This window comes from Mustela erminea, chromosome 16 (assembly GCF_009829155.1).
Source record: "Mustela erminea isolate mMusErm1 chromosome 16, mMusErm1.Pri, whole genome shotgun sequence".
Lineage (NCBI taxonomy): Eukaryota > Metazoa > Chordata > Mammalia > Carnivora > Mustelidae > Mustela > Mustela erminea.
This window is the reverse complement of record NC_045629.1, coordinates 32,580,771-32,705,533: the sequence shown is the minus strand read 5'-3', so window position 1 is coordinate 32,705,533 and position 124,763 is coordinate 32,580,771. Positions and strand designations below refer to the sequence as shown.

The following is a 124,763-nucleotide window of genomic DNA, read 5'->3' as shown; positions in this document are numbered from 1 at the left end:
TCAACTAGGAAAGGGAGGAATCTAAATTGTATCCTCTGGGAGATTTTCAAAAAGCTACATATTTGATCCACATTTTAGTTCTTCCAAAAGATAATAGAATTATCTTCACTGCATTGCAATTTGCTTCTGTGCTGTTGGCTTCTACTAGCAAAACAATCATCAGAAACTGCGTTTTCAACACATGTGTTTATTTCAAGGCTGATGCCTGCTACACCACAGTGTACCTTTATGAGGACTCATGAGAGAAAATTCTCTTAGGTCTCAGCAGCAGTAAAACCAGTGCTTTTCTTAAAGAATTTATCTGGGGTTTCTTTGTTTTTGTTTTTATTTTTTCCTTAAAGACCATTTATTACTGTCTTTCTCTTTTTTTATTTTTTTTAGGCAAACTTCAGCCAAATTGTGTTCACCATGGCTACCATATAGAACCTCAGGAGATCTACTTTTGTGTGGTAAACATGACTTTATTTTTCTTATTTTTTCAACCCCACTTTTCCTCCCTATTTAAGGTCTCAATTAGAACACGTATGTTTTTGTTCTGATGAAGTCTCCATTCGAATGATATTTTAGACTACATTAGGTAAAAACTTGCCATAGCCTGTACTAACACCATTACTGCACCATGAAGGATAGCAGTAATTACACAAAGATAAATTATTCTTCCCTTTCAAAGATGTTCTTAAGTAGGACCAGTGAATGTGGGATGCAAACTTAGAAATGGTAACTAGTGGTAAGCTATGGGTAGGTTCTTGGTCAAAATACAATATTGATAAACTCAGATTATGTGTTTAACCATAGCCTCAAATTAGAAGACCCCACTTGCCAGTTCCTTGTGTATCATTGACAGAAAAGTAGAATAGTGTCATTAGCCCCACACAAAACAATAAACAATACAGCTAATGTATACTCAGTAGCTAAAGTCAGTATTCTATTGTAATACGTACAGATAAGACTTGGTATAGAATTGCCTAATGAAATGTTTGCAGCCTAGCTAGTTGTAATCAAAAAACTATTGGTTAGATGCTGGTTAAAGTTCTTTGCTAAGGTGTGAAAAGAAAAGCCCACCTTGGGGTGATTAAGCCCACCTGGAGGATTATTTCTTAAAATTAGCTCACCTGCCAGTCATTTTCCAAGTAACCCTGTATGGCAAATACCACCATTCACTGACTAGCCCAGAAGTTTCTTTACCCCCTTCAAAATGGGAATGGGATAAAGTAAATAGTGTTTTCTCAGCTCCCCGTGCACCTAGGTTTGAGCCTGTGACAGGATTACGGCCAGTGAGATGGATAGAAGTATGCTGATAGCTGCTGGAAAATCGCTTGCTTTTCCTGTAAGAGGGTAAATATGCTGCTCGTACGGCCTCTCCCCCTTCCTCTTGTTTTAATCTCAGGTAATGTGCAGAACTCTGGAAACCATCTTGCAGATACGAGGTGTGACAAGTCTGAGGGAAGATTAAGGGAATCACAGAGACTAGCCACTTGTGAAACTACTAAAAATTGTTGTTTGTTCATTGTACCAAGATAAAAGCTATTTTTAATTTGAATTATAGGTTTAACTTTAGGGGGTAAAAGGCTTTTCAAACAAAAAGGCTTTCTTCCTGCGATGGTACTATATATTTTGTTAGTAAAGAAAAATAATCAGAGGAGAAACATTTTTTCTTGAAAGCTAAAAGAGAACCATCTCTTAGACATACCAAAGTTCACTTACTCCTGAGACTCCTTCTGGCAAACCAAATATGAAGGAGAAAACAATCTATTCTACACATACGTATAGTCCACTCGGGCTGCTCTAACAAAACCACAGACTGGATGGCTTAAACAACAGAAATTTATTTTCTCACAGCTCTGGAGACAGTGCCAAGATAAAGGTGCCTGCAGGGTTGGTGTCTGGTGAGGATACTCTGGGTAACAGAGAACAAGCTCTCTGGTGTTTCTCGTAAGGGCATTAGTCCTGTTGGATCAGGACACACACACACACACACACCCCCCGCTTTGATCTCATTTAACATTAATCACTTTCTTAGAGGACCCATTTCCAAATTTAGTCACACTAGGAGGTTAGTGCTTCAACATACGAATTTGAGGGAGGCACAGACATTCAGTACATAACAGTATAGGATGGATTATCTTTTAATGCTCACAAAGAGATTTCTCAGTTCAAAAAATTAAAGTAGATAGCCTATTCTTTCATTTGTCCATTGAACAAACATTGATCATCTACCACATATCAGCACTGGGTGATACAAATTGTTAAGCACATGATCCCCTCAAGAAGTTTAGACCAATACAGCTTTTAATACAGGCTGCTCGTACAGCACTGTGGCAAGTGTGGTGGTAATTGTGTTATTCATGATGAATTATGGAAATGAGAAGGCTGGAAAGGACAAGTGTTGGTCAGCAGTAGAAGTGTAGAGCATCAGCAGCTTCTCAAAAGCAGAAGGGTGTGCCCAGCAGATCTGCTTCAGCCCATGCAATGGCAAGAATCATTATTATCCCTGATTCTTTTTCCCTTACCCAGTGTATCACTTCTAGCTCCAAAGTAGAAGCCCACTCACCTGATGTGACAGGCCAAAGAGGGACACACAAACCACACTGCATACCTTAAACATTTTATTTTAACTCAATACGCATATATTCATTTGCCAAAGTTCAAACAGTGGTGAAAAGTCTATTTTTGGCAAGTTTTTACTAATGAGTGCTCTGGTTTTCTCTCTTGCTAAATCCTAAATGCATTTTCTGATTTCTAGCTTTAGTTTCTGTAGAGTGAAGGCATAAGATGTATATGAAGGAATCTGTTGCAGAAAGCATGATTTTTACTGGTTTTTTTTTTCAATCATGTAATATCTTTCCAAACTGACCTAGTTTTCCCTAGAAATGATAACTTGTTCTCACATTGCATTGTTTTGTATAATGTTAATGATCTTATTTAAAATTTAATTTTAGGGGCACCTGGGTGGCTCAGTCAGTTAAGTGTCTGCCTTTGACTCAGGTCATGATCTCAGGTCCTAGAACTGAGACCCTTGTCAGGCTTCCTGCTCAGTGGGGACCTTGCTTCTCCCTCTCCCTCTGCCCCTCCTCCTGTTCATGCTCTTTCTCTCTGTCTCAAATAAATAAAATCTTAAAAATAAAATAAAATTTTAAATATAGCTAGTATACACAAATTTGGAAGCAAACTGATGCTTAGAAATCACACAGATCTCTTAGGAGGAAAGAGGGGTATGCAGGTGTTCTAAGAAGAAACCAACTAGCCACAAGCATTCAGGGTGCCCTGGGTACCATTGAGCACATTTTAGGCAGAAGATGCAGAACTTCAGCAGGTCAGTTATGAATTGATCACCAGGACCTACCTTCCCTCCTCTATAATCCAGTCTCCCACAGCAACCATGGTTTTCTTTTTGAAAAACATAAATCACAACATGTTTTTTCTCTCCTTAAAAACTTTCAAAAGTTTCCCATCATGTTTAATATTACAACATTCAGACTTCATTACATGACGTTCCAATATGGTTTCATTCTGCCAATTACTGTCCTTAATGGCAGCACACATGGCCCCTTTTCTGTTCCTTGAGTCTAGTAAGGTCGTCTTCCTGACCTGGCCTGTTTAGAATGCTCCTCCCAGAATCCTGGCAGGCTCTTCTCTTAAATCATAGGTTAAATATTACCTCTGAGGGCAACCGCAAGCGGTATTCAAAACAATCACCTCCATCTTAGAGTTTTGTTGTGGTTTTTTTTTTTTTAAGTCTTTATTCATTTATTTTAGAAAGAGAGCACAACAGGAGGAGGGAAGGGGAGAGAATCCCAAGAGAACGCAGTACTGAGCACTGAGTCCCAGGTGGGACTCATCTCACAACCCTGAGATCATGACCTGAGTGGAAACCAGGAGTTGGTCACTTAACCAACTGAGCAACCCAGGCACCCCTTAGATTTCCTAGTTACTTTTTTACTGTCTGCTTCACCTGTGTACTTCCCCAGTGCATCCCCAAAAAAGCAAGGCTTTTTTCTTTTTTTTCCCTCTAAGCCTTGCTCTCTCCCCCATCACCACCAAGCTTAGGAGAAGATCTGGCACATAAGAAGGGCTCAAAAATACTTAATGATTAAGATAGAAGCCTGAATTATGGAAATATTAGAGAAAACATAGATATTTGAAATAAAATTGAGTCTTGGGAATTGATACTCTCTGGGTAGATTGATATGCTAGCACCTGAGGAAGAGGGAGAAAACAGTGAAATTTAGGGAGGTGGGCGGTAGATTCAGTTTGGGACATGCTGGATTTAAAATACTATAGGCAATCCAAAGCAGTTGGATACAATTATCCAGAAATCAGGGCAGGTATTAAATATAATTGACCTGCTGAAGTTCTGCATCTTCTGCATAAAATGTGCTCAATGGTCCCCAGGGCAACCTGAATGCCTGTGGCTAGTTGCTTTCTTCTTAGAACACCTGCACACCCCTCTTTCCTCCTAAGAGAACTGTGTGATTTCTAAACATCAGTTTGCTTCCAAATTTGTATATGCTAACTATATTTAAAATTTTATTTTATTTTTATTTTATTAATAAAATTACTTGTTCTCCATATCCCTTGCCCATAATACAGGGGTCTAAAACCTGTTAAGGACTCACATTAGCAGTACTGAAATGAAGAAGACCAACAATGCAGGACTTCACGTGTACCATGGTGACAGGTGTCATGGAAATATGTCTGATGGGCCCAGGTGTCTCATTCTGTTAATTTGTTTTTCATTCCATAAGTAATTTGTCATCAGAGAAGATTATGTTTTTCTTTTTCCCGCAGAGATTTAAAAATAGCATAATATCACAAAGTTTGTCTTTTCTTATTTAATATTTAGTATTTAAAGCAAAGTTTAAGAAAAAGTAGAAAGTCAGATAATAGAATGGAAAATTTTTATTACACTAGTAATCAAAGAAATATAGTTGCCATATAGTAGTTTCACTAGAATATGGAGAAATGAAATCTGCATTGTTGGTGGAAGTATAAATTGATTTAAGAGTATTTCTGGAGCTAATTTGGCTACAGACAACAAAACCGTTAAAAATGTTTATAGCCTTCAACCTAGCATTTATGCTTCTAGAAACTTCAACTAAAGAAATATATGCAATGTGTAAAGATCTGCTCAAATGATGTGCATCACGTTGATCACAAACACTTTAACCAAAGTTTCTAGTGTTAAGGGAATTTGTTAAATATTTGTGACATAAAAAAAAGGAGACTCTTGTGTTCAATAAAGTGATGTTGCCAAGAAAATTTAAAGATGGTCATGATATACCACTAATTGAAAGAAGCCAGTTACAAAACAGAATGATCTCACTTTTTATAAGTAAAAAGTAACACATTTACACATCTGTATACAGAAAAAATACAGCAAATTGACAGCCATGGTTAATTACCTGATGGAATTATGAAGGAATTTTGTTTTCGTGGATCTCTGAATTTTCTACAAGCATGTATTACTTTGTAATTTTTTAAATTATTTTTAAATTAACAACTAACATGTCTTGCCCTACCATCTACTCTCTTGACTTGTGGCAAATTCCTCAATCTGTCTCCTGAAAGAAAAAGATAATGTGATCCCAAGTACAGCATTGTTGTGTTCTAAATGGAGTAGTTAAGTGTTAACTACAGTCTGTCGCATTGTAGGCATTCATAAATGAGCAGAAGCTGATATCCAGCCTCCTGCCCGAAATACCATCACCCACTGGCCATTCAGGAATCCATCTGGAACCTAAAATACTGAGGAAATCTTTCATTAAAAATGACTCTAGTGGACAGAATTCATTAACCATGTTATTCCATCATCTACCCTATATTTTATTTATTTTTTAAAGATTTATTTATTTTGGGGGGGGGGGGACAGAGGAAGAGGAAGAGAGAATCTCCAGCACACCCCTCCCTGAGTGCAGAGCCCAATGCAGAGCTCGATCCCACCACCCATGAGATCATGACCTGAACCAAAACCAAGAGTCAGATGCTCCACCAACTGAGCCACCCGGGGACCCCATACCCTAGATTTTAAATTTGGAAGAGTTGAATAGGCTTTATCCAGTTTACACATGGTTTATGTTCTAACCACATTCCCAAGGACTGAGTTCCAATAATGGCAGCTTATCAAACTAAACTTAAAATGCTTTTAGATTAATCTGTAAGAAATTTGTGTAATGTCTGCAATAACAAAATAGTTTTGAACTGGTAATTAAACAATAACATGGTAACTTTTCTCTAGACACATGCTTGAGGGAAACAGTTTAATTGGCGGTGAATGGTAAGTGGAGATTTCTGTAAGGAATCTAATGGGAGATTGCGAAGTGAGCCAGGCCAAGCATAGAGAGACAACACAGAAGTCTGCCAAAAAATGACAACTCTGACCACCTCGACAAAACAGGCCAACAAACAGTGCAAAAGTTTGACACTGTAAGGATATAAGTGAGGAAGGACATAGCTCCCCCCCATTCTCCCCAGCAGCTCAGGAAGAAGGCCAGCCTCCTACATGGCGGTTCCTGGGAATCACTGGCCTCCTGTGCCTTCCATGCCACCAGGCTGCAGTGGGACCCTGTCACGCCATGAAGGTCTAACTCGGGCCATATAAGGAAATTCCTTGCAGTTCTGAAACACCTGACAATTCTGTTTTTTAAGTGTCTTCTTACGTCTTGGCCTGCTTGGCCCTGGCTCATAAGAAGGAGTCTGGCACGGAACTTCTTTGTTTAGCCTAAGTCTATCAATCACCAGTTCTAATCTTGTTAATCAAAATAAGATCTGTTTTTGCCTAAAACAGAATAGTGTTTTTACTGTGGTAACTAGATAGGAATTAGAAAACAGAGGAAGGAGTGAGCATTGGTTTACACGTGTAAACAAATGGTTCTACACTTCTACTAAACACAGAAGTTCCCTGAGACAAGGACCATATTTGTTCTAACTCCTAAAACTCTTTACTGTATCTAGTGTACAACCCAGCACACAGAAAATGCCCACAGTTGGATTAATTGAAGTATGCATGTAAAAGAAGACAAAGCAACAAGAGCGCATGGGCTCAAACCCCCGCAGGCAGAAAGCTGAGCAGAGGAGTGTGCTAGATGCACGGGGCAGACAGAAGCAGCCCGGCACTCTGTCTGGGATGTCCATAATATCCATAATGTAGTATGTGTCAGACCTCTGCCCTTCAGATACTCAGCCAATGATTAATTTAATTGGGTCTTGGAGAATTTGATTGTATAATATGTGAACAACTTTATGTTCAAAAGAAGACTTCAACTGTATGTACCAAAAGAGAAATACATTTAAGAACATCTTTCATTTTTTTAAGCCAGATAATACATGAATTCCTCAATAAAAGCTGACATAGCTTACATAGATATATATTTACAATGCCTTCCTCAAAATATTTTTTTAAGAATCTATAAACAATGAATCTTGGAACACTGAAAAAAGAAAAAAATTAAATAAGTAAATAAATACACTCAAAAAAAAAAAAACTTGGGTTTTACTTTTCTGAGCATTTTGTATCTATGAAACTTTTCCTAATTTTCTCCAGTTCTTAGAGCCCCAGAACTGTCAAGTTCACTTGCTTCTTACTTCCAGTTCCAGTTAAGAATATAACTTAAAATTGAACAGACCTATGTTTGAGTTTTAGTTCTGCTTCTTACCAAGTGGGGTGGATTATTTCGCTTCTCTGAGCTTTGGTGCTCATATAAAACGATAATAACAGGGCTCACCGGTTTGGTATGCTGAAAGGAGTACCTGTGAAAGCAGGTGCCAAGTACTCAAACATTTTAGGCATTGCCCTCAGTTACCCAACGCTTTGTCATCTGTATACACGCAGGCATTTAATCAGCAGGCATCATCGGCTGCCTACTGCGTGGAAGGGCACGTGCTTGACATGCGCTGCAATGAGCAAGTCCCTTGGTGACCCAGCTCTTTGTGTGGCCTTCCTCCTGGGATGCCTGGAAGGTTAGACCCATAGTGGCTGGTATGTTCCTCCCACAGAGTATTGTCCTCCTTTGTTTTCAGTCCCTCCACCACACAGACTCTAAGCAGCCCTTGACTGTTTATGCCATAGTGCTGGGATATACATGCCAGGGGCTCAGTATATTTGTTGCACATGAATGGCTTATGACCAACCTTGAAATAACATTTTGAGGTATTTGGAACTCTTAGCTCCCAGTCAATTAATACTTTGTAGACTACTCACATGTCATATGGACCCAGGGTGATCTATTCTAACTAGGAGTACTTTAGAAATCAGCTGGTCCAAACAGCCTCAAGCACGAAGCCCCTTCGTAGAAAGTCTGCTATGCCCACAGAAGCAACAGTGGTCAGGAAGGCTCTCTGCATGGTGGTAGGGTGACAGTTTGTAGAGAGACTCAGCTTCCTTGGACCCAAATCCTAAAACTTGTATGCCTGAAAACCCATCAAGTTTTCTGCTCCAAACCTCTCATCTGGCAGATGAAGCCTCAACCCAGAAAAATTACAGGAATACAGTAAGCAAGTGGTGGAGCTTCATGGAAAGAAGTCTCTGTGGCACGCAGTATGGTGTTTCTCTCTCCTAGGTTTGGTTATATCCATAAAGGCTTCGTGAATGATGTTTCATAGCCTTATCTGTGAATTCTTCTTCTCCACAGCCAGTGAAGTGAGAGTTCTCAGTTTTGTCCCTGAGCCCAGGTTCCAGTTCTCCCTCCTGGGCTGAGGTTGACAAAGGTTGTTAATGAAGAAGGGTCACGGGTCACCCTTTCATACCAACAGCCAGGATGAAGGACTTCTGACATGAACCTAGCTACATGCATCATACCCACTTCTCCGAAGTCTTTGAAGACCGCTGCCCCTTCTGATGCCTGGAACCTCATGAGAACTGTTCCTCTGAAGTAATGGAGAGGTGAGCCCCCTCAGTCACGGCTACAGTCCTGCAGTCTTTCTGCCAATGAGCAGTGAAACACTTCCCTCTGAGGCTGCTTGTTAGAGAAGTGATCTCTCTTGTATGTATGGCTGAGCAAGGTTGCTGGGTCCTATCAATTCCGTGAGTAAACCAAGGCATCTCCTGAGGGTCAGCCCAGGCCTCACCGCCACCCTGATCCCAGCCCAGGCCTCACCGCCACCCTGATCCATCTGTCGCCCCGGGCAACGTCTCCTGACCTGTCTGCAAGATTCATTGGAGGGTGAGATGAAACAAAAGCAAGGATTCCAAACCACTGACTTTCAGTGAAACCATGTGGCCTGTCTTGTTGCCTAGTATATAAAGAACCATTTCCATTTCTAAAGTTTCAATTAATAAAATCCAAACTGCTATCAATTTCCCACAAACCGAGCAGCCTGCGGCCTATTTCAGCAGGTGCCTGGTCTTCGCCTTTCCGATGAGCCTAGAGTGCCGCCTAGTGGGAAGGATGTGTAGTAGCACTTGATCACATACTCCGTAGAGGAAATGCAGGAACAGGAACGCAACAAATTGAAAATCCCAACAGTCTCAGTACTTGACTGCTGTTTTACGGATTTGTCAGGCCTCACGGAGATCTATTTCAAGATTTATCTCGACTGACTACCTCATTTAAGAAAGTGTGTTACCTGTGTGAGGGTATTCACCTGAGCAGGTCTCGACTAACCTATATAGGATTGTATTTCATTTACCATAGAATGTTTTAGTATTTTTTTCTATTTAACTCCATAAGGAAGGAACATGAAATTGATCCATGCCTTACCCATTTTTTTTTTAATCTGAAATGCTAAAACGTCATCATCAGCTAAAAAGTCATTATGGGGACACCTGGGTGGCTGAATCAGTTAAGTGCCCTTCTTCAGTTCCGGTCATGATCCCAAGGTCCTGGAATGGAATTCGGTATCAGGCTCTGTGCTCGGTGGGGAACCTGCTTCTCCCTCTGCTTCTACTCTCTAGAAGCAGAAGAGTAGTAGTAGTAGAAACCCCTGCTTGCACTTTCTCTCTCTCTGACAAATGAATAAAATCTTAAAAATTAGTAAAAATAAAAAGCCATTATCAAATTTTAATGACATTTTTTTAAAAGATTTTATTTATTTATTTGACAGAGAGAGATTACAAGTAGGCAGAGAGGCAGGCAGAGAGAGAGAGGAGGAAGCAGGCTCCCTGCCGAGCAGAGAGCCCGATGCGGGACTCGATCCCAGGACCCTGAGATCATGACCTGAGCCGAAGGCAGCGGCTTGACCCACTGAGCCACCCAGGCGCCCTTAATGACATTTTTATTTATTCAGTTCTGTTATTTTACCTATTTAACATGGGATGCCAACTACACAACACTGATAGGTGCCTGTTTCTTCAGGTTTTTAATAATTCTGTACCCGAACTCATCCCTACATTTTCATTTTCTCATGTGCTCTTTATTCCTTTACAAAAAATTTCTCGTTTTTTATTTTTTTAACCTCAGTTTTCTGAAAGTGGTATGTCTGATTTGTTGTCACCTTATTTAAAAAGATTTTTTTCTCTTACTCCTTATCTTCCTCTTGAGGAGTTTTATAATCTGAGAGCAGTAGTGTTGTTCAAATAATTAAAAGATGGAAAGCTGCTATTTAACTAGATAAAAACAGAACATTTTCCTATACTGTGAAAACATATCACAGAAGCTAGAAAACCTCCTGGATTTTCTATATTTATCCCACTCCTTCCTCAGTTGAATTTCCGCTTACTGGAGGTTAGCATTCCTCCTCTCTTTACATCTGCAATTTTTTGACTCCAAACTCTGACTCTTCTAGAGATTATCCTTTGCTTTACAGCCCTCTAATGATCAAGTGGCTCCAAACACCTCAATTTTGATGTCCAAAGCCAAAACGATCCTTTTCTTCCCCAATTCCCACCCCAGGTCTTCTCCTTTCCTGATATTCCTTATCCCATAGAAAATGGAACAAATATATGCCAAATTATTCAAACAAGACATCAAGGAATATCTATGACTCCTTGGCCCCCTTTGACCTTCCTCTATATCCAAACCCCATTGCCATGCTCTCAGCTCATGCTGGCCTCTCAGTAACCCTAATGTCCCACAGAGTGACTTTTTTTTTTTAAGATTTTATTTATTTGAGAGAGGATGAGAGAGAGCATGAGAGGGAGTTGGGTCAGAGGAAGAAGCAAGAGGAAGCAAGAAGAAGAAGACTCCCATTGAGTAGGGAGCCCAATGCGGGACTCAATTCTGGGACTGCAGGATCATGACCTGAGCCAAAGACAGTTGCTTAGACTGTCTTAGACAACTGAGCCACCCATCTGCCGTGAGCATGTAACTCTTGATCTCAGGGTCATGAGTTTGAGCCCCAGGTTGGGTGTAAAGATTACAAAATAAATAAATAAATAAACTTTTAAAAAAGAAAATGATCCTGGGTCTTCAGGAAGTGACCACATCACACATTTAGCTTCCCTGCACTTTAAAATCTGCTGTGGGTAACTTCAAGCACCACAGCCGTCTGAAGCCTGTGGCTACAGCAGCGCTCTAGATCCTATCAACAAACATTATCAGGTAAAACAGCTCAAAATCCTTTTTAACTTTAATTTTAAGATATGATCCTGAACTCTTCCATCTTAACTAAGAACTAAGCTACAGAAGGGCTAACTTTTCAAATAGGAACTTAGGGGAACATTCTTACAAGTATTTGGACTGTCATTGGCTTTATCTTTTTGGCTGAAGTTTGCTTTCTTTCTCTGAAAAAAGGAGTGTTCTTTTTAAGAAACTATCAGATAAAAAAAATAATAAATAGATAAATAAGTTTCAAGAATGCTATCTGGCTCAGTTTCCTAGGAGCTCCTTGAAAAATTGTAGACTTGTGCGATTTTTCATTATCTAAATTAAAATAAACTTCTAGGAGAAATACCAGTAAAGATTCTAATGTTCTACGCTGAAGTGCTCACCCCCCTTCACACTCTGGCTCTCTGCTGCCCTCTACAGCCAAGGAAAGGCAAGGAATGGTCCCTTAGGTTCTACTACTGGCTCAGAACTATTTCCTCAAGGATTTTATGCCTGTGTGTGCCATCCTGTGAGGGAAGGGCTAGTATCAGCAGAGATGTAGGGAAGAGGTTGATGAGATAGGTATTAAACTAAAGGTTACCTAAATTCAAATTCTTAATTTTAATTTAGCAATTGTGTGGCCTCAGGAAGTTGCTTAATGTCTTTGAGCCCCTTTCAATCTATTAATGGCTACTCATTTTATTACCTACTATATTAAAACCTATTTCATAACCATGTTTTACAAACTAAATAAAATATTAAATAAGACCCTTTGCACTTATTTGGCATGTGGATAGCATATGACAGATGGTGAGATTTGTTATTTAAGATACCTCTGTCGCTCTGAGAATTGACAAGAGCATGAAGAAAGCATTCGTTAAGCATTAACTTTGTGCCAAGTACTGCACTGGCTTTACACTCATATTCCCATTTAATTCTTATGACAATCTGATGAGATTAAGGTAGTATTCCTATTATTTCATGAAAGAATTTCAGCCTCAGAAAGATTAAGAAACTTTCCGAAGTTCACACTGCTAGACTGTGACCTACCTAAGAGCAGGATCTGTATCTTGTTTAAATTCCCATCATCTGTCATTGAGTAGTCTTTGGTGAATGAACACAAGAACAAATGGATGAATGAATTGGGCAACATATAAATGAAATATAAGCCTTTTTTTCCCCAGGTAGTGCAGACTTTACACATGTCACACTCAAAGAAACAAGTCTTAGTGAAATATTAAGAAATCATGTAGATTGTTAGTATGGATTCATAAAATGTACAAAGTGTTACACACCACTTTATGCTAAATATGTAATTTACACAATGCATTTCAGTTCCAAATGTTTCAGGAAATCTGTGGCCAATTATTAGCTGACCACTACATGGGATAGAGACTTCAAGGGACACACACATCTAAGAATACAGACTTCATAAAATTAGCTCAGAAAAGTAATTAAACAAGTACAAAAATTAACTCACAACAAACACTGAGTGGATTATACTATTCAAATATATAATATTCGAAATGTCCTGTTTTCAACAAAAAATTATGACACACACAAAGAAACAAAAAAGTATGGTCCACACACAGGAAAAGAAAAACAAACCCACAAGAGTATAGAATAGAAGCTATGCTTTAAAAAGCCCAGATGTTAAACTTACTAGACGGAGACTTTAAATTTGCTATTTTAAATATGCTCAAAGAGCTAAAACAAACAATTTCTAAAGAACTAAAGGAAATGATTAAACTCTCCAATTCAAAGGGAGAGATTGCTGAATAGAGTTTTGAAAGACATGCTGCCTACAAAAAACTCACTTTAGATTCAAGCATAGATATAGACTGAGAATTAAAAGATGAAAAAAGATATTTCATGCAAACTATAACCAAAAGAGATCTGGAGTAGCTATATTAATATCAAACAAAGTGAGCTGTAACACAAAGATGTCAATACTGAAGAGATGGCAGAAAAACCAGAGGAAATCTCTAACTTGTACTTGACTGGAGCTTGGGCTAGAGCGCATGGCAAGAGATAGACATCATGACAGGACCATGCTTTATTAAACTCTGGGTGTGTGTGCCTGCAGGAATCTTCCTCACAGATTTCCTCTACTCAGTAAGACTACTAAGCTTTCCCTGCTAAGGCAGTAAGCGGGGGGTGGAGGGGCTCAGAGGAGGGGGCACCAGAAGTGTTCACTTCATTTGTCATTTGTCTCGCTCTCAGGAATCACAATCTAGTGCTGCCTATTGTCCTTACTTCATGTATTTTGTCCAGTTGTCTAGTTGTTTGAGGGTGGGAAGTAAATCCACTTCCTGTTATTGCTCACGGCCCAAAAGATGTAAAAAGTTCATAGTTATTCATTTAGTAAATATTAATTGAAGACCTACTGTATATGAGGGACTGTGCTGAGTCCTGGGAGACACTATTGAACCGGAAGAGGTAGCGTTCATGCCCTCCCGGTTACCCAGCCCAGCAGGGAAGAACAAAAATAGTTAAGTAAACAATCAAGCAATATAAACCCTGATAGGTGATTAGAGAGAGAGCATAGTGCTGTGAAAGCATATAACAGGGAGACTTGATTTAATCTGGAATCAAGAAGAGTTTCCCAAAATAAAGAACATTTTAACTAAGATTTATGGAATGAGTAAGATTTGGTGTCTGTGTGTGGATAGCAGGAAGACTGCTAAGAACAGCAGATGCAAAAGGCCTGTGGCAGGATGGACCGATTAGAGATCAAATCCAACACTTAAAAGTTCCCAGTGAAGAAACAGAGGTTCAGAATTTATGACATGGCTGATCATACTGCATTAGCAGCAGAGCAGAGGCTGGAATCCAGGACTCTCACCTCCAGCTCTTGTGTTCTTTCCATTCCACTATGTAGCCTAGCAAAAGTAGGGAACACTAGAACGTCTTATATAAGGACATCTGTCACTCTGTGGTCCATGACATATGAGCAATACATAATTTTGTCATTTATTTTCATTTGAAAATAATTATGACCCAAATTTTATTCATCATATACTTTTAATTGCCTCCATTTCTATGTATTTACAAAGACTATGATGTAAAGGGCAAATAAATGTACAAGAGAGCACAGAATAGAAAAGAATGAACCTTCACACATTGAGCACGCGGAAGCCATAACGGCATCATAATGGCCTGGGAGTGTTAACATGGCTTCCTAAGTGGCTAAATTATACCCAGGAGATCCTTGCTCAGCAGTGTAAGCTGTTAGCACTTTCAGACATTTTGGGAAGTGCATCCATTGCCCTATTCCAGGCTTAATTGCCATAATAAATGTCAATTAAAGCTCCTTTTAGATTTTAAACTGCAAAACTCAAATGAAACTACTTATGTAGAGACTCACACAAGACTTCCCTATATGAAGTCTCTCTTACAAGACACATGGTGTATGTACATTTACCATGGGATAGATATGTCCTAACAGATGCACACAGCAAACTTGCATTCCCTTAGAAAAGAAAGTAATTTTCTCTAGCTATCAACACATCACTTTTATATGGCATATAAACTGTTACATGTTTTGTATGTTAACAGGAATCCATTTTCTTTCAACAAATGTACACAGAGCACGTAGTATGTGTCAGGACTGGAAATACAGTAGCATGTAACAAGATAGAATGCCCCCTCCCATCAGCATGGGGAGACCCTCCAAGATGCTAGCAGGAAGTTGTTTTCCATCTCTGATTGGATGTCTACAAATGATTCTTTGTAACTTTTATTTGTAAGGCTTAAAAGACAATTACTGATCCAGTGTGAATATAAAACAGGGCCTTTGTTAACTTCTGAACAAGGCAAAAACATTTTTTATGTCTTATGTACAGCTCATTAATTCAGGTGTCCACGAATTCCGTTTTAGTTTAAGTTGCCCACGCTGCCAATTGTTTGATATCGTCATCCTCGTCTTCTGCCCTCCTGGATGATGCTGGAACATAAAATGGATAAAAATTAGCAATTGGTGATATTCACAACTGCAGCACAAAAAACGGGTTTGCATATGGGTATTAAAAGGTATGTATCAAAAAAAAAAAAAAGGTGTGTATCTATGAAACAAAAAATAAGTGCTAAAAGGGATCAACCTGGCTAACTACTTCAGGGAACTGTCTGACCAGAGGCAGCGGAGGTGGGCAGCAGACCTGCTCGGGACCTGTGTGCAGTGGAGGACGTGGCTGACATTCTCCCTGGCATCCTCTCTGGCTGTGCTGGGAGGGAGGAAGAAGGCACATTTGGAAGTCGGATATTTGTCATCTTCTTATTTAATTCTTCCTGCTCCAATTCTTCAAGTTCCGCCATCAACTCATCCTGAACATAGGAGAAAGAAAATTACAGAGTTAACGTTTCAGGAAGTGGGTTTCCTCAAACACAATAATAAGAACATCTGCTACCCAATTGATGTGAGAACCCAGTGAAATGGAATATTTATTTTAAGACTAAGTCTTTTTTTGCAACACTGAGCAATGATTAAAAAATGAATATTTTGGGTTGTGCAAATTTGTTGCAGTTAATCTTATAATACTTCAGTAAACAGTTATTCAAGTAATTTGTGCTAGCTGAATATATAACCTCAGTTTCTAGGAAATTTACACCTTGCCTGTCATTTTCCAATGTATCTTTTCTTTTCTACTGTAACAAATTAAGAATCTGTAAAACTTTAATTGGAGCAAATAAATATTTTCACCTCAGCTTTTGAAGATAAAGCAACCGGTATAGCAAAACCATAATGTACAGAAAGTAAAAAGAATCAAAAATACTATGGTTTCTCTGTTAACTTACCAAAGCCAGTATAAATCATTCTGTGTGTCTGGGTTTAGAAAACTTAGACTCAAGGTAGGTACATTGTACTTCCTTTTTTCAGCTGTAGTCTCAGAGAGTCTGGTTTCATCCTAAACTATTCTCTGCCCTGAGGACCTTAGAGAGGCAAGACCAGTTTGAGACTTTAAAGGCATAAGTCACCTTATGTCAGATAAGGTATGTCAGATGTCAGATAACTATGGTGGTTCAGATCTAACTGGCTCCATGACTACTCAGAGTCCAAGCCCTTCCCTCTGCACTCTGAGAGTGGTTGGGAGTCAACACTAAATTTGTTGTTATTAGAATTCTAAGACTGTCGCTATTGGAAATGACCTAAGGCACTCTTACATTTGACCAAGGAGATTCTTTGTTTATTCATTCATTCATCATTGAACAAATTTATTGAGATCTCACTCATGGTTAGGTATTGAACTCAGTGTTGGGGATGCAAAGTTAAATCAACAGTCTCTACACTTCAGGAACTCATTATCGATTGTGGGAGAAAGGTAATAAACAAATCATTATCTTATATTAAAGTAAGAGTAACAATACTCTGGGCCATGACAGGAGATACTTAAGCCAACCACAACATTGGATCAAGTCAATTTATATCAGATGTGCAGCAAGCTTAACGACTATCTGACCACTGTTAAGTCTACCTCATGAAAAGGAAATAAATCATGAACGTGTATGTCATCAGGGCGATTGAAATAGTATGGCCGGTGTACTTGTGTGCTTTCAGTTTTCCACAGACAATATGAATAACATGCTGCAGGATGAATATTGCGATGCCTACTTCTGCTCACAAAATAAATGGGAACAAATATAGCCGATACGGTAATGGCTGCCCACGCCAGCCTACACTGAATGGGTGCCCAGAACTGCCAATAGCACCTGCTAGTTTCAACAGCACCAAGAAGATATTGATATTTGCTTTAGCAAATATGACAGAATAATCATCTCCCCCATCGATTATAGACCTTGAGTATCGAACACTTGTTCCCTGAAAAAATAATTTTAGAATTTAAGAAACTTCAGAGATAATGTAGCAAACCAGTAATTTTTCTTTTACAGATGAGAAAACTAAGGGTCAGAAAAGTGAAGAGACTTACACAAAGGAACTAATGGCAGAACCCAGATGTCCTCGAGCCCAGACCCCCTTTCACCACATCATACGTAATGCACTCATTAGGTGCTTATTAGCCTAACCAGGGCTAGGCCACATTTTCTGTAAAGGGTCAGATAGCGGTGTTTAGGCTTGCTGGCCACATACAGTCTCTGTTGCATAGCGTTCTTTGTTTCTATCATCATTGCTCTTATTTTCTCCAGTCCTTTAAACATGTAACATCCTTAGCTCAGGCATCATACAGAAAGACCATGGGAAGGATTTGGCCTCAACACCAAATTTTCTAACCCCTGGTCTACACCATTTGCGGGGGGAGGAGGAGATAGGGTTTTCTATTTTAATTCCAGTATAATTAATATTAACAGTGACTCAACAACTGTATGTGCCCCTCAGAGCTCCTCACGATAAACGCACTCTTAATCCCCTTCACCTGTTCACCCTCCCCTCATCCACATGCCCCCGGGGCGACCACCCCTTACTTCTCTATATTTAAGAGCCTGGGGTTTTTGTCTCTATTTTTTTTTTTTTTCCTGTTGGTTTGTTTGCTTTGTTTTTTAAGTTCCACATGTGACCGTCTACACCCTTTTTAAAAGTTGTTGACACTCGATTCTCACTTTCCAGGTTTCTATGCAACCACCTCTTACTTCACAGATACATCATTTTTAATACCAGGCAGATGTAGAAAGTCAGATTCTTTCCCATACTAATCAGAGAATTGGAAACATTTCGAAACATACACTAGTCCTACTTATATATGTGCTTTGAGTAGAACAACTGAAATTCACAGTGCAGACACCACCATTATAATTAGAGTCTCTATTATTGGACTGATTAATCTAAATGGAATGTGTGTGTTAATAATGCCACTCTACATTTATTTTGTTTCATAGCCTGAGTAATAAACAGAGGCAGACTAACCTCTAATTTAACAACTGCAGAGCGTGATATAGTCTGTTCCTTGCAGAGTGACACAAACTGCTTTGTTTTGCCCATATGTGTGAGCACTTGATTCCTTGTAATGGGGCTGTTTAGGCTTCAGCCATTAAAAGTCACTAACTCTACATAATCACATGCTGCCTTTCCTTAATAGCTGAAAACTTAATTAGGGGGTAGTTTGCTAAACCATATTAATCTTTCTTTTAAATCAGGGTTGCCAGCACTTCCATTTCCTCCTTAAGAGAAATACATCACTAACAAATACCACTTATTCTTTAATGATATTTAAGAAAATATTTAAGAAACCCCACCTGCTATATATGGGAGGAAGCTATCCTTTCCAGCAACCACAATCCTCCGTTCTTTACATTGTTACCTACCTCATCAAAGTCATCGCCAAATCCGACCCGCTGAGAAAAGGCTTCTGAGATTTCTTGGGCAATATCTTGTTGCTCTGTAATCTCTTGCATCAGATCATCTATTTTGTTCAGATCCCTGGGAGATAATATGTTGTTGAAATATTTCAGAAGTTAAAAAAAAGAAGAAATATTTCACAAGTTTACTTCAAAATTATGAATTTAGATATAATTCCATATGGGAAAGGAGTTAATTTAATGTAAACTCTTAGTTATTTCAGTAGAATAACAAAAATTTCGGGTGATAAAATTTATCAACTTTAAAAATAACTTGCATTGCAAGAAATTTAACAATCCTGCATATGCACGTATATTTTAAATATTTGATAGATAATTACCTTCGGGAGTCACTAGAGACTAAAACTAACAATATTTGTAGATGCATTTTGAAATTTTGTCTGGTAGGTAGGCCATATGTAGAATTTAATAATATATGCTGCTCTGTATTAAGTCAGCAGGAAATGGTGCCATGGACCACCAAGGACCACCATGACTAAGATAAGCTATGGCAACTCTCAGCAGCCACTACCTGACAGCAGCCTTTTAGAGAAGATGAACTCTGGAACGAGAGATTTTTCTAGAATGCCTCATGGCTCTGAGATCTGACTTCCTGAGGGCTTTCCCGTAGCTGCTGATGCCAGGGGGGAGAACACTAATGAGAAAAGGGTGAGGCCTGGGAAGCCCTCAGAAGAGTCAGCAACTTGGGCACAGAAACCCAGGTCGCCACAGGCCCATGATGGACAGCTGTTCTGATGACAGTTCCTAGTACCTGATCACCACCCTCTCCCCCTCCAGACCTAACCACCTGCCTAAGGCCAGGATCTGAACTGCTTCTCTACCACCCCATCTCTGAATCACTCCTCCAACTCTGAAACTAGGGTAGACTGATAGGATACCAAAGAAGTGACAATTTTCCTTATTTTTAAGCAACCTAAACCCTGAAATTGTGACTCCCAGGGGAATAAATATTTTGTAAGTTTCCCAGACTCTGTATATGGGAAAAGCCAAGGTTTGGTTTTTTTTTTTTTTACATAAAAAGTTTTCTTTTAGCATTCTCCTATCACCCCTTATTTCCAATTATTATATTTATAACAAATATACAAGAAAGTTATTTATGAAAAGGAGTAAAGTCTGGGCCTGAGGTTGAATTTTTCTCAAAAGGAATTCAGGGGAATGCAGCTGCTCAGCTACCTGGAGAGAAAGGCTGTGATTCTGTGACACAATTAGCACACCGCTGACAGCAGTGAGAGAGGACTTTGTGATAACGACTCTAATGATCTTTCTGAAGCTGTCAAAATGACAGCTGATTGTCAAGGAATCATCAAGGCAAGAAAATGTCAGCAAAGAAGTCTTCCCTCGCCCCAGCCTCCCCTCCCCCCCCCCCCCCCCCGCCAACTCTTCCCATCCATGGACACTTCTCTAGACCCCTCAGCCACTCATTGTTCTTATGCATTTTTGACCCAGACTTCACCATCATATCCAATCGCAAGAAAGGATCAGGTCCTGGGCATGGATTTCCTAGTGTAGATGTACAGCAAATTATCCCCAGCCCCACTACCATGATGAATATTGATACTGAGTGCTTACTTTGTGCCAGAAACTAAGCGCATTGTATCTGGTATTTCATTGACTTTCACAATGACTACATGAGGTAAGAATTATTATTATCTCCAATTTATAGCTAAGGAAATTGAATCAGGGAAAGACAAAGTAATTTGCTTCAAGGATAGCTGGTAATGAAACTGGGATTGTAACTTGGAAAAATCTGACCTTAAATCCATGCTCATAGTTATTCTTCCAGGTCAATGCTTCACAAACACCTGTTAGTATTAGAATCACCTGGGGAACTTGGTGATCAAAAACAAAAGGCCCAATCCCTACCCTGCTTCAAGGAGCCTGGGCATCTGTGTTCTTTTGTGGTTTTCCAAAAGGTTTGATAACCAAAGTTTGGCAACCATTATTTGATCATTCTAACATTCACAGGTGTCAACATTTAGGTCTTTTAAAACTACAGTGTGAGGAGCACCTGGGTGGCTCAGTCGGTTAAAAGTCTGACTTCAGCTTCGGTAGTGATCTCAGGGTCTTGGGATTGAGCCCTGTTTCGTCAGGCTCCCTGCTCAGTGGGGAGTCTGTTTGTCCCTCTCCCTCTGCCTCTCTCCCTGCTTCTGCTCTCTGTCCCTCTCTCTTTGAAATAAAGAAATAAAATCCTCTAAAAAAACAAAAAACAAAAAACCTATAGTGTAAAAGCATTTATAGTTGGAGTATCTGACAATATTGAGACAACTGGGAAACCTAAGGTTAAAATGAATGTCTTCATTTTCTCATGATCTTTTTTTCTTTCTTTCTTCCCTATTCTAACTTCTAATCCTTCTTTGAGGGGGCATTCCATTCCAACGTATCAAAAATCCTCAAATGAATAACTAACTCCCTTTCTACCAAAATCATCATAGAGTTCCAAAGGCTCTTCTCAACACTGAGGGAATTTATGACTTGGAGGGAGACCAAAGTCACTCACATGTTTTCATGAACTGCTTTCATCGCTTTTGCCGCAAAGCCCATGTTTCTTAACACCTCGGTGTTGGTGTGTGAGTTTTCCAGGGCTTCTCTCTGGAACTCAATGGTGGAAAGTGTGCCATCAATCTGAGTGAGCTGCTTCTCAAACCTCTTCTTTCTCTTTAGTGCCTGCAATGCAGCTAAATAAGGGAGAAGCCACATTTATAAGGAGAAAGCCCAAGCCTCTTACTCAAGAGACATTTGCTCCACACCAACCATAGACTCAGCATTGTTGATCCCTACGGACAACGAGGGCACCAAAGAAAGCTGAGAAACTAACATTTGTCCCTTCAATCACCTGCACCAACTACCACTCCCTCAAATGTTTTGCTGTTCTTTTCTTCCTAAGATCTGGTAAGAGGATGAAAAGTCATTTTTCATATTCATAAAATATTTCTCAGAAGTATTTTTGTCAACATAGGATTTTAGAAAAAGAATAGATAAAAATATGAGTAAAAATCATGCAGTAGGGACGCCTGGTTGGCTCAGTTGGTTAAGCAGCTGCCTTCGGCTCAGGTCATGATCCCAGCGTCCTGGGATCAAGTCCCACATCAGGCTCCTTGCTCAGCAGGGAGCCTGCTTCTCCCTCTGCCTCTGCCTGCCATTCTGTCTGCCTGTGCTCACTCTCTCCCCCTCTCTCTCTCTGATAAATAGATAAAATCTAAAAAAAAAAAAAAACTGTTAAAAAAATCATACAGTAAAAAAATAAAACTTTAGAGGAAGAAAGAAATCTTAATAACTACTCTAGCCCAATTTCTTTAATTCAGAGACAAGTTAATTGAGATCCAGAGAAGTTATGTGACTTTCTTGAAGGTAGACAGTGAGTGGCAGCTGGAACCAAAACCTAGGATGATGAGTTTCATGTCTTGGTCTAAAATGATTATGAGATGGTTAGCAAGGTTACATCTAACCATGAGCATACATAAAATCAATACCGTTAAAGTCATACTCAAGGATTAGATGGCATGCTGGTAAGAGAAAAGTGTTGCTTTCAGCGAAATATCCAAATACACTCCCATTAGCTCTTTAGCAAAAAAAAAAACTTTACCTGCTTCATTTGAAAATCACAAAATTAATGGAGTCCTTTTGACTCTGGCACCCCTGCAAAAAAAAGACCTTAAAATATGAGTTTTGATAGGGTATTTAAGGACAGTGCAGGAAAAGAGCAGCAGAAGAATGTTAATATAAAGATAATTAAATGGACCTGACAAAAAAACTCAAATAGCTTTACGGTTTCAGAGTAAAGCACGTAAAAGTTACTGCAACTTTCAGATTTCTGAAAGAAGGCTCTCTTCAAACTCTACTTTGATCGATTTATTCTTATAATTCCAAGAGATTTGGATTATTCTAATAAAATAAATAAAGTAATTTGGATTACTTTCTTGTCAGATTTTACTGGTTATCAATATGAAATATCACTCTCTGTCCCATTTCATCCTCTTTGCCTTACATTGCATTTTGTTTTATATTAATGTTTCAGTTTTCTTTTTGTTACAATTTGTCTGTTATAATTTTATGGGGACCTCTATTTCAAAATTATTTTCCATTTGCTCTATTGCACCTTTTACAAATCACATATACTTGAATAGGTAGTTTGTGTGACTGTTTTCAACAGATTCAAATAGTCTTTATCTTTTGATATAAGATTTTAACTCATGTTTATTTATTGTAATGACTGATATGTTCTCTCAAATTGTCTTTTTATTATCATCTTTTTGTGTTTTCTATTATATTTTTTGTTTACTTCTGCTGTCTTATCTTTATGTATATTGATCAAATTTTCTTTGTTCATTTTCCCCTCTATAATTTGTTGGGCACTTATATATACTAAATTTATTCTCCAAAGAATACTCTTATATTTAAAAAAGACATATACAATTGAGTTTTCTATCCATGTTGAAAATTAAATTAATTAAAATTAATTTAAAATTAATTATAATTTATTGTTCCCAAATAAGATTCCTTTCTCAGTTAGACTTTATACATTTGATTGAAATAATCTAAAATTTTATTAGTTCTAGATGATTACTAGTTGTTTTTACTATCCTTTCAATTTTTAAGGAAACTTTTCTTAACAATTGCATTAAGTTTGGCAGACACAATTTCAACAATTTACACTAAACTATAGTGGCTGGCTTATTTTCTTACTATTGATTCTTGTATCCTACATCATTACTTCATGGATTATTTTTCCTTTACCGAAATAAATCTTAATTTTTTTTCATAAAAGTTGCATAGATATAGATTCTCTAAATACCTAGAGGTCTAAAAATGTCATTTTGTTTCAAATTTGAATAATAGTTTGAACTTTTATTTACAGAATTCTACTATAATAAGAGATGAGGAAGGACACTATATCATACTCAAAGGGTCTGTCCAACAAGAAGATTTAACAATTTTAAATATCTATGCCCCCAACGTGGGAGCAGCCAACTATATAATATCAGATCAATTAGATTTTAAGCCAAAGACTATTTACAGAATTCTAGTTTCGATATATTTCAAAGATTTGAGTATTTCATTGTCATTGGGTAATCAATATTCCAAAAGTTTGATAATAATATTATTTTTATCCCTTTGTAGAAAATCTGTTAGCTTATTTCCTCTTTGGGGATGTTTACAGTTTTCTTTTTTATGTTAGAGTTATGAAGTCTCACCAGCACAGGACTAAGTGTGTGTCTTTTATTTTTTGCTTTTCCCAACTAAATAATTGGTGAAGGGTTTTTTGTTTGTTTGTTTTATTTTTCCTGAAGAATTAAGTCTTCCTTCAGTTTGGAGAAACTGTATCTTTTATGTTTTTTATTACTTCTTTCCCCTCCATTATTTCTGCCTACTTTCTTCTTCTTCTTCTTTTTTAAGATTTTATTTATTTGAGAGGGAGAGAGAGAGAGAGAGAGCATGACCAGGGAGAGAGGGAGAGGGAGAAGCAGACTTCTTGGTGAACAGGGAGCCCAACAAGGGGCTCAATCTCAGCACCCTGGGTTCATGACCTAAGCCAAAGGCAACACTTAACCGACTGAGCCAACCAGGTGCCCCTGCCTACTTTCTTCTGAAGTCCCTATTTATTTTTGTATTATAATCTGAATTGTCCAAACCATTCTCTGTTTTGAAACTCTTATATGATGGATGTTGGGTTCCTTGGTGCTATCCTCCAATCTATCAATTTCTTTCTCTTTTTATTCTATCTTCTAGGATAATTCCTTAACTTTATATTCTGAATTACTAAGTAGTCTTCAACTACATTTATTTTACTTTTTGCCCACTCATTTATTTTTAATTATATTTTTTAATTTCTAAGAATTTTTTCTTCTAGCTGTTCATTTTTATGGCAGTCCATTCTCGCCTTATGGTTCAATAGCCTGCATATACTATTATTATAATATATACTCCCTGAAGATACTAACACAAGTCTTGTTTTTAATGTTTTTTTATTTCCTACATTATCTCTCTTCTCTTGGGTTTGGCTGTTTGCAATGCTTATCTTAACCCTTTCTTGCAATTAGCTTTCATCTAAATTCTTTTGAGTCTGTGTTAGAAGTTCATATCTATGAATGAAAGACTAGAATAGTTAGTATAAGTAGCTGGGCTTCTTGTAGTTACTTAAGAGTGTTTTCCCATGAGGTCTCCTGAAAGGCCAAGGCTGCCCAAAGCTCTGAAGAAGTGGGTGTGGTACTCCATGGGAGGGAGCAAGTAGAAAGGCTTGACAAAGAATGCCTTTATTTTAGGTGTGGAACATTGTTCTCCTTCTCCACAGAAGTGGTGAGTGAGTGGTGAGTGGTAACTGTCTCCCCCATCCTGCACACTGTGGAAGTCTAGGGTTCTCAGGTTCCACTTGGCTCCCTCTCCAGGTGCAAAATCATAATTTAACTCCCCGCTGAATAGCACTGACACTTTATTTAGAAAAGGGTTTTTATTTGCTTAACCTGTCCTTTAGGAAAGAACCAAAACAATTTTTAAAAATTTTTCTTCATAAAGGCCCTTCTGTGATATCATACAATATCGCCCTGTAGAGAGGCTCTCATCACATTAATGACCAGAGCTGCGCAGGGGTTTTCTCCCCAGCATGCGAAGAATGCAATTGACCCTCCATGCTAACACCCTGCCTGTGGATCCATATATCCTGCTGCATTTATCACACTGGATTATAATTACTGGTAAAGCTTTTCTACCCCATCTCCCCTATACTACTTATAAGCCCTTGGAAGAAAGATGTAGTATTCTAGTCTCCTATTTCCCCAGTACCTGACTCAGGTCCTGGCACAAGGCCAATAAAATACATAACAAAAATTAACATTGAGCATCTGTTATATGCTAAACTGGCGCTAAGTGCTTTATGTGAATGGTCATTAACGCTCACAAAAACTCCAAGAGTAGATATTATTACTGATGTACTTTACAGAAGATGAAATGAAGGAATATTAAATAAATAAATCTGATAATTTTGTTAACATACTATAATGACAGCGTGGTATAATAGGAAAAGTATGGCCTTCAAGGCCAAAGTGTGATTCTTCTCCCTTAACTTAATAGATGTGTACTCTTGGGTAAGTCACTTCCCTTCTTTGAGCCTCAGTGTGATGTTCTGGAAACAGGGATATAATGCCCACAAGGCTGGGTGATTGTTTTAAGAATTAGAGATAACTTATGTCAAATACCTTATACAGTCCCCATGCAAGGTAGACACTTAAGCAATTAGATATTATTATTTAAAATAGCAATTACCTAACATTTATTAATTAATGTAATTGTGTATCTTATTTCTGAGGCCAATGAGCAACAAGTTACTGGCTTTTTTGCTGTAACTCACCATAACAGGAACATAATACTAGAAACCATTAGAAAATATTAGGAAGCTAAACTTCAAGTACATATCTCCACCCAACATACCCAGAAGTGGAGTGTTCCAAGTGTGTCTCCTCCCTATCCTGTTAGGCTGGTTCAGTGTCTATACTTATTTGGAACCTAACTGGTATCCATTGACCCAAAAGCATTTTCTTTTTTCTTTCTTTTAGAAAAGCTTTAGATTTCTCTATTTAAAAATATACCATGTTTCCTGGTAAGAAATAATATTAGCTCACTTTCTAAAAATCAAAAAAAATGCAACTTGATATAAAGGATGAGACTTCAGAGTTACATTTTAATCCTACCCTTACCAATTAATAACTGTCCATAATAACCTTGGAGTGTAACCTTAACTTTGAAGTGACCTTCCCTACTTGGATAATAATAATAATAGCAACAACAATAATACAGATGACAACAGACCACTGTACTCTGGAGTCAAGTTGCCTACTTCCAAACCTACGCTCCATCTATTCATAGCTGAGTGACTTTACATAGGTTGCTTATTGGAAAACGAGGATATAACTCATTCTGTGGTTAAGGATTAATTGAAATAAAATATGCAAAGTATTTAGTGCCATGCCTGACACATAATGAGTGATTACTAACTATTAGGGATCGTCACAATCACCATCATTATTTCCCTTGCAGGGTTGTCCGAACTGTATGGTGGGAGCCACATGGTATAACACAACCTTGCAAATGTCTGTTGTTGATAATAATGAGTTCTGGTTTGATCACAGTTTTAAATGCCTATGTTAACATGGTTTCTGCCCCTCAAATTATGTGGGATAAATTTGAAAATTCATTAAGAGTTGGGATCTCAACTTACATGTTAATTCCCGTACCACAAATTACGGATTGGCCTACACCAGAAGGAGCCAGGCAGGTAATGAAAGGTAAGTGAAGCAGAGAGAGGTTAGGGAGAAAGGCCTTCTTTGTTTTCTCATCTGTGAGAGAGAATATTAGTCTACTGAGAGAGGAATATTAATAATAATAAATAGCATAATATTTATTATGTAATATAAATATAATAATATATAATATGTAATAAAAATAGCATAAGAGTGATAATAAATGGCAGTGGACCCTGGCCCCAGGATAAGGGGGTCAACAGGAAGAAGCAGGAACTCTGGCAACCAGCCAAGCATTAAGCCTGATCTACCAGAAGCATCTGGATTCACATGCAAAGTCCTCCAAATTTAAAATGTGACTTCCATGTTTCAGATCACCTTGTGTGAACAAACCCAGTGATTCCTGTGTAGCTGGGCCTGGCCCTAGGACACCAGATACTTCCTGTGCCTTCTGCCTGGTCTGGTATATTTCTTCCAAACACTGAGACAAGAGCCTGATGCTCCAAAGAGCCAAGAAATACGCGTGAAGAGACTCATGACCTGGTTCTCACATGAAACGATGATGCCTCAGGCCCACCAGGAGTCAGACAGGCTTTGATTTTTTTCTAATAAACAATTTGGGAAAGAAATAGCTGCCTATTTTCAAAGACAAGGAACAAATACTGCAAATTTAGCAGTGTTCCTGATTTGGCAAAGAAGGATGTTTTCAGAGCCATGTAATTTAACCCGTGTAGGAGGTGCAATTCAATCTTCAAACTCCTGTATGTGCTTTTAAGCAGCAGGTGCGACCTGGACAGCATTCTTTCTGAAACAAAGGAATCTACTGTATTCTTTTGTGGTGGAGAAACAGCCAGAGGTTTTGTCTCTTGGCTTCACAGTGACGTTCCTTCAGCAATGGAGTCATGGAACAATGGTCTGTATGACTGCTGGGTGAGGAATGACGCTGAAACTTAAGAATTACTCACTTGAACCAAAATTCCACCAGCCTTACACAACTTTACTTCACTACTACATGGCCAGAGGAGGAGTCATCAATGAAAAATAACTAAAAATGGCAGAGAAAAAGTTACAGTTTCATTGCTCGTATAACATATAGGCCATCTTGGTTTTAAAGGTCAGTCTGTTTTTCACTCGTTTAAGAGTGTATACATGTGTGGGCACCTGGGTGGCTCAGGGGGTTAAACCTCTGCCTTCGGTTCAGGTCATGATCTCAGGGTCCTGGGATCAAGTCCTGCATCGGGCTCTCTGGTCAGCAGGGGGCCTGCTTCCCCCCCCACCCCACCCCCGTCTGCCTCTCTGCCTACTTGTGATCTCTTTCTGTGGGTCAAATAAATAAATAAAATCTTTTTTTTTTTTTTAAAAAGAGTGTATACATGTGTGTATTGTTAATCCATTAGTTGCCAAAAAAAGAAGAACCTTTCAGAAACCATCATATCCAGTGACGATAGACAAACCTGTGTGTGAAATATGAAACTGCTCTGTGATAGCTCTTCTCTCTACCAGGAATAGATGATCTTTAGAGAAGACCTGAAAGATGAGGCCTAGAAGAGAACTACCAGAGAGTGCTTAAGAGACATATGTCACACATAATCGGCCGTGTCATCTCTTGCTTTTAACTGGGAAGTGCCATAATCATGTTGTTTTATTTGAGAACCTTAAAGGTGAGCCCTGTTCTTACTCACATACAAATTACCTCATCAATTAAAGAATACCTTCTATTTATGGCACCTTGTTTTAGTTCTTAAAAAACACCATCTGAATAAGCATCATTCATGGTAAGCTTTCTGCAAACAGAATGAAAACAAAATGCTTCTGTTCAAAGTCGCAGGTTAGACTGAAAACAACTGGCAGAATACTAGAAAACTGAAGGTTTATTTGACCAGGACCCTCCATCATGAACTCCCCTGGCCTTCTTCAGTTTAAAAAAATATTCTCATCCATTCATTTCAACCACTCCAGGAGTATATGCTGAAGACCTACCATGCAACCACCACTATGTTGGGTACCGCAGGGACGAAGAAATAAGGCTATAATCTCAGAGGGTCAAATACGAAGAGAAATGTTCAACCATTTATTCATCATGAAACAAGCATTTAGTAAGCATGCACGATCTTCCAGAAACTGTGACTGCAGATACTAACACGTGTAAGTTACATTTCAGTAGTAGAGGAGACACAGAGGGAGAATAACAGGCCACATAGGAGGTAGGTGTGTGCACAGAGGGAACTGACAAGCTCTGGAGGGTAAGGGGCGCCACAGAGGAAGAAATGGGGGTGAAGCCAGGGTGACAGTCTACACGTAGACACAAACAGCAAACACACGGCTCAGGAGAGAGCATGAATGATAACAGGTGTCACAGGACGGAGTCCTCCTAGCCCCCCAATGCTCTCCCTGATGCAAATCTCCTGCTGGACGACAATGTGAATTTTCTCGTTGAGATATATGAGAAGCCAGAAACCATCCACCCCAAAACAGAGCAAATCACACCAGCTTGCCACACCAGCTGGATCTTATAAGTAACCTCCATATTTTCAGAGGTCTCACCAATATTAAATGTCATAAAAAGGGTAAAGAGCAAGCTAAAAGATTAGAACATGACAATGACGTGGTGGATTATACAATGGCACAGCAGATGCCGGAGAAAACAGTGAAAAGGAAGGAGATTGGAGAAAGTAAGAGATATTCTGAGGAAAAGGACATTTGGAAGCAGAATGTTGGACCGAAATCTGGGGAAAAGAAAGAGAACGAGTGACTGATTAATATTATGAAGTAGGAAAGATTAGAAAGAAGATAATTAGCACTTTCTCCCATCTCCAGAAAGAAAGGAAACGGACAAAGGAAGTTAAAGGTACTTTCCAACAGAAATGACGTTACTCTTTTTTTTTTTTTTTTCTAGAAAGCTCACAGTTACTTTTGGAGATGAAGCAGTTCTTACTGCCAGGATATCACACAAGAGATTATTAAATCTGAGAGTGAAAAGTCATGACCAAGAAGTGCTATCAGCCTTGAGCTGTCAAAAAAAGAAGAATGCTTGCATAAGACTTCATTTTATATATCCACTGAAATTCTTATTTCTTATAATTGCTTCTGAGGTCGACTGCCAGGAAAGTCAAATTAACCTGCTATTGGAACAACATACCAATGCAGTCATTAAAATGTACTTGATATTCTTTGTAAAACCCCAACTAAATGTTTGACCAGGCAAAACACAGAACGGATTGGATGAGTTTTTTACTTGCTACTGGTATTATTAGTAACCTCACACACATTGGTAACCTCTATGGTCCTGCTGCTGCCTAAAATGTAGGAAAAACAGTATGAATACCAGACCAGCAAATATTAAATAGAATGTCAGAAATAGCAATTATGCTTAATTCTAGAGGGTAGACATGCGTACCTATAAATGTAATTCTATATTGCTTGTGTACATCTATACACGTGTATATGTATCTGTATTTATGCATGTGCATATATGTATGTATGAATATGTGTGTATGTATAAATGTGTATATATGTGTGTGTCTGCATGTGTAACATAGTTCTATTATCTATTTGTATGAAGTATTCCTTGTTCATTCGATGCATCAATATTTCCTACTACTGTGTCTGTGGTTTACAGGTGCTCCTGAGGACCAACAAACTATTGTCTCTACAGTGCCCTTCAGGCTTCACCATCTATGATTCTATGATAATTGCCTTGACATCCTATGATCAACAAATCTAGAAAATATAGCTCCTACCCTTGAGATCACTATATCTATTTGAAATTCTTTAAGAATAGGATTATGTTGCTATTGGTGATGAACTACACTATTCTTCAACTTTGCAATTTAAGTGGCTGAACAACACTCCACAAATGAAGGTAGTTTATATAAATAAAATTTTTCATATTGCTCACAGAAAGAAAAACCAAAGGCTCGTATATGCGTGATCTTTAAAATATGTATAAATTGGTTTAACATAATTATAATATTTTTTTTCTTGCTGCAGTTAATGAAGTTTAAGTTTTGAGTTAGGTTAGTATCTTTGTTCAAACTCCAAGGTTATATTGGCTTTCAGTTACATGTACTAAATATATGGCAAGAATCAGTCATGGAATTTGCACTGTTTGCTGAGAAAGGCCCATTGAACAGTGTTATTATTGCTAAAGCAAATAAGACACACCCATTATGGATATGCAGCATATAATACTATGTGAAAGAACCAAAAAGATTCACCAGAAATTGATATTTAAATACAGAATAAAATGTCAAACGTGTCTGTCGAATATTTGGTTGCAGGATTTTATTCCTCTAAATTTACATGTGAGCCAATTGTGAAAGTATGCACTTTATTTTATTTAGCTGGATGATTGACATTAAATGTTATTTTTAAATACATTAACTTCTACTGCAAATATTCCCAACTCTTAACAGAGAATAATCAGCTTCTACTTTCCTGTTATTTTAAAATCACCATTCTTGTTTGCTTGCTTTTGGGGGGTGATTTTGTTTTGAGGGTAGCAATCACAGCCTTGGTATTTAAGTCACTAGGTCACTAGATTAAGGAAGAGTTGATAGAGGTTGCCCAGAGCAGGTCACAGTAGGCTTTGGCTAGCCCCCGTCCTCTCACTGGAAATACCCGCAAGTCAGAGATATCTGGGAGAAGGGCTTAGCAGTGGGCTTAAAGACTGATGGGCCTGGATTTAGGAGCTCTCACTGCTTTAAAGCAAAAACTTTGGACTAAATCCCAAATATTTCCAATAAGCAATTCCAATAAGCAATTAGAACCACCTGTCTGAGGTAAGAAAGCAAGATCTCTATTGTAGTGAAGTCAGTTAGTGAGGAATAGATTACTAGTTGCTTTTTATTTGTTCCAGACTCTTGTTTTTTTTTTTTTTTTTTTTTTCCTCTTCTCCTTCTGCAAACTTTATTAAGCCAATCGTGTGTTTGTTGAATTCTAGCAAATGATGCTCAAAAAAAAAAAAAGGGGGGGGTAGGAGAAACTAAAATTACCAGTGTGTATTAAAAGTTCTGGTTATAGTTTACTAAGGCAAAAGATTGATAATTGAATTTTTAAAAATATATTTTAAGTACCTGTAATATTTGGTCCCTTAAAAGTACAAATAGAGGGGTGCCTGGGTTGCTCAGTTGGTTGAGCATCAGCCTCTTTTTTTTTTTTTAATATTTTATTTATTTGTTTGATAGTGAGAAAGAGAGAGAGAGAGCACACACACAAGTAGGGGGAGCAGCAGGCAGAGGGAGAAGCAGGCCCTCTGCTGAGCAGGGAGCCCGATGCGGGGCTTGATCCCAGGACCCTGGAATCATGACCTGAACCGAAGGCAGACACTTAACGACTGAGCCACCCAGGCGCCCCGAGCATCAGCCTCTTAATTTCAGCTCAGGTCATGGTCTCAGTGTCACAGGATAGAGCCTATGTCAGGCTCTGTGCTCAGCGGGGAGTCAGCTTGAGAGTCTCTCCCTCTGTCCCTCCCCCTGCTATGTGTGTGCTCGTTCGCTCTCTCTCTCTCTCAAAATAAATAAATAATTCTTTTTAAAAAAAGTACAAATAGTTACAATGTACTTAAGCATATTACAAAATAATGAATCCCAAAATAAATCACACTTGCCCTTTCCAAACTGATTGCCAAAGCCAAGCACTATAAACTTAAAAACTCGGTATTAGAACTTGCCTTACCTCTCATTGATTACACTATCCTGCATTTGTTTCATTTTCTTGAAAACGAAATCTAACCTGAAATTAGCAGTTCTAAATACTGAGAAACACACAAGTAATTCTAACTACAGCTGAGGGCAAGCTTACAATAATCTCCTGCTATAGTTTCTCAGAACTGTATAAATCATACGACTTTGGCATAATCATGGTGTTAATAATAAATTTTCTACCTTTTTGTGTCTAATTCAATTCACTGCAAAATAGCATATACCAAAGAAATTATATGCTTTGTACAATGTAAGTATTTTGTGAAAAGCTCCACTATCCAGCTTTGTGAAACTTAAATGAAGAACAATAATAATGACAGTTCCAGAATGTACAATGCTGCCCCAAATTCATGGAGGAAAAGAAAAACTCAATGTAGTTATATAACACAACAAACGGTACCAACTACCCTTCTAGAAGTAGCTACAGCACATCAGCAAACTGTAAGAATCTGTGCCAGACACTTGGAAGTATGCTTCTAGAGCACAAACTCCCTACGCTCTGGTTTCTGAGAAATTAGGAAAGAAGACAAAATAACTAGAAGCCAATATGAGCTCACAAAGATGAAAAATATCAAAATAATCTCACTGGCCTGTTTTCTTGGGGTTACGAGATGCCGACTCAAGGAAGGAAAAAAAAAAAAAAAAAAAAGAACCATAGACTGCCACTAGCCTTCTATGCACATCAAAATCAACCAGAAAGGCCTGAGTATCACATTCCTGAAGTTTTCTTGAAATAGAATCTCCGGGTATGTCATTTTAAAAAGCTCTGCAGGTGCTGCAGGTGAATCTGGTGAAGCTCATACACTCTCAGTTCATAAATCAGCATTTGTGAAGCAGAGGTGTATAAATATAGTTTGGTTTCACGAATATAATCCACAAGGTATACTGAAGCATTGTTAAGGGAAAGGGAATGAGAAATAAGATGATATGGGCTAGAAATGCAGATCAAGTATCTTCCTGAGATGAATAGTGAGACGGATAACAGAACTCATGGAGTGCTGATCTGTCAAATTGGTAATCATGTCTTACTTGAATCTGAGATGAAATATTGTTACTATAATGTAGAGGTTATCCTGGAATAAAGTCTTGAAGCATGCCATGAGGCTCTGTCCTTGGGTTCTGCCTTATTCAATATTATTTTAACAAAAGACTTGGACAGAAAGAAAAAAAAAAGCTGTTGATCAAATTTGTGACTGGTTCAACAAAAAGAAATAGCGCACACATAAGGCAATAAAATTAGAATTTTAAGATTTAATTGAAAAGAAGATGATATTTAACAGAAATGTAAAATACTGAACATAAGCTTCACATACTGATTTAAATGGGGAGAGGGTAAATCTGGCTGGGATTTTTCACTCTTTCCAACTCCACTGGGGAAAAGCAACTGATCCTCATCAGAAAAAGCACAGGCAAACTGAGGAAATATTAATAGAACAAAAGAGATAACAAGCCCAGGGCATTCTGCTGGTCGATACCTAAGTGGGTGAATGGGGGTATAAGTCTACTAGGGTCCCTGCCAGGGCGCAGAGGGCGAAGGGAGGTAGTAGGAATGCGAGAAGTTTTAATACAACAACTTAAGTGAATAGGCTCCCAGGGGCCACTCAAATGTTTTAGGTTTCCCCAGTCATGGGTTGAAAGCCCCGGGGGAGCTCCTGAGGTTGGGGGTAAAAACTGAGAACGTGTCACATTTCCATAATCTATGTTTTCCAGAAGAGAGAAGAACAGTTGGCTGGAGAGTAAGAGCTGACTCACATGTGGGTTTTTAATGCCCCAGGAATAAAACTCTTTGTTTTCAGGATGCCTGGTTGGCTCAGTCAGTCAAGCATCTGCCTTTGGCTCAGATCATGATCCGAAGGTCCTGGGATGGAGTTCTACATCAGTCTCTTCGTAGGGATCCTGCTTCTCTCTCTGCATGCCCCTCCCCCTGCTTGTGCTCTCTCTCTCTTTCTGACAAATAAATAAAACCTTTAAGAACAACAATCAAAAACAAAAAAACACCACAACTCTTTCTTTTCTCTGGCTCCAGAATACACAGAGTATGGTACAAAATAATCAGATAATCAGGGGCACCTGTGGCTCAGTTGGTTCAGTGTTTGCCTTTGGCTCAGGTCATGATCCCAGAGTCCCTGGATCTAGACCCATCCAGGCTCCCTGCTCATAGGGAGTCCCCCAACCCCTGCTTGTGCGCTCTCTCTCTCTCTCTCTCTCTCTCTCTCACACACACACACACACACACACACACACACGCACTCTCTTTCTGTCTCAAATAAATAAAATCTATTTAAAAATCAGATAATCGGAGGCAAGCATACCCTCTATGATGACGCTTGCTTGTAATCTGAATACTGGAGAACTACAGAGTCTCAGTACCATGTGAACTTCCATCAGGAAAACTGATTCGGGCCGGCTACAGAGGATCTGTCAGGAGCTCCAGAAATGTGTCTTCAGCAGGAAGCGGAAGGAAGGTGGATAGATAGTGCTCATCTGGGTCCCTGAGGGATGGAGGAGGAAGGAAGCAGCAACAGGCACGGGGAGGGAAGAAAACAGCAGGGGGTAGAGGTCGCCAGCTTAGCTGCTCATTTAAATGCCTCTTCAGCTTCCCAAGCTGTAGTGGGTGTCAGAATCACTGTGTTATCAGTTCCAAGTTCAGATTTCTGGGCCCTACATTCAACCCACTATGTTAGAATTTTGAGGGGGTCTCTGTGAGTGTACATTATAACAAACACCCTCAAGGAATTCGGATGCAGGTGATCTGAGGGCCCTCTCTGAGAACCTCTCTTAAGAAACGAGGTCACCAGGTAGTGATATCTCCCAAGGGAGCTCCCATCCGCCAGGGCCTTCTGCATCAGTCTCATATTACCTGAGCCACACAGGCTGTGCCCTCACTACTTTGGTGCAAAGCTGACACACAACTGACACAGATGTGATTCTTTTTAAACAGAAATCCTTCTGGTCCCCGGTGTCTGAGACTGCAGAATTCAGCTCTTTCTAGAGTAAAAAGCAAACTTAAGAGTCCAGGCTAAGGACGCCTGGGTGGCTCAGTTAGTTGGACGACTGCGTTCTGCTCAGGTCATGATCCTGGAGTCCCGGGATCAAGTCCTGCATCGGGCTCCCAGTTCCACAGGGAGTCTGCTTCTCTCTCTGACCTTCTCCTCGCTCATGCTCTCTCTCGCTGTCTCTCTCTCAAATAAATAAATAAAATCTTTAAAAAAAAAAAAAAAGAGTCCAGGCTAAATCAATGGGATCATGGTCACACCCTCAACTCCAAGGAAGACCAAGTCTGACTCTGAAAGCAAATTCAGCCTTCCGCCACCAACTCCCCGCAAAAATAAATAAATTAATAAATAAAAATCCCAGGCTTCAGAGTGAGAGCTGCCTTCCTCCAAAAGAAGACTCTGCCTTAGGGTCTCATTCATCAGATACCTGAGGTGGGAGGGTTTCAGCTGCCAGGTTTCACCAGAATCACGTGTAATGATCCTGAAGAGGGGTAGTGGCCAAATTCACTCCTTTCTAGTCTCACCCTTTCCTCCCTCTCAGCCCACTTCCCATAGCCTAAGGCCTATGGGTAACCCATTCTGGATCCATCCCTCTCCACGTAATTACATATTTGATGTTCCTGCTCAGCCTAGGACAAGGTAAGTAGCAGAGACATCTAGGATGTAAATTTAAGGGGACAATCACTCTCGGGGTCACACAAGTGCGTGTTAGGGGTCTCTCACCTCCCCCTAGACCAGGCCCTGGGAAGCCAACCTCAGCACAGTAAGGGGTAATTGAGAGGTGACTGATGGAATCGAGGTCACAGAACAGGAGACACAAAGAAATGACTGTTGTCCTCAGATATGTGAAAGGTCTTCACATGACAGGTGGAGTAGATTTATTCTGTTATTCCAGAAGACAAAATTTGAACCAGTAAATGGATTTAGGAGGAAGCCAATTTTAGCTGAAAAAGAAAATACTGTTATTACAATGGCCGATATTTTGGGAGCTCTAAATTAAGAGTTTTATACAATAATGTCATTAATCCAGACAACTCTGAGGATCAGTCTTATCCTCACAATTGTGCAGATGAGGGAATTGAGAATTAGATGGGCCTCGTAAGCAGTCTGAAGCCACCCAATGTCTAAGCCACAGGGCAAGGCTAGGAATCAATCCCAGGTCTGTCTGATTTGAAGCCGAAGCTCCTGACTACAACACTAAATTACTTCCTATCAAGTGTGTAAAACCTGGATCAGAACATTGTATTTAAACAAAAGGTAACCTATGGCCATCTCCTAGTGATATTATTTTTATTTAGTTTTTCAACATTTTATTTATTTGAGAGAAAGAGAGTGAGAGTGCAAGATCATGAGCAGGGGAGGGGTAAGGGGAGAAGGTAGAGGGAGAAGGAGGCTCCCCTCTGAGCAGGGAGCCCAGTGCAATGCAGGACTAGATCCCTGAGCCAAAGGCAGACTGAGCCACCCAGTCACCCTCTGGGGCACCTTTTAAAATATACTGGTGCCTGAGTCTCACTCCTATCATTTATATCAGAATCTATGGGACTAGGACCCGGCAGCAGGGTGACTTAATATATAGCCAGGATTGAAAACTGCTCTTGGGCGTACCTGGGTGGCTCAGTGGGTTGAAGCCTCTGCCTTCGGCTCAGGTCATGATCCCAGCATTGGGCTCTCTGCTCAGCAGGAGAGTGCTTCCCTTCCTCTCTCTCTGCCTGCCTCTCTGCCAACTTGACTTGTGATCTCTCTCTGTCAAATAAATAAAATCTTTAAAAAAAAAAAAAAAGAAAGAAAGAAAGAAAGAAAAGAAAACCACTCTTGATGACAGCGCTCAAGAGAAAAAAATCAAGTGGTTTGTAAAAAGTTTACTTTTCCACAAAACAGATGACAGGTTATAAAGCAGGGGGTAATCTACATAAACTGCATTAAAGAACCTCCAACCTCCAATTTTTTTTCTTTTTTCTTTTTCTAATACAGCTATTAGAAAAAAAATTTTTTATTAGTTTCAGAGGTAGAATGTAGTGATTCATCAGTTGCATATAATACCCAGCGCTCATTCCATCAAGTGCCCCCTTTAATGCCCATCACCCAGTTACCCCATTTCCACCCTCACTGACCTCTGAAATTTTTAACCAAACTATAAATCTTGCTCCAAGTGTTAATCTTTTAGATTAACAGGGCCTTGAATATCATAGGTGTTGCAAAACCAATTTGATAGCGCACAGTCAGGTTCTTTTTAGTAGATTACGGTAACTACTGAAGAAGTTTGAGGTGAGAAGAATTAGTTATGCCTGCACAATTTGGTGTGAGATACAATGAGAGCAAGTTTCAGACTAAATTCTGTATAACCAAACATACACTGGCAAGCAAAAACAGTTTGTTAGCTTGTTCCATTAGCTCAATGAGTCCTTTCAGGGGCTCTGATACACCCCATATGAAAAGCTCACTCAAGGCAACAATGTCCCCTATAGGGTGCTGAGTCCTGTGGGAGGTGCCCTCTGTCAGAAATACACCTGAACCATGAACTGGACTTGGTGCGCATCTGAGATCAAGCCTCACTACCCTTCTAATGTTAAGTTCATTATACACTTCATGGATTCTTAGGCCTGTTGGGCATGGGAAGCAAGGAGGTGTCTCTAAACTATTTTAGCCAAGGTCGCATTTTTTACATTCAGAATGCTGTCAAAGCTTCTGTTGTTGTAAAGAAATAGACCACTAAAGACTTTGTAATGACCAGGAGTGTGGCTCTTTCTGATACAGTGCTAGCTGACCATTCAACCTATTATTCTTGGCAGCATGCTAGCTGACCAACCATGTCTAGAAGTAAAATTTTAACTGCACATACATTGTGTCATTCAGATTATAAATGACAGCCCTTATAGCACAATATACGTCTTGTATAATACACAGCCTTGTGTAACACAAGGCCCATTTTGTACTAAATATATTGGGCCTGATTACACTGTGTATGTGAAAACATTTCTTGGTAGCTAATGGAAAACAGAAACTATCTGTACATGAAGTTATCTGATTTATTTGGAAAATGCTGATATTGACAAGGTTTCTAATACATGGGCCTGTTATTGAATTCTTTCCCTAGTTTAAAGCACAGATGAATTCATGCTAACTAGCCTCCTTCTCCCAGAATCACTGTAGAACCTGGCCTGGGCTAATACCCAAGGATAAACGATAAAAAATAAGTGGCTTCTCTAACCCCAAATGGTTATTTGCACATGATACATGCATCTGTTACTTCTCTGATTTAAGGAAGTTAGATTGATGCTCTTAATTAATGTTGTCTTTAATATTGGGAGAGGGTCTTAATAAAGCCAATCTGTGGTATACTTTAGTGCATTACCAATTGGAGAACATTTCTGAAAAAAATAAATAAAATGCATATTACCTTACATTTTAGTCTTCTGAAAACAAATCTATATTTTTACCATTTCCTAGAAGCAGATGTTCAATTTTTAAGATTTTTTAAGCCAGTATTTACTGAGCCACCACTATAAAGGGATATACAGACACAAAAGGATGACAGACAACCCTTGACAGACATTATGCAAATTTCAGAGTGCATATCAAACAGAAGAGAAAGAACAGAGAAACAGAACTGGCCATGACTTTTTAGCAGGCCATAATAGCATGGTATCTCTTTAGAAATTGCCACTAAATAGGTTCCCAAAATATTTTCGGACAAAAAGTAAAAATAGAAACCAGCATTTAACTCTAAAACAGGCTAAACTATCGTAACACAGCAGCAGCAGAGAAGAATGAAACTTGGCCTTTTTTGTTGGTAGTAAGGCATATTTTTATGGGAAGCAGCAGGGTTTTCAAGGCCAACTCAAGAAGGCATTATTCCTTTCCTGCATTAAACAATGGCAGCATCATTTAGGGCTAAGTAAATCTTAACAGAGCTTTGTTCCTACTAAAGAAGTCTGACTTGTGGATGCAAGTTCAGGGTTAGGTGGTGGGCAGAGTCCTGGACTGCCGCTTCTATTTCTGAGTCTGCCATTGCAAAACCACTTTTATTTCTGGTGTTATAAGACCAAATTACTTTAACCTCTCCCTGGGTTTTTATGTGTCACTGTATTGTTTACGTCTATTCTCTATAAAGAGAGCAGTACACTGAAGAAACCAATTAACTCTGGAAAATAACAAAGGGTTCAAGGTGCGACAGGAGCACCAAGAATTATTACTGGTTCAAAGTCCTTTGTGTGGTAAAAACCAGTGATAGGAAATATAATATTTAGTTTAGTGTTTTTTTTTTTTAAATAATATCTCAACTGCAGAACAGCCAACTAAACCCTTCAACAGCTTAGAATTAAGGCAAACCAGAACATACTAGAATACATTTCACAGAAGATTTCCAGTCAAATTAAAATGTGTGATTCAATATACATAAACACATAACAGAAAACTTGATATTTGAGGTCAGCAGGGCTGGACTAGGGTAGGGTAAGACAGGAGGAAAATGTAAGGGGGGGGTGCAAAAAAAGTCAGTAATCAAGATAAATAATATTTTAATGCAATGCTTTTATAATTCAAAATTAATGCAACAAAATTCACGATGGACAAAATATCACTTTTTTTTTAAAGAAAGTTAAAAAGTGCCTTGTAGAACGTCGTAAGAGCCAGAAGTAAAAAGAAAAAAAAAAGTAATACCAATTCTGTCTTTATTTGAAATTTTGATATTTTGTTCATCATCTTTTTTGATTGTTTGGTTTGGTTTGGTTTGGGGTTTTTTTACGTTAACTCTGAGCTTTTTTGTTGTTGGTCTTCTTTGGAATTCCCTAACATTTTGCCCTCCAGGATTGTGCCTTGCTCAGCTGACTTGAGAGTTTTGGCCCTGGGGGGTCAATACCAGTTCCTAGAAAGGCTGTGGGAGTAAACCCGGCCTCCTGGGGAACAGGTGCTGTGAGCCTGATTGCCCCCAAGGAAAGAGCTGGAGGCCTGTGGGTGAGAACTCACTCCTGCGGCCAGACCCCAAGCCTACCTCGCTTATTCTGCGTGCCGTGCTTCTTGGCCAGGGTGAGTTCCCTCTGGATTCGATTTTCCAGGTACTCTTGTTTCTTGCTCAGCATCTCCTCCGTCTCCCGAAGTCGGGCCAGGGCCTCCTGGGGGCTGGGAGCGGCCCGGCTTTTAGAAGAGCCTCCCCCCTTAAAGAACTTGCCCAGCTTGCTCATGGCTGCGGATTGGAGGGGCGAGCGGTCCCGGGAGTGTCTCAGCAGCTCCCCGGGCCGCGCCAGGGGAGCAGATAAGCGAGACCGTCCTCAGATCTCGGGGGGCGTCCTGAGCTAGAAGGCAGCGCTCCAGGGAACCAACAAGTCGTCGGGGGCAGGTGACACAGACTCCTGGGCATTTCCTGGCGGCCGGCTGGGCCCCGCCCCTCGGCGCGGCTGGGGCGGGGAGGGCACTGGAGTCGGGTCGGATGTGCCTGTCCCAGCCGGCGCCACCCGGCCCTCTGGGAGTTCTAGGAGAGCAGGGGAAAGAGTTGAAAAGATCAACACGACTGCCACAAAGTTGCTGCTTGATCCACACGGAAGACACACCCAGGATTGAAGGACTGACTGGTTTGCGAATGGCTCCGAGAAAAGCGAACCAATTTTCCGGGGGTCTCCTGTGAGTCCTGAAAGTGAGATCTACCGATTAAATTAAACAAAGAAAGAAATAAAACTTCATTCCACACATGTGTTTTTGCTTGCGAGTGTGTGCGAGCACAGTGTTTCTGTATTCAGGTCTCTGTCCTTGTGAATAAGAATATTCAGGTATGTTCCTGTGGGTGTATATGGTGTGGGAGGCAAGGGCTTCCAGGCCCTTCACTCTGAAGCAGGTCTGGGGGCAAGCGGTTTACTCCGGGAGCAACTGGTCTGACTGGGCTTGTCTCTGCAGATGCAGACTCTGGGCAGGTTGAAGTGTGCCTGGTTGCCAGTTGGCACGGATCGATTCTAGATCATCCTCACATGGTTTGAAGTGGGTGAAAGATGGTATTCTCCTCTCTTCCTAATGTCAGGACTGAGTGTGATTGCTGCACTCGATTCTGTTAAGTAGGTATCTGAAGCTTTCAGTGTGGGTGTTGGTGTATCGAAAACCTCTAATGGAGTGCCCCCTGTGTTTGTAAATATCTTTAGAAAGACACCTAAGAAGAAAAAGGAGAGCGCATCCTAGAAAAAAAGAAACATTCTGTTCATGGCCACTATCTCAGCCCTGTTTCTTAGAGCTGCAAGCAGAGAGTTTGGTAAGATGAAAGGACAGCCGCAGATAATGATTATGGATGATGGATAGGACTGAAAACCGGTGCTGAACCTGCTACAAAGACATGGAAAATGGATTTGAGCCTATGTTCCAGTTTTGAAGGGCCTGTGTATACTCCCACATAATACACCAAATATTGAGGAACATTACCCAACATCATCAAAACCTGTTTGCGATGTTAGCTAACCTCTGATTGTTAAAGGGGGGAAAAAGCAGCCATTACTATAACAAAGACACCGTGCTACCCAAGATCAATAACCCAATTTTGTCTGCCATTATAATAACACAGAAGCAGCAGGTTGATCCATTTTATCCAACACTGGTGTAGCCAGCATCAATTTTGACAAAGAAATAGAGCATTTTCACAGGAGGCTCACTGGTATAGATCTACACACACAAACATGTGAACTTATCATTTCCCAATAACTCCAGCCAGCCACCTCTGATCATTTCCTGCCTGGCCTTGTAAAGCGCTTATGGTCTAGAACACATACGTTACTATAATCTCATATGTATCATAAACTATAGTAAGTACTGTATTTCATTATTATTTAAATATTTTGTGAATCTGTCTTGGAACTTACTTTCTTGCTTATCTTTTAAGCCCCACGGGAGTTCAGAAGGAGCACATATTCTGCTACGGTTCTCATTGCTGGTTAGTTTAACCAAACTTTATGAAGAGTATTCTATATATAAGATACTAGAAATGCAAGTATAATCTGCCTTCTAGGAGCTTACCTTCTAGTGATAGCAGTAACAACTGTCATCTTTTGAGCACTTACTATGTGGCAGACACATTGCCTACATCATTAATAAGCCCCCCAAAAACCACACAAAATATATATTGGTATTTCTATTTGGCAGATAAGGAGCCAAAATCTCAACTGGTAACTTTGCCAAGCTCGCACAGGCATTTAGAGGGTAAGAGGTCTTTCTATTTTAAGCATATGGTCTTCTCGTTATTTACATGACTTTCTTTCCCTCTATATGGCTTGGTCCAGAGGAGAAACCCATTAAGTACTTATTTAATTAAATAAAGTGGGGGATGAAGAGCCCGGTATGAGGCATTAACAATAAGGGATCCTCCAAGCATTTTTGAATTCATGGAGGGGTATATTTAAATAAGAACTTCTCCAGTATAGCAACACATTGTTTTGTGGTTCACTAATGACTATTTTTTTTGTTGTTGGGAGAATATTGAACAAGTGGAACAGAGGACTGAAAGTTATAATGAGGGTTGCTTATCCATCCTTCCACCCATGTTTTCATTTAACAGATATTTATTGAGCATTGGGAGTTCCTTTGTTCCAGGTGTTATGCTGGAATATAGGAATATTTGGATAGACTATTAAAAACATAGATGTTGGATAGACTATTAAGGACAAGATAGAGGGGCGCCTGGCTGGCTGGGTTGGTTAAGCATCTGCCTTCAGCTCAGGTGATGATCCCAGAGCCCTGGGATGGAACTATGCATCCGACTCCCTGCTTAGCTTTTCCCTCTATACCTCACCCTGCTCTTGTGCTTTCTCTCTCTCTCAAGTAAATAAATAAAATCTTTATTTTGAAGAAAAAGATAGAGCTATTTTATAGTTTGGGGGAGAAGATAGGAGTTAAGCAAACTACCTCACAAGAAGTAGACTTTATAAGATAAAATTCTAATAAGTTCTATGAAGAACTTAGAAATACTGAGAACTATAAGAACAAATAATAAAAGAAAGCTGATTATGTCTTGGGGGTCCACAAGAGCCAAACTGTGGAAGGAGTTAAGATGTCCTTTAACAGATGAATGAATAAAGAAGATGTAGTTCACATCTACAATGGAATATTACGCAGCCATCAGAAAGGATGAATACCTACCATTTGCATCAACATGGATGGAACTGGAGGAGATCCGTCTAAGAGAAATAAGTCTAGCAGAGAAAGACGATTATCATACAGTTTCACTCATATGGAGTGGAACATAAGGAATAGCATGGAGGACCACAGGGGATGGGAAGGAAAACTGAATGGGAAGAAATCAGAGAGAGAGACAAACCACGAGAGACTCTGGATTCTGGGAAATAAATTGAGGATTACAGAAGGGGGAGCGGGCAGGAGGATGGCAACCAGGTGATGGATATAAAGAAGGCAGGATTGTGCTGAGCAATGGGTGTTATACACAACTAATGAATCATTGAACACTACATCAAAAGTGATGATGTACTATATTTTGGCTAACTAAACATGATAAAATAATTTTTTTTAAAAAAAGGTGGCCTGAAAAAGTGACATTTAAGCTGGAACTTGGATGACGAATAGAAGTTACCTAGATGTAGAGAAGGGAAATTGGTATTCCAGGGTGAGGAATCATTCATTCATTCATCATCTTTTCTCAGTGCATACTGTATACCCAACACAATTCTGGATGCTAGAGATGCAGCAGTGAAGAAAAAAGACTAAAATCCATGTATTTTTTGGCGGCTACTTTCTTGTTAAGGGAAGACAGGCAATTCATTAATTAAGAAAGTAATAAGGCAGGCAGTGCTAAAGAACTAAATTTTTAGACAATATGTGCAAAAATATTGAGTATGAAATATTAAGATTTTAAAGAAGGCCAGGGTAGATGGGGTTTGGAGAAAGAAGAGGACAGTGCTGTCAGACTGCCTTTAAGGGTAGGCAGAGTTCTGATCACATAGAGTCCACATGGGAGGCAAAGCATCATGTATTTTATCCAAAGAGCAAATAAAATCAATCAGAAATTAAAACAAAGGATTTAGTCATTAATTTACAATTCAATAAAAAATCAATTTTAACCAATTTAATGTGTAGAAATGCATGTGATGTGTAAAGCATGATACATTTGAATTAAAAATAATTCCCTTCCATTAATACATAACCTCAATAGGGAAAAGATAACACTTATAAGCAAGTAAACCATCCAAATATATATTAGTGTTTAATCCAGCAATGGGATATAGAGAATAAATTTTTAAATCAATGATGTAGAAGCTGAAAATAACACATTTATCTTCATACAATACTCATCCTACCAATGTGGTTTCATAAAGAGTTCTCAGCATCTAGTGTATTTTTCATTTTCTAATCTCAATTGATCTCAGTTAATAAGGAGGCTGTTGTTCAAAAGACTGATCTTGTTCAGGATGATTTACCATGGTTAAGATGGCAAAGGAAATTGGAAATTTATAGATCTGTTAAAAAGACCTAGATGTCAGGCTAATTGATACATTTTGGCCACTGCTTGAAATTACATCCATTTTTAGAATGCCAAATGAATTCTCTAAAGCAACAGAAGAAGAATTACCCTTTAAACATACTGCAGAATCATCAAATAGTTATTTATTAAGCAGCTCAACAAGCATGTACACATTCTTTTCATCAGCAGTTCCTTTTGTTTCTTAGAACCAAATATTCATTGTACATAATAATCACAATAATGAGTACAAAAGTAGCCCTGATGAAAAAATAATAATTTTGCAAAAATAACTTTTATTGCCCTCATTCATAATGAAGACATATGGTGCCTGTGACTCAGTTTTGCCTGCATAGGTCTTTATGCATGTTTTCGCATATCTCTGCCTATCCCTGATCAGAAAGAAGTTACAGAATCTAAGAGTTATCAGATTTGGCTGTAGAATATTTTCTATACCAACCACTTAATGAATATAACATGAGATGTAGTTCTCTACCTCACTGTCACCTTCATTGCATAATCTACCCAAAGTTGATTCTTACCTTCCTTTACCTCCAGAATTTCCTTCTACCTGAGTGCAATCACATAAGATATTGTACCTCATTGAGGAACACACAAGTTTCTAATTCAGCTCCTTTCCTTCTCAAACAATGATGTCTTCCTTTCGCTCAGACCAAAAGCCCTGGAGTCATTCTACATACTTCTCTTTCTCTCACCCCCATCTAATCCATCAGCAAGCCCCGTGTGCTAAACTCCTACAGAAACCTGACCACTTGCCACCACCAACACTGCTACCGTCCTGCTCTCAGCCACTCTCATCTTTCAGCTAGATATCACAGACTTCCAACTGACCTCCCTGTGGTCATCTTCACCTTGCAACTATTTTCCTATAAAGCAGCCAGAGTGAGCCTGGGTCAGACCTCCCCACCCCTAGCTGACTTCCACCTCACTTCAGTAAAAAGTCAAGACTTTCATAAGGTCTTCAAGTCCATGTAGGGAGTGCTACTGACCCCTACTGTCACATCTCCTCGACCTCCCTGCCCACTTATTCAGCCGTTCTACCAGCCACCCCACACCTCACACAGTTTCTAGCCTTTGCACGGCTCTTCTGCCTCGAAACCTGTCCCGGATACCCATGTTGTTCAGTTCTTCACATTCTGTAGGCCTTGACTTGTGTCTCGCCCTCTTGCTCCACCCTATTTAAGGTTGCATGCCTCTCCTCCCTCCCTCCTACTCCTACAGGACTCCTACTCACTTTCCCAGCTTTATTTTTCTCATAGCACTTACCGCCCTCTATCATATGCTGTTTCGGTTTTATTATTCTGCTTAGTTTCTGTGCCTCTCCCCACAAGAATGCTCCACATGAGAGCAGGGATTTTTTTTAATATTTTATTTATTTATTTGGCAGACAGAGATCATAGGTAGGTGGGGGGGGTGGGGAGCAGACTCCCCGCTGAGCAGAGAGCCCGATGCGGGGCTCAATCCCAGGACCCTGAGATCATGACCCAAGCAGAAGGCAGAGGCTTAACCCACTGAGCCACCCAGGAGCCCCGAGAGCAGGGATCTTTATTGGCTTTTTTTTTACCAGTTTCTAGAACAGATCCTGGCACCTCAAAGGCTTTATATCGATATTTGTTGAATAAATGAATGAAGAAATACAACATAAGTGATAAAATATTCAAATGATGGTATAAAATATTAAAATATTGGGAAGCACATTTTCTAGATCCAGTAATCTGTGTTATCATTCTGATGCAGAAGAGAAACCTCTACTTTGAAGTTTTAAATCTCTGAGGCCAGTGGGCAGATGTACTCACAAAATTTCTGGTGATGTTATTTGGGGCAATGGAAAAAAACTTTGGACAGATGTTGCACCTCGCACTTGAGAAGGAGATAATCACTTTCTCATATTTTCAAAATGTATTCTCTAGAAACTAATTTACATATTAAAATATTTGATTCCTTTTTGTTGGTGAGAATTTCAAGGAGTAAACGTAATAATAGCCGTTATTACACATGAAAAAAATCTTTTTAAAAGACTATTTGAGAGAGAAAGAGGGAGAACATGAGTGGGGGGAAGGGGCAGAGGAAGAGGGAAAGGCAGACTCCCCAGCAAACATGAAGCTGGATCCAGGGCCTCAATCCCAGGACCCTGTGATCATGACCCTAGCTGAAGTTGGACACTTAACCAACTGAACCCCTCAAGTGCCCCTACACATAAAAAAAAATCTTATAGTTAGCACCCTGCAGACTAATGTAGAGGGGTTTTCCCTTCCCCACTATCTCTGCCTGAGGGGTAGAGGTATTTATTAAGAAATGATTCCCAGGGTGCCTGGGTGGCTCAGTTGGTTAATGGTCTGACTCTTGGTCTCAGTTCACGTCTTGATCTCAGGATTGTGAGTTCAACCCCCAAGATGGGCTCCATGCTAGGTGTGGAGCCCACAGAGAGAAAACTAAAATAAAAAATAAAGGGCAAAAGAAAAAAAAATGACTCCACATCTGGGTCTGAGGGGCAAAAATGCTGATATGCCAAGCTTGGAAGTCCAGATTTGTTTTGCGGGAAAAATAAAGCTCCATGAATGTAAAAAAAAAAAAAAAAAAAGAAAGAAAGAAAAAAAAAAAAGAAAACTTTACAGCTAATTAATTACATGTGAATATCCAGTTTGTGCCCAGACACAATCTACGCCATCATTTCAAAATAATTTTATGTATGCTTATCAGGACAACTAAATTATCTCTCTAAAAAGTAATTACTTATAAAAATGTTACAAAGTTTCCTTCTGAAACAAACTGCTGCTAAAAAACATGATGCTTTCTAGGGGCACCTGGGTGGGTTAAAGCCTCTGCTTTCAGCTCAGGTTATGGTCCTGGGGTCCTGGGATGGAGTCCCACATGGGGGGGGGTGTCTCTGCTCAGTGGGGAGCCTGCTTCCCCCTCTCTCTCTGTCTGTCTCTCTGCCTACTTGTGATCTCTCTCTCTCTCTCATGGATAAATAAAATCTTAAAAAAAAATAAAAAACATGATGTTTTCTAAGCACACCCATGCACACTGGCTGCTGTAATAATAGTGGTCATGGTAGTCTTGATGATGGGGTTTTCGTTGCTTCACATCTTTCTTCAATTCTGCTGATTAAGCCCTAAGCATTATAAATGCCCTTTTACAGAATGCTCTTTCTCATTCTTCACTATCTTGTTGCCTTCCCTACTTTTTTTTTTTTTAAGATTTATCTATTTATTTGAGAGAGAGAAAGAGAGAACAGGTGAATGGGGGAAGAAGGTTTCAGGGATTAGAATGCGGACAACTTTATGGGACCATTATTTTACCTATTCCAAGATACATTCTCATACTTCCTAGAACTGAAACATGGTAAGGCCTCAAAAAATATGTCTATTGAATTAGTGAATGAACAAATCAACATTGACCTACAACCCCTTCCCCCTCCAAAACCATTTTATTTATTTATTTATTTATTTATTTATTTATTTATTTATATTTAGATTCAGTTAGCTAACATCATTGCCTGAAACCTGTAACTGTTTCTTTATATGTCAAAAGGGACTTTGCAGATGTGATTGAGTTAAGGCGCCCAATGTAACCATAAGGCTTCTTTTTTTTTTTTTTTATTTGACAGACAGAGATCACAAGCAGGCAGAGAGGCAGAGAAAGGAGGAAGCAGGCTCCCCGCTGAGCAGAGAGTCCGATGTAGGGCTCGATGCGGGGCTCGATGAGGGGCTCTTTGCGGAGCTCGTTGCCGGGCGCGATGCGGGGCTCGATCCCAGGATCCTGGGATCATGACCTGAGCCGAAGGCAGAGGCTTTAATCCACTGAGCCACCCAGGCACCCCCACCACAAGGCTTCTTAAGAGGGGAAGGCAGAAGGGTCAGAGTAAGAGAAGGAGGTTGGTGGAAACAGGGAAGCATGGAGAAGGCCAGGAGCAAAAATATTCAAGGATTTCATTTTGTCCTCCTTGAAGATGGAGGAAGTGGTTGTCATTGAGCCGTGGAACACAGGTATTTTTAAAGCTGAAAAAGACAAGAAATTTGAACTTTCAGAAGGAATACAGCCATGCCATCACATGGGTTTTAAGACTTCTGACCTCCAGTAAGGTACTATTAAAAAACTTACGGTGGGCCACCTGGGTGGCTCAGTGGGTTAAAGCCTCTGCCTTCAGCTCAGGTCATGATCTCAGTGTCCTAGGATGGAGCCCCACATCCTCATAGGGCTCTCTGCTCAGCAGCAAGCCTGCTTCCCTTCCTCTCTCTCTGCCTACTTGTGGTCTCTGTCAAATAAATAAATCTTAAAAAAAAAAAAAAAAGTCAAAAAAGAAACAAGCTGACGGTGTTTAAAGTTATTTGTTGCAGCAACAATGGGAAACTGAGGGGGCCAGATTTTAAAAACCTCTCTTGAGAGCTGAAAGGTGAAGAAATAGCCAAGTAAATTTGGGGAATGGAGAAAGAATTCCACACTAAGAGATTAGTTTATGAGATTCACCAGGAAGAGAGCTGGTCAGTATAATCAATTAAGTCAGTGAGGAGATGAAAAGGGAGAGCAGTTTCTTGATGGAGGCAAGGAGGCAGCAGTTGAATAATTTTTATAAGGCATTCTATGAAATGGGAACAAGAATATCTGAAAGTGTTAAGATTAAATGATCCATGTAAGTGCCTAGTACATAATAAGATACGCAAAGAATTTTAGCTGTTATAACAGTTCAGGTTTGAACTTAGGTTGTTCGAAGATTTAATGTAGAATATGGTACGCAAGATAACCTGTTATTCAGAGATATAACAAATCTACAGAAGACTGAATAAACATAGGGAGACATATTAACAAAGAGTTCTACAGTAACTATATAATCACAAAGCCACGCCCTTGTCCTCATGGAGCTTACAGCTGAGATGGGGAGACAAACATTAATCAAATCATACAAATACAAGATCAAATCTGGGACTAATTTTTGAAGGAGATGCAAATGAATGTAATAACAGCAGGATTCGCCCTAGTCAGGAGAACAAAGAATTTCCCAAGGAAAAGATACTTGAAGTGACTGCTAAAGGAAAAAGCAGAAACAAACCAGCTCAAATGGGAGAGCGAAAGAGCATTCCAAGTAGGAGGAATAGCACCTTTAAGGGTCTGAGGCTATGTTGAGCACAGACTGTGGAGAGTCCTTTGAGTGACAGTGAGAAAGGTAGGTGGGGCAAAGAGTTGAAAGACTTTAAATGCCAAGCAGAGATATTCTTCCCTAGACTTTGTGAGCCCCTTGAGTTCAGAGACCATGTTTTATTCAATTTTGTATCAAATGTAGAATAGGTTTGCTGAATTAACTTGAGTGCAGATTTTATTTCCTAGCTAATAGAATCCACTGAAGTTTTTAGTCCGGTAAATCGCAGTATTGATTGGTTAGTGCTAGTAAGGACAGTATGAAGCAATTACTACCATAGCAGGGGCCTGATGTCTTGGAGGACTGAACTTTGGCTGAGCCCTCAAAGCTTTCCCAGTTGAAAGAATAACAGAATTGTATTCTGAAGGTAGAGTAAAAGAGAAATCTGTTTTTCAAATTGATCTGATACAAATGAATGTAAGGGCACTTGTTAAAGATCTAGCTTCCCAGGACCAATCCCAGACCCTCAAAATTAGACCCAGGGATGGGTAGGGGCAGCTGTATTTACTAACAAACACCCCTCTTGATTCTTATTCTCATAGCTTGGAAGACCCTGGTACATTCAAGGGAAAAGGAAAGACCTGTACATATGAAAGGACCAGAAGATACATTTAGGAAATTATTGGAGAGAGGGCGTTTGAGGGGAAGTAGTTATTGCTGAAGCTGAGATCATGAAAAGCTTTACCAATAAAGCTCTTCCTTACTAAACTAATGTTGTGAATAATGGAGAACCATCAGAAGATCGTAGGTAAGGAAGTGAATTTTCAGGGGAGGAAATAACCTGAGAAGTTGAAGAGTGTAGGTTTGAGAACTTTCTGAGGAATAATTGATAGAGTTTAATAACTACTTCCATGAGAGAAATAAGAATGGAGTGGTGAAGAGTAAATTTAGGGTTTCTAACTTGGTAGACTGTCTTTGTTACCGAGGAGTAAGAAAGCATCCCATTTTGACGTAAGTTTTATATGACAGATGACACCAAGTGAATATGCCTACAGACAGATATAGAGAACTTCAGTCTGGGAGAAAGTTCTCAAGATAATATGGTTATGGGAGTCATTTGGAACCAGGGGAATTTCACTTCTATGAGGATGTACATTGATAAACGGGCCAAACACAAAATTAAAGGGAAACACATGTTGAAGTAGCACCTAGAAGAGAAGCTGGCAAAGGAGACTAGAGATCAAAGAGCTAGCAACTGCAATCTTGGCTACTTTAATTATCTGATGTTCCCTGTACTCCAAGGGTTAGTGAACTGAAAAAATAAGAGTATTTTAATTTTATGATTGGACCAATAAAATACCTGCCACCAGTTTAGGACATCCTAAACATTTAGTAAAACTCAAGAAAACCTGTTATTGACTCAACCAGCTAAAAGAAACATATGAAATCTAAAACATATAAAAATGATTCTTAAATTCAAGAATACCAGAAGTCTTTGATACTTGAATTTTAGTCCTAGCTCTTCCATTAATTTGGGCAAATCATTTAAATTCTGTGACCCTGTTCTCTCATCTTAAAACAAAAACAACACTGATGCTGGCATAACTAAATGATATCTTAGGTTGTTTCTAGCTCTAAAATCTAGAGTTTCTCCAGGGACCCAAGCAAGTCTGAGATGGAAATCTTAAACAGATTCATGCAGGAGAAAACCTTGAAGTAATAACTGTTTCCCAATCTCACCCTTTCCCCTTCTCAATGAATATTGATTTAGATAGACCCTGTTATACACAAGGTATTGAATATTTTTCCAGTTCATGTCACGAGTACTTTTTTTTTTTTTTTTTTTGTGAGTACGTTTTTGATCGCCGCTCATCCCACTCTGAGTCGTGTCTGGTGTCACACCAATGGAATGACATCCATTCGTACTCCACCTAGAAGAGCGTCTATTTCCTTGGTGCCTTTGAAGTGGCTCATCAAGTACATGAGACTCCCCTTCTTCCTGAAAGAATCACAAGCTTTCTTCAAGGAGCTGTTTTAAATGAGACGGGGCTCTCTAAACTGAGGGACTCAACGCGGTTCAGTACACACTCGGGACCTCAGAACTACAGACTTGCCCCTTCCGAATTAAAAAAATAAAATAAAATAAAAAACCTTTACTTTTAACAAGCCTAATGATTCCCTTGCAAGAGGTATTTACTTCATTATTAAGTAACAATGGTGCAGGACAAATGCGGAATTGAGTAAGGTCCTTCTTCACTTGATGATTGCAAATACTTGTACCAAGCACTGTGCCGGTTCGGAGACGTACATCAATTAAAAAAAAAGACAATCCTCGTGAGGTCTTCCCCGATTTAGGTGGCAGCACGGAGGGAACTTCAGTATGCACAGTCTTCCAGGTGAATAACTGCATATTTCCTTAAGGACAGGATGCGAAGTCTTCTGCCCAAGAAGACAAACAAACCAACTCCCTTTGCTTCGCGCAGCCTCATTAGACTCCTGGACCGCATATACATTCACAGCGCCGCGCACGCACAGCAGCTTGACTCCCTCCCGTGGATGCACCAGCCCGGCGGCAGGCTCCGCCCCCAGGCCCGCCACATTCCCAGCAGGCGCCACGCGTGCGCCGTAGCCCCGCCTCTTGCGGCGCAGTGATGGCGGAATTGGACATAGGGCAGCACTGTCAGGTGGAGCATTGCCGGCAGCGAGGTGATCTAGCAGTCCTTAGCTCCGGGCATGGTAGACTGGGTCCCATTGTGTCTTCACAGATAGTGGTGGCGGGTGAGGGTGTGGGGGGAGGTGCTGGGGCGGGGTGAAGTCTGAGGAGGCAGGGAGGATTCGTCTCTCTTGGGTCTGCAGTGAGATGTGTTGGTATTTTTTTCTTGCTCCAGAGCCTTTGGAAGAGACTTGTGGTCTCTTTAGAAGCGAACCATGCAGTTTCCGAAAACATGCCTTGCAGCGTTCCCTTTGTTTTTCGAGTGTGCCTGGCCAAGAACTTGTGTCCTTCCTACTCCTTTTTGATGTCGGGAGACCTGTGTTCCCCGCTGATCCCGCCACTACAACCTTGGGCAAACCACTTTCCAAACTTTTTAATCTGTTACTTACCTGTCAGATGGAGTCGGGCGAGGTCAGTTTTTCACCTGTCTTCGTGGCTTCTCGTGAGAATGCCCTTAGCTTTTAGCAGATTCTCATCCTCAGACTATTCTGCTAAATGATCTTTATGCTCACTCAGTTCTTTGATTGAATATTGTTGACTCAACAAACATTTACCAAGCATCAATTTTGGTGCTGGAACTACATAGGAGGGTATAAAATACAGTCTTTTCCGTAGAAAAGCTTTCAGGATAATGTGCATTTTGGAGCATTAGTAAAGCGATGTTCTCTTTGCAGTCAACTGAGAGCCCAATCTAATAGCCAGTGGTAGTGTGGCACAAACTTTAAGACGTCCTGCACTTGGACAGGGAAGTTTCCAAAGCATTAGAGCGATACAGAATGCTCAGTCTTTGGTATCTGGGTTTTGCTTCAAATGTGTGCCGTCACAGTTGACAGTTACTACACAGGGTGGCAAATAGGTTTCATCTCTCATTGCAGCTTCAGTTATTGGTTGTAGGTACCCGGTGAAAAGAGGACTCCGAGATTTAGCCCAGTTTTATTGGGAATGCCACAATGGTTTAGTGATACTTGCTGTGGGCAGCCGGGGGGAAAGGGCACACGACCCTCTATGTTCTTCTAACTTAGAGTCTTTATGTGTATCTTTTACCACTGGCTGTCATGGCCAGCCATTCAGAAAACCTGTATTTCCTTTCATAGAGATCTCTCATAGAGAAGCTTAGCCAATTGGTTTTGACTGTATGTTTATCTCTGGTATACCTGATTACTAAGTCCGTGGTATCTGCCAAATTCAGGGATCTCTTAAGATATAAATATATATGAAATGAGTCCAGGGTATACCTCTTCAGAGTAGTGGAGAGAGGGTTAGGATTTAGAGGGTATTAAGTGAGTATCCTAAATCTCACTTAGCTTCTATATGGATAGAAACATAGTTTCCTACTACCTTGATCTTAACTCTTCCCTCTAGGTCCTTTTGGTCTGCATCTAATATCTAATTCATCATCATGAGTTTCAAAATAGCACGCATGTATAATTTTTCCAGTTTGAAAGAGACATAGAAGTTAGAATATTATATGCTTCATTTTCTTCTTGTTGACAAATGAGTACATACTTTTTTTGGTATGCACCATGCTCACAGTATCATACCTCAGAATAACAGTGTCATTCACTTACCTTACTTCTGAGGTAGAAGAATTGTATTCAGATCCCCTGGTCCTACAAGCACAATTATCCAGGGATCCCTTTGGGTTATGATAGGACCTCTTTCTGTTTTAGTTAAGGTACCCTATAGGATGAGACCTTTTGGGGGGCAACTGTAGTCTTCTCTAAAATGTATCTTTTGTTTTCAAAAGTAAAACAAAAGTGTAAAAGTGCGATTGGACATACCAGCTTCACTTGACTGTATAGTTTCAGGTGCACAATATATAGATTTAGCAATTCATTTACTGCTCGGCGCTTACCATGATAAACGTAGTCATCATGGTTACCATCCAATGTTATTATAATATTATTGACTACATTCCTTATGCTTTTCATTTGTGACTTGATTATTTTATAACTGGAAGTTTGCATCTCCTAATCCCTTTGTCTGTTTCACCCATTCTCCCACCCACCTCTCCTCTGGCAACCAGCAGTTTGTTTTGTGTACTTAAGAGTCAGTTTTTTGTTTGTTTCTGTTTAAAGTTCTACATGTAAATGAAATCATATGGTATGTTTGTTCTGTATTATTTCATAGTGATACCCTCTAGTCCATGCATGTTGCCACAAATGGCAAGGTCGCATTCATTTTTATGGCTGAGTATTATTCTGTAGTATATTTACGTACCACATCTTTTTTTTTTTTTTTAAGATTTTATTTATTTATTTATTTGTCAGAAAGAGAGAGAGAGAAAGCGCGCACACAAACAGGCGGAGTGGCAGGCAGAGGCGGAGAGAGAAGCAGGCTCCCTGTCAATTAAGGAGCCCGATGCAGGACTCGATCCCAGAATGCTGGGATCATGACCTGAGCCGAAGGCAGTGGCTTAACCGACTGAGCCACCCAGGCATCTCTTAACGTACCACATCTTTATCCACTCATCTATCAGTGGACACTTGAGTTGTTTCCCTATCTTGGCTATTGACAGTAATGCTGCAGTAAACATAGGGGTGCATGTATCTTTTTGAATTAGTGTTTTCATTTTCTTTAGGTTAATTCCCAGTAGTGAAATGATTGAATCATATGGTATTTCTTTTTTTTTTTTTATGGTATTTCTATTTCTAATTTTTTTAAAGAGCCACTGTGACAGGTATAAGGTGATATCTCATTGTGGCTTTGATTTGCATTTTCCTGAGCATTAGTGATTTAAGCATCTTTTCCTGTAACTATTGGCCATTCTTATATCTTCTTTGGAGAAAGGTCTATTCAGGGCCTCTGCCCATTTTTTAAAATCAGGTTATTTGGTTTTTCTTTTATCTTGAGTTGTATAAGCTCTTTATATATTTTGGATATTAATCCCTTTTCAGATACATCATTTGCAAATATCTTGTTCCATTCAGTAGGCTGCCTTTTTGTTAATGGTTTCCTTTGATACAAAAAACTTTTTTATTTGTTATAATTCCAAGTTTATTTTGTTTTTGTTACCTTTGCCTTAGGAGACTTACCTAGAAAATGTTGCTAATGCTGATGCAAGGAAGGAAATTATTGCCAGTATTTTCTTTTAGGAGTTTCATGTTTCAGTTTCACATGTAGGTCTTTAATACATTTTCAGTTTATTTTTATGCGTGGTGTAAGAAATTTTTTTTGTTTCATTCTTTAACAGGTAGTTGTTTAGATTTCCCAACACCATTTATTTTATTTTATTTTATTTTATTTTTTAAAAGATTTTATTTATTTATTTGACAGAGAGATCACAAGTATGCAGAGAGATAGGCAGATAGAGAGAGGAGGAAGCAGACACCCTGCTGATGTGGGGCTCGATCCCAGGACCCTGGTATCATAACCTGAGCTGAAGGCAGAGGCTTTAACCCACTGAGCCACCCAGGCGCCCCAACCAACACCATTTATTGAAGAGACTGTCTTTTTCACATTGTTTAATCTTGCCTCCTTTGTAATAGGTTACTTGACCATAATAAGATTTTAGACCACTGTTTTCATTTTCATTTATCTCCAGGTTTTTTTTTTTAATTTCCTTTTTGATTTTTTGGTTACCCACTCATTGTTTGGTAGCATGCTATTTAGCCTCCAAGTATTTATGTTCCTTCCAGATTTTTTTCTTGTAATTTCTAGTTTCATACCTTTGTGGTTAAAAAAAGATGCTTGATAATGATTTTAGTCTTCCTAAATTTATTGAGACTAGTTTTGTGGCCTAATAGGTTATCTGTCTTAGAGAGTGTATGTATTTGAATGTATTCTGCTGTTTTTGGATGGAATATTCTGTGTATGTATTAAGTCCATCTGGTCTAATGTTTCATTCAAAGTCACTGTTTCCATATTGATTTTCTGTTTGGATGATTAACCCATTGATGCAAGTGAGTCGTTAAAATGCCCCACTACTATTGTATTGCTGTCAGTTTCTCCCTTTGTTAGTAATTGCTTTATGTTTTTGAATGCTCTTATGTCGGGTATATAGATACTTGTTATATGCTCTTGTTGGGTTCCTTTTATCATTATCTATCTTTGTCTCTTGCTTCCATGCTTGTTTTGAAGTCTGTTTTGTGTGCTGTAAGTATTTTGGCTTCCATTTGCATGTATGTTTTTCCAACCCTTCACTTACAGTTGTATGTGTGTCCTTCACATTGGAGGGAGTCCCTTGTAGGCAGCCTCTAGATGGATCTTGTTTTTTAATCCATTTGGTTGCCCTGTATCTTTTGATTGGAGCATTTACTCCACTTACATTTAAAGTAATTATTGAATGGTATGTACTTATTGCCATTTTGTTACTTGTTTTTTGGTTTTTTTTGTAGTTCTCTTGTTTTTTCTTCTCTTACCCTCTTGTGGTTTGATGGCTTTCTTTAGTGTTAGGCTTGGATTCCTTTCTCTTTATTTGTATATATCTATTACAGGTTTTTAATTTGTGGCTATTTTGAGGTTTGTAACATGCATATGGCAATTTATATTAAGTTGATGTGGTTGCTTAAGCTTAAACACTGTTCTAAAAGGATTATATTTTTATTCGTCCACTCACATTGTATGTATATGTCATATTTTACATAATTTTGTGTATCATTGGACTCATTTTTATAGATACAATTCATTTACTGCTTTTTAACCTCCATGCTGGTTTTATAGGTGATTTTTGTCTACTACCTTATATGTTTACTCTTACCGTGAAATATTTTCCTTTCATAAGTTTCTTATAGTAGGGCCTTTTCTTTCTACTCAGAATTCTCTTCAGTTTTTTGTGTAAAGCTCATGTAGTGGTGATGAACTCTAAGTTTTGTTTATCTGGATGATAACTTTGCTGGGTAGAGTGGTTTTGGTTGCAAGTTTCTTCCTTTCAGTACTGCATATATATCATGCCACTATCTTGTGGCCTGTAAAATTTCTGCTGGAAAGTTAGCTAATAGCCTTATGGGGTTTTCCTTGTATATACCTGTTTTTGTTTTTGTTTTTAAGTTTTTCTTCTTGCTTTTAAAATTACCCTTTTGGGAAGGGGTTAGGAGAGGCAAAAGGAGAAGAGAGAGAACATTAAGCAGGCTCCATGTCCAGCATGGAATCCAATGCAGATTTTGATCTCATAACACTGAGATCATGACCTGAGCTTTAATTAAGGGTCAGATGCTTAACCGACTGAGCCACCCAGGCGAACCTAAAATTATCTCTTTTTCATTACTTTTTGTCATGTTAATTATTATGTGTCTTGGTATGGACCTCCTTGGGTTCATCTTGTTGGAGGTTCTCTTTGCTTCTTGGATATGGATGTCTGTTTCCTTCCTCAGATAAGTTTTCTGCCACCTTTTCTCTTTTTCTGGGATCCCCATAATGTGAGTGTTAGTATACTTGATGATGCTGATTTCCTCTATCCTATTCTAATTTTTTATTATTTTTTCTTTTTTACTCTTCAGCTTGTTTGCTTTTCATTATCCTGTCTTCTGAATTTGTGGTCTGTTCCACTGCTCCCCTTATCTGTTCTCTCTAGTGTGTTTTTTATTGCAGCTATTAAATTCTTCATCTCTGACTGCTTCTGTTTTACATTTTTTATATCTATGTTGAAGTTCTCTGAATTTCATCCACTCTTTTCTCAAGTCCAGTGAGTATCTTTGTGATGGTTACTTGTTTTCATTATTGGGTATATTGCTTATCACAGTTTCTTTTAACTCTTTTGATGTGATTTTTTGTCTTGTTCTTTAATTTGGGACATATTTTTCTCTCATATTGTATAACTCTGTTTCCATGTATTTGGGAGATCAGCTATGTATCTTGATCTTGAAAGTTAGTGTACATGTGTTGAAGAGGTCCTGTGATGCTTGTAGTACAATGTCACCTGGTCACCAGAACCAGGTGCTCCAGGGTGTCTTCTCTGTGGGCTGCATGTGCACTACTGTTGTGGCTGAGCCTCATTTGCCTTCAGCCCTGTTGGCTGCAGTGACCTACTTTGCTTCCTGTGGGCACACTGGGCAGAGTTTGGTTCCTGCATTGTTGAGAGGCCTTGGTGGGCTTGGAAGTGGCTGAGCCAGCATTCAGAGTAGGTGTGTGCAGACAGCCTCTATGGTCCAACCGAATGGTGGGGCTTTCTCCCTCTATGGCCTGTTAAAAGCTGTTAGAACTTTGGGCGTGCTGTGTGTGGGGTTATCCCCCACTTCCCCAGGGCAGGAGTCACTTTGGAGTGGCACTGGTCCCTGCTGGGACTGCTTGGAGATACAGCTGGAGAGGAGCCACTTTGGAGGGAGTCTGCTGAGGTGAGCGGATTGGATGTGGTAGGAAGGCAGGTGAATGCATGGACAGAGGCACCCTGCTAGCAAGGTAGTTGGAGAGTGTTAGTACTGGTTTCTCCAAGGGCCCTGCTATCTAACCTGGGAGAGGAAAAGAGAAATGGTGCCCTCCAGCACTTCGGTTCTTGGAGAAGTCTGAGGACCTTGTCCCTCTAGTGCACATTCTGAGATTAGTAAATAAATTGCCTTCATGAATACCCAGGTATTTTTCAAACTGCTATTTCTGTGCTAGTTGCCAGCAGTTACTTATTCTAGCTTTTTAAGTGTGAGGACTCTGTTTACTATTGCTTCTAGCTCTAAGAGATTTTTAAAATACCTGGAGGTGACCCCCACTGATTTTAAAAGCTTGTGAAGTTTAGCCTCACTGGTTTTCAAAGCCTGATATTATGAGGACTTCTCTTCCCAGTGCAGGTTTCCAATAGCTGGGGTGCTTAGTATGGGCTCTGATCCTCTAGCTTCTCTGTGCTTGTGTCCCTATTTATGTCTAGTCTTACACAGGTTTGGATCTGAACTGTGTCTCCACTCCTCCTACCCTTCCAGTATGTCCTCCCTCTGTAGCATTAAGCGTGGAAGATCTGTTTCACATCTTCAGGTGTTTTTCAGGTGTAGCTTTTATATTGGTGTGTCTGTGGGAGGAGATGAGCTTAGGTCCTGCTACACTGTCATTTTCTCATTGCCCCAAAACTTCATTATTAAACACTTTGCTTAGCATTGCTAGGTTAGTAAACTGTGGGATCAGAATTGAAACCTAGGATTTTCACTTCAAATGCAGGATTTTTGCAGCATACAGTACTCAGAAACGACATATAATAAATCTGGGCATCCAAAAAACCCCAGTACTTTTTTTTTTTTTTTTCTGATTTAGCACACTACTACAAAGAACATTTAATCTCCTGATAATCCGTCATTCCCAGAGTGCTTGAGGTTGTGATAGCTTTTAGTTAACCACTATTTCCTACACTAGGATATAGGTCAAAAAGAAGAGTTCTCAAAAAAAAAAAAAAAAAAAAAAAGAAGAGTTCTCATATAGAGGTAGTTCAGTACTTTAAGGATCTTTTTGTTTAAGAAAACTAAGTCAAAATCAGATACTGACCAGTGCATGTAACATTTTCCCCTCAATTTTAGATTTTCTTCCTTTTGTGTGTGATGGTTGTTCAGGAGTATTTTGGTAAGTTAAATTTTTATACAGGATTTGGGAGTAATTTTAGTGTTTGTAATACGAGATTTATTTCTGAAAATCAGAATGATTTAAAATAGTTTTAAATTTAGCCACTGATATTTCGTATTATAGTAATTACTTAGAAAATATAATCCTAGGCTCTGATTACTTGTGCATACATGTGGGTAAACTTTAAACTTTCAGAAATGAATTTGTATGTGTGAGTTTACATAAAAGTTATATTGTGGTCTTGTAATCATAAGGAGAGAACATAGCGACAATATAAAGAATATGGTAGAAGGGACTCCTGGGTGGCTCATTCGGTTGAGCATCTGCCTTTGGTTCAGCTCATGGTCCCAGGGTCCCAAGATTGAGTCCTGCATCCAGCTCCTTGCTCTGGAGGGAGCCTGCTTCACCCTCTGCCTGCTGCTCCCCCTGCTGGTGCACATGTGGTCTCACTGTCTGTCTGTCTCTCTCTAACAAATAAGATCCTAAAAAAGAAAATAAAGAGTAGGGTAGAAAACAATCCAGGTACTTCATTAATTAAAATGAAGAATCTAGCCTATACATTTCTTAAATTGGATATCACGTGTCCATTGCACATATATCACATGCAAGATAAAACCTGGGAACTAACCAAAGATTTTGAAAAAGTTCTTTTCTTTTTTTTTTTTTTTTTTTAAAGATTTTACTTATTTATTTGACAGAGAGAAATCACAAGTAGTCGGAGAGGCAGGCAGAGAGAGAGAGGGAAGCAGGCTCCCTGCTGAGCAGAGAGCCCGATGCGGGACTCGATCCCAGGACCCTGAGATCATGACCTGAGCCGAAGGCAGCGGCTTAACCCACTGAGCCACCCAGGCGCCCCAAGGTCTTTTCTTTTTAATTAAACTTTTGTATTTTAGGCCTTCTTCTTCTTCTTCTTTTTTTTAAGATTTTATTTGAGAGATAACATGAGCATAAGTGGGGATACAGGCAGAAGGAGGAGAGGGAGAAGCAGACTCCCCACTGAGCAGGGAGCCCCATGCAGGACTGGATCCCAGGGCCCCTGGGATCATAACCTGGGACGAAGGCAGATGCTTAACCTACTGAGACACCCAGGTGCTTCCATGTTTTAGGCATTTGACTTATTAAATAGAACATGGAAAAAATTAATTATCTTCAGAAGGTAACTCAAAGATTTATTAGGATTAAATAAAAGTAAGGCATATTTTTCAGAAGTAGAGCATTTCTTTGACAATTTATTCTTGATGATCTTTGACAAATAAAAGGAATTAAAAGACTTTGTATTTGCACATACCTTGAAGCATTGAGAGGCAGTTTAGAGTGGTGAATTGCTTTATTCATATTGAAGTTGAACAGTTGGATTTTGAAACTTTTGAGACCAGAGATGCTCTTTTTTCTTTTTTTTTTTTTTAAGATTTTATTTATTTCTTTGATAGAAAGATCACAAGTAAGCAGAGAGGCAGGCAGAGAGAGAGGAGGAAGCAGGCTTCCCGCTGAGCAGAGAGCCCAATGCAGGGCTCAATCCCAGGACCCTGAGATCATGACCTGAGCTGAAGGCAGAGGCTTAACCCACTGAGCCACTCAGGTGCCCCTAGATGCTCTGTCTTTAATTTGTCTGCCATTTCAGTTTATTCTTATATGCAGAGTTAATGTATTGTGGGTATTCTTAATGATACTAACCATTAACCATTTAATGTAGTGTGAGTATTCTTAAGGATACTATCTTATTACTACAGTTATCTTTAAGCACATTACTTGATTGAATTTAAACTTTTTTTTTTAATTATTTAAGCCTTGAACACAGAAGCAGGGAGTCACACAGCTGTCCTGAGGTATGTTACTAGTTCTAACAAAATGCTTGTATTTATGTACTTTCATTCAGAATTTGAGTTTAAAACCAGTCAAGGTACCACAGATTAAAATTTGGCATACTAAACCAGTTATGTAAAGAGGCTCTTAGTTCATTTTATGTTATTTTTCTCAGTTTGTTTTAAAGATAAATTGGTTTCCTTGGTATTTATAAATTGTTATCAATCTTAAACATTGTGATTAGGTTTAGGTAGCCCACTTACAGCTTTAGGCTCTATATTTATAAATCTACAGTGGAGTTAACATTTTCATCATATATTCCTTTAAGCTTTTCTCCAGTGTTTTGTTCATTGTCCTTATTTCCTAGTGTTAGGATTTGGTATTTACAAATTGTTCTGACTCAATCAGCCTTAGATCACCAGGAACAAAACTTTAGTCCAATAAAATCTTCACTCCGGTTCTGATCTAATTGAAAGATTAATAAGAGCAGTTAGATAGAAGCCAAAATATCACTGTTACTACTCACAGAGGATAAACTGAATCATGAAGCTTAGTGTGGAGTAGTGTAGGCTGCAAAGGAAATCCAGAACTAGGCATATTTTCCTACTAGTCACAGCTATGCTTCACCAGGTTAGGCCTCCTCCTAGAGAGCAGTTCAATTCCAACAGGGAAGAAGAGAAAGCAGAGCCCACCATACCAAAGGTAATTTCTCAAATTTATAAGTTGCTTCATCTCCTTTTGTCAGAGAAAGGAAGGAAGTTAAACTGAAGTGAGTTGATTTGGCAGAAAGCTTTGTGCATTACATTCTTCAGTTGATATTTTATTCCTGCCCAACATTTACCAAGCACTTTACTAAGGACTTTTATATCTGTTTTCTCAATTATAGAAAGTTAAATGAGCTTCAGTCCAAATCTGGTCCTTTGAGGGTTAGGTGATTTATGTTAGGAAAATAAAAATTAACATTTTGATACTGTGCAAGTTAATTGGAGGAAAGTAGTCATATAGTAAACATATTGATGTTTCTTCAGCTTGTTAATCTTCTCTGTGCTTTCCTTTTTCTTACGATATCACTTGACTTCTATGAATGTCTCTCATAGAATGTCAATTAAGATCTCCTTAAATAATGAAATGAAAATAATTTTACCATTAGATCAAATTTGGAAAAATAATCAATTCCAGTAAGATACAACTACCATTTATATAGAGGAATGCCCTTTGGTTGTAATTTTAAGAGATTATTTCACTAAATTCATTCAACTCTAAAAACCTAGTTACTTAAAACTCAAACTAGCCTGACCTGGATTTTTTTTTTTTTAATCTTGTAAAATCTCTTCTTCCTCAATATTTGCTGGTAATATAATAAAAAATGCAGAATAGAGCGTGTAGCAAAATAGAGAATGTATCATTGTAAAAACCATCTTTAACCTTCTGTATCATGGATAAACATACTTTTAAGTTTTCTCATACATATATATAATATATATTTAACTTCCTAAAATCAGCATAGAAAGTAGTTATGACTTGCCACTTGAGGGTTGATGAAATGATCACCTAAACATATTATTATGGGGGCATCTTAGTTAGGACTGATACAGAGTAGAAGACTAAAATTAAGAAGAGTAACTGAATAGTCATTTTAACTTGACTTAGAAGATAAATATACCATAGTAAGAAAGTTATGAAAATGTAGAACAGTCAGCAGAGTAATCCTTTCTCATACCTTATTATAATCTGTTATGTGAGAGTACATAAGTTGTTCTGACAAGTTTAAGCGAAACCTATATGAATGTTGTCTTCTAAAATAGATGTTCATTTGCTTTAAATGTGAAATATATAATGCCATTTTCCCCTTTGTACATTTTTCAGGTGACTGTAATCAATGAGAAATTGAAGTCAGATAAGCCTACATCTTACCCATGCTCATTCAAGGACTGTGCTGAAAGAGAGCTTGTGCCAGTTAAATGTCCTTATTGTGAGAAGAATTTTTGCCTGAGGTGATCACTGAGATCATTCAAATTCTGTATATCTGTTTAAGTTGTATGCAAATTTATGAACTAGTGTCACTCTTCTGTTGCTCATAGGCACCGTCATCAGTCGGATCATGAATGTGAAAAACTGGAAATTCCTAAGCCTCGTATGGCTGCCACTCAGAAACTTGTTAAAGATATTATTGGCAAGTATCTAGAAAGCTTGTTTTGTTGTTCCTTACTGCTGTATATTTGTTACAGAGTATTGCTTCTTTGATCAGCAGGCACATTATGGAAGGTGTTTTTATGGCCTCAATGTTTGTAACTTGGTGTAGATTTTGATGACATTTTTGTGACCGTATTTCTCACAAGGGCTATGTGACCAGTGAAAAACTGGGAATTCTATGGATGTGCCCTACCAGATATTCTCTTTTACTGGGTCACTTAGATCAGCTGGTTAACTATCATGGCTAGACATGGTATTCATAAGGCCAATGTAATGGTTTCCGTTCTTTAAATATGAATCTTAAGTCTTACCAGCTATCCTATGAATGCTGCTGATAATCTGAAGCACCAGGAAGAATGTGTCTGTGACTTAACCAGTCTCTCTGGCAATATGTTCAGAATTTTCATTCTGTATTAGGATCGTATCTTCATTTAAGATCTTCTATAGCCAAATCTCAAAGTTTTTTGCAGAGTTGTTAGGGGTTGTTTTGGATTAAATGGACTTACATTGGAGAAAAGCACGTAACAGTGAGTTTTTGATCTGGGGATTGCTTAGGTCAACCTCACTATATTTTTTTAATGGTCATGTAAATATAATACCAACAAAAAGATTGTGGTCTCTATATAGGTCCATTGTATGTAATTTGTGTACATTTCAAGGCCATAACTAATAAATAGTAATTGGTAGAACTCTGGAAAATGTAATGTAAAAATTTTATGTGCCTGTATGCTTATACTTATTTCTTAGATTCTAAGACCGGAGAGATAGCAAGTAAACGACGGAAAGGTGCAAAAAATAGTGAAACAGCTGCAAAGGTAGCATTGATGAAATTAAAAATGCATGCTGTTGGAGATAAGTCATTGCCACAGGTGGGTCTCAGAGATTTTTGAAAAACAGAAATGTTCCAAATATGGCTGAAGCTCCCTTTTTACTCTTCCCACCCATCAAGTAACAGCTAATCTGAACCTGATATGTATTGTTACTAGTATTATATGGTATATACTTTTGAGTTTTTTCCACTTTACAAAGTGTCAGTGAACCATCTGTATTCTTTTTCAACCTTTTTTTTTTTTTTTTCACTTGGCATCATGTTTTTAACACTTACCTATGTGGATATATTTAGTCTAGTTCATTTATTTTGATACCATTTTGATGGTGCACATTATTCCATAGTATGAATATACCACAATTTATCCATTTTCCTAATGAACAGATTCAGATTTTTTTCTAATTTTCTTGCTATTATAAACTTTTCTAGTAGTGAACATCCTTGTGTATGTGTGGGAACATTTTTCTAGGGTGGTCCCTTTAAGACTCCATAGTATCAATTATATTTTATATAATATCTCAGTACATTGTCCATACATGCATACATATGTAAATATGTACCTTAACACAGTTTCAGTAAGTAATACCTAGTTCTGTTGTATACTAGCCTTATGTGTTACATACTTGGCTGGTTTTTGTTCTGTTTCATTTTAAAGATTGTTGATTTTATAACCCTTAAAGGATGGAGACCATCAATCATATTGAAAAATGCTACTTTAAGGAATATATTTAGAAATAGAAAAGCTGGGTCATGGGGTTTCCTCATCTTCCATTTTACTAGATAGTATCAACTTTGTGTTGTCAGTGGTTGTACAGATTATCTCCTTCCTATAGTATCTGAGGGTTTTCAGTGTTTCTTGTTTCTATCTTACTGAAGTTTAAAGTTGAATTTCTTTGTGACTAATAAGGTTCAGTTACTTTGCATTGATTTATTGGCCATTTTATGTCAGAACAATTCATGTCCTTTGCACATTTTTTCTGTTGGGTGTTTTCCCCCCACACTTTAAAAAAAGGTTATAGGATTTTTTATATATTCTGAGTTCCAATGCTTTCTTGACTAAACAAGTTTCACGTATCTTTTCAGTCTACGGCTTGTTTTCACTTTGTTTTTGACTCTTTAGTGGTTCAGACTTTAGAATTTTAATGTACTCAGATTTAATTTCCTTAAGATTTGTACTTTTTGAAATAAGTTATTTTCTTATATCATCCTTTAAAAGTTAAAAAAAAAATTATCAACTCTTTGTTCCATTTGGAACTTAGTTGTAAGGGAAGTAGATTTTTTCCCCCCTGTAGGGTTCTATACATTTGTTCTATACATTTAGGATTAATTTATGGATCTCAGTTCAGTTCCTTTGGTCTGTTTGTCTGTCTTTGCATCAAGAGCAAACTGTCGGGGCACCTGGGTGGCTCAGTGGGTTAAAGCCTCTGCCTTCGGCTCAGGTCATGATCCCAGAGTCCTGGGATCGAGCCCCACATCGGGCTCTCTGCTCAGTGGGGAGCCTGCTTCCTCCTCTCTCTCTGCCTGCCTCTGCCTACTTGTCATTTCTGTCTGTCAAATAAATAAATAAAATCTTTAAAAAAAAAAAAAAAGAGCAAACTGTCTTTATTATCATAGTTTTGTAATAAGTAGGACAGGTCATTCCACCTTATTCTTTGCTTCCAACCACATCTGTTCTTGGCACTTTATTCATTTGTAAATATTTTAGGATCACTTTGTCCTGTTCTTTGAAATTGCAATTTTGAGAGGAATTCTTAAATTTTAGATTAGCAGCAGTTGCCATCTTTTAGAGTTTTGATTCTTCTCATTCACATCTAATGATTTCCAGTTTATCTTTAGGTCTTTTTTTTAATGTCTTTAACATTTTATAATGTTTACACATATTTATATATCTTAGGTTCCTCATCATTTTTGTTGCCATTTTAAGTGACAGCATCTTTTTTAAAAAATTACATTTTCCTAATGGTTATTGCTCATTGTTGTATGTTGTCTTTCTGTCTAGCAAATAACCTTTCTAATAGTTCCCATAGCTTGTAGATTTTCTGAGGTGTTTCCTGTGTAGCCATATCTTCTGTGAATGACAGTTTCTTAGGTTTCTTTTTTTCCCCCCAAATTTTCTTTTCTTCTTCTCCTTATTTTTCTTAGTGCATTGGCTGAGATCTCCAGAAGTCTTGAAATAATGTGCATGAGAGTAGGCATCTTCATCATTTTTCTGACTTTAATGCAAATGACTTTAACGTTTCATCATTAAACGCTGTGTTTGTTATAAATTTTTGGTAGTAGCCTTTATCAGGTTAGCAATACTTCTTTCTATTCCTAGTTTGCAAGGAATTTATATCATGAATAGGTTTGAACACTTACTGTAAGTTTTTTCTACATCCAATAGGATAATTGGGTGTCTTTTCTTACCTTACAAATTTTTTAAGTTATATTAATCAGTATTTTTGTTGAATCATCCATATATTCCAGAATAAACTGCTTTACTCTGGTATGTAATTCTTCTAAAATGCACTAAATGATTAGCTATTATTTGGTGTTTGATATTAGTACCTATTTTATACACATAAAATTGAGTAGCTTTCTTTTTTATTCTTTGAAATCTTGAGTGAGTGAGTGGGGATTATTTGTTCCTGAAGGGTTGTTTTAAAGGGTATTAACAACCTTTGAATCTGTTGCCTTTTTTGAGGGGAGAATTTTGAATACTATTTCGATGTTTTAAATGGTTTGTGGTTTATTTGAGTAGTCCTTTCTTCGAAATTTTGGTAAATTTTTTTTAAAGGATTTTTATATATTAGAATTGGAGTACCCGAGTATGGACTAGGGGGAGGGGCTGATGGAAAGGGAGAGAGAGAATCTCAAGCTGACTCCTCACTGAGTGCAGAGCCAGTGTTTGGGCTCAGTGTCAGGACCTTGAGATCATGACCTGAGCTGAAATCAAGAGTCAGGACACTTAAGCAACTGAGCCACCCCAAATTATAGTAAACATTAATTTGTCTTAAAACTTCCTGTTTGGTGTAGATTTTCCAGTTTATTGTTATAGAGTTGTTCATTATTTTCTTATGTTCCAAAATCTCTCTTGTGTCTTTAGTAATCGTTCCATTTCAATGTTAATATTTTTTACTGATACTTTGTTTGCCCCTTGAACAATCTTGCTAGAGGTTTGTATATGTGTGTCTTAATTTATGTTTTAGTTGTTTTAGAGAACCATAGTTTGGTTTTAGTGCCCTCTTTACTGTTTTGTTTTGTCTTTTTTTTTCCTTTCTGTGTCACTGAATTCTGCTTTTATATTTCCTTTTATTTACTTTGCTTAGATTTTCTGATCTTTTTCCATCTTCTTGCAGTGAATTTATTTTCAGCATACTTGTTTGGTTGTGGGGTTTTTTGTTAACTTGATAGTTTAAACAGAGAAAAGTTACAAGAGGAGTACAGAGAATTTTTCCATATTCTTTATCCGAAGGTACCAATTATTTACATCTTGCCCTTTTTGCTCAGTCATTTGCAGTCTTTCTCCTGCCACCACCCCTCACCCATTTGTGTGTATTCATATGCATGTCTGTGTGTGTATGTGCATACTAATTTTTGGTCTGCTTGATCTATCAGTCCGAGACTGAGGGTGCTAACATCTCCCACTATAACTGGTTTTGTCAGATTTCTTTCTTGTAATTCTAACGGTTTTTCTATACATATTTATTATCAGGTACATGCATTTCTTATATCTTTATGAATTTTGCCTTAAATCTTATTTTGAATGATAATACTGTTTCACGCTTTAAGTGACTACTTAACTATTACATCTTTTTAAAATCCCTTTATATTTAACTTTTCTGTTTTGTTTTAGGGTGTCTCTTGTAAGCAGTATATAGCTGGACTTTGTTTTCTTTAATCCAGTTTGATAGTATCTTTTATAGGTGAGTTGAATCCATTTATATTGTGATCACTGATACATTTGAACCCATTTCTTCCATCTTATGCTTTTTGCTAATCAACCTTTCCCTTTATTTCCTCTCTCCTCATGTCTTTTATATTGATTACATTTTCTATATTCCCTTTTATTCAGCTGGTTTAAAACCATTGATTATAGTCATTGTTGGGTGATTATTTCTTAATATTTCCCCTTTTTTTTGAAATCTTGATTTGATGGTTTTAAAATTACAAATGTAGTACATGCTTTTACAAGTGTAACCTTTAAAAGATGTATAAAGGGAAAAACCAACACACCATCCTCAGCCCATGTTCTTCCCATTAAGGCAATGGTTCTCAGTTGAGGGTGATTTTTGTCCCCTAGAGTTGCTTGTCACAACTGGACATGGGGATCCTGTGGTATCTAGTGGGTATAGGCCTGAGATGCTGTAAAACCACCTATAATGCATAGGACAGTGGCCACAGTAAAGAGTTTTCTGATCCAAAATGTCAGTATTGACAAGGTTGACAAGGGCTGCCCTAAGGTATCCAATAATACATTGTTCAGATTACTTTGCAGTTGTTTCATTACTGAAACATAATAGTAAAAATTTGTATAGCACTTACTTTGTTCCAGGCCCTCTCCTAACACATTTAATCATTGCAAGGAGCTTCTGATATAGGCACTATTATTTCCGCCTAAAAGGTAAGAAAATTCAGGCACAAAAAGGTTAAGGAATTCGCTAGTAGCATAGCTACTAAGTGGAGAACTACCAGTTGAAACCAGGTGGGCTGGCTTCAGAAACCATGTTCTTAACACAGGTGATAGCTTAACGTGGGGAATGCCACAGGTCTGTAGCTGTAACTTTTCCCCTTGCATTAATGTGTGTTTGTGTTTAGACACACGTACTTACATATAATATGTATATATATATATACACATATATATATATATACATACACACGTGTATGTGTGTATACATATAATTTTACATAAATGGAAATGTTTACTTGTATATGTATGCAAACACAAAGTATCTTTTGGTTATTATTTCATTATTTTATAAAAATGGCATCATTTCATTTAGTCACTACTTTTTTCTTTTTCTTTTTTTTTTAACATTTTATTTATTCATTTGACAGAGAGAGATCACAAGTAGGCAGAGAGGCAGGCAGAGAGAGAGGAGGAAGCAGGCTTTCCACAGAGCAGAGAGGCGGATGCGGGGCTCGATCCCAGGACCTGAGCCTTAGGCAGAGGCTTTAACCCACTGAGCCACCCAGGCACCCCTACTTTTTTCTTTTTAATCACTATATATTAGGCCCTGGGGATACAAGAGTAAATAAAAGTCCTTGCCAACATGGAGTTTATATTCCAAGGGGTGAGAATGGCTATTAAGTATTATATATGATACCATGTCAAATAGTGATTATGGCTATAAATAAAAATAAGGCAGGTTTAGGTGGGCTATATATCATTATCTCTATATATCCTTTTCATTCATGCCCAGCAGAAATTCTCTCAAGGGAGCTGGTGTGGCTTTAAATCATTCTTTAAAAAACTAGGTAAATACTCCAGTTTGGATATACAGGTGTTTTGTTTTGTTTTGTTTGCCATTTTTCTCTTGATGAACATTCAGTTTGTTTCTAGTTTTGGCTACTGTGCTGAATAGTCTCAATCTGGTTTCTTATTTCTGTGAGCTAAATTCCAAGGAATATTTGCTTGGTCAAAGGGTATGTGTATTTTATTTTTTTTATTATTATTTTTTAAATATTTTATTTATTTATTTGACAGACAGAGATCACAAGTAGGCAGAGAGGCAGGCAGAGAGAGAGAGGAGGAAGCAGGCTCCCTGCTGAGCAGAGAGCCCGATGCGGGGCTCGATCCCAGGACCCTAGGATCATGACCTGAGCCAAAGGCAGAGGCTTTAACCCACTGAGCCACCCAGGCGCCCCATGGGTATGTGTATTTTAAATCTTTGTAGGTGTTGCCAAACTGCTTTATAAAGAAATTTACATTTCTTTATTTCTAAATTCTTTAGAATTTACATTTCTACTAGCAGCAGTTATTAAGTCAGCTTTTATTGACTGATTACACCATGCCGAGCATTGTTTTGTGGCTTTAAATTTTTTCTCTCTTAATACATACACCTTTGCTGGTACATTCCATAACTGGAAATACTGGAATATTCTGTATTCTGTGTCCTCATTTCACAGATGAATAATCTGAAGTTGTCTAAGATCCCTCAGGATGAAGCTGCCCCCCTACCCAGTTTAATATACTGCCTCTTGGGGCCAGACATGAAAGTACCCTTTCCTCCTCCCCTGGTTTGCAAGTAGCTGTTATCCTTTTTAATGTTTTCCAGTCTAATGGCTATAAAAAGATATTTCTAATTGCTTTAGTTTGCAGGTCCTTGATTACTGTTCAGTTTGAGCATCTTTTTTTTTTTTTTTTAAAGATTTTATTTATTTATTTGAGAGAGAGGCAGTGAGAGAGAGCATGAGCGAGGAGAAGGTCAGAGGGAGAAGCAGACTCCCCGTGGAGCTGGGAGCCTGATGCGGGACTCGATCCCCGGACTCCGGGATCATGACCTGAGCCGAAAGCAGTTGTCCAACCAACTGAGCCACCCAGGCGTCCCAGTTTGAGCATCTTTTAATATGTTTGTTGGCCATGTGTAACTGCTCTTTTAGTCACCTATACATATCCTTTGATCATTTTTCTCTTTGGTTGTCTATTAACCCATACTCATATCCTTTTATGTTGTTTGGTCAACTTATGGAAATTATTGGAGCAAAATAGATGGTAAACTTTTTCTATCTATAACCAGTTTTCTTTGGAAATTATTTTTTTCAAAATCTAATACTTTGATTTTGCTTATGTATCTCATTGACATTATCAGTGGTTATTTTTTTCTAAGATTTGTCTTTTTTTCTGCTTTGGTTTTCTTTATTTTTTTGCATCTTGCATTTGTCTTTAATCCATACAGAATTTGTTTTTAGCATAAACTACGAGCTAAGGACCCAATTTTATTTTCTTCCAGTTTTTTAGCTAATTTTGTCATCACCAATTATTAAATCATTTCTCCTATTGAAGGTGCTATTTGGTATTTCAATTCATAAAAAGTTTAAGATTTATTTTTACTGGGTCTATTGTTGGATTTCCTATTCCACTCATTTTTTACTCATATCAGTACCGACTTGATATGATGCAATAGCTTTATAGAATGTCCTAATATAAAATGTAAGTCCCATTGTATTTTTTCTTAGCAGTTTTATTTTTTATTCACCCATATTATTCATCCTTATTATATTCAAATTAAACTTTATGGGTGGGGGGGTTGGTCAAATGGGTGAATGGGAGTGGGAGATACAGGCTCCCAGTTATATGGAATGAATAGGTCATGGGAATAAAAGGCACAGCGTTGGAATATATTCAATGATATTGTAATAGCATTGTATGGGGACAGATGGTAGCTGTGTGGTGCACATAGCATGATGTATAAACTTGTCAAATCACTATGCTATACACCTAGACTAATGTAATGTTGTATGTCAACTATAGTAAAAACAAAACAAAAAAACCTCTTGGGATTTTCATGGTTGTCTTGATGGGACAAGGTTTTGAGTGGCAGACTCCAGTAGGTAACTTTAAAGATTTTAGGCTCTTTGAAGGAGAAATGGAGAAACTGAAAGAAATCATTATAAATAGCAAGAGAGAACACAGCATAGTCTTAGATATGTGGCTTCCCATGCCCCCCATTTCCCACAAGAATATAAGCTGTGAATAATAGCGTCAATAGGATGTAAAGGTTTGGCCATTTATAAGAAGCCCCCTTTGGTATTCTCAGGAGGATTTACCCTCTTGAACTCTTCCTCTTTGTAGTGGAGATTCTGGCTTCCTTCCTACTCACTCGGTGTAAGCAACTGAGTAAAAGGTCCTAAATACATTGTCTAGTGATTTCTGTAAGTTAGGTAAAGTAAAATTCACTCTCCCAGCTAGTTTGGACTATAAGTCCTGACTGAAATTGTTCTGAGGGATTCACTTTGGATTTGCATTGTAGGATATGTAATGTTGTCTAAGAATCCTATAAGTCTTTTCATTTATTTAGCTCCTGCTTTGTCTTCTGTAACATTTTGTTTTTCTTCATTTAAATCTTATTCCTTATTTTCATCCCTAATTATCTCATGGGTTTTGTTTCTGTTGTGAACAGAATATTTCCATCTACCTCTATATCCAGGTACTTACTGCCAATATAGAGAAAAAAAGGTGCTTCCTGTTCATCTTACTCAGTCACATCACCAAACTGTGATTTTTTTTTCTTTGCCTTCATTTCCTAGGTAAACAATCACACCCCACTAACAAATAAGGATTTTTTCAATTTTAATTTTTTAGTAATTATACTGCTTAATTCATCTTCTGTACTATATTTTCTAGAATCTCCACTGTAATGTTTCATAACATGATATTAGGCATGTGCTTACATTTTTAATTTTTTAAAAATATATAATTACCAAATTTTCTCTCAGAATCTAAAGTTACTTAGTATTGTATCCTCTTGAATAAGACAAGGAGTTTGACATGCTTTCACGTCCAGTTGAGTGTGTCTCATCCCTTCATCTTTGTTCACACAGGATTCTTTTTAAATCAGTAGCTATTAAAATTTACCAACATATTTTTTGAATTTCTCCTTTCCTTAGGACTCACTTTTATTTTGAGTAAGTACTAGAGTTCATTCCTTAAGAGTCTTCACTGGTAAACTTCAGGTCTTCTGAAAAAGCTCTTATTTTGCCCTCACTTGAGCTGGATTGTCCATTAGATTCTCTCAACTCTCTTAATACACTATTCATTGGTCACTGTTTATTATTGAGGAAGCATCTATCAATCTTATTGCTTTATGGGTAATCAGTCTCTTTTTGGTAGTTAGAAGTTTATGATATTTTCTAATTTTAGTGCAGTGTTTCTACATATGAATTTGTTTTGATTGCTCAAGTTGGCCCTGGAGGTACATTTTTAATTTGGCTTATTTTTTTTACTTTTGGAAAATTATAGTCATTACCTCTGAATAATGCTTCCTTCTCTTAACTTTTGTTAGACATATTTTTGGATTTATAATTTCTATCTTTATGCCTATTTGTGCTACATTCTAGAGGACTTTCTCAATTACATCTTCCAATCAGTTAAACCTTTTCATTGAATATTATTGAAATTTCTCTTGTTTGAGTTTATTTCGGAAACTATATTTTAAAATTTTTATATTTCTCATTGGATCTTCATAACTTGCCTTGTTTCATTTCTGCCTATTTTTGATTCATCCTTTTTGGTCCCTTTTTACGGATATATCCATAAAAGTATCGTTTTCAAGTTCGTTTAGTTCATCTGCCTATGGTAAGTTAACCTTTGTTTTGAATTTCCATTTATAGATTCCACATGTCTGTCTTAAGTAAGAGGTATTCCCGCTGTATTGCTCACTGGGGTCACTCACCTCTCCCTCTTTAGCAATTTTGCACTTTCTTCCACTGGCCAGTCTACTCAGATTGTGCTTTTGCTCTGCAGAGCTTTTCAGGTTATTATGGATCCATTTACTCAGTTGGAAGACCTTGGCTTTGTTCACTGTCAGGAGGTTCTCTCTGTGCTTCCCTGCCTTCCTAAATACTATGTTTTATAAGCAGTATCTTAAGTTAGCATTCAGCAGCACGTTCTTCAGCGTCCTTTCCTGGAGCACAAACTCATTGCTAGCCTCTGCTTCCAGGCAGTGAGCCCCATCCAGGTACTTCATCCCCAAGTGCCACTGTTGTTTCCCACTAATCCACAGCTGAATTTTGACTACTGCTTTCTCTTCTGGAGCTTTGAAAGTTTATGGCTCAGCCTGCCTACCTGTCACTTGTGTGTGTTTGTTTCATTTCTGATCCTCACGGATGCTTGTCTTTTTCTTTTTTCTTTTATTTCTTTCCCTTTTTTGGGTGAGGCTATAGCTTTAAAATTTTTCTTTTTGTATTTATGCTTTTTTTTTTTTTTAAGATTTTATTTATCTGACAGCGCAAGCAAGGGGAGCAGCAGAGAGAGGGAGAAACAGACTCCCTGCTAAGCAAAGAGCCCGATATGGGGCTCGATCCTGGGCCCTGGGATCATGACCTGAGCTGAAGGCAGATGCTTAACCGACTGAGCCACCCAGGTGTCCCAAAAAAACTAAACTCCTTAAAAAAAAAAAAAAAAATTCCCCTCCCTTCTCCTAGTTTTTGAATATAAAATCCCAGGAAAAGACCTTGATTGACCTAATTTTATGTCACATCATGTCTTTGCACAGACCACCCTAGCCTAGGGACTTAGTTCCTATACATATGCATTTTAGGTGGGTTCTTGGTACTGTGACTGATATTCCCACTAAAAGATACATCATTAGAGGGTAATCATCAACCACAAGAAGAGAGGAAGACAGTTCACCGAGCAAAAGCAGATGCTCTCTATTTATATATGTGAGAGAGAGTGTGTGTGTGTGTGTGTGTGTGTGTAATCTGTATTTAAACTTTTTATTTTTACAGAAAGAAAGAGTTTACTTTCACGTTTTCTTACCTAAGGGGAGCAAAGAGAAGAGCAAACCAATGTTCTTTTGCCACCGATGGAGCATTGGAAAGGTCATAGACTTTGCAGCTTCTTTAACCAGTCTTAAAAATGATAATAACAAATTAACAGCTAAGGTAACAACTGGTTATAATTTTTCTTTAAAAGCTTTAGGATACCTGTATACCAGCATGTTTGTTTATTACAGCATGATTTATTTCCTTTAATTTTTTTCCCTTAACAGAAATTAAGGTTATGTCACATTACTTCAGGAGAAGCCTTACCCTTGGACCATACTTTGGAAACCTGGATTGCTAAGGAAGATTGTCCTTTATATAATGGTGGAAATATTATCTTGGAATATCTTAATGATGAAGAACAGTTTTTAAAAAATGTTGATTCTTATCTGGAATAGTCATGTAAGGATTCAAGCCAGAAATGAAGAAAATTTTATGTTAAGTCAATTTCTTTTACTACAAATACTATATACATATATTTTATTTTTAAAAGTTGCTTTTTAACTTATTTCCATTGTGTCATAATTTACATTATCAGTTTTCTGTTAAATTAAATTGGAATTTTTGTGTTAAAGTTTAACTATGAGCAGACATTCAGTTATTAGTAAATTCTTATCTTTAGCTTTTATTAGGTTGTGCTTAGTAACAACAAAAAGGTGTATTTCATTTAGTTAACGTCAGCTATTGTGGCGCTGCTGCGTGTCCTCTTTACTCTCGGATCTAAGCTGAAGGAATGACTCGTGTTTGGGACATTGCTACTTTTAAGGCAGAGGAAGAAAGAGATGGTTTTTAGAAAATACATGTATCCAAAAAAGAGAAAGAGAGAGAGAGAGAAAGAAAGAAAAAATACATGTATCACTTTTGCTTTAAGCAAGTAACCTTGCCAAACCTTGTATTATGAAGCCAGGGTATATAAAGCCTTAACTATATATCCAGATGTATAAATTGATGTGTATACATGAATCATAGAAACTTGGAGACCATCTTATTCATTCTTCTAAGTTTTTAGATGAGGAATCTCAGGGTAGAAAGAAGAAATGATTTTCTTGGTGTTCTCTGTACTGCATTGGGGCATATCTCTCTGATAAAGGTCCTCCTTCAGTAGGATTTACCTTTTTTGTTTGTGTAAATGTATTACAAATGAGAGTAAGATGAGGTAGCACAAAAATGAGAGTAAGATGAGGTAGCACAACTTCATTTCAGTATCTTTATATATATCAAAGCAAAATACATACCAAAAGGAATTATATTTTACCAACACATTAAAATGAATGCTTCTGACTGATCTATCTCTTCCATCGGTACTCAACAAAGTACTACCATATAGAAGAAATAGAAATGATTTCTTCTTTTCCCTTTTTTGTTCTTTTTGGTAAAGGCTTTGTCCCTTTTGTGTTTTAATTGTCATGGACACAAAGTAGCTTTACATATAATTAAATAAAGGAATTAAACTCAGAATGTTCATGTCTTTGTATTTTCATGAAAGGAATGGAGATAACTTCTGATTTCTGTCAGCTACTTGTTCATTTATTAAGGTGATTATTGGAGTATGTACCAAATATAAGAATTTGATTGTAATTGCCACAGTGGATATAATGATGAGTTGTATGCATACTTATAAAAAAGCTGTGTAGCAAATGCCGAATGAGTAGATAGACAGTAAATATAGATGTTCCAGTGGTTATTTTATTAGAAACTACAAGACCAGAAGTAGAAATAATCCTTAAATACATTCCCAGAGACCAGAAAGTTTTAATACAGACCTTAGCATCTGTCATAATTACTTACATATAATAGGTGACCAACACATGCCTCATGAATTGAATTAAAGTTAAATATACCAGAAAAAACAGCAATGGGGGTTTGAGAAGAAGTGAGGTAAGATGGCAGAAATTGAATTATACCCAGGGAGAATGAAGAAGAGGTCTTGTCAGTGATTAGAAAACAGACAAAGCAGCATGGAGGAAAAGACTTATGTCAGCCGGCAAAGGAGAGGTAAGTTAGATCAGGTCCCAGATAGTGTAGCAAACTAGTCTAGAAGAAACACACAGGTACCACCATCCTCAGAGACTGTAGGGACCAGGGGTTTCAGCATGAGCAGTCATCTAGAAAACAAGATCGTGGGTAAAAAGGTCTCTCTACCTTCTCATTTCTAAACTACAAAAATCAGACTTTTCTCAGGATTTCTTTTGGGGTTTCAGTTGAGTATGCTTAATGAAATTTTGGGGTTTGACTTCCCACCTAACCCTAGTATCTTTTTGCCTGCTTGCGGACAATTAGAATTCTAAGAAGAAACCCCAAAATGGGAGCAGGGGGCGCATTATATTTAGATAAGTGTTTGTAAACCACTATGATATAAACCTCAGTTTAAATGTAATCAGCCAGTAAATACATGTAAATGATAAGAGTATCAGATTTTTTCCAGATTTGTCAGGTTTTTTTCCTGGCGGTTTTCAGGTAAGGAGAGGAGAAGGCTTGGAGAACATGAGCAAAGGGAAAGGCTGTTGATAGAAAGGGGAACAAAGCTTTAATATTTCACACCCTTGACCTGGGCAACAAAAATTACAAATTAAGATATTAAGTCATACAAGTATAAAGATAGTTTTGGGTTCATTAAGTTTTTATGTCTGTTTTGTTTTGTAATTGTAAACTAGGCAACTTCCCTGGTAATTTAACTGAGGTACTACAGAAACATCCGTTCCATTCCCTATTTTCAGGTTGGTACAATGTGTCATGTTTTTCCTAATGTGGTACATGGAAACAAGAGGTATGACATGCAGAATCTATTGCATTTGAAAGAGTAGCCTGTGTAAATGGAATATTTAAAAGACCTATAAAAATGTCCAATAAAAATTGGTTTGACAAATTCTTGTCAAAAGTGGGGCAAATATTTTATCTGTAATACTTAATACATAACCTTCAGAGTTTCGTTTGATAAAGATTGTGTCATGATTGTATGAAGGAGCCACTGAAATGGTTATATGTTTGGGGACTACTAGATCTATAGGCTCAATAGAAGACCATTGCAGTAGTTTTCTTTTCTTCTTTAAATTTTTTTTTTTTTTTTTGGCTTAGCATCAGAACTCCCTCCTCTTGTTTGGAAAATACAAAAGGGTTTGTGAGCCTGTGGGTTGAACTCCAAAAAAGCCTGATATCTTCCTTATTCCTCATAAGACACAGGCATATGACCTAAGGTGGGTTAATTGAATGTCATTATCTCTAGCTGTGAATAGGGAATATTGTTATAGGAAGGAGTAAGAGATTAGAATTATGCCAGTGGCCTTCCTGTGCCCCACTCTGTCGCCATCCAAGTGTCCAGGAGTGGTGCTCTTTAACTAGGCTGTACCTTTGGCCACGGATGCAGCCATCTGCTTTTCCTAGGTTTCCAAGCTTATCTGGTAATCATCCAGGAATTTTTTTTTTTTTTTTACTACTTAAGGACATCAAAACCAGTTTTGGTTTTTGCCTGATAACAATCACTCTCATCAGTCTAAGGAAACTATTATCAGACTAAGGTTGCTACAAGGCTTGTATATGAGGACTACAGTTTTGTTTTGTTTTTTTTAAGTAAGGGGCTCAATCTCACAACCCCAAGATCAAGACCTGAGCTGAGATCAAGAGTCTGATACTTAACCAGCTGAGCCACCCAGTTATCCCTGAACACTACAGGTTTCTAAGTGATAATAAGAGGTTACCTGACTAAGCTCCAAGAGGGCAGAGACTGCGTCTGAATGGATTACTATTGTATACCCAGCTCCTAGCTCAGTGCCCCAGCAAACATGTTCAGTAAATATTTTGATTTTGACTTGAATGAATAAAATAGTGATACCCATTTATAGGCCTCTTCAATCTCTATTTTAGATTTAAATATGACTGCTTTTAGTGTGTGTTTTCCATAGGAAGAAAGAGAATTAAAAATGATGACACTAAGGTTTTGAATTCAGGTAAACAGGAGATTGTTTTTTCATTAGCAGAAATGAGAAGTCCGGAGGAAAGAGGTTTCTGCTATGGCTTTTACATTTTTGTAACTACAGGTTAAATAAGTTGTGTTACTCACTAGATATCTTCATATTTTGAAAAGCACAATAGTCCCTCCTATTAGACTTCAGTACAGCAAAAACAGCTTACCTAACAACTTCAGACTGTCACTTGAATCTGCACGAAGAATGTTTTTTTTTTAGTTTTTTTTAATGGTTTTGCATACGTGATTTATTTAAACTTTCGAAACAATTAGCAAACTTGTTATTACTCTGCTTTGGTCATTTGTGATTCCGGGAGAAGCAAGGAAGTCATTTCTCAGTGTTCTGAATATAGAAAAGACTGAAATGCTGTTTTTCATAAAAACTGAAGAAAGTGGGGTGCCTGGGTGGCTCAGTGGGTTAAAGCCTCTGCCTTCGGCTCAGGTCATGATCCCAGGGTTCTGGGATCGAGCCCCACATCGGGCTCTCTGCTCAGCGGGGAGCCTGCTTCTCCCTCTCTCTCTCTGCCTGCCTCTCTGCCTACTTGTGATCTCTCTCTCTGTCAAATAAATAAATAAAATCTTTAAAAAAAAAACTGAAGAAAGTGTCATTGAAGATCAAGTTATGAAGATGATTGGCCAAACTCCAGCTGTCTCCTGTTGCAAATAGATGATCTTAAACTGCCGCAAGTGGTGAATGTGACAAAAACCTTATCAAAAACCTAGTGACAGATGAAGATGGAGAGATAACTGTGTTCAACTGTGGGATTCTGAAGGTAGGCAAGGTTCAAGAAATGTTAAAGTCAAAGTGCTTAAACAAAGAAAGATGGTCTTCTTAAGGCACCAATGCATATTGATTGAAATATCCTAAATGCTTATTCTACCGATTTGCATTTGGTTGCAATATTGAATTGCAGGTGTTTGAAACAGTGTGAGAGAGACCTTTGCCAATAATTCTTGGGTTAGTTACGCAATTTTTTTTCTTATGCCACTTTATGGATTGCCTTTGACACAGATCTGGTATCACAGGAGGCAAAACCTAGGCTTTTGGATTTATAATGACCTGCACATGCCCAGGAGGAATGAATGTCTTCTGCTTCTAGAAAGAGTTGCCATTTGGCCATTTAGATAACTTGCAGTTCAGTGCTATTGACCCTGATATTGATGTTTGCCAATTTTTTAAGGTTTTATTTATTTGACAGAGAGAGAAAAAGAGAGTATAAGCAGTGGGAAGTAACAGAGGAGGGGGAGAAGCAGGCTCCCTGCTGAGCAAGGAGCCCAATGTTGGGCTCAGAGCCAGACCCTGAGATCATGACCCAAGCTGAAGGCAGATGCTTAACCGACTGAGCCACCCAGGCGCCCCGATGTTTGCCAGTTCTTATACAAGTACAGTAGGGTGTTAGGGTTATCATGCACATTTCATATTCTTGTTTCTAAAATTACATATACCTTTTTATACTTAACATCAGTTGGAATAGTCAAGTGTAGAATACCTAAAAAAGCAAACTTCTTGGCGAGAATAATTAGAATTCCGTTTTAATGTCTGTAGGGATTTATTTTACTTTTAGAATGTTTCTAAAAATGGTTAACCTAGAGGTGCCTTTATTGGGTGTCTTAGTTCCTGCTCTGGGTTTGTTGTTTGGGTACTCCTTTTCTAAAATTTCTTTGCTGCCTCTTCCTGTTTGTAAACTTGCTGCTATCAACAGTGGGATGCTAGTTTCTTAGCCCTTGCCATTATTCAGCTCTTTTTCACAGTCCAAGACCGACTTAGCTTCTGTGACTCATTTTACAGTGGTTATGCATTCTGGATGTGAAATGTTACTGTTCCTCTTTTCTACAAGGCTAAGGAAAGATGTATCCTTATCATAGAAGATAAAAGGAAAAAGAAATCCCGAACAATTAAAGCACTATGGAATTCTTACTCTGAATGAGGTACTGTGGGAGATTCAAAGTATACCTAAAATGATGCCAGTTTTCAAAACACTTATGATCTGATTGAAAATCTGACACTATGGGAATGCTAAACACCCCATGAGTAGTACAGACAGTTAAATGTACAGAAATTCACAGGAAGGAGGCCACTTTTCAACTGTGTTCATTTGGAAATGTTTTATAGAGTTGAATTTGAATATGGCCCTTTATTAGGGTTTCATAAACAGGAAAGAGCAATAAATAATCCTTTAGTGATTGTGATATATTCCAAGTATTTATGAAAGGGCTCTCATGCAATAGGCAGTCAATAAATGCTCACACAGTGAATGAATATATAAATTCTGACCTGGATCTCTCATTGGCTCATCAGAATCAATGTCTTTTTTTTTTTCCCCCAGTATGTCTTAAATGTAGCCTCTCTGCTCTCATAACTGTACTTCCTCTGTCTTGCCCATGTGGCAGTAAAGACATTACCATTTATATTGAAACACAGGGTCATCTCTTTCCCCTTTTCTCCTTTCTTCCTTTCATTCTTTCCTTTATAGTCCAGTTATTTCCTACAGAAAATTTCCTATAATATCTTTTTATCAATCTCCTCTTCATTCCCAGTAATACCACTTTTTCCCTACCCCATATTATTGCTTTCCTAAATCTTTAACTGGCTTTTGTCCCCTCTGCCCACTCTCCAATCACTGTCAGATTAATCTTCCTAAAATCTAACTTTGATTGTATATCTTCCCTGCTACCAGCTTTTTTGCCTTTTGAATAGTCTGTATTCCTTATCAATCCATTTCTTTATTACACTGTCCTATCTGACTTCATTCTCACTTCCCAGTTTTATCTCCACCCCCACTTCTTTACATACATCCTGTTCCATTCAAACCGGATGACTCGGTAGCTCATGAATATGCCTTTGTTCACACTGTTAACCTGAGGGGCAGGCCTCATCTTTATCTAAATTCTGACTACTCCCGCAGACCTGGCTCAAGTGTCAATCTTGCTATGAAACTTTCGCTAATCCTGCTTAGCAACATGTAAGTGAAATTTTCTCTAAATGCTCAATTTTTTAATATATCATATCTAGCCAGCTTGGTTTGTTTTACAACTATATGTTCCTGTCATACCCTATTTTGCTATAAATCCTTGAACATGAGAACTACAATCATACAAACAATATAATAGTATAAACAGTATTCATTTTGATACTCCCCATGTCTAGCACATTTCTTATGTATTTACTCAAATAAAGGGCTAAAAGCACAGACTAGGCCCCAAAGGAAATGTGTGCTTGTTTTATGCCACCTTTGAATGTTCAGTGGCAGTTTCAGTATCTAGCTTGAGTTTGCTTTCTTCTCCAAAGATGGTATGGGCATCAATAATGAGAAATCTCTCTAAATAATTCTGCTTCCCACAATTCCTTAACCTGTAGTTGTAGGCAAATGAATCTTCCTATATAGTCCAGTTTCCTTGTTAAAAAAAAAATGGAGGTAATAATGTGAACCCTGTCAAATTGTTGTAGGAATTATCATCAAGAAAAAGAGGCAAAAGAGAATAAGAAAGGTTTTTTTATTTGGGGTCTCTGAATTGCAATTCAGAGAGCACAGATTCTGTTAGTAACCAGAAAAGTGTCCCACTCATGTGGGGAAGACAAGAGGTTATTTTGAGAAAGAAGAATTGGGGTAATCTCATGATTTTGATAAAGAGAGAAAAATAAAAACCTGTTAATTGGTACTAACTAGTTGAGCTGCTTTGATTACTCTGACTTTAATTGGTGCTATCAAACGAAACTAATCTTGGTGTGCTTTAATTATTCTGTCTTCATAAGCTCATACCAACAGTTTTATGGTCTTGATGCCAGTTGTTCTGTTTAGCAACTCCTTATAAAAAGTTGTCACTTTTGGCCCAGTTCAAGAATTCCCTAGTTAGAAAGGAAAATGAAGCTTCAAAATGGAGTCTTTCATGTTCAGAAATTGTATGCAATTCCACGGAATTAAATGAGGTCATATTTTACATATATTACTACGCTAAGTGAGTACATATAATGTACTTATTGAGTAGTACCTGGCACATAGTACACGCTCAGTGTTAGCTGCTGCTATTAGCTATTACACTTTTGACCCTGAAATAGCTACTGGTTTGAAGTATGAATTTGATAAGTCTGTATGGAGCCTAAAATTTTGAACATTTCCTATCAGTGATATTTACTGTCTTACCTGTAGTATTAGGGAATTTTTTTTTTTTTAATTTGCCAGCAAATACGACAACCAGAGTTCTTTTTTTCTAATTTCACCAAACCCAGTATATGAATATCAAGATTTATAAAAGACCTGGTTTGGCATGGTGGTAGATGGTTATTATTCGCTTTATAAAATAATCACCTACATGGAATATTTTACTGACTCCTTTAAACAGAAATCTCCACTTAGGAGTTTATAGTTAAGCTTACACAAATTTAACTTATATACATTTTCATGAACATACTTTATTTTTTGAGATTTTATTTATTTGAGAGAGGGGGGAGTCACAGATAGAGATAGCAAAAGAGATAGCAAGAGAGAGTACAAGCAGGGAGGAGAGGGAGAAGCAGGCTCCCCACTGAGCAAGGAGACCAATTTGGGGCTCAGTCCCAGAACCTGGGATCATGACCTGAGCCAAAGGCAGATGCTTAACTTACTGAACCACTCACGTGCCCCTGAACATACTTTATTGATTGGGAGACAAATTGCCTTTCTAGTTACATTTTATCATTAATCTTGTGACCTTGAATAAGACCTTTCTTTGCATTTAATTTTTCAAATCTGTAAAATGAGGGTATTCAACTCATGTTTAAGATCTTGCTCAATTCCTTAAGTCTGTGGTTCTGGCGTAAAACTCTAGGACCTAACACCATAGGCAGCGTGATGGGACAAAGTGAAGAAGGTTCAGGTTGACAAGGAATAACCATTCACAGCTTCTGCTTTTTCTAGGTATGGTAACAGCAAAAAGAGCTTCTTGAGAGGAGGGACCAAATATTATTCTTGAATTCCCTACAGTGTTTATCTCAGTGCCTTAAATAGAGTTGGTTCTCACTAAACATTGAATTAATCAGCAATACCTATAAAGATCAAGATCATACACTCTAGAACCAGACAATGCCTGGGTCTATACTTCCAGCTCTGTCACCAGCTGGGTGACATTGGTCAAGTCAGTCTCTCTAGGCCTAAATTTATATGGAAAGTGGGGATAATGATAGTATGATGATATTGTTGTGAAAGTTAAATGAGCTAATATTAGGTCCTCAGAGCAATGCTTAACACATAGTAAACTCTGTTGTTACTCTATACATATTTGAATGATCTGTAACCTTAAGAGCAACTGAATGTGCATGATGGAGGTAGGAATATAATTTCTCTTATTGATGTTTCATGGAAAACAGGTTTTTACATGGTAACATTCATCTAATTTGGTTGGGGATGAAGTTACTCAAGTTATTCTTTTTTTAAGAATGAGGCATAAAGCATGTCTGATTGCTTGAGTTCACACCAATCATTTTATATAGCCAGGACTGGTTAGACAAAAGATCCAGAGGTAGAGGGGTAAGATGCTTTTTAATAGTTTCTTTCCAACCCTCAAGAGGGGGTGATTCTAGGATACATTGTTCCAAGAGTGAAAAGTCTATTTGCAATTCTAATCTGTTATATCAAAACATGAAACCTTATGAGGTATTCTGGAGACTCCATCCCTAAGGACCTGCACATGGTGTAAATTTTTATCATCTTAAAATCAAAGTCCACTAAATAGTGAAGTCTTGGTATGTGGCATCTGATTTTTTTTTCTCTCCAGTGAAAAGAGTTGCCATCTAAAGGAAACCAGCTCCAGACACTTAAGTTAACACTTAAGAGTTAACAGGATACCCAAGATTGCTGGGAAAGGAATCACCATGGTTGTCCCTCTTTATTCAAATAACAGGGCAGTTGGACACTTACTGCTCCTGCAGATGTGTGACCTTAGCACTCTGTGGCTTAATAAAGGACCTTCCCCCAAATCACCCCCTCTTATTATAGTCAGGTGTCTGGGAAAGTATCAAGGCCATTAGATCTCACCTCTTTTCTACTTTGAAGCTTAGCCCAATCAGAACCTTTCTCATGGATGGAAGTCAACCAGGAGGAAAGGATATCTCAAAGACGAAGAAGAGGGAACTTGCCTTTAGGGAAGTCTGGAATGGTGACTTGGATGCCCCATCAGGAAGCAGATTTTGTCCTGGCATAGTATGTGGCTCATGCTGGAATCTGACCCCTCCCTAACTCCCAAACACCTTGGAACAATGGATGATCTTTGGTAGTGGGAACAATGGCAGTAAATATGACATAACTTTAAAAATTGTACCTTTGGGAAGCCAAGGACAGTATACCAGGTATGGAGACCACTGCAGCCCTCAAAACTCACAGCTGAATAAAAATCACTGAATAAAAATCGTTTGGACTGTGTGGGACCAATTTGCAACACTGCCAAAACTGGATCTGTGCAGATCTGTGCGATGTCTGCTGTGCACTACAGGATTTTCAGTTTCAGGCATTTGGAAGTTGAATGGTCTCTTTGGACTGAAAACACTCTTGAGTTACTTGAGGACAATTGTGAGGTAGCAGCTGAGGCCCCTAGAAAAAGATTGGACTTCCTGTTCATTTGAGGTAGGAAGTGTGAAGTGATTTTAATTTGAATAAGGAGTAAGATTTGATCTTCTGACTTAACATTTCTTACACTGATTTTAGTTGTAGCAGCTTTGCTAAGGCAGTGGGACCATGTTCGTTTAAAAGGAGGTTTTAAGAGGGCTCTGGTGACATTTCTTCAAAACCTGGAAAATTTTATCTGGTTAGATCAACGCACGTCGTCGGTATGCGGTTGGCAAGATAATTTTTTGAAGATTTTCTTTTTTCATGAGAGACAGAGTGGGAGGGAGGGGGGCAGAGAGGCAGGATTCCATCCCAGCATCCTGGGATCCTAAGCTGGAGTCAGAGGTTTAACTGATTGAGCCACCCCAGCGCGCGGGCAAGATTATTTTAAGATAACTGACAATGAACCAAAAAGCTAGTTTCTTAAGTTTTTCTAAATTTCTGAAGAAAGCGCAGGCTGCAGAAAGGAAGTTGGAACCAGAAGTAATGAAGCTAAAATCTACAATCCCTCGTCCAGGCCTTCGGGGAGAGGTGGGGCAGGAGCCTCACACCGGCGCGCTCGGGGCTGCGGCCCGAAGGAGTCACGCCCACATGGGCGGGGCCGCAGGGGTGGGACTTCCTGTCGCGGAGACTTCTCGCCCTCTCAGGAAGAACTCCGCCGCAGATCCCGCGGGCAGCTTAGTGGGTCTCGCGTCCCCCAAGTTGAGGTAAGCGCTGCATTCCTGCGACTTCGTATCAGCCGTCGGGCCGTGTGGGTCCGAGCTGTGGGCGTGGGTGCTGCAGGCAGCACTCCCCTCCCCCAGCCGAAGTGGGTGGGCGCGCAGGGACCCAGGCCGCAGGCGGCTGAGGGGGTGGGGTGGGGGGCTTTATCCCTGCAGTGTTACCTTAGCCCCTTCCTCCGGGTGACAACGGGGAAGGCCCCACGTCGTGTAGCGGTGTCGCCCACGGGTTCTCTCTGAACCCTTGTGGCAGCTGACGTAGAATAATTTTTCTCTTTTTCATTTTACTGATTTCAAAGAAGCTCAGAGACCTGGCATGGTTGCAGGGTCTTGCAGTCCCAGTGCGAGCCCCTCACTTCCTGCTGTCTGCAGTCGCGCTGCTGGGGACAGGTGATAGGAAGGTGGCATGGTTCCCACCGTCAGGAAGGCTGTGGACAGAAACAGTTGGAATGTGTCGGGCGTTTGTCTTTAGGAAAGTGAAGGTGAATAGAATATGCTCATTTCCATCAAGAGATAGGCTCCAAGTGGTTGTGAATATTAGGCACCTACACAAATGATCAAAACGTAAGGAGGACATTCCTGAGGGCCCCAAGTGTGATGCACAGAGTTTATGGGCTCTTCCAGGCCAAGGCGTCCTCCCAGATTCTCACTGTGTGTTCTGTTCCTTCCTTGGGACTGTCGTTCAGGCTCAGGACTCAGTGTTGCCTTACCTAGGTGGCTTACCTGGTATTTACATCTGAAGGTCATTATCTCTTCTGTGAGCTCAGGATCCATAGTGCAGCTGCCGAACTGGCATCTCCTTTCGGCTTCACAAAGCCGCCTCGTGCTCTACCAGTTAAACTTTTGATCTCTCCACCTCCTACACACATCTTCAGATTGACTCTTTCCTGTTACTCCCGGCTTCCGTGAATGTCACTATTATGCATTCAGTTGCTAGAAGTGGGAAATCTGGGCATCTCTGAACTCTTCTTCTCCTTCATACCCATATCCAAATTATTACTAAGCGCCCCCAACTTTACCTCCTAAAGCAAGCATCTCGCCATTCTCTAAACTTCTCTATAAACACCTCTCCCGCCACTCTCCCAGGTTTAAGCCAACCTTCAGGTCTGCCTGGACTACTGCATCCTAAGTCTAAATCTCCAATCCAGTCTACCCAGTACCCACTCTCCACTCTTCCCTCCACCCTCCAGTCTGTTCTCTTCAATAGCCATGGTGAAATGATTCTTCATGGCTCTCAAATCAAAATGTTACCTTTAAGGCCCTGCCTGGGACGATGCCTACTATCTCCCCCAGTCTCATCCCTCCCCCCTTCCCTTGATCTCTGAACTGTCACACTTAGGTGTTTTAGTTACTCTTCACCTACCTGCACTTGAGTTAGTTAATGCCTCTTCACTTGTCCTTCAGAGCTTGGTTTAATGATGTTGTCAGGGCAACCTTATCTGATACCTAAGGCCCACTTAAAGCTCTCCTGTTCACAAGGTTCTCTCACTGTACTTCTCCTTAAACTTTATTACGTTTGCGATTTTGCATGTAGTCTGATTTTTTTATTATTAATATCCGACTCTCCACTAGTGAGTAAGTGAATTGGGCCTGTTTTCCTCATTATGATGCAGTACACAGGGTATCACAGGTATTCAGCAAATAACTATCAAATGATTAAACAAATAATGAATTCCAGATGGAGAATCCCTAGAAGAAAAGGTAGCTTTTGAAATGGGCATTGAAGAATTGGTAGGAGTTATATCAGTGCTGTTGCTGTTAGAAGGCAGAGATATGAGAGGCTTGAGCAGAGTTTCTGGCAAGAAAGCATATGCACTGTTCAGTTAATCTAGTTCTGTTAAGTCTAGAAGAGAGGAATGGAGTAAGAACAGAGGGGGGGGAAAGTTTGGAAACAATTCTTGAGATACTCTAAGCAGTGACTTCTGTAACTTGAAAAGTGGCTTCCCTTTTACATTTAAAAGAAAAAAAATCAGGAAAAAAAAACCTACCAGCAGGAACAAACAGCTTACTGTTTCTGCCCTTTGCCCTCCCCTCCTTTCCTCTCTTTCCTACACTGTGAGCACCATGGTAGGGAATTCGGAGCAGTCTTTAAGGTGAAACTGTCAGTTATTCTCAATTATAAAGGTGACAAAATTGGAGTTGCGTTATATTCTTTTTTTTTTTTTTTTTTAAAGATTTTATTTATTTGTTATAGAGGGTAAGGGAGAGAGTGCAAGCAGGGAGAATGGTAGGCAGAGGGAGAAGCAGGCTCTCTCCTGAGCAAGGAGGCTGATGCGGGACTGAATCACAGGACCCTGGGATCATGATGTGAGCTGAGGGCAGATGCTTACCCAACTGAGCCACCCAGGCTTCCCTGGGGTTGCTTAATAAGTGATGCCACATTCTTCTGATCTCCTGAAGAGCTTCACTGTCCTAGGTTCCGATTTTAGAGTGTAGTCAAGCCAGTGGTGAGTTATTTTGATATTCTCTTCAGAAGTCAGTGGAAAGCTGGACAGTTCAGAAGAGAAAAATATGTTCTTTTGTTCTGGGAAATAAATTTATTATATTTTTAGTCCTGGAATTTTCTTTTCCTCATGTTATAACAGAAAGATAGTGGACTTAAATACAAGAATTAAGTATATACCTTCTGTGTCTTTCTTTCAAAGCTTCTTTAATTTCAGCATTCCCAGTGTTCTTTTATTTTAACTTCATTCTCTACCCAAACATGCAGCTATGTTTTAAAGTACTTATGTGTCATTTCTTCTCCATTCCCCAAACAAGTGTGTGTGTGTGTGTGTGTGTGTGGTATTGTTTATTTTTATTTATTTTTATTTATTTTTTTATAACATGATGTTATGAGCCCTTTGAGAAACACTTTTATAGAGTTTTTTGTTATGTAAATGTTCTACAATAGAAGTGGTTTAGGTAAGAATATTTTTTAATGGACCTATGAGTGAATCTTGAAAAACTTTGAACTCTAAAGCAATGATTACATTTGTGATTTTGTACACGTGTGATTCATTACCTGAGTGAAAGTATTGTGCTAATTGAGATGTTTTTGTGAACTAACTATTCTATAATTAAGACTTAGAGTTTTTTAATTGCTTTGTCCTGACTTGTGTTAAATCTGTTCAGAAGATGGCTGATCCTTGGCAGGAATGCATGGATTATGCAGTAACCCTAGCAAGACAAGCTGGAAAGGTATGAACAGAAATCTTGTCAGACATAATGTGATGGATGTGGGCAGCATGGGGTTGTCCTGTGAAATAAAACATGTATTTTGATTAGTTTGCATTTGTTTTCATTTTACTAAACATTTTCAGTGGAGTCAATACTCTGCTTTTGTTGTTAAATCTTTCTAATGACAATTGTGAATTTAAAATAGGATGTAAGATTGTATGATTTTGTATCCAGGTCATAACCACTGAAAGATTATTTTATATACATTTTGGTAAGACATTTTTAAGAACAGCATTTCAGACAGATTGAATGTTTTAAGCCATTTCTATATTTTATCTTTTAGTTTGATTTAAAATGATTTATGCTTTTCTATTTGCTTATCAAAAAATCTTTTTAGGTGGTTCGTGAAGCCATAAAAGGTGAAATGAATGTCATGATTAAAAGTTCTCCAGCTGATTTGGTAACCGCTACTGACCAAAAAATTGAAAAAATGCTTATCTCTTCCATAAAAGAAAAGTATCCATCTCACAGGTATTTTTTATTTTAGTTTCACATGATAAGTTGAAACTTAGGTTAGAGTCAATGTACTAGACAAATTTTGATTCTAGACACAGAAATTGACTTTAACTTAAGCTGAAAAGGAATTTATTTGGAGTGTTGGGCAGCTCAGGAGCCCTAAATGCAGGGCATAGGCAGAAATCAGGAAGAAAGGCAGAGCTACAGGTGCCCCAGGAGCCATTGCTTCAGATGCCACTGGTGGTAGTTTCATGACTGCTGGTTTTGGATATCTTTACCCCATTATCTCAAGTTTGCAAATCCTAAGCAGGAAGGTCTTGCTGAACTCAGATTGTCTGCCCAAGATCAAGCTGCCAGGAAGGAGGAAAGAGGAGGTATTTTGATTCCTTCATAGTAAGAGGAGTGTTTGGATGCTGAGAAGCTAATATGACAAACGCCTGCCATAGGTATGATTTAGAAGTTTTATTCTCTATATTGCAAACTCTTTTATGTGATAGAGGGATGGTAACCTCAGCAAGTTTGAGAGAAACTAAGATCAGGGCTCTCTTACAGAAACATATAGCAGAAACGTCATCCTTTTAAAGTTTTAACATTGTCATTCTCTACTTTTTTAAAAAAAATTTATTTATTTTATAGAAAGTGTGAGAGCACGTGGCGGGGGTGGGCAGAGGGAGGGGGAAAGAGAATCTCAAGCAGACTCTCTGCTGAGCGCAGAGCCTGATGCAGGGCTGGAGCTCACAAACCTGAGATCATAACCTGAGCTGAAATCAAGAGTTAGATGCTTAACCAACTGAGCCACCCAGGCACCCCTCATTCTCAATTTCTTGGTCATGCCATTATCTGTTCTTGGTATTTTAGCCATTGAGAAGAAAAAAATGTTTAAAGCTGTGGCTAAATATACTCCCTCTTAGTAAAAAGGTTTATAGCTAGGTGAAAAGGGGATAAAAGAGAATCATAAGGATTGTAGGACAGTTCAGTATTGAGTAAAGGAAATAAAATAATGAATAAAGGAAATACAAAGAAAACTAGTGAACCCAGACACCATTTACAAAATTCACCTGAGATTTATTGCATAGCATGTTCTGGGAAGGCATGTAGACATAGTAATTTTGATGGGTAGTTTGCTTTCTCACTGACTTATTTAATGTTCTCTATATTGTCTGTTGCTGTATAGCTAATTATTCTAAAAACTTTGCAGTTTTAGACAACAAACATTTATTATCTCAGAGTTTTCTAGGGTCAAGAATATGGGAGTTGCTTGGCTGCATGGTTCTGGTCAGGGTCTCATAAAGTTACAGTCAAACTGCTGGTCAGAACTGTAACATTTCAAGCCTCAACTAGGGCTGAAGGATTCATGTATGTGATTGTTGGTGACTTCAGTTCCTCAAGGGTTTTCTGCTAGCAGCTCCCCTCATTTCCTTGCCGTTTGGGCCTCTCCATGGAACAGCTCTTGATGTTGTGACTACTTCCCCTGGGGCAAGAAGGGGAAAGGGACAGAGGGAGAAATAGAGTAAAGATGGAAACCACAGTACCATTTTTGTGAATAAGTCTTCACAGTTGCATATTGTAACTTCTGCTTTGACTGTTGGTTGGAAAAGAGTCACTCGGTTCAAATTCATGCTCAAGGCAAGGGGTGTCAAGTTCTACCTCTTAAAGAGAAGAGCATGAGAGAATGTGTAGAGTTATTTTTTTTAAAACCGCCACATTTTCTTAGTAAGTTCTCATCTGCAGCAAATGTGAGTGCATGCTCACATGTGAGTGCCTTTACTTAACCCTGGTATTACATTTGGATGTAATTTTTCACATGACTTTGCTCTGGGAGAAATAAAGTTTTCTCACTTTATCAGTCTGAAGGAAGAAGGAACAACAATAGAAAAGTGGTGTATGGACTTTTGTTATGTATTAAAGTAGACTCTGAATCTAAGGAAATATTTAAGTTTGAAAATTGCTGAATGCAGTGTGAAGATTTGGAATTTGTCATTCTTGCTTGTAGTTTCATTGGTGAGGAATCTGTGGCAGCTGGGGAAAAAAGTGTCTTAACTGACAGCCCTACATGGATCATTGACCCTATTGACGGGACAACAAATTTTGTACATAGGTATGTTTTTTAAAAATGTTAATATTGTAATTACTGTTTGTATATTAACTAAATGGACCCAGATACTTTAGAGAATTATATAATCTGTAGAGTGAAAGGTATCATGCAGAATTTTCATCAGATATGGAAGAGATGATGAAATATTCATGCTGTGGGCTTAGGCAGTGAGGGGCCCTGTTCACCATTCTTTTTCTCACTGGTGGAGCCCGATAGAAATGTAAGCAAGCGGTATTGCTACTTTGAGATTAAGGAACTAATGGAGTCAATTTTGGGGGTCATAGAGAGTGTTGTCTATATAGAGTGGGTTCGGTCCAGGAGAAGAAACTATTAAAAAGAGTGTGTGCTTTAGGCTCAACAGACTTGGGCTTGATTTCAGATGCTTTTTTATAGGCTTTGTGACCTTAGGCAAGTTATAATCTTTCTAAGCCTCAGTTGTTGTTTAATGTGTGAAATGGACATTTTGATGCTACCTTCCTTATAGAACTGTTTGTTCATGGGATTCAGTGAGTAATACTTTTATATAAGACCTTGTATAGTGCCTGGCACAAAGTAAGTATGTAACTCAGTATATTAGCACTAAAAGAAAGCCTGGGGGATTTGCCAGTGACAGTTAAAATGGGTAGCCTAGTTTGTTGGGATTACACATAAATGTTATATTTGAAGTTGCTGTGTAGCTATACGTATCTTTACTAGTACAGAATTGTTAAAGTCTGTAAAGCTAAGATCTAGAATCTATATGTGGAGTGTTAATGTGGAAAGATGCTCCTGACATAACAAGATTCTAATACAGAGTGGATACTATGGTCCCATTTTTGTTAAAATGAAAATTATTAAATATTTAAACTTTTTATTTTCAGTAGTTGAACACATTTTGTCTTATTTTATTCATCTTGACTCTTGAGTCAAAAATTACAGTGTATGTGTTCAAACTGTCATGAGGCCATAGCAATAGTTGTGGCTAACAGTTACTTTTCACATGTGAAACTCCAAATTTGGTATTAAAGACAAGTAACAGTTTGTTCTGTACAATTTGGTATCTGTGTTTATAGGTCCTGACTATGGGAGAAATAACCAAAGGAAAGAGACTTCTTAATCATGAACAATTAAAAATTTTTTAAATTCCGTATTTTTTGAAAAAAGTATTTTACAGTTACTATATTCGTGGCATTTGACATTCCGAAGATATAAAATGTCATGCAGTGCAAAGTGTCCCTCCACTTCTGACCCCAGTTTCTCAGGACCGGTCTCTGGAGGTGGCCACTGTTATCTGTTTCTTGTGAATTCTTTCAAAGATGTTTCATGTCTGTAGAAGCTAGAAGCATCTTGAATGTATGTACGTATATACATGTCCCACCTGTCCCCATAGTCTGTGCATACTATACACACTGTTCTGTGGGAGGAGGGTTGAATCTATATGAAAAATTCTGTAGTCATTTACATTATGAGAAAACATCTTTATTGAAAGTAATTTTTATCTTGGTTAACTTGTATATGTGTGTGTGTGTTTTTTTAAGATTTCCTTTTGTAGCTGTTTCGATTGGCTTCACTGTAAATAAAAAGGTATGCTGTTTAAATTTATAGTAAAATGCCTTGCTCTCATTTTCTAAGAAAGAGTACATAAATTTAGGTTTGTTTCTATATTCAGTTTATATAGCTGCATTATTTCAAAGTAAGCTGCAGAACTGTTAGAATTGGCGTGATGCTTTTTCCAGTAAAGAAAATTTAATCTCTGAGAAGCAATAATTAAAAGAAAAAAATACAGATAAGTGACTGAAATACAATTCATATTTAATCACCATTATATATGTGATAGAGTCAGATGTGATAGGAGCTGATGTGTGATCTGAAATGCTAGATGCAAGTGGAGGGATTTGAGTTAAGAATGCCTTAAGGTGTCTGTGAAGGGAGACTTTGAAAGACCAGAAAATGGTAGGGGCCAGAACATGGTTGGGAAATGCTGAGTATGTTCAGGAATCCAAATATTTGCTTAATTTGAAACCTAGTAGAATACAAGCTGTAGCTATTGCATTTCCTTGCTGTTTGGCTATTTCATTGATCCAGCAATGAATGATGTTTACTAACATCTGTCATACCTGACTTCCAGGAGCTTGTGATGTATTTAATCAGTATGTATACAGGAGAGATAAAAAATCTGTGAAAATAAAAACACATCTTAGGCACAGGGTTGCACTAATTAGTGAGAACTTCTGAAAGAAGCTAAAGGAGCCTTTACCCTATAATCAGCCTTGGGCTATGTGCTGCCCTGCCATTGAACTAACTCACAGTTCATGCTGAAGTTAGATGGGCAGACAGATAAATACATAGTGGAACTATGAAACAAATGCTGTGAGAACATGAAGAGGGTGTATCCAGTTCTGCCCAAGAGTGGTTTGGGGAAAATCTTCATAACAGAAGGGGTCTTTAGAGTTTGGTCATGTGAGTTGGGTTTTAGAAAAGGAGGAATTTTTCAGATAAAGAAGAAACGGAGGAAAGTATTTTAATCAGAACAGCTTGGAGAAGAGCATGATGTGTGTTGGGAATGAGATATTCATTGAGAGTGAACTCTGAAAGTGGCAGGAGTAGAAATGATGAGGCGAGTTAGTTGTGGTTTATTGTGAGGCACTGTGGCTTGTCTATGCCAGAACATTTATTTTTAGGCTGTAGAAAACCAGTAGAGGTTCTTCAAGTACAGGGTGACAGAGAATTCTTGCAGTGCAGAGATCATACCAGAGGGGCAGGGGTGGGTGATTCTGAACTAAGATGGGGCAGTGAGGGTGGCTGAGGAAATGCCAGAACCAAAAATAAAACCAAAAAATAAAATTTGAAGAAGACATTTGGGGAAGGAATGATGTGTGATCAGGTAATGAGTGATCTTTGACCTCTTTGGTTGAGATTTCTGCAAGATTAATGGACGCATAGGTTCTTCCCTGTGATAGTGTGGTTGTAGGTGGTACCGGCCACAGTTAAATGTGGTAGTTGAATTTATGAACTGGAAAGAACAAACCTCTAAGAATATAGACATCCAAGAAGGGGATTGAAGAAATGGAAGAGTGAACAAATCCTGACCTACACCACTTTTAAGGGTTGGACAGAGAACAAGGTCCTCAGAAGAAGTGACACAAAAACAGATTAGTGAAAGAGGTAGGACTATGTATACTGCCAGAAACATGGGATTAAGTAATAATCCAGTACTCCCATTTATTAAGTAATAAAGTATGGATGATGGTCAGCAGTCACCAATATTTGGAGATGGTATTTGGTTAGTAGGAGTTCACACGTAATCTCTTTCAGGGAAGTTTTGGAAGTGTGTGTGATGAGGGCAGAAGCCAAATTGTAATTTTTGTTAAGAGGAGAATAAAAGAGGTGAAGTATAGACTACCCTTTAGGCAGTGAAGGGAAAAGGAGAAGATAACATCTTGAAAATTTTGTGGGGGAGGTAGAAATTTGGTGTGAAAGTATCAGAATGGAAATTTGAGAGGAGGAGGATCAGTTGGTAGAGGAGTATTTCAAAGACATTTCAGAGGGTCGGAATCAATACAGAAGGAAGATTCACCTTAGAAAGTAGGAAATACTTACCTATCTGAGGCAGGAGGGTGAGAGGTCAAGGTGGGTTGAGTTGAGAAATGGATGGGACAAGAGTCAATGATTCAAGTCTGATGACCTCTTTCCTCTGTTTAAGCTGGAAATTAGCATTTTAAGTATCCCATAATAGTTATTTGAAAACATTCTCAGTATACAGATTTTTTTGTTACTGCCTTAAAAAAAAGTATTGATTTAATGATGAAAAATACTCAAGTTTGATAAAGGAAACTTTTTTCCTTCTGCAGATGGAATTTGGAGTGGTATACAGTTGCCTGGAGGATAAGATGTATACTGGCAGGAAAGGAAAGGGAGCCTTTTGTAATGGTCAGAAATTACAGGTTTCACAACAGGAAGGTAGGTTTATCCTCTCATTTTTGGTGTGGTTGATATTCTTTACGTGTTTTTCATTATTTTTGAGTTAACCAATGGAGTTCTCCCAGTTTTTAACAGATTTGTAAATTACATGTCTTTTCCCTTTACATTTTTATTTCCACCACAGTTTTGAATGTGGTAGTGGAAGCAAGGAAGAAAGTATAGTCCAGCAAACACCATTCAGACTCACCAGCTTGCTAAATGCTGGGAATGGAAAGATGAATAAGAATGGCTTCCTGCCCCTGTGAAGTTCATGGTTTATTGTTTCAGCCACTGCATCTCAAATTCTTTGTCAAATTCCTCTGATCTGATGTCACTGGGACCAGTTGATAGACTGTAAATCTAGGGGAAAAAAGTCTGTTAATGTTGGGAATCATTAAAAATGAGGTCTGTATATTTTTTACGACCTTGATGATTGGCATTTTGTCTTCTATGTGACAGCTCATTGAACTTTTGAGTCCCTTTTTTTCCATAAACCATGTCCAACATTTCCCACAGTTTGTACTTCAGATTCTAAGTGCAGCAAGAACTTAAAGATACTTGCAAATCAGTCTAAGTTCAGAATCCCCCTATACTTCTATAATTTTTTTCCTCAGACACTTAAGTTGAGAGCAGATTTTTAGTTCCTTTTTATTGAACTCTAAGACCCTAAAGATTGGGATATATCCTAATTTTTAAGATAACATGTGAAAAAACATGCATTTTATCAAAGTGCTGAGTGAAGTAAGTCAAGCAGAGAGTCAGTTATCATATGGTTTCACTTACTTGTGGAGCATAGGGAATAACACGGAGGACATGGGAGATGGAGAGGAGAAGTGAGTTGGGGGAAATCGGATGGGGAGACAAACCATTAGAGACTGTGGACTCTGAGAAACAAACTGAGGGTTTTGGAGGGGAGGGGGATGAGTTGGGTGAGCCTGGTGGTGAGTATTAAGGAGGGCTTTTATTACATGGAACACTGGGTGGGGTGCATAAACAATGAATCTTGGAACACTGAAAAAAAAATTAAATTAAAAAAAATTGAAGCATTTTAAATGCAAAAAAAAAAAGTAATGTGGTAGCTTTTGTAGAAACTAAATCTTTCCCTTTTTGTAATTTTTTTTGCATTTTATAATTCTTAATTAGATAATCGGATTATTAGAAGAAACAGTAATTGTGAACATGTTGAGAACAAGCTGGTAAGCGTATACTAGTGGAAGGAGATGAAGTGTAGGGTATGCTACACAGGGAGTCTCTTAGCCAAAGGTGTTGAGTGTGTTAAGAGCTTCAATCATGTTGTTTCAAAGACGGAATGGAAAATATTGGGTAATCTATCAATTTAGTAAATGGAGGTCAGCCACCATTCAGTTTAAACTTTTGTTTTATTTCAAACCGATATTTAAATTATTTATTTTGTAAATTCTTTTTAAATATTTAAGGTATTTGCTTATTTCCCACTAAAGGTATCATGCATGTAAGCAGATTGGTTATATTTTATATTTTGGGGGGATGTTCAAAAAAGCAGACTCCTTGATTATTAAAGATAATAAATTTATCGGAATTCTAATACTTCAAGGCTTAGAATGAAAGAAATATGGTACAACTAGAACGAGGGATGAAAATGGTCCCATTTTATTTTGAATTACAAGGATCACATTTTTAAATCAGAGTTCCTATTACTAAACTTTAGTGATTATTTAAAACATTTTCTTTTAGATATTACCAAATCACTGTTGGTGACAGAGTTTGGCTCTTCCAGAACACCAGAGACTGTAAGAATTGTTCTTTCTAATCTGGAAAAGCTTTTGTGCATTCCTATTCATGGGTAAGCTCTTTTTATTTCTTCTCTAAAGTTCCAGAGAATTTAACATTTTCAGAATAAATTTTCCATTAACAGGCTTGGGATCACTCCCATAATTACAATTTTGTAATATAATTTTAAAAACCTTTTTATCTGAGAACAATTTCAAACTTGACAAAATTTGCAGAAATAATGGGGAAAAAAAAGGATACTCTTTATTCAGATTTACCTGTTGTTAACATTTTACTCCATTTGCTTTATCATCTCATCTTTTCCTCTGTGTGTGTGTGTGTGTGTGTGTGTGTGTGTGTGTGTATGTGTGTGTATATATACATGAATGCGTGCATACACAAGTGCATATACACCTTTTTTCCTCTGGACTGTTTTAGGGTAAATTACGCATATTATGGCTCTTTACTCCAAAATACTTCAATTTATTTCCTGAGATTAGGGATTTTTTTTCATGATCACAATACAATTGTTGACTTTATAAATTTACATTTTATCTAATCTACCATCAATATTTAGTTTCTGTAGTTGACCTAACAATGTCTTTTGTAGCATTTTCTTCCTCCAGTGCAAGTCAGTGTAGGGTCAAGCATGAATATAGTTGTCACATCTCTTCAGCCACTTTTGATCTGAATATTTCCACAGCCTAAGAAATTATCCACTTCCCCTCAGCTTTCAAATCATTTGCATAGAAGAATACAAAGTAGACTCTTACAATTTATTTCTGGTTTCTATCAATAGTTACTTCTTCCTTGTTACTTGTTCTTTTTTATATTTGTGCTTTTTTCTTTTTGGAAATCTTAATTAAATTACTTAGTGTTTTGTCATTTTTTTCCCCCTAGAGAACCAGGATTATGATTTATTAATCTGATATACAGTTTTTCTCCTCTCTGTCTTGAATTTATTTTTATTCTTTAATTTTTTTATTAATATAAGTGTTTAGGCTATGAATTTTTATCTTACTGCTGTTTTAAATGTATCCCACAGATACTAATATGTAGGGTTTTCATTAATTATTTTTCACAAAATTTTTAATTTGTATTTCCTCTTTTACCTGAGAGTTGTGTTCTTAAATTTATATAAGGAATTTTTTTCAAATTTCATTTTTAATTTTAATTTTAAAATTTTATTTTTAATTTTAATTTTTAAAAAATTTCATGATTTAATTAATGATTTAATTTTTCATTAAAATTTTCATTTTTAATTTTAATTTTTATTACATTATAATGAATCTGCTGTTGAGCTTACTAATATTTTGTTTGTGCCTAGTATATGATTAATTTTGGGGACAGTTCTGTACATACTAAAAAAAAGTATATTCTCCATTATTAGGGTATATAGTATTTGATATATAGCCTAAAGATGAACCTTATTATGTTGTTTATTTTTTGTCTACTTCACCTGTCTCATACATTGGTCTTAGTTTTTTGCTTGACTTTAGGAAAGGACAGCAAGCGTTTTATAGCTCATCCTCTATAGATTCCTTGAGAAGAGCACATGTGCATAAAAGACTCCATGAGTTCTAGCACATTCCGTACTGTTTTTCTTTGGCCTTGAAACTTGAACAGCTTGGTTGGTTATAATATCCTTAAGAAAAAGTATGAACTAAATGTCTTGAAAATGCTGTTTTACTGTTGCCTTGCTTTGTATGTTGCTTTTGAGAAATCTGATGCCATTCTAATTTTCTTGGCTTTTAAATTCATATTTTGGGATGCCTGGGTGGCTCAGTTGGTTAAACGTCTGACTTTGGTTTAGATCATGATCCCAGGGTCCTGGGATCCAGTCCCACATCAGGCTCCTTCCTCAGCAGAGAGCCTGCTTCTCCCTCTGCCTGCCGCTCCCCCTGCTTGTGTGTGCTTGTTCACACTTGCTTTCTCTTTCTCTCTGACAAATAAATCTTAAAAAAAAAATTTCATGTTTTACTTGGAGACTCTGAGAAATTTTTTTTCTTTTAATCTTCCATGGCTAATAGCTTTACAAGGACAGATCTTAGAATTGTTCATTCTGGCAGAATTTCCTCCTTTAACATGTATATTCAGGTTTTTTTCATCCAGGAGAATTTTTTTGAGTTATGGTTTTAAATACTAGTTCAGTTCTCATTTTCATTTTCTGTTGTTTTCATTTTCATCAGGGCACTAGTAGGAATGCTGTTTCCTTTGGGTCTTTCTCAGCTACTCTCTCTCTAGCCCTTTTTACTACTTTCCTGTATTTCCTTTCTTCATTGCCTTTGATTAGTTTTTTATTGGCATATGTTGTCCTTCAGGTACCTTGTGATTGGGATTTCATTCCTGATTTAATTTTGTCTCTCCTTTCCGCCACCTTTTCTGGGTTCATTCATTTCTTGTTTTCTGTCTTTCTCTCCACACCCTCCCCCCACAGTTTCTGCAGTAGTTTTTGTATTTCTCATTTAACACCCTCCCCTGCCCCCATATTTACAAATATTTATTTGAGGATATTTAATTCAGGTTGGATTGATTTCATTTTCAGTTTTTTTTTTTTTTTTTTTTTTAAAGATTTTATTTATTTATTTGACAGTAGATGGAGAGGCAGGCAGAGAGAGAGAGAGGGAAGCAGGCTCCCTGCTGAGCAGAGAGCCCGATGCGGGACTCGATCCCAGGACCCTGAGATCATGACCTGAGCCGAAGGCAGCGGCTTAAACCACTGAGCCACCCAGGCGCCCCATTTTCAGTTTTTTATAGCTTCATTGTTGAGTTTTGGGGGGAGACTGTATCAGGCAAAAAAAAAAAAAAAAAAAAAAAAAAATACCAAATACTTTCATTAACAAATACCTGATATTTTATAGTAGTTTTATGTGATTATGGTCTCCTTTTTTCGGTTCTGTTTTATTTTGTGATCAGGGTTTCTGGTACCTGTTTTTGCTGTCAGTTCTGACCTTCTGTACAATTTCCTTTCTGATAATCTATTAAATTGTGGTGGGCGGTGAGGGTTGGCCTGTCTTATTTCGCTTTCATTTCTGCAGGATCCTTATTTTTTCATGCCTAATTCTTTTCCATCAATTCTTTGTCTAAAAGAGGTGCCACCTCTCTCTCTCTCTCTCTCTCTCTCTCTTTTTTTTTTTGGCAATAAATTGACAAATTATTTTAGTTTCAAGTATACAGAATAGTGATTTCATATTTGGATATATTGTGAAACGATCACCACAGTAAGTCTAGTTAACATCACCACATACAGATTTTTTTTCATCTTGTGGTGAGAACTTTTAAGATCTACTTTCTTAGCAACTTTCAAATATGCAGTACAAAATTACTAACTGTAGTCACTGTGTAGTATATCCCCATGACTTACTTTATAACTGGAAATTTGTACCTTTGGATCTCCTTTACCCATTTTGCCAATCCCCTCAACCTCCCACCCCTGGCACCCACCAATATGTTCTCTAAGAGCTCAGTTGTTTTTTTATCCTGTTTTGTTTTTAGAATCCACATATATGTAGAATAACCGATCTTATCTGACTCTCCCCAAGAAGTGTAGCTTCCTTGTGGCTGTGAGTTGAGGTTCTACTTTTTTTCCCAGCCCCTTCCCTGTAGCAGGACTATGAATTAGCAATTTTTACATGTTGTTCAGCATTTTTATGTTTGTCTCACTTTTTTTTTTTTTTTAAATTAATGTATAATGTATTGTTTGCCCCAGGGGTACAGGTCTGTGAATCATCAGGCTTACACATTTCACAGGACTTACCATAGCACATACCCTCCCCAGTGTCATAACCCAGCCACCCTATCCCTACCACGCCAGCAACCCTCAGTTTGTTTCATGTGATTAAGAGTCTTTTATGGTATGTCTACCTCCTGATCCCATCTTGTTTCATTTTTGCCTTTCCAACCCCCCACAGCCCCCCACCCTTCCTCTCAATTTCCTCATATTAGTGGGATCATGTGATAATTGTCTTTGTCTGATTGACTTCTTTCGCTCAGCATAATCACCTCTAGTTCCATCCATGTAGTTGCAAATGGCAAGATTTCATTTCTTTTGATGACTACATAGTATTTCATTGTATATATATACCACATCTTCTTTATCCGTTCATCTGTTGGTGGACATCTAGGTTCTTTCTGTAGTTTGGCTATTGTGGACATTGCTGCTCTAAACATTTGGGTGCATGTGCCCCTTTGGATCACTATATTTATATCTTTAGGGTAAATACCCAGTAGTGCAATTGCTGGGTCAAAGGGTGGCACTATTTTCAACTTTTTGAGGAACCTCCATACTGTTTCCCACCAATGGTGTAGGAGGGTTCCCCTTTCTCCACATCCTCACCAACACCTGTCATTTCCTGACTGGTTAAATTTAGCCATTCTGACTGATGTGAGGTAGTATCTCACTGTGGTTTTGATTTGTATTTCGCTGATGCCAAATGATATGGAACACTTTTTCATGTGTCTGTTGGCCATCTGTTCATGTCTTCTGCCCATTTCTTGATTGGGTTCTTTGTTCTTTAGGTATTGAGTGTGATAAGTTCTTTATAGATTTTGGATACCAGTCCTTTATCTGATATGTATTTGCAAATATCTTCTCCCATTTTGTCAGTTGTCTTTTGGTTTTGCTGACTGTTTCCTTTGCTGTGCAAAAGCTTTTGATCTTGATGAAGTCCCAAAAGTTCATCTTTGCCCTTGCTTCCCTTGCCTTTTTGACATCTCTAGGAAAAAGTTACTGCAACTGAGGTTGAAGAGGTTGCTGCCTGTGTTCTTGTAAAGGATTTTGATGGATTCCTCTCTCACACTGAGGTCTTAAATCCATTTTGAGTCTATTTTTGTGCGTGATATAAGGAAATGGTCCAGTTTCATTCTTCTGCATGTGATTGTCCAATTTTCCCAACACCATTTGTTGAAAAGACTGTCTTTTTTCCATTAGACATTCTTTCCTGCTTTGTTGAAGATTAATTGACTATAGAGTTGAGGATCCATTTCTGGGCTCTCTATTCTGTTCCATTGATCTGCGTGTCTGTTTTGTGCCAGTACCATACTGTCTTGATGATATCAGCTTGGTAATAGAGCTTGAAGTCTGGAATTGTGATGCCACCAACTTTGGCTTTCTTTTTCAACATTCCTCTGGCTATTTGGGGACTTTTCTGGTTCCATATAAATTTTAGGATTATTTGTTCCATTTCTTTGAAAAAAATTGATGGTATTTTGATAGGGATTGCATGAAATGTGTAGATTGCTTTAGGTAGCATAGACATTTTCACAATATTTATTCTTCCAGTCCTTGAGCATGGAACGTTTTTCCATTTCTTTGTGTCTTCCTCAATTTCTTTCGTGAGTACTTTATAGTTTTCTGATTACAGATCCTTTGCCTCTTTGGTTAGGTTTGTTCCTAGGTATCTTATGGTTTTGGGTATAACTGTAAATGGGATTGACTCCTTAATTTCTCTTCCCTCTGTATTGCTGTTGGTGAAATGCAGCTGATTTCTGTGCATTGGTTTTATATCCTGACACTTCACTAAATTCCTGTATGAGTTCTAGCAGTTTTGGAGTGGAGTCTTTATTTTTTGGGTTTTCCACTTAAAGTATCATATCATCTGCAAAGAGTGAGAGCTTGACTTCTTCTCTGCTGATTCAGATTTCTTTAATTTCTTTTTGTTGTCTGATTGCTGAGGCTAGGACTTCTAGTACTGTGTTGAATAGCAGTGGTGATAGTGGACATCCCTGCCATATTTCTGACCGGAGTGGAAAAGCTGTCAGGTTTTCCCCATTGAGAATGATATTTGCTGTCGGTTTTCATAGATGGCTTTGATGATATTGAGATATGTACCCTACACTTTGAAGAGTTTTGATTAAGAAAGGATGCTGTACTTTGTCAAATGCTTTTTCAGCATCTATTGAGAGTATCATATGGTTCTTGTTCTTTCTTTCATTAATGTATTGTATCACATTGATTGATTTGTGGATGTTGAACCAACCTTGTAGCCCAGGAATAAATCACACTTGGTCGTGGTAAATAATCCTTTTAATGTACTATTGGATCCTATTGGCTAACATTTTGGTGAGAACTTTCACATCTGTGTTCATCAAGGATATTGATCTGTAATTCTCCTTTTTTTTTTTTTTTAAGATTTATTTATTTATTTGACAGACAGAGATCACAAGTAGGCAGAGAGGCAGACAGAGAGAGAGGAGGAAGCAGGCTCCCTGCTGAGCAGAGAGCCCGATGTGGGGCTCAATCCCAGGACCCTGGGATCATGACCTGAGCCGAAAGCAGAGGCTTTAACCCACTGAGCCACCTAGGCGCCCCTGTAATTCTCCTTTTTGATGGGGTCTGTCTGGTTTTGGGATCATGGTAATGCTGGCCTCATAAAATAGGTTTGGAAGTTTTCCTTCTACTTCTATCTTTTAGAACAGTCCCAGGAGAATAGGTATTAATTCTTCTTTAAATGTTTGGTAGAATGCCCCTGGGAAGCCGTCTGGCCCTGGGCTCTTATCTCTTGGGAGATTTTTGATGACTGCTTCAATCTCCTTATATAGGTCTGTTCGGGGTTTCTATTTCTTCCTGGTTCTGTTTTGGTAGTTTATATGTCTCTGGGAATGAATCCATTTCTTCCAGATTGTCATATTTGCTGGTGTAGAGTTGCTCATAATATGATCTTATAGTTGTTTGTATTTCTTTGGTGTTGGTTGTGATCTCTCCTCTTTCATTCGTGATTTTATTTATTTGGGTCCTTTCTCTTTTCTTTTTGATAAGTCTGGCCAAGGGTTTATCAATCTTTTTAATTCTTTCAAAGAACCAGCTCCTAGTTTTGTTGATTTGTTCTACTGTTGTTTTGGTTTCTATTTCATTGATTTCTGCTCTGGTCTTTATTATTTCTCTTCTCCAGCTAGGTTTAGGCTTTCTTTGCTATTCTCCAGCTCCTTTAGATGTAGGGTTAGTTTGTGTACTTGAGACCTTTCGTTTTTCTTGAGAAAGGCTTGCATTGCTATATATTTTCCTCTCAGGTCCGCCTTTGCTGTGTCCCAAAGATTTTCAACAGTTGTGTTTTAATTTTCATTTGTTTCCATGAATTTTTTCAGTTCTTCTTTAATTTTCTGGTTGACCCATTCATTCTTTAGTAGGATGCTCTTTAGCCTCCATGTATTTGAGTTCTTTCCAACTTTCCTCTTGTGATTGAGTTCTAGCTTCAGAGCTTTGTGGTCTGACAATATGCAGGGAATGATCCCAGTCCTCTGGTACTTGTTGAGACCTCATTTGTGATCCAGGATGTGATCTATTCTGGAAAATGTTCCATGTTGCTTTGGGATGGAATGTTCTGAATATATCTGTGATGTCCATCTGGTTCAGTCTGTCATTGGGTGGCTCAGTGGGTTAAGCCGCTGCCTTCGGCTCCGGTCATGATCTCAGGGTCCTGGGATCGAGTCCCACATCGGGCTCTCTGCTCAGCGGGGAGCCTGCTTCCCTCTCTCTCTCTCTGCCAGCCTCTCTGACTACTTGTGATCTCTCTCTGTCAAATAAATAAATAAAATCTTTAAAAAAAAAAAAAATAAAGCCTTTATTTCCTTGTTGATCTCTTGCTGAGATGATCTATCCATTTCAGTGAGGGGAGTGTTAAAGTCCCCTACTATTACTGTATTATTGTTGATGTGTTTCTTTGCTTTTGTTATTAATTGGTTTATATAATTGGCTTCTCCCATGTTAGGGACATAGATGTTTAAAATTGTTAGATCTTGTTGGACAGTCCCTTTAAGTATGATATAGTGTCCTTCTTCATCTCTTATTATAGTCCTTGGCTTAAAATCCAATTGATATGATATAAAGATTGCTACTCCTGCTTTCTTTTGATGTCCATTAGCATGGTAAATTGTTCTCTGCCCCCTCACTTTAAATCTGGAAGTGTCTTTGGGTCTAAAATGAGTTTCTTGCATACGGCATATCAATGGGTCTTGTTTTTTTTTTTTTTATCCATTCTGATACCCATCGTCTTTTGATTGGGGTATTTAGCCCATTTACATCCAGGGTAACTATCGAAAGTTATGAATTTAATGCCATTGTATTACCTGTAAGGTGACTGTTACTCTATATTGTTTCCTTTCCCTTCTGGTCTGTTACTTTTAGGCTCTCTCTTTGCTTAGAGGACCCCTTTCAATATTTCCTGTAAGGCTGGTTTGGTGTTTGCAAATTCTTTTAATTTTTGTTTGTCCTGGAAGCTTTTTATCTCTGCTTCTATTTTCAGTCATAGCCTAGCTGGATATAGTATTCTTGGCTGCATATTTTTCTCATTTAGTGCTCTAAATATATTATGCCAGTCCTTTCCGGCCTGCCAGGTCTCTGTGGATATGTCTGCTGCCAATGCAGTATTTCTTCTGTTGTATTTTACAGACCTCTTGTCCTGATCTGCTTTCAGAATTTTCTCTTTGCCACTGAAGTGTGTAAGTTTTACTATTAGATGATGGGGTGTGGACCTATTTTATTGATTTTGAGGGGGGTTCTCCGTGCCTCCTGGATTTTAATGCTTGTTCCCTTCACCAAATTAGGGAAATTCTCTGCTATAATTTGCACCAGTATACCTTCTGCCCCTCTCTGTCTTCTTCTTCTGGGATCCTGATTATTCTAATATTGTTTTGTCTTCTTATAGTATCACTTATCTCTTAAATTCTCCCCTCATGGTCCAGGAGTTGTTTATCTCTTTTTTTCTCAGCTTCTTTATTCTCCATCATTTGGTCTTCTATATCACTAATTCTCTCTTTTGCTTTGCTTATCCAAGTAGTAGAGCCTCCATTTTTTTATTGCACCTCTTTAATAGCTTTTTTGATTTCAACTTGTTAGGTTTTAGTCCCTTTATTTCTCCAGAAAGGGATTTTGTTTCTCCAAAAAGGGATTCTCTAGTGTCTTTCATGCTTTTTTTGAGCCCAGCTAGCACCCTGATAATTGTTATTCTGAACTCTGGTTCACATCTTACTAATGTCCATATTGATTAGGTCAGTCGCTGTCAGTACTTCCTCTTGTTCTTTTTTTTGAGGTGAGTTTTCTCTCGTCATTTTACCCAGATAAGAATAGATAAACAAGAGGACAAAATACGAAAAGGTGAGCAATGACCCAAGAAAAATGTACACTAACCCAATTGGAAGAGACCCAAAACTGGAAGGAGAAGAAAGGGGAAAAAAAAAAAGATTAGGCTGGTGAATAGAACAGAGCCACCACTTGATTTTGGGTGTATTTTGGTCTGTTAGAAGAGATTTTAAAGAAAGAAAAACTTATATATATACAAAAATAAGGGTAGACATGATGAAGCATGTCTGTATGACTGTAAAGATGAAAATTCAAAATGATTCTGAAAAAGGAATTGATAAGAGGTTGGTTGGAAAAAGGAAAAAGAAAAGAGAGAATGTGATCAGGCTAGAGACTAGAACAAAGCCATGTGCTAGATCTAGGGTATATTTTGATCTATTAGAAGAAATTGTATCCCAAAATTTTAAAGAAAAATCCTTTATGTATACAAAAAATAAGGTTAAATACAATGAAGGGATAGAATATGACTATAACAGGGACGCCTGGGTGGCTCAGTTGGTTAAGCAGCTGCCTTCGGCTCAGGTCATGATCCCAGCGTCCTGGGATCGAGTCCCACATTGGGCTCCTTGCTGAGCGGGGAGCCTGCTTCTCCCTCTGCCTCTGCCTGCCATTCTGTCTGCCTGTGCTCGCTCTCTCCCCCTCTCTCTCTGATAAATAAATAAAATCTTTAAAAAAAAAAAAAAAAAAAAGAATATGACTATAACAATGAAAAGTTAATAAGATTTTTTAAAAAGGTATTGATAAGATATAATTGTTAAAGACCATATAAATAGGAAAGAGGAAAAGTTAAAAAAGTAGAATAAGAAAAAAATAAAATTTACAAAAGTTAACTTTGAAAGACTAAAGGATCTTGGGAAAAAAGCCATGCATTCTATGTGTTGTTTTCCCCTAGCTCTGGAGTTCCACAGTTCTCATTGATCAGTGGACTTGGTCTTGGCTGGATGTTCTTGCTGCTCTTCTGATGGAGGGGCCTTTTGCAGTGATTCTCAAGTGTCTTTGCTTGAGGCAGAATTGCACAGCCCTTGCCAGGGGCCAGGCTGAGTAATCTGCTTGGGTTTTCTCTCGGGAGCTTTTGTTCCCTGAATGATTTCCGTACAGCTTTGGAGGAAGGGAATGAGGATGGCAGCCTCCCAGTCTCCAGCCTATAGGAGCCGAGAGCTCGGGGCCTCACTCCTCAGTGCACCCTCAGAGTAAAGCAGTCACTCCCTCCCATCTCCCTGGTCTCCGGCCACATTCTGTGCTCCTTCTGCCTGTGACTGTGTTTCTATGTCTGGCACATAGCCCCGTTTGGACTTTCCAAACCCAGCAGTTTCCTGCAGTGTGCTCCTGTGCTGCTCCTCTCAGAGGAGGAAGGAGGGGGTCTTTCTGGATCTGCCACTTGTAGGGTACCTACTGGAAGAGCAGTGGCTTGACTGTGCCTCGGATCTCAGATTAAGGTAACCCCGAGCTGAGATTTCACTCCTCAGCTCCATGTCTGGAGCCGGCTTTCCTGCTCTGATACCTGGGAGCTCTGCCATACTCAGGCACCCCTGGTCTTTCTGTCACCCTGCGGGTCCTGAAACCACACTGTCTCTGCAAGGGCTGTACCCGCACCCCCCCGCTTAGCCTCTGGAGCGACATCCGTCAGTGGAGCAGACTTATAAAAGTTCCAATTTTGTGCTCTCTCACTTGCGAGGAGCTGGCCTCTCCTGCTGTGGTCTGTCTTCCCATCGCTTTGGATTCACTTCTCTGCATGTTCTACCATCTGGAAAGTAGTTGATTTTCTGTTCCTAGAATTGCTGCTCTTCTTCTATCTCCTGTTGAGTTTGTAGGTGTTCAGAATGGTTTGGTAACTATCGAGCTGAACTCCTGGGACATTATGATGTTTCAGTCTCCTACTCTTCCGCCATCTTACTTCCTCTCCTCACTTTCTCTTTCTTAAGGTAGCTTTGTCTGTGTTCCCTCTGGCTCTTCTGCTCCCTTCTCCTCCTTGTGACAGAATCTTTTCTGCCTCCCTCCCCAACTCTGTATCCTTAAGCTTGCAGTGCTATATTAGGATTTTTCTGTTTTCCCGCTAGTTACAGAGAATTTATGTTTTCTAGTTCCTAGAATTGCTGAAGGAATGGTTCCTATAGGTTTTACTTGTCCTCATTGATTTTATTTTTATTTTGGGGAGGAAGAAAATAGTGAGTTTTAAATCAGAATGCCACTATTGTGTTCCAAACCTGAGGGTTGTTCTATAATGGAAGTTTTGTAGATGAAGAATTAAAAGCAAATATTAAACAGTATATACATTTGTCCTTAAAAGGGAAGCTAGAGTTTTGAGGTTCTTAAATTTAGTGTAGTTAATGTGTATGTTAAGTAGAATTCTCCTGACCTTTATTGTGGTTGTTTTCATGAAGAAAAATAGAGAAAAATAATAACCACAGATTTGGGGGATTTTATTTCATTACCAATTATGCCTACCTTTTGCCTTCTGAAAATATTGATTTAAAAGGCTCTTAAAACTGACCAAAGACCATATGATAATCCAGACTTATTTGTAGATGACTTGACTGAGGTTTGGAGAGGTAAAGTGACTGTCTGAGATCACACAGGTAGATGGAGATGTGACTAGAACCCTGGCTTCCAGACCATTTCTCTGTCTCCAACATTAGATTTTCGTTTTAGGAGTCAGGACATTACATGTACAGTTTGGTCTGATACAAACTATAATTCTAGGCTGTAGATCTGTGACCTGTTTTGTAATAAGTAAAGTAAAAAAAGTTCCTGTCAAGAAAGTATAGGACCTAGTGGTGAGTGGCTGGTTCAGTCTAGAGCATGCAACTCTTATTCTTGGGGTTATGAGTTCAAGCTTCACATTGGGCATGGGACCTACTTAAAAAGAAGAAGAAGAAGAAGAAAAGAAGGTATATAATGTCTCAGAATGATATCCTTGAGGGAAGAGCAATATGATTAAAAAAGCCTGTAGCTACAGCACTATTTTGAAGCAAGGACTTTAACTGTAGGCAATAAAATGTTTATGTTATTCATAAAAGAGCTATAAGTGCTTTATAAATTTAACCTTTTCTGTTTCCATGGTCTGAAGTAAAAAGTATACAGTGCCCTTTTATTTTTGTATGTTCTTAAAGGTAGAACAAGGAAAATATTGCCAAGAAGTGCTGACTTACTGATTTCTTTCTGTGATCTTTTGCATTCTGCTGATTGAATGTGAATTTGGAAGGGTTATTTACACATGCACATGAAACTAAAGAGAGTTATAATTTGAATGAATGTTTTAAACAAGTAGAAACAGTCTAATAAGTTCCTAACTAGTAAATGATATTTATGTAGCAAAGTTAAATCATTACAGGTCTATTTCCTTTAGTTTAATGTTTAGGGACTTATTTAGGTGAAATGCACATCGATTTGCTTCTGTAATGTTTTCTGGCATCATGGTTTAAAGAATAATTTCATCTTAAATATAGTCTTTGAGGACCTTTCAGATGTTAGGCACTCTCCTAGGGGCTTTGCATATATTTATTATAACCATTAACAACAGTGTCCAGAGTAAGTTAGTATCCCCATTTTGATGACAAGAAAAGTAAAACTTGAAGAGGAAACTTTCTCAAGATTACAGTTTTAAGCAGCTAAGTAGGGGTGCAAACTCAAATCTCTGTGATACTGAAGATAGTTCTTCTTTACTTTATGCCAAAAATTCTCCAAAGGGATCAGACTAAGATAGACTTCAGAACACATTTGTAAAATCTATACCACAGTCTTGATTATTTGATAATTAAGTACTCTCTGGCAGTATTTGTCCATAAAAGAATATGTTCTTTTCTGACTATCAGGCCCCTTGCCTGAGAGCCTATGATATTTATTAGAAATGAATAGAAGCATTGCCAGTAAGTAGCAGTTCTTCCAGCCTACAGTTCTATCTCTGAATAGAAATACCAAGGGGTCATTTATGAAAGAACTTGATATTTGCTTTCTAGGACATGAGCTATGAACGATCACATAGCCCATGAGAAACGGGGAAAATTCCATATGCCATTCTTTATATAAACTATCAAAAGCCACTAAAGTTAACTTGGTTTTATGTATTTGAAAAGCAGTCAAATGTCTGTTTAACATTTGTTACTAGTTCTTTCTTAAATCTGATATGCAGTAAGAAATAGGCAGGAAAGCATATTTGGAATCAAAGGCATCACATAATTTTAATCTTTTTAAAAAATTGATTTGGTGTAAACATGTCTCATTTTTAACTGTATTTTGGTGGAGTCTTTAGGGTGTTCTATGTATAGTAGCTGGGCAGCTGCCAGTAGTGACAGTTTTACTTCTTCGTTACCAATTTGGATGCCTTTTATTCCTTTATCTTGTGTGATTGTTGCAACTAGGGCTCCCAGTATGTTGAAGAAAAGTGATGGGAGTGGACATCCTTGTCTTGTTACTGCTCTTAGAGGAAAAGCTATCAGTCAGTATTTTACCATTGAGCATAATGTTAGCTGTGGGTTTTTCATATATGGCCTTTATTATGTTGAGCTATGTTCCCTGTAAACCAATTTTGCTTAGGGTTTTTAACATAAATAGGTGTTGAAATTCGTCACACTTCTTCTGCCTCTACTGGGATGATCGTGTGATTTTTACTTTTCATTTTGTTGATGTGGTGTATGATATTGATTTGTGACTGTTAAACTATCCCTACATCTTTGGACTAAATTCCACTTGATCATGGTGAATGATCATTTTAATGTATTGTTGAACTTGGCTTGCTAATATTTTGTTGAGGATTTTGCATCTGTGTTGATCAGAGATACTAACCTGTAGTTTTCTTCTTTTGTAGTGTCTTTGGTTTTGGTGTCAGAGTAATGCTGACCTCATAGAATTAATTTGGGAGCTTTCCTTCTAATATTTTTTGGGGGAATAGTTTGAGAAGAATACATATTCTTTATTTTTTTTAATTTATTTTAGTATTAACTCTTCCTTAAATGTTTGGTACAATGCACCTGTAAATCCATCTGGTCCTAGACTGTTGTTTGCTAGGAGTTTGATTACTGATTGAGTTTCACTGCTAGCAGTTAGTTTGTTCAAATTTTCTATTTCTTCTGATTCAGGTGTGGACATTTAAATGTTTCTAGGAATTTATTCATTTCTTCTAGGTTGCCCAATATAATTTTCATAATATTCTTATAATCCTTTGCATTTCTGTGCTATCAGTTGTTATTTATCCTCCTTCACTTCTGATTCAGTCCTTTCTCTTTTTTTTTGTTGCTGAATCTGGCTAAAGGCTTATCAGCTTTATCTTTTCAGAGAACCAGTTCCTAGTTTCACTGACATTTTCTTTTTTTCTTTCTTTTTTTAAGTTCTCTATTTCTGCTCTAGCCTTAATATTTCCTTCTATTAGCTTTGGGCTTTGTTCTTTCTATAGATTTCTTAGATGTAAGGTTAGGTGTTTGAGATTTTTCTTGTTTCTGATTTAGGCTTGTATTGTTACAAACTTCCCTCTTAGAACTGCTTTTTGCTGCATCTCAAAGATTTTGGACAGTTGTATTTTCTTTTATCTCCATAGATTTTATTCCCTCTTTGACTTTTTTTTTTTTTTTTTGGTTGACCCATTGATTGTCTACTAGCATGTTGTTTAGCCTCTGTGTATTTGTGTTCTTTCTAGATTTCCTCTTGTAATTGATTTCTAGTGTTACACTGTTGTGGTCAGAAAAGATGCTTGATAGGATTTCAGTCTTACGGATTTTATTGAGATATGTTTTATGGCTTAACATGTGATCTGTTCTGGAAAATGTTCTGTGTGCACTTGAAAAGAACATATATTCTGCTGTTTTCAGATAGAATGTTGTATATATATTTGTTAGGTCCATTGGTCTAATGTGTTGTTCAAAAATACTGTTTCCTGTTGATTTTTTTCTCTGGATGGTCTTACACTGATGTAAGTGTTGTGTTAAAGCCACCTACCATTATTGTCAATTTCTCCCTTTATGCCTGTTAGTAGTTGCTTTATATATTTGGTTGTCCAGTGTTGGGTGCATAGACATTTACAGCTGTTACATCCTCTTTTTAGAATGTTCCCTTTATCATTATATAATGCCAGGCTTAGACTTTAAAACAGAGACTGTAACATAAGACAGTTTTATGTGATCTAAATATTGCTACCTTGGCTTTTTGTTTCACTGCTGTTTGCATGGAATCTTCTTCCATCCATTAAGTGTATACATGTCTTTAGGTCTAAAGTAAGCCTCTTATAGGCAGCAAATGGATAGGTCTCTCTCTCTCTCTCTCTCTCTTTTTAATCTTTTCAGTCACCCTGTATCTTTTAATTGTAGCATTTACCTTTAAAGTAATTATTCATAGGTATGTTCTTATTGCCATTTTGTGACTTACTTTCTGGTTGTTTTTCTCCATTCCTTCTCTTTATTCTCTTCCCTTTTGTTTTGATGGCTTTTTGGTGTTACCCTTTTAATTCCTATCTCCTTTTTTGTGTGTGTTTATCTATTATAGGTTTTAGATTTGCATTTACCATTAGGTTAATATATAACATCTTATGGGTATAGCAGTCTGTATTAAGTTGAGGGTCACTTAAGTTCAAACAGATTCTAAAAGCACGAAATATTTACTCCCCTACCCACATTTTATGAATGTTATATAATTTTATTTTGTGTATCCTTGATTCAGTATTGTGTGTATAATTCATTTTACTGCTTTTGTGTTTTCATCTCCATACTGGCTTTTTAAGAGATTTTGCCTACCTTTGTTATTTATTTTTACTTATTCATGAAATTTCTTCCTTTGATAATTGTCTTACTGTTAGGGCCTTTTCTTTCCACTCAGAATTCCTTTCAACATTTTGTGTAAGGCTAGCTTAGTGGTAATGAACTCCTTTAACTTTTGTTTGTCTGGGAAACTCTATCTCTCCTTTTATTCTAAATGATTATCTTGCTGGAGAGAGTATTCTGGTTGCAGGTTTTTTCCTTTAAGCACTTTGAGTATATCATGACACTGTCTTCTAGCCTGCAAAGTTTCTACCAAGAAATCAGCTGATAGCCTTATGGGGTTTCCTTTGTATGCAACTGTTTTTGCTCTTGTTACTTTTACAATTCTTTTAATAATTAATGAGGCAGAAAGTAATGATAATGTAGGGAGATGTGGCTTTCCTTAGATGCTCTGCCTCCTGAATATGGAGGTCTGTTTCTTCCCCCAGGTTAGGGAATTTTTCAGCTATTATTTCTTCAAATAAGTTTTCTTTCTCTCTTTTCCTTCTGAGATCCCTATAATGCTTATGTTATTGTGCTTGATGAAATCATGGAGTATCCTTATCTTCCTTTATTTATTTATTTATTTATTTTTGGTGCAGCTTAGTTGCTTTCCATTACCATTTTCCAGATCACCACTCTGTTCTTTTCAATCCTTTGTTCTGTTGATTCCCTCTAGTGTGTTTTTTCCCCCCATTATTGAGTTCATCTCTGTTAGGTTCCTTTTTTTTATTTCCTTTTTGTTGAAGATCTGCGATCTTTTTTTTTTTTCCCCTCAAGTCCCTTGAGTGGGGAATATCTTTATGACCGTTACTTTGAATTCTTTATCAGGCATAGTGCTTATCTCCATGTCATTTAGCTTTTTTGCTGCGATTTTTTTTCTTGTTCTTTCATTTGGGATATAGTCTTCTCTCTCCTCATTTGGTCAAACTCTGGGTCTGTGTATTAAGAAGGTCAACTCTGTCTCTTGGTCTTGAAAGTAGTGGCCTTATGAAGAAAAGCTTCTGTGCCCTGGAGCCCAGTGCCCCTGAGCATCAGAACCAGGCACTACAGGGGTGTCTTTGTGGGCTCTGTACACCTGCTGTTGTGGCCCAGTCATATTTGCCTTTAGTCCAGTTGGCTATAGTGACCTGTCTTATTTTGCTTGCTATGGGCACATCATACCAGGTTTGGTCCTGCACCACTGAGAGGCTCGAGACTACTATATGGTTGCATGTGGGAGGTGTCTACATCTAGTTTGCCTTAGCTATAGGCATTTCAAAAGGCAGGGTACTTTCCCTGTGGGGCTCCCTGAGAAGCTTTTTTTGGTGGGAGGGGTGGGCAGTCAGAGTAGATATCTATACCCAGCCTGTTTGCTGTAGCTGCAGACACACCAAGTGCAGGGCACTCTCCTGGGGTGGCCAGCTCAAAGGTTTGGTTGCTGGAACTGTGGGTGTGCTGGTGTGTGGGGTTATCCCTGCCTCTACCCAAGAAAGAGTCACTTTGCAGTGGTGCTAGTCCTTGCTGGGGCTGTTTGCTGGATGTGGTGGGCACGAGCTGCTTTTTGGGGATACCTACCAAGTTGTGGGTGTGGGCTGTATGGGGAGGGTGAGGTATATAGTGCTAGTGAGATAGGTGGATAGGGTTTACACAGATTCCCACATGTGTCAGGCTACTTAGGCTAGGGGAGAGGAAGTGAAGTGGTGCCTCCGTATACTTTTGTTCTTGGAAAAGGTTCCTGAAGATTCCTGCCCCTTCAGCAGCACTTGTTCTGTGATTAGTAAATAAGTCTCTTTCTGTGTATACCACAGGCACTTTTCAAATTGCTGCTTCTATGCTGTATCTAGGCTGGGATATTTATTATAGGTTTTTTGTTTTGGCTTATTTTAGGGCAAGGACAGTTTCCCATTGCGCTTTAGCTCTTCCAGAGCTAAGCCTGCTGATTTTTAAAGTACCTGGAGTTAAACCCTGCTGACTTTAACAGCTTTCAAAGTTAAGCCTCACTGGTTATCAGAGCCAAATGTTATGGGAGCTCATCTTCGCAGTGTGGTTCCCTAGTGCCTGGGGTACCTGGCATGGAGTCTGATCATCTCACTTCTCCACACTTGGGATGTCGCTCCTCTCTGTTTTAGTCTCATCCAGGGGGGTTTGATTCCAGGGCAGCTCTGTCCCATTCTGCCCTAAAGAGGGCAGAAGATTTGGTCTTTCCACAGTTAACTTTGGATGCCAGACTTTGGGTCATTTTTCAGAGTGACTTGCACAGATAGAGCTGTTATCTTGGTGTATCTGTGGAAGGAGTTGAGCTCAGGATGCTCCTACCACTCCATCGTCCTGCTCCCCCCAACTCCTGTTATTTCCTTTTCAATGAACAGATCTCACGGCCTTATATGAAGGGGTTTAAATAATTACAAAAGGAGTTTGAGTAAAAATCACTTGAAAATTACTTGCAGACATGATGAACACTTTTTCTTAAATATTTCAGTGTTCTTTAATAAAGGGGATACTCCCTAACATAACTATAATGCAGTTGTAAAAATCAGGAAGTTAAAAGTGATATATTATCTAATATAGTGACACTTTATTCAAACTTTGAAAAAAATCAGATCCAAGATTCAACCCAGGATCAAACATTGCATTTAGTTGTCCTTTATCATCAGTTTTTAAAAATCTGGAACAGATGCTTGGTCTTGGTCTTTTATGCTCTTGCTATTTTTGAAAAATGTATATCAGTTATTTTGTAGTAAGTCCTTGATTTGGATTTGTCTGGTTTCCTCAAGATTGGAGTTATACATTTTTGTCAGGAATGTTAGAGAAGCAATGTTATGTCTTTCTCAGTGCATAATAGGAGGATGCACTTGATAGCTTTTTGTCCCATTATTGGTGATAATAAGTTAGTTCACTTGATATTGGTAGACCATTATAAAGATGCTTTTCCATTATAGGTACAGGCATACCTCAGTCATATTGCAGGTTTGGTTCTAGACTACAGCAATAAAGTAACTACTTCAATAAAGCAAGTCAAATGAATTTTTTTGGTTTTCTAGTGCATCTAAGTTATGTTTTTATTATTCCATGGTATATGAAGTATATAATAGCATTATGTCTAAAAAAGCAATGTGCATAATACCTTAACATTTTATTACTAAAAATGCTAATCGTCTTAGCTTTCAGTGAGTCATAATCATTGATCAACATAATAATGAAAAATTTTGAAATATTGTAAGAATTACCAAAATGTGATAAAGAGACATGAAGTACCAATAGATTCAGTTTGTAAAAAAAATCAATATATATGATATGTGATAAAAACAAAACACAATAAAATGATATATGCATGCATTACATATGTTGGGGGAGGTAATTTGACATTATGTAAATACCAGTCTTGCACTTGCTCATTTTGGCATTTATTAGTGATTCTTTCTTGAATCAGTTATTACTGTAATGGCTATCAAAGCAGTATCCATATTTACATTGATATTTCCAGTGAAGAGGTACAAACCTGTAATACTCTTTTCAGGTAGGCTTCTGTCTCACCAGAGCCCAGGTGTGCCGTGAACCCTTTAGTCACACATTCTGATGTGCACACATGTGGCAGTGACCAATAACATATTTTACTCCTCCTAGAGACTGCTTGTATTATGGGGCTATAGTCCCTGCGTTGAGACAAATATGAATATACATGCATGCCATTATAGAAGAATGATGGCATTTTTTTCATTTTTTTTTCTCCTGAATATATCTTTTAGAGTTTAGCTTACTAAACGATTGCTCTGTGGGGATTAATTTTGTCATCTGTATAGTATATCATGATAATTAGATAAGTTTTTTTTTAACTTGTAAATTCTCTCAACAATTAAACTAGAGGGGGAGCCTTTTTGAAAGATATTTTTCAATCTGATTTTTTTAAATGTTATTTGTTAGGATCCGAGGTGTTGGAACAGCAGCTGTTAATATGTGCCTTGTGGCAGCTGGAGTTGCAGATGCCTATTATGAAATGGGAATTCACTGCTGGGATATGGCAGGAGCTGGCATTATTGTTACCGAAGCTGGTGGAGTACTATTGGACGTGACAGGTAAAATTATGGAACAGTAAAAGCATTTTTCTCTCTGTTGGACTTTCCTTTATATGTAGCTTTTTTCCTTTACTGTTTAATATATATTAGTATTTATTACATAAATTCTTAAAGACAAAACAAAAACAAGTCATGTAGTTTTCTGCAAAATAAGAATAACAAATTGAGGGGCGCCTGGGTGGCTCAGGGGGTTGAGCCTCTGCTTTCGGCTCGGGTCATGATCCCAGGGTCCTGGGATCAGAGCCTGCATTGGGCTCTTTGCTGAGCAGGGAGCCTGCTTCCCTCTCTGACTCTGCCTGCCTCTTTGCCTACTTGTGATCTCTGCCAAATAAAATCTAAAAAAAAAAAAAAAAGCAAAAAATAAAAAACAAATTTAGAGATAGAGGCAAGGATAAGAAGCTAATTATAATATGGGATTAATAATGATAAATAATTAAGCCTCTTCAGACATGAGTATCAGGAACTCTTTTTTTTCCATCTTGAATTACTTTATTTTAAAATCACTTATTCATGTGTAAACATAAAACCAAATTTAAGATACAGCTATGAAACCAAAACATTTTCAAATTAAAAATAAACCAAGCTATACAACAAAGAAAATTCAAAAGTATAATATTAATTCAATATGACCATTAATATTGTCCAGAATCTATCTGTAACAGTGCTTGCTGTGGCCGTAGTTCTTTTACTTTCAGATGTGTGTTCCATATAGTGAGCTGGAGCGTGACTCAGTTTGTCAAAATCTTCGTTTTGTCCCTGGCGTGAACACATTACTTAAATATGAACGCTATCTCCATTCTTTCCCCATTAGTCCAGGTTAAATAAATGTTGTACACCGGAACTCTTTTTTTTAAAAAGATTTTATTTATTTGACAGACAGGCATCACAGGTAGACAGAAGGCAGGCGGAGAGAGGAGGAAGCAGGCTCCCCACGGAGCAGAGAGCCCGATGTGGGGCTTGATCCCAGGACCCTGAGATCATGACCTAAGCCGAAGGCAGAGGCTTTAACCCACTGAGCCACTCAGGTGCCCCAAGATGGTGAAAATTTTTTAAGTGAAGAGTAAACCTGGGCTAAAAGTATTCACCAGTGATCAGGGAGAAAAGCAATGAAGAAGTAAAGAAATGGGAAGGAGAGTGATATGAAAATGCTGTGCTGTGGAGTCAGATTTCCTGTCCATAGATTCCCAAACATGAAAGAGGTAAAAAAGTAATAAAAAGATTAGAAAAAGAACACAGGAAAGAAGTAGATGAAACTAATATTACATTGCATGTTAACTCATGAATTTAAATTTAGAAAAAAAAAATGACATTTTTCAGACTGGTATGATTGAGAGTCCCCCCCCCAAAAAAACTCTGGTATTTACTAAAAGATTCTTAAAACTCATTTATGTATTGCCAAAGCTTAAACATTATGATAATGACAGTTTTTTTTTTTAAAGAAAACAAAGTATTAAAATGCTATGATTGACCAATACACATACTATACTAGTTTTACAGGAATCATGTTTGGTTTGATTTTAGGTGCGCCATTTGACTTGATGTCACGAAGAATAATTGCTGCGAATAATAAAACCTTAGCAGAAAGGATAGCCAAAGAAATTCAGGTGATACCACTTCAAAGAGATGATGAAGAGTAATTGCAGCAGCACCACGTAGTCACAACTGCTTCACCCCATATTTGCTGACACACTGACAGTGTTATAAAACTTTAGGATGTTTGTTTCGCGTGTGGAGTATGTTTGATTTAAATTCTTTGATATCCAGATGAAAAATTGGATTTTGTTTTATATTTTACTAAGACTGAGGATGAAAGAACAGAGGAAATATTTCATTGTTTTAAAAAATTTTGTGTGTAAGAATGTGCTTTGGGGAAAAACACACAGGCAGTTGAGGAGACAAGGTATCAATCACATCAACTGCAATAGTTAGCAATTTAGAGTTTCTGAGTATGTATGAGCCTCTGAAATTGACTATGTGCATAGCATTCTTAATTAGAGAGGTACCTTTTTAGAAAAGATTTTCTCCTTAGTTCCCAAAGCCGTATTAAATTTGTAAGTCTATAATGGGTACTTCCTAGACCAAGGTATTTTTCTTTGCAGAGAACCTAGTTTTACTCGTCAGTGTTCACATAGCACCTAGCAGAGTATCTGACAAATATGGGCAATTAAAAAATAAGCATTGAAAGAATAAATATTTTGGAGGTAACAATTCCTACTTATAACATACATAAAGTAATGAGCTCACCACTCTTTATTTTTATTTTAGGTTTTAAAGTAAAAATTATCCCATCATCGTTTTCATGTTTAATATTATCATTCCTTTTAACATTTCACATTGCCATACCATTTCAATTACCATATTGCCAGATATCATTTCTAATTGTGGGCATTTCTATAGTTAATATATTTTCTAAGACCCTGCATTACAGTATTTATTTGGATTCAAGAAGCTGTTTCAAAAAAGCATTCTCATCAGCTATCTACTTTTCTACTATAATTAGATACACTGTAAAATTGTACTGAATTCAATATTCATGTTTTAAAGATGTTCATGCTTCATGGTTGTGCCAAGGAAAACCTAGAACCTGGCAGATATACTTTATTGTTAATATTGAACTATTTTTTTCCCCCAGATTTCTTAATTTCTTTGCTACCAGATTCGATTCAGTCTTAAAATATTCCTTAATAGTCTTTGGCTTATGAAACTCGAAGAAAATTATTCTGGTTTATAGACGTTTTAAAAGGTTGATTGACTGCTTAGCCTTGTCCCTGGGCTCTTGAACAGAGATTTTTTAAGGTCTCATGTGAGCCTTGTATTTGGTAGAATGAAAAGTGCATCTGTAAAGTAGGAGGTTATTTTATTGTTGTGCACATCTAATATATTTAAAAATATACTAATATTTGAGTATTATAGTTACTATATTTGTGCTGTTGGTCATGTGCAGTAAAAATATCTTGTACTATATTACTCTACGGTTAATTTTTCAATTAAATTTATTTTAATTAAGACTGATGAAAAATTTTAAGTAACTATGATTGAATGTTGTTAAAATTTCTAGTTTAAAGTACTTCTAGGTGTTTTGTGTTGAGTTGTAAATATTTGACATTTGCAGTTGTGATTGAATATATGTTCTTGAGGGTTTTTTGCCTGCTGTTTTCCCAGCTTTTCTAAAAGACTTGACTTAATTTTTTATTCTAAATGCAATTAGATAATCAGTGGCTGAAATTTCTTTGGATGTTGAAAAAGGATTGGCAAGTGAGTTATCCAACAACAGTTTGAAAATTTGAGTAATAGTCCATCTCTCCAACTCTTTTACAGTTTCTTCTAGTATTTACCTCCATCTTTTTAAGGAGGGATATATTCTGTTACATATTTATGGGTTTTATTCATTACCTGTTAACTTGCTGTTATAGAAGATAAGGATTTTGTACTTTTAACTCACCCATGAGTTACCTTTACCTCTTCTTTTTCATCCTCCTATTACAAGAATATCTTTCTTATTACTGTTAAATTTATATTCAGTGTTTAACTTAGGACTTTTATTCACTGGTTAACTAACTAATAGTGTGTTATGATTATATTTTCTCTCCTGTGCAACTTTTGTTCTTCCTGAAATTAATACATTTTCCCCAGGATTGTAAAACCTCTTTGTTTCCTACTTGTCCAACCCTAATCAGGTATTCTGTTCTATTAGCACTGTTTTCTTTTCCTCCTATAGATACACTTTTGGGGGCCCTTTTCCTTTTCTTGCAGTGTAAACTGGTTACTGGCTAAGTTTGCTGCACCACAGCCCTGGCCCTTCTTTTTATTTCTCTTGTGTTCATTCATCTTTGTCCTTGATCTTCCTGCTCATCCTCTCATTTTGGTGCACCCATCTTCCAGATGCTTAGAGGTAAGGTTTTGAAATCTCCCAAGAAAATGTCTGTCCCTTCATTGATAGTTTGGGTAGTTTTGTTGTTTTAAGATTTTATTTATTTGTTTGACAGAGAGAGATCACAAGTAGGCAGAGAAGCAGGCAGAGAAAGAGAGGGGGAAGCAGGCTCCCTGTTGAGCAGAGAACCCAATGCGAGGCTCCATTTCAGGACCCTGAGATCATGACCTGAGCCGAAGAAGACAGAGGCTTAACCCACTGAGCCACCCAGGCACCCAGTTTGGGTAGTTCTAAAATGCTAGCTTGAAAACAGTTTTCCCTCAGAATTTGCCTCACTTCAGAATTGAGGATGAGAAGTCTTTCAATTTTCAATCCATTAACCAAGTCTCTTTTTATTGAAAATATTAGAAAACTCCTGAAATCAAAAGAAAATCCTAAATTTCCTAGTGATAGGTATTTTTTTTCATCCATTGTACTAATTAGTTATTCATATCCTTTCATTCTGGGAATTTAAGTCCTTTAGTGTTTTGCTTCTTTCATCATTTCCTCCCTGCCTCATTCTCTGTCCTCTTTCTGGAATTTCTATTATTCAGGTATTGGACCTCCTAGATTTATCCTCTTATTTTCTACTTAACATCTCTTTGCTTTTGTTTCTAAGGGACTTCCTTATCTTCCTACCCCTTTATTTACTTTTTTAATGTTATGCCATTCCTTAATTCTATCTCTGTCATTATCCCTTGAAAATTCTTCAGTTTTTCAGGGTTTATTTTAATGAAAATATAACATTAAAATTTGCCCGCACAGGTCAAGCACTGCTTATAGGGAAATCTATAGCCTTCAATGCAAGGTAAAACAAAAACAAAAAACAGTATAAGGATTGATTGCTTGTGGAACATCAGTAATAGCAATGGAAGACATTAGGAGAAGGAAGGGAAAAGTGAAGGGTGGTAGAATTGGAGGGGGAGATGAACCATGAGAGACTGTGGACTCTGAGAAACGAACCGAGGGTTTTAGAGGGGAAAGGGGTGGGGGGTTGGGAGAGCCCAGTGATGGGTATTAAGGAGGGCACATATTGCATGGCGCACTGGGTATTACATGTAAACAATGAATCTTGGAGCACTACATCAAAAACTAATGACATACTATATGGTAACTAACGTAAGAAATTAAATGAGAAAAAAAATGGATTGATTGGAGAAATAAAACTAATTCACTGTCTGATTTCCCACTTAGGTTATTGCAGATCCTTTTGGATTTTCTTTCTAATTAGCGTCTTTAGTGGTGTTACTAGAGATAAGGTCAAAGTACAAAATATTTGTGTAAGCTAGAAACACATAAGATAGCTTTTTAAGTACTATGGATCTTCATTAAATACTATCCAATATTTGTCTAATGAAAGATGTACAAGAGCTCTGCACAGAAAAAGTACAAAACATAACAAATTTTTAAAAGATCTGAATGGTAATAATATACATATTTATTGTTTAGAACACTATTTTTCCATTGTTAATTCCTGTCAAATTGATGTAAATTGAATGCAGTCCACCAAATACTAATGGTTTGGGTGAGGTCTTGAGGGCTAACAACTTACCTGGAAATATAGAGAGCCAAAAATAGCAAAGACCATCTTAAAGCACAATTAGTGAAGTTAAAAGACTATATAAATAGAAGTGGAAATGGTGTGTGTGTGTGTGGGGGGCAGGATAGCAATGCTTATATCACACAAAGTAGACTTTAAAACAAAGACTAGGGGCGCCTGGGTGGCTCAGTGGGTTAAAGCCTCTGCCTTCGGTGTTAGAATCCCATACTATTATTATATTAATGTCAGATTCTCCCTTTATGCCTGTTAATAACTACTTGATGTACTTAGGTGATCCAATATTGAGTGCATAGATACTTAAAACTGTTATACTCTCTTGTAGGATTGACTCCTTTATCATTATGTAATGCTCTTCCTTTGTCTCTTGCTATTCTTTGTTTTATTATTACTATTTTTAAAAGATTTTATTTATTTATTTGACAGAGATTACAAGTAGGCAGAGAGGCAGGCAGAAAGGGAGATAGGAGACAGCAGGCTCCCTGCTGAGCAGAGAGCCCAATGCGGGGCTCGATCCCAGGACCCTGGGATCATGACCTGAACGGAGAGCCTGCTTCCTCCTCTCTCTCCCTGCCTGCCTCTCTGCCTACTTGTAATCTGTCTGTCAAATAAATAAATAAAACCTTTAAAAAAAAGGGGCGCCGGGGTGGCTCAGTCATTAAGTGGTTGCCTTCGGCTCAGGTCATGATCCCAGGGTCCTGGGATCGAGCCCCACATCAGGCTCCCTGCACAGCAGGAAGCCTGCTTCTCCCTCTCCCACTCTCTCTGCTAGTGTTCCCTCTCTTGTTGTCTCTCTCTCTCTCTGTGTCAAATAAATAAAATCCTTGAGAAAAAAAATTTTTTTAAATGAAAAAAGAAAAACACACTACAGGGAATCAAGAGTCTTAGTGGATGCAGAAGAATGGATCAGCCATTTGGGGGATAATGGAAAGCACCCAAGCTGAACAGAAAAAGAAAAAAAGAATTTTTAAAAATGATAGGTTAGGGGAGCTTTTGGACAACATCAAGTGAA

The 124,763-nt window shown here is 38.1% G+C and overlaps 4 protein-coding genes across 8 annotated transcripts; 3 read left to right on the top strand and 1 right to left on the bottom strand.

Moving 5' to 3' along the window:
* Positions 1–14,464: 14,464 nt before the first annotated feature.
* Positions 14,465–41,090, bottom strand: CHMP4C (charged multivesicular body protein 4C). Its single transcript, XM_032316526.1, has 5 exons — positions 40,687–41,090; positions 21,265–21,442; positions 18,714–18,828; positions 15,617–15,782; positions 14,465–15,405 (listed from the first exon to the last, which is right to left on the bottom strand). Exons 1-5 carry the CDS (start codon positions 40,874–40,876, stop codon positions 15,341–15,343), a joined length of 714 nt encoding a protein of 237 aa, XP_032172417.1. The 5' UTR covers positions 40,877–41,090; the 3' UTR covers positions 14,465–15,340.
* An 11,739-nt stretch (positions 41,091–52,829) lies between these two features.
* On the top strand, positions 52,830–77,628 carry ZFAND1 (zinc finger AN1-type containing 1). Of its 4 annotated transcripts, none has more exons than XM_032316486.1 (9): positions 52,830–52,939; positions 60,377–60,419; positions 62,206–62,245; positions 62,853–62,924; positions 64,089–64,216; positions 64,304–64,395; positions 65,163–65,284; positions 75,679–75,834; positions 75,942–77,628. In XM_032316486.1, exons 1-9 carry the CDS (start codon positions 52,885–52,887, stop codon positions 76,110–76,112), a joined length of 879 nt encoding a protein of 292 aa, XP_032172377.1. In that variant the 5' UTR covers positions 52,830–52,884; the 3' UTR covers positions 76,113–77,628. The 4 variants fall into 4 exon arrangements, with proteins under 4 accessions (XP_032172377.1, XP_032172379.1, XP_032172376.1 ...); XM_032316485.1 differs by having other exon boundaries at positions 52,860–52,969; XM_032316488.1 differs by lacking the exon at positions 62,853–62,924.
* A 44-nt stretch (positions 77,629–77,672) lies between these two features.
* On the top strand, positions 77,673–81,646 carry SLC10A5 (solute carrier family 10 member 5). Its single transcript, XM_032315991.1, is given in 5 exon segments — positions 77,673–77,709; positions 80,399–80,448; positions 81,048–81,198; positions 81,201–81,497; positions 81,500–81,646. Coding segments are annotated over 5 exon segments (639 nt in total). The 3' UTR covers positions 81,604–81,646.
* Positions 81,647–86,853: 5,207 nt separating this feature from the next.
* On the top strand, positions 86,854–121,490 carry IMPA1 (inositol monophosphatase 1). 2 transcript variants are annotated; one of them, XM_032316349.1, is made up of 9 exons: positions 86,854–86,960; positions 90,087–90,152; positions 90,529–90,662; positions 92,641–92,745; positions 94,260–94,305; positions 96,573–96,681; positions 98,395–98,503; positions 118,132–118,283; positions 119,805–121,490. In XM_032316349.1, exons 2-9 carry the CDS (start codon positions 90,090–90,092, stop codon positions 119,918–119,920), a joined length of 834 nt encoding a protein of 277 aa, XP_032172240.1. In that variant the 5' UTR covers positions 86,854–86,960; positions 90,087–90,089; the 3' UTR covers positions 119,921–121,490. The 2 variants fall into 2 exon arrangements, with proteins under 2 accessions (XP_032172240.1, XP_032172239.1); XM_032316348.1 differs by having other exon boundaries at positions 86,879–86,960; positions 90,090–90,152.
* The last annotated feature ends 3,273 nt before the right edge of the window (positions 121,491–124,763 follow it).

Bases quoted from the DNA above. Each gene is read 5' to 3' on its own strand.
- CHMP4C (XM_032316526.1), bottom strand. From the start codon at position 40,876: ATGAGCAAGCTGGGCAAGTTCTTTAAGGGGGGAGGCTCTTCTAAAAGC. The intron at 21,443-40,686 runs GTAGGCTTGGGG...TCCCTTATTTAG, and splicing joins CGGCACGCAGAATAAGCGAG to CTGCATTGCAGGCACTAAAG. The intron at 15,406-15,616 runs GTCTGCTGCCCA...TTTATGTTCCAG, and splicing joins TGCACACAGGTCCCGAGCAG to CATCATCCAGGAGGGCAGAA.
- IMPA1 (XM_032316349.1), top strand. From the start codon at position 90,090: ATGGCTGATCCTTGGCAGGAATGCATGGATTATGCAGTAACCCTAGCA. The intron at 90,153-90,528 runs GTATGAACAGAA...AAATCTTTTTAG, and splicing joins TAGCAAGACAAGCTGGAAAG to GTGGTTCGTGAAGCCATAAA. The intron at 98,504-118,131 runs GTAAGCTCTTTT...GTTATTTGTTAG, and splicing joins TTGTGCATTCCTATTCATGG to GATCCGAGGTGTTGGAACAG.
- ZFAND1 (XM_032316485.1), top strand. From the start codon at position 52,885: ATGGCGGAATTGGACATAGGGCAGCACTGTCAGGTGGAGCATTGCCGG. The intron at 60,420-62,205 runs GTAAGTTAAATT...TAATTATTTAAG, and splicing joins GGTTGTTCAGGAGTATTTTG to CCTTGAACACAGAAGCAGGG. The intron at 62,925-64,088 runs GTAATTTCTCAA...TACATTTTTCAG, and splicing joins CAGAGCCCACCATACCAAAG to GTGACTGTAATCAATGAGAA.